Consider the following 144,179-nt stretch of genomic DNA (forward strand, 5'->3'; position numbering starts at 1 on the left):
GGCAGTGGTCGCTGCGAAAGGTCGGTGTCAACAGTACAGCTTGAATAGATTTCTTTTGCATTAAGCCCCATGGGAAACCAACCAAACAGTCTCACACTGTTCATCTTATCCAAGAATATTCGTCTTTACTGAGTTCGTGCTCAGTTGGAAATGCCCAGTTGCAAATCGGTGCTTGTAGCATCTATTCTTTTTTTCTAAAATGCAGCACCAATGAGCTAAATTACTTAAGCACTGAATAAACACTTGCAGAGACAGTAAAGTGCCCACTCAGGGCACACTGCTCTCTGTGGGGCCACCTACCTGCTGCTCAGCCAGTGCACTGGAGGAACCGCTGCCATCTGCTGTATCCCAGGGGTCGTCCTGCACAAGGCCAGTCTCGTCACACTCTCCCATCTAGTCACACACCAGGCATCGACAACTGGCACCGTGCTGCTCTGGCTGTTGCTAGTGCGACGAAAACTGCAGCCTTCAAGACAATGCCACTGAACTAAGACCGCAAACTGGAAACAGCACTGACTTGCAACTATTTTAATTGCAGAGAGACACACATTTGACATGCACGTGACATGGTATGCCCAGAGCTTGTGTCAAGAATATCACTGAATTGTGGAGATACATTTCCTGCAGCATCGCCAGAACATGACTAATGCCAAGCTTTTTTTTTCTTCTTTGCGAACGTGAAATGATTTCATATGTCTCCAAACTATCTGGCCACTTGGTGCGGTTCCCCATGTGTTTGAGGCTAGGTGGTGTGGTTTGTTGTGAAGCAATTTTCAATCAGCTCTCTCTACACACAGACATCCTTCCAAAGTTTACTAATCCTTTGCAGTGAGCACTCAGATTTCATCCAACATTAGAGAAAGGTAGTTCTGGCCATATGCCTTGGAGCGCCCACCAAGCAATGCTGCATTCACTCCAAAGGAGAACAGCCAGCTTTTATTAGTTTGGTGGTGCAAGCTGTTACTAGAGAGCCTTTTATTTATCGTTCACGGAGGCCAAACTTTATTTTTGCAACGAGGGCACCACAATGCAGCTGACAAGTCCATAGCATGTTGTACAATGTGTGATGGTGCACATCTTCATTTTTGCTGATTTTGGGGCCTATACCATAAAACTCTGCTTCATCATGGAGTGCTGACTTTATTTCCGAAACAAAGGAAATTCATTTTGGTCAAACTTCTTGACTTCATCAGACAGACAAGAAATACTGTCACATTTCTCAGTGCCTCCTTACAACTCATAGCAGCGAAAGGCCCAGCAGCTCTAGTTATCTGTAGAGGTGTGCGAATATTCGAAATTTCGAATACGAATCGAATATGTTTATTATTCGATTCGTATTCGTATTCGAATATTGATATTCGTGAATTTCTGAACATTTGAGAATTACCGAATACTCGCCAGCGATCGTATACTGCACATACTTTCATAAATTCGACCGTGGCAAAACCACAATATCTGGGAAAATTAGCCGATAATCGAGTTAAAAATTCCAGGAAAACAATACAGAGGTCCTATCCCCTTCCTTCTCCGCCGTTTATCACGCGGACCAACCGCATCCCGACGCCGCAAGGCTACACCTCGTGAGAATTTTCCCAAGTGGGCTTTCCCACATATCACCCGTGCAGCGAACAAGATAGCCGACGGCCCGCTTCGAGCAATCGCGCTTTTTTCTAATCCTTCGGTAATACGTTACATATTTAATGCCCACATCCGAAGAATGCGTCCTGTCGCCTTCATAACTCTCCGAGCGTGACTTCCGCCATCCCGTTCTGTAAACTACGCTGTGCGAGAAAGCCTACTTGCGGAATGCCGCGGGAGCCTCCTGAAGGGGCACGTCCAGCAGTCACAACAGGGCAAGCGATCCTGTTAAAATCTCGCCTATTGCATGGTGTATTGTAACCTGCACACCTCTTTAGCGGGCGTAACGGCAGGCGTGGCAACAATAGGAAGGCCTCTGTCGCTAGGGCTATTTTAGTTGCAAAGACCATACACAATTTTGAAAAAAAAAATAAGGGCAACAATGTTTGCTTGCTCATCGTTATCTGAAATTTTTTTTGTACCTAGCAGATATTCGATATTCAATTCGATATTCGAAGCCATTTATTCTTCACATTCGTATTCGATTCGTATTCGAAAATTTCAATATTCGCACAACCCTAGTTATCTGTTACGCCTGAAGTCCCCATTCCCCATTACATGATGTCATGCAGAGGAATGTGACCAAGAAATATACTCTGGAGCTGCAGATTCGAAGGTAGGCCTACATAATGTGGTTGCTGTGCATGCCCCTTGGAAGTGTGATGTCTTTCTGTAATGAACTGCTTTCAATTTCTGCACTGCAACGTACAAAGCTGCTCCCTTGTCACTCATTGCTGCTTTAAATTTCACCTGCACTTTTCACTGAAACACACGAGCATGTTGTAGACTGCTTGAACAAGGCAGCATTGAGTGATGACTTACGAAAAGTGCAGAAAAGAAGTAAAAAAAGCCCGTAAAGTCCATGCAGGAGACTCGAGGTTCTAGCTATACTATCTTGTGAGAATACAGTGATTTGTAACTTCTGGGTAAGAATGCTACAAAAGCAAGCATGTTCCACAAATGAATGGCACTAAGACCAACCACCCAATTCCCTGCACACAACAGTCTTCTCAACAGGCCAGCATGCACGCCCACTTACATGTGCTGGAGGCAGAAGTCCGCCTGATGACGTTGATGACCTGCTACTGCTGCATGCTGAGCCAGGTCTTGGTGAACTGCAAGTTAAGCTCTCATGACTACGTGCAGTTCCCAGCACACTGCTAAAACCCAAGGCATAGATCTAAAAAAACTGGTCCCAAGGCACAGCCACTGCACTACAAGAAAATTCACAGGACGCACCACAAAAAGAAATGTCTACTCTACCTTATCCTATCTTGGACCAGCAGCGGCTAACCAATCCAAGCATATCCCTAATCTCCTTTCTCCACCTTACTTTTTGCTAAGCCTAGCTACATTTCCCTTCCCTTGGTACACACTGTGTAACCACAAGAAAATTTAAAGCTTGTTAGGTGAGTTGGTTGATCATAATTGCTAAACGGTGAAAAACAAACTTGACTAGAGAGAACATACAGCACTCATGTTGCCGTGCGTTTTTTCTAGTCAAGTATTTGTTGTTTTGTGCTGTTTAGTAGTTACAACAACAAGTCTCTCCTCATCTGTACTCTACACATTATGTCCCATCCAAGTCGATTTCCCTTCTTTGACTACAGTCCCAAGCACAAAAGTCCATCCAGAGATGAATGAAGCAAAGCGGGAAGGCACCCACCCGTGTGCGGAGGAGCAGGATGCCCCCCGCACCCACTAATGCAGCTGACCGAGACGCTCCACCAGCCGCTTCTGCAGGGGACCCAGGTCGGGTGGCGCAAGCCGCCCATGCAGGGAGAGGCCCCCTTCCAGCACAAGCACCTGCACAGGCAAGGCGTTAACCGCAGCTGGCTGGCTACAAACCTTTAGGTAAACCATGCAACACAGCCACTCCAGCCCCGACTACTGTAGGGTGCATTAGAAAAGAGACAGCACTGCTTTGGCACGTTCGAGAGCCAACCCACCTGGTCGATGAGCAGTGCCCGCAGCCGTGCCTGGCCTTCACCCGACGCATCGCCACCACTCAGGAAGGCCTGTGCAACAAAGAACACAAGAATGAAGCACGGTTTTAAGGCAACCAACGCAATGGAAGGTGTGCAGCACAACAAACCTTTTAGTGGAAAATTACTTCCAAGGCAGGGATGTGCAAATATTCAAAATGGCAAATACTTTGTGAAAAGTACAGTACAGCCTTCTTAATACAGCTTTTTTTTTAAGAAGGGAAAAAAAGCTTATCATCCGGGGAAACATGTATTCCAAAGCAATAAGATTTTGCAAAAAAAAATGCACAGGTGATCATGGGGTCATAGGTGGTCATGTGATGCAACAAATCTGCATTAGCAATACTGGTTGTGCATTTTGTTTTTACACTGATCACCTTCCCACTGCGTCTTTGAAATTAATTTCACCATCGCTTTCCCATTGTGCTGCTGCGTGGGCTTCTGGCGGGTGGAGGCGCGCAGGTGGGCATTGCATTTTTACCGGCGGGTGCCCAAAGGGCGCCTCAGAAGCGGTTCGATCCACAACTGGAGGTGGAAGCACCACATACACAAAAAAAGACAATGGCTATTATGCCAAAATAGGACTATGATGCAAATGCAATAAAATGTGATTATAGAATGAAGTACTAAGGCACTTAGACATTTACAGTCGTTTTCAAATGCCTCACCGTACAACACTTACCGTATTTACACGATTGTAAGTTGACCTATATTTTTAAATTTGAAAATCCAAAGAGGGGGGGTCGACTTACAATCGAAAAGAAAACATCGTACTATAAGTAAAGGCGAGACAAACGAGATAGCAGGCATGCTACAGCATGGTTGCCTTGAGCAGCTGCTATGTCAACGCGCAGAACTGGCATCCCCTCCCCACGTGCTCAAGAGGGGCCGATGGCGATTATCGATAAACAGCAAACTGGCACCACACACGTTGCTGCTGACTGTGGTTGCTGATAAGCGGCGGCGGCCCGATAATGCACTTGCGTTCTAAGGGAAGCTCAAGCGTCCAGTAAGTTTTCTTTATACTTTAAAATGCGCGCTCGGCTCTCAAGGGGGCGTTGAAAGTTGATGGAACGGCCACCATTTGTGAGGTGCACAAAAGATCCTCGGAGGATTTGTGAACACGGTGCGTCGAACAGCGGAGCGCTGTGCGTGCCAGCCTAGTGTTGCGCGTGTCTGCGTGCGAAGGGTGTGTGCGAGGTGACGGCGACAAAGAGCGTGGTGAGCATGAGGAGCGGAGAGCTGACATGTCAGAAACCCAAGGTGTAAAGGAAGGCAGTGCAGCGGAGATCGGGTCATTCAAGCGTGGAGGTGGCAGCCGTCGGACGCTGGGTCTGTGCTGCCGTGACCTCCCTTGGATCAGCGACGCAAGCCTCCTGCGTTCCTTGCAGGCGTGGAGGTGGCAGTCGATTGACCGAGGGTCTGTGCTGCCGAAAGGCACTCTTGGATAGCTTGCTTTAACCCTCTGGCGTTTGGTGACGCCGTTTCGTGACGCCGTTTCATGGCGTTTCGTGACCTGGCTACGTTTTTCCTGCTGCTGCCAAGTTGTTCGGGCTCTTGACGGGAGACCACCGGCGTCTCCCTGTGTTCCTCTCCGCTCCTACTAACACCCGGCTTCCTTCCGTTGCTTCGTTCGGCGCATCGCAAACGACGCGTCGCACTACATTGACCCGCGTTCGCCCTGTCTGCAAGGCATCCCCGCTTCACATGGGACGCTCCACATCTGGTGAACTCTTTCCTTTATTCTGTAGTGTTATAAGCGTGTTGAGTGAGTGTTTTGCTTGTTTTCATTTCCGTTTCGTATTGGCCTTTTTTCTTTAAAGTATAAATACGTCTTCGTTTTGTTTTGTTTGAGCTCTTCGTTCGAACCTGCATGCGATAGCATTCCCCTTCGAAAAGTCGGGGACGTGCAACCTATTCGCGACAACTGGGGTCCACGCAACAGGGCGAAGCTGTTCTTTTTCATTTCGTGGGTCCGTGCAAAGAAACTATGGCAACACTAAAAGATTTGATCGAGTTGGGAAGCGAATGGGGTTGAAAGACGCCGAGCTGCGCACGTGGGTGGCTGCCGAGCAAGAGAAGGAACGTGCAGCACATGCAGCGGAAGGCGAGCGTGCCAAGGCGCAAGCAGAGGCTGAGGAGCGTAAAGCACAAACTGAACGCGAGCATGCTAAATCACTAACAGAGGCTGAAGAGCGTAGATTGCAGCTCCAATTAAGGTTCGCAGAAGCTGGTGGGGGTATTCGTGAACCGGCACCGGGGCCCTCAGCAGCGGTTAGCCCGCACAAATTGATCCCGCCTTTCAACGACCGCAGGCATGACTTAGATGCATACCTCAAACGTTTTGAGCGTATCGCAGAAGGGCACATCTGGCCCAAGGAAAAATGGGCTGCAGCACTCAGTATGTCTTTGACTGGGGAGGCTCTGCATGTGTTCGGCTGACTGTCCCCAGCAGATTCAATAGATTATGATAATGCATAACTAGCCACGCTCCAACACTTTTGGTTTATAGCAGAAGGTTATCGCGAACGGTTTCGCGAAAGTAAGCCGCTTGATAAAGAAACAGGCCAGCAATATGCAGCACGTCTGCTCAGTCTTTTTGATCGATGGGACGAGATGTCGGGAACGGCCACAACGTATAATGATTTACGTGACTTGGTGGTGGCCGAACAGTTCATGAGAAACTGTCATAGTCGTCTGGCGATTTTTCTTCGAGAAAGAGAGCGCAAGATGCTGGACAAAACGACTGACGCAGCAGACAACTTTCTAGAGGCCCAGCGGCAAAGAAATTTGTCTTTTTTCAAAGAATCGTTCGAGGTGGCAATTCCGAAAGAGAATGATGTACCATCAAGTAGACAGTCAGGAAGGCAACCGACTGGGACAATTTGCAACCGACCGGGACATAAGGCTGCCGACTGTCGCTCTAAGCCAAAACAGCTTTATTGCGTATACTGTCTAAAAACAGGGCATGAAGTTCCTGCTCAAGGAAGCACGAAAATCAGAAGCAATCGTCCTGTTGTGTCCAACCAGAGAGTTTTGCGTCTGAAACTGCGTCCACAACAGCAGGTAGGCTTGAACCAGCTGAGGATAAGGTGGTGGTTGGACTTGTCTGGAAAAAGCCTGCAGACGCCCAACACATGCTTGTCCTGGAGGGAAAGCTCCGAGGCCTACCCGTAAGTGTTTGACGGGACACGGGGAGCAATACAGTGGTTGTGCGGAGAGCCCTAGTTCCTGACTCAGCTCTCACGGCGTTTCTTGTTGATGACAGTAGTCTGGAAGTTCCCGAGGCAGAAGCCTATATCGCTTCCCCTTATTTCACTGGCACGGCCCTGGTAAAGTGCACGGAGAGGCCATTGTAGGATGGCATAATTGGAAATATACCAAAGGCCCGTGAGCCGTCAAATCCAGATATTAATTGGAAGAAATCGGAGGGCGCTGCTAAATTATGTCCTGATGTCAATGTTGAGGTCGCCAGTGAAAATGGTGAGGGCGAGGGCCCAAAAGTGATGCTGGCTGGAAAGGAAGTTTTCGGAAGAAGGAGGGAAATTACTGCTTTAAGCGTTGGTCCCACAAGGTTCACCAAGGAAACGCTAGAAGCAGGGCAAAGAGACGATGAGTCATTGAAGGCCTGTTAGGCGAAAGTAGGGTAGCTGTTCCATGGCAAGCACGGCACTTTGCACTCGTATTCTGTTGAAAAGGGTTTGCTGTACCGCCTCTATCATCTCGCCTCTGGCAGAGAGGTTCAACAGGTAGTACTTCCCAAGTCTTGCCGATCACAGGTGCTAAGCTGCGCCCACGATAGCCCATTGGCGGGGCATCAGGGCATGAAGAAGACTACAGATAGAGTTTTGGAAGAATTCTACTTGCCGGGAGTGCAGGAGGAGAATAAGAGGTATGTCAGGTCGTGCGACTCCTGTCAAAGGATGTGTCCGAAAGGCAAAGTAGGGAAAGCTCCGTCAGGATGCATGCCTCTTATCGACACTCCATTTGATGAGGGTCGCTGTCGATATTGTCGGCCCGCTGTCGCCCACATCGATGAAAGAGAATAGATATATTCTCACTCTCAATGATTTTGCCATGCGGTATTCCGACGCCGTGGCTCTGCCAAAGATAGATTCGGCAACCGTGGCAGAAGGTTTGGTGGAGATGTTTTCACGAACAGGTTTTCCGAGAGAGATCCTTTGTGACCAGGACTCCTCTTTCACATTCGCAATGACGAGAGAGCTCAATGATCTGTTGGCACTGAAACATCTGAGCACGACCCCTTACCAATGTTACCATCCAACGTGCAACGGGATGGTTGAGAAATTTCCTCACTATAAGTAAAGGCCAGACAAACGAGATATCGGGCATGGTACAAAGTGGTTGTACTTTTGCTGCACGGCTCTGTCGCATCGCTCTTGGTGCTAGCCTAGAGAAGCTGCTATGTCAACACGGAGAACTGACATCCCCTCCAAGTGCGCGCAGGTGGCGGCCGATGACGGATATCGATAAACAACAAACTGGCACCCCACACGTGGTTACTGACTGCGGTTGCTGATAAGCGACGGCGGCCCGATAACACATTTGTGTTGTAAGGGAAGCTCAAGCGTCCAACAAGTTTTTTTTTTAATTTCAAATGCGCGCTCGGCGCTCAAGGGAGTGTTAAAAGTTGATGGAAGGGCCGCCGTTCCGCACTATAATTAAAGGCGAGACAAACGAGATATCAGGGATGCTACAGCGTGGTTGCACTTTTGCTGCGTGGCTCTGTCGCATCGCTCTTGGTGCTGGCCTTGAGCAGCTGGCTGCTATGTCAACGCGCAAAACTGGCATACCCTCCCTGCGCACGCGGGCGGCGGCCAATGACGGCTATCGATAAACAGCAAACTGGCACCCCACACGTGGCTGCTGACTGCGGTTGCTGATAAGCTGCGGCAGACCGATAACGCATAAGTGTTCTACGGGAAGCTCAAGCGTCCAACAAGTTTTCTTTTTACTTTCAAATGCACGCTCGGCTCTCAAGGGGGCGTTGATAGTTGATGGAAGGGCCACTATTCCAGTCGAGACGGCACTCCCACTCGGAATAGTAGCGGTGCCGGGAAGTGTCGGTAGCCGACGGAAGAGCCGACGCCATTCATGAGTAGTTTCTCTTTGGCTCTGATGCATTTGACTAGTGCCGGCTGCGTTTCACAAGTTTTGAATCTAGTGCTTCGTCAACCATCATTTGTGCTCCGGGTCTGGTAAGCGACCGGCGTTCGTTCACAGCAATGTTCAAGATGGCTGCCATTGCTTACGCCGATGAAACGAACAGCCCCGCGCTGGGCCGCAAGTTCAACGTTCGCAACGGGTGATACAGGTGTGACAGCTGCAGCGAGGAAAATTTTCAGCCATTCCACACGATGTCGTGATATGGCTGTTTGCGAAGTGTGGGATTTCGCTGGACGACGACGTTAGAACGACATGCTGTGGGACTTCAGCAGCGATCACGATGGCAGTGCTAGTGAGGATGATGGCGGAAGTGTGGACGAGTAGTCCAGTGACTAATACATTTTCGGTTTGGAATGTGACCACGGGCACGCCCGCGCGTGGCAGCCGATAGCGGCTGGCGATAAACGGCAGCCGCTGGATAATGCTATCGCATTCAACTATTCAAGGCCAAGCTTAAACAACCTCAGAAGTTTTTTTTTTATTTTTTGGAAATGTGATTTGGGGGGGTCGACTTACATTTGAGTTAACTTACACAATCGTGTAAATACGGTACATATCACGAAGAAGCCACCATAATGACTAGCTGCTGCTGCACTTTTTATTAGGGGTGTGCGAATACCAAATAGTACCTCTCGAATCGAATCAAGGAAAAAACCCGAATATCGAATCGAATATTGAATAGTAACAAATTTATTCAAACATGCGCTGAAGTGCTTATAATTTATAAGTTCTCATGCAAAAAAAGCAGCTGCTGTACGTGATCCGGTAACAGCTTTTTTTTGCCTGGACGTGACAACGTTGCCAGCTGTAGAAAATAGTTTTTCACTAGGAACTTGTGTTGCTGGTATAGCCAGGTATTTCATGGCCATTCTGCATAGACCGGGAAAGTTCTGCTTGCCTGTTTTCCTCCAGTACGCAACAGGGTCTTCATCCCTGCTGCAAACTGGCTCTTGAAGGCACAGCTGAAATTCATCAATGTTACCTGGTTCACAGTTGTGTCTCTTCCCAGATGACACTGCAAGTTTGTCGATATTGTCCCAGATGCTGGCACTACGCTGCTTTTGTGCTGCAGATGTTGAGAGCTGAGCACAGTCACTGGGTGGTGGGGTTGACGAGCTCTGCAGCTCACTCCATGCAAGTTCCAGAAGCCTCGTTTCTAGTAAAGCTTCAGTGCAGAAGATGTTTTTGAATCGTGGGTCACATGCCGTTGCCATGATGTACACTTTTTGCTCATTATGGTTAGGAAATTTTGCCTCAATACTTTTTTGTAAATTTTTTGCGAACAGTGACATGTCGTCATCCGCTGCAGCACAGTCCTTCAGCACCATGCTCATTCCGTAAAAGAGTGGTATCACCGAAGACAAGGTTGCGTACTTCTCCCCACTCAGGTCTTTTGTTGCTGATGCAATTGGCTCAAGGGCCTTGACCAGTCCAGCCACCGTTTTCCATTCCTGTGGTGTCAGGTTGGGTACCACTGTCTCAGAGGTAGCAAGTTCAAGGCAAACTGCTTCTTAGAGCTGAAGGAGACGTGACAGCATGTCATGCTCGCTATTCCGCCTGGTGTCTGGACGAGCTCCAGGAGGGGTAGCTCCATCCACCTTTGGCAGTCCTTTAATCTTGCTGCAGCTTGGGCACTGTGCTTGTAATGGCCCACTATTGCACGGCATTTAAGAATGGTGATCACTCCTGTAGTTTCTTCCTTGGCATCCTTGATGGCCAATTGCAATGTATGGCCCAAACACTGCATGGGGGTACACTGAAAGTCCCGGAGAGCTGCGCGGAAATTTCGTGCATTGTCCGTCACAACAAAAATATGTACCTCTTGCAGTGGCAGATCCTATTCACTCATCATTGCTTCTAGGTGTGCTAAGATGTTGCATGCAGTGTGACTGTTGACTGTCAATCACGTGCTGGTTGCCCAACGTGAATGCCCGGATTTCGAAGTTCGAGGTCAAGTAATGGCACGTGAGACTAATGTAGCTCTGGTTTGACCTCCACGTCCACATGTCACTGGTGAATGACAGAGACTGTACGCCTTCCTGCAGGTCAGCATGAATTCGGTGCTTGACTGCTCTTACAGTGTCCGTGTACAGGTCGGGGTGATTGTTCTTGAAAAAGTTGTCCGAGAGAGGACCTTGTACAGTGGCTCCAAGTCATGCATTAACTCCTTGAACCCTCGGTTTTCAACAAAGTCGTAAAGCTGCAGGTCGAGTGCCAGCATCCGCGCAATCCGCATCATGACTTCTTGCCTTCGGCGCTGTGACCACTTATTGGCCATGTCAAACTTACATTTGATAGAAGGCTGCGATGTGCTGCTGAAACTTGTTCGCTTCCCGCTTTCAACCAAAAATGTGCTGTGCAAAGTGTAATGTTTGTTCCTTAGGTGGCTTGCCAGCGGTGTCGTTGTGCCCGACGGTGTTCGAAGTTTGGCGTTGCAAGTCTTGCATGTCGCTTCCTTCGGACTATCCTTGACTAAATGTTTCCAGATAGCACTTTTTGTGCGATCAGCCATGTTGCTGAGACAGGCACTGCACACAAACCAATACAATCCTTTCGCACCTTTGGTCCGCAGGCCTGAACGAAACAGCGCGGAGATGCAGAAGACAGAACTATAGACAAACACAACTGTGAAGCGCTGACAGCGCGACGGCGTGGGCGCGTGTACAGCCAGGAGTGGGAAACTTCTTGCACTCGACAGATGGCGCTGCGTGCATTTATACACACAATCATCCGTTTTCTTCAGTGCAGTGCTGTTATTTTCTAGTCGTGGCATGCTGCTGTCTCTTCTGAAAATAAGCATTTCAACATAATTGCCTGCCTTATGAATGAATGCATCTTCATTGGAGTAGGATGGTCCGTGACCTAAATGATGAATAGGAGTAGACGCTGCTCTTTTCATGGTCACTAATAGTGACCTCGCAGGCTGCTGTACCGGCGTTCACCACAAACTTTCACAGGAAAATGAGTTCCACGCGTGTCGGCAGCAAGATAGATAAAGTCTTTAAAGGTGCACACCTACCATGACTTGTGTTGTGCTATGGTTGCTGTCGCTCGTGACTTGTGCCGCTAGCGATGTTCCGGCCGCATGAAGTAGTGGATTTTTTTTCGGCTTTTCATGATTCGGTTTCGTCACGTGTGCTACTAGGTTTGTGCTATTGAGAATTTATTTCCGCCTGCTGTGCGGCGACTGTAGATTAAAAATGTGCATCGCACGATCAGAAAACCGACGACTGCACTGGAGGATTGGGAGGAGGAGGAGGAATAGCGGTCACCCGAATACCGAATATTCGGTTACTCGAATAATAGGTATTCGGTAATGAAATATTGAAATAATAAAATTTCCTGTTTATGCAAACGAAAATGGACCTGGTGGTACTTGGCCAGGCCGCCGTTGACGGCTGCCTCGATGGCACCTGCCAGACGCATGCTGAGGGGCGCCAGGGGACGTTGGGGATCGCGTGAGTGCAGTGCCACCAGGCGGCGCAGCTCGTTGCTCATGGCCTCCACGGCTTCGCAGGCGTGTGCCAGAGGGGGCACCCACTCGGTGTGCTGGCCCACCACCTCGGCCCAGGGCAGCAGACCCGGCAGCGTGGAAGCCGTCTCCAGCGTAGTCCGCTCCAACCACAGACCCTGCGTGTGTGTGTGGAAGAAGCCCTCTCGCTCAGTGACAGCTCTTCTGTCCAAATGAGCTTGTTGGCAGAAGTTTTGCACTGATAGGATGTTGATGGAGACATCCACAGAGTGAAGGGGTTAGGATGGGGGTGTAAGGGGTAGAAGAAGAGCAGGGGGACAGTGGGGAAGCTAATAGCAGGTGTGACAGAGCAGGGGGTGCAGCAGTGCAGCATGGTGTATCATGCAGCACCAACTGTGGCGGTCAAATACAGAGGCACAGTAAGGATGGGGAGGCATGCAGCTACAATGTAGCACGGCGAGAGAGGATGAGGTGCCTTGGCACGATGCAAGAGGGCGCTGCACTGGCGGCAAGCTGTGGAAAGGGTAGAAGGGGGGTGTTAAGTTGCACAGTACAATAGCTATCATTGGGTTCTTCCATTACGCAGCAGAGCAGAAATATTTGTGCTTTTTTTTCCGCTTTTCTTCCGGGTATAGCAAGAAGGGTCCTACTGAGCATAATTTTAATCAATTCCTGAGGAAAAACCATTGATGCAGCACAGTTGTGACCTTCCCTGAGGCTTATGTGCTAACTTCAAGAATGAATCAAGGTTATTGTGGGATGTGGACGACAGCAACAAAGAGCATACCGTATTTACTCGCGTATAACCTGCCCCTGCGTATAACCGGCACCCCTAACTTTGAGCACCGCGAAAAAAAAAACTCATGTATAACCCACACGTTTACCTGAAAAAAAAAACGCTAGAAAGATACAACTGCACACACAGTGATCATTTCATTTTCAGAACATTTATTCAAACAACCACCACTATATCACTGGTTATCCGATTCTCAACTGTCGCAGCTCTCACAGCTGCCATCCGAGGCTTCATTACCACTCTCAATAACGTAGCCTTCCTCAGAACCATCCATGCTGTTACTGATGGCACATTTTCTAAAGCTGTTACGCACCAAGCCAGCCGGTATCGCTTTCCACGCATCCATGATCCACTGGCACAGCAATGGAATATTGGGCCTTTGAACGCGTCCCGTTGGTGTGAGTGCATAAAGGCCGTCGGCCATCCACTGGGCATACAGCCGCTTCACGTGTGCCTTGAATGGCTTGTTCAGGCACACGTTGAGTGACTGTAGCATTGGTGTCATGCTGCCAGGCATTATAACGAGGTCAGTGCCAGTCTCGGTGAGGCGAGCCTTCACATCAGTGCAGTGGCCTCGAAAGGAATCCAGTAGGAGCATCAACCGGCGTGCCAACAAGGCACCTGGTCTTCATTCCCAGATTACTCACTCAAAGCCCATTACTGACGAGGCCACTGTTCATCAGGGAATTTTCTTCCACACACACCACGATTTCGGGGGGCAGTGGTGTGCTAGGTAGGGTCTTGTGTTTGAAAATTACATACGGGCGCAGTTTCGTGCCGTCAGCCGAAGCAAATAACATGACTGTGCAGCGCAGCTTGGCATTTCCGCCGGTCAGCATGCTGACTGATTTGGAACCCTTTTTTTCCATGGTCATGTCCATCGGCATTTCAAAGTACACAGGTGTATGACCAGCATTTCCCACCTGAGACAGCAAATAGCAGTGTTCCTTCCGAAGTGCGATGACATATCGTTGAAAGTTCCATCCCTTCTTTAATGCCTTTGGCCCTGAGGGTTCAATAAATGAAATGAAATTTTTCCTCGTTGGCATCAGGAAGCCGCTGGCACATGGTTGTTCGCCGCTGCATAGAAAATCCATGTCTTCTCATGAAGCGCTGAAACCATCTACGGCTTGCACGAAACTCGCGTGGAATGTTCATTTCCCGGGCCAACTTCAGGGCTTCCATTTGTGCCATCTCATTCGAAACAGCGTGGCCCACAACTTCAGTGCTCCTCAATGAATTTGGCAAGCTGCGTCTCGAGGTGGGGCTACGCACCAGTCTTCAAACCATGAAACGCTTGCCTGCCGTTGTTGTTGCCTAAAAAAGGATGGCATATACCCCCGGTGGGGGATTGGCCAGGGTTTGGTGCAGATCCAAACAGGAAAAAATTCATCGCGGTTTATCTCAAGCAGCTCAAGACTCTCTTTTTTCTTCCTCCAGTCGCGAATGCACGACTCGTCAACATCATGCTGTCTCGCAGCAGCTTTGTTGCCGGTTTCCTCGACAGTGGCTATGATCTATAGCTTCTCTTTCGCTGTGAAACACTGCCGCCGAGTTGCACTCATGACACCAAAACAAAGCAGGCAAACAGTGCAAACTGGAGTGTAGTACACGAAACAGCGCCTGACACTAGGCTCAACAACGCTGGCTGAAGAAAACATGGCCAATGGCGTGGGGAAGAATAAACAGACTATGCATGTGAATTCGGCTATGCCTTTCATTGGCCCCTCATTGGCTTGACAAGCGTCGATGACGATGGGGATGGCAGACTACACAAGGGTGGGTGCCGCACATTGCGGTGAAGCCGACAACCCACCCCCGAAAAGAAAAAATTCGCAGATAACCCGCACCCCAACTTTTTAAATGCGTTTTTTCAAATTTTGGTGCGGGTTATACGCGAGTAAATACGCTATTTGCCTCGCAATCCTAGACTTCGTGTGTGCCCCGATGTCATTCTGCGGGAAGTATACCGCAACGGCCAGGCGCTCTTTACTAAGGGCATTTCTTTAAAAAATAAATTTTTACTATAACCGAAAAAAAAATGTACAGTCATCTACAGAAGGCGAAATAAGACCACAGCTTTACCTTACTATATCCGAGTTTTTACTATAACCGAGTTTACTACAGGGGATTCTAATGTACTATTAAATTTACTGCTACTTTTATACTGAATTACATGTTATATAGCACTCATAGGCATTTTTCTGCAAGTTCGGTATATGCAGGTTCGACTGTATGTGGCAGCTAATGACACAAGTACAAAAGTGCACTGGTAGCTCCAAGGTAGCACGTAATATCTACAGGCTGCCGTTGACCCGTGCTTGTGGGCATGGTAAGGACAGAGTTGAGGGCAAGCACCTTGAACTCGTTGTCCTTGTCAGGTGGCCCATCCCGATAGACAGGTCGGTCAAACTGGAACGACCGCACGCGGTTCACCCGGAAGTAGGCCCGTACCCGCTCTGGGCGCCCCTCCAGCTCTGGACGGGGTTCTGGCAGAGGGCGCACACCACACACCTGTACATCTGCAGAGTGGCAACCAACATTACCCAGGCAGCCAAAATGCATGAGAATAAACTTGTAGTATAAACAAAACAATGCATCACGTCTTTTCAAACTTGCTCACAAGCTTGCATACCATTTAGAAGAGCGTGGGTGCACCTACTCTGTAATTCTGTGCAACTATGGATTATGTACAGGGTCTACAAATACGCATTTACATGCACAACTGGGCTCACTTACAATGAAGGATCATTTGGTACAAATGAAAGCAAGCTGACCGTGACAGTACACATTAAGACTATGGCACTGATCCTGAAATAGCCCGAAGATTGAAATCTTGAGAACTGGTTAGAGCAAACATTTGGGTGCCACAAACTTGCTTATGAGCAGCAGCCTACAGATGAGCTCCAGACAAAAAGCACTGAAAGGTCAACGTCGCTCCTCCTTCCCAAATACATTACACCAATGCAAAAAAGGGATAAAAAACGAAAAAAAAATCTTTCCCTCTCTCCTTTTTCTCTTCTGCCAGCTTGCTTTACCTGTCAGACAGATGAGACAGACACCGTTGAGGCCTGAAGCTACCCACATCTGTGAGCAATGTTCACAGTGTATGGTTCGGAAGCCACGAAGAAGCCTTCATTTTTCTTATTTTTCTACTTGGCCCGGGGAAAAAAAAGAAAAGAAAGAGCCTCTGGTCAGTTCCATAATGCCAAGTCAACTCAGCCAAGACGTCAGATCCACATCAGAACCATTCTGTGGCTTGCCAGCAGAGATGCTCTTACACTGCATGGATGGTGTTCAAGCAGTTTGTACAGTGCTCACTGCTATGCTGACTGCTATGCTCACAGTGAGGTTCCTTCTTAATAATGACAGTATTACTATGATGAACGCAGGGCGTGGAAACCACCCAGTTGGGGCTTCAGGAAAAGAAAAGGCGGAGCTACCAAGTGTGGAAGCTGCACAACGCACACTGGTCGCCGGAGGTGAGCAGGCTGGTGTCTGGTGGGGCATTGTGGGTCAACAGCTGTGCCTCGGGGAACTGGCCCTGCAGGCGCTGGCTGAAGGCACCCACCTTCTCGTACGACAGGCCACGGTAGACAAACACCTTGTTCTGCACCACAGTGGAAGTAAAAATTGACCACTGGTTATTGCACCTGTGTAACAGAAGATTCAGTGGCAGCTATTTGTGGTGCTGACTGTGCCCTTGCCATGCCACAAAGTAGTGCCTTCTATGACCAAAAGCGTGAATGGCACAGGTGCTAGTCTGCGCTGCTGCACACATGAACACAGAGGGCGCCACAAATCGGCAGCACAGCGCTAGTTCGCGCCGCTGTCTCCACTTTTCTCCTTCGTGTTACACCGACAATGTTGATTGTCGGTTAAAAAATCAAAGGTTATGAAAAGCAGATGAGCGATAGGTATTCCATCAGTTATCCTCGCACTGCAAAGAATTTTTGAGCTAGCTTCATTAACAACGAACATATTGGCAATAAAAAATGATGCTCCGCCTCTCCCCATTAACGCATAAACTCCAACACACCAGAAAAAAACCCAACAGGATGGGATTGCACCCCACACAAGAATAAGTCCTGCGTTGATGCTCAGTTTAAAGCCTTCCGGCAGGTATCAGGCACTGGCAGTCTGATTCACTCCAGGCAGCTCGCTCATGCATGTCATTACGATTAACATGCCTGAGTTCGAAGCACTGCCTGTCACTGGCTTTGCAGCACAAAGGCATATTCATCTCAGGTAAACGACATGGCGAACGGCTCCGGAAACACTGACAGAAAGAACTGGCAGTGGAAAAAAGGAACCATGTCGGCAGAGGGCAACCTCACGCATGCCTGGAGATTCCGTGCAGCTACACGAGCAGACTGCTTTCACGACTTCCATAAGTGTGTCCGTGACGTTATGGCTGTCGCTAATGGCAGCGTGTGGGGGCTTGTCACTCACCATAACATCAACAGTATACTCAAGACGTATGCACTCTAGAAAATCGTTACAAACACCGTCACTACACAGAGATCTATCGGCTCGTGAATTTTAAAACTTACGGTTTTTAGAAATTAAAATCACCAGCTCCACTCCAAGGCCTCAAACCAGCAATCTTCAAAACTGTTTCATGGTCCCTTTGAGCCTTATTTGATTACGAGGATGTAGAAACGCCCTTGCACTGAGATTTCAGTGTGTGCTAAAGAATGAAATGATTGGCATGTGATATGTGCGGCTTACCGTCCTGAAGTGACACACAGGATATGCGGAGCGGCAGAGAAAGAAACAAACCCAGGATCCTTTACTGGGACATGCTTAACAGTTGACTGCGTTGTGTCACAAAGCAATCAAATGTTTTATTTTCATTTGAATGAATCGAGCAACCTAAGTTTCCAAGTAACACAGAAACATGACAGCACCACCCATGGGCGGAGAAAAAACTTGGGGGCCTTCCTAACCACATTCTAAAAGAAGGAAATGCAACAGAATTTGAGAGTTTGCCTACCCCAGTAAAATTCCGAACGACCCCCAAAATATTGGAAGTAGGCCCACCCCAGAAAATATATAAGGTGGATCAAGCTGTATTAGTGGTGATTCATGGGTGGACTAGGGCGTATTAAGGTGGCATAATGGGTTGGGTTAGTATTGCCCCATATGATGATGTAATGAAATGTACTGAAACTTTCAAGTCCAGATTTTCAAATTTGAAGATGTTGACGATGTCACAACCCTCTCAACCAGTCAGGAAATTTTGTTACGGAGCAACCAGATATTTTTTGTATGCCGACAACCTAAATGCTATTGCATTAAATAGCATGGTTCACATAAGCAGGCATGTGCGAATAGTGTTATTTTAGTTTGAAGCGAAATTGAATCAAATGTTTCGAATACTTATAGCACAGAAAATATATTGAATCGAATGGAACGATAGGCACTTAAAAAAATCATGTATTTTTCTAACACACAAGGCCATTACCTGAAAAAAATAAAAAGAATGCATTGAACATCATTGCACTCATTGAGGCATGCTGATGTCCTGCAGAAGCGCCATAGAAAATTGGGGAGTTGGCCTATATCCGGAGCTGACAGGCCTATATCCGGAGCTGACATAATTTGGAGGGGTTGTGAGACCTATTATGAGACCCCTGAGTGCTGGTCTTAATTGCGATCGTGTCGCTGCACAGCTATTGCTTCTTAGCGACGACCTTTACCTTCCCAACACCCTCCCACCCAGGCTCCTATAGCTAAAATGCAGCGCAAAGATGATGTATGATTATAAAACATTTATTTCAATGTGATGGTATTTCAACATGCACAAAATATTATTGAGCAGTAGCTTTTGGTAGTATTGCCAGAAAACCTGCATGGGGGAAACCTGACACCTCCATTAAATGACTGGGGGAAGGCGTCCGCCCGCTTTTCTTTGCGCATGCCTATGCCTGTTAAACGTATGCATTGTGCGCCCAGTGCCGCCCCGCGCCAGGCGTCGGAAAGGGGCACCCGTCACAATGTTCCTTGCGCTAGATTCCTCTTGTGCTCATGCCGTCGTGGTTGATTCGCAAATTTCATGCGGAGAAGAGCAGCTGCGGCCCCTGCAGCCTGCTCAAACTCGTTTTGCGGAGATCAAGAGAACAGCAGGCCCTCCAATTAGAGCACAATGCGTGTCTGTTGCCGCGAGCAGGTGCAGACCGGTTCCAGCATATGCGCGTGAGCACAGGCAAGTGACGCGGAGTTGGGGTTTCGGTTGCAAGTGTGTCGCGTTGCGATCCCGGAGTACGAAGCAAGAGTTATAGAAACGCTATTCGCTCGGGACGAATACTTCGAGATTTAGAATACCAAACATTTCGTTCGAATCGAATACTATTGAATACTTCGCTATTTGACGAAATATTCAAAATTATCAAATACTTGCACAGGCCTACACATATGCTTCACTGGGCCCCTCAGTCGTTTTCATCAAGGTGTGAACAACACTTTTCAATAACTTACAACAAGTTTTCAATAAGCGACAGACGCAGTGCACTCACCCGCAGGAAGGAAGGAAAGCCAAGGCCAACAAACCCGACCCGGAAGTACTCAGGTTCCGGTCGCAGCTCGGTCAGAATGTGCTCTAGGAACTTGGCATGCATCCGCTGCACAGTGATGAAGCAGACCCATCTCACTGCACACGCACCCACCCACACGCTGTCTCCAAAACAAGGTAATCGACTCCTAAGTGTTTCCATTTCCACAATAAAGAAAATGGTCATTTTAGACAAGTTCTTTTAATTAAAATTTCTTACTTCAATATGAATGCATAATTGCAAATAAGAAAAACATCTCACGCTGAGCTTATCAGTCTTTTCAACATCTTGTTGCCAACCATGGTTGTCGTTCAGTATCCTCAAAATACAGTAATCCCATGTTATAACGAAGCCAGCGGGACGGCGATAAAATTCGTTATAAGCGGTAATTCGATATAAGAGGCCACCTGACAAAAGCTAAAGCAGTCGAGCTTTGATTGCGCCGCAACTGCGAGGAATTCAAAATACAATGTATTCAGTGAAGCAAAACTTCATTCAGGTGCAAAAACGGCAATGACCTTTGGCTGTTTCAAGTTCTTACCGGGCACGCACAACCCCTGCCCTAATCTGACCAAGCATTGCACGAGGCTGTGGTCGCCGTCCATGCAATCAACCTTCGCAGTATTTCGAATTGAGAAAGCAGTGGCCGCTTTTATTGGGGGGGGGGGGGGGGGGTCATGGAAGACTACAAGAGTATAGCGATGGAAAGCACCGCATATGCCATAGCTTGAGCCTGAGGTTGTGTTTGTTGTGTTCAAAAAACAATAAGCTGCTCATTGTGGGTATGGAGAGCGATCGTGAAAACTGAACGATTTTGCAGTAGGGGTTTTGCATGATTACTGGGAATTTTTTCTCGAGGTGTGCAGCCGTGAATTTTGCAAAACGAGAGTTTTTTGGCGCACCATTATCGAAGACACTGTGCTAATTCTATGGTTCGAGTGTTGGCGTTCGCGCAGCGTCGCGTCCGCGCTGTTGACAAATGTCTAGGAAAAAAATTCAATGACCCTATCATGCAATTAGACCGTTTATCTAGTCGGTGGCGCGAATCGAGCATGACCGGCTCGAGAAAATTGCTGGGAAACACCATGGTTGAATAGTTGAGTTGACCCGCCATGTTGACAGCCTGACCTGCTGCTGGCGACGCTCGAATTTTTCGTGCTTTCGGCAAGTTATGGGTCAATTTGCACCGTCAAAAGTGCAATAAAGCTAGGGGCGGTATTTTATTGCAATGCAGGCCGATTATGGCGAGCGGCGAGCAAATTTCTAGACCGGCTTCCCCAAAGTCATCTTCCCAAATTGTTAATGTAGCTCCTCACGTAGAACATGGCAAAGGGCATGCGACCAGCAATCGCTTGCGACCAGACATCAGCTCGACAACACTGTTGGTCACACTTGCATGCGGTCACCTTCTCGTTTGAAGTGAAAACTCTCAAGAATGACGTTTTTCGCGCGCTTTCATGAGTTTCATCTGCTTTGGCCGATGTGAAACGGTTAGACTTAGCGACGACTACGGCAGGCGGGGAGCAGCTCAGTTCGTTGCTCGGCGCGTCCGCGGTTGGCGTTGCTGCTGAAAGCTTGGCTCGCTCGCTGATTGGTTCAGCAATTTGCGACTTGCAGTTGTAATTCTGGAAAATCAAGCAGCGAGTGACTGGCCTGCGACTGTCACATTTCAACCAAAAGAGTCGCACAACCTCTGCAACTCGCAAGTTTCACGTGAATGGGCCCATAATCGGAGCGACACTTCTTTTGTGCTTTTTGGCATGTTTCAGCGCCAGAAGTGCTCTTCAGAGCGGTAAAACTTTGATCATCGAGTGCATCCCACGGAATGCTACGGCACAAGCATTTGTCCTGCCTCCTCTTCATCCTGCGTTCTTCCCGCGCAATGCTTAATGTGTTACAATGAATTGCAAACCTGCCCAAGCCTATTCCATTCTCGCGCAAGTCTGCCCGCAGTCTTTTGGCTACTTTTCGGCACTGAAGAGACTGTGGTTTTCTGGCACCACAAAGCATTAGGAAAACTTCATTTTCATGCAGATTCTGTCATGGCGGACACCAGCGATGCGACTGCGACTGAGATTAACGGTTCAGGTGCGCTGCACCATGAAATCAGACAGCTTCATTTCGCTCCGCTGTAAACAGCTGGGGCACTCGACACTCGCTTTGTACCCGTTACTAGGCAGGCCATCGGTCGTAGGTTTGGTACTTTTAAGGCCTGTTCTGTGCCTCCATAAGACTAATTCGGCGGCGGTATTAATTTGGCATTGCATGCGCAAAAGGGTCGCCGGCATTCGGTGGCGGCGATGTCCCCGCTCACCACTTCACTCTAAGTAGGTCAAGGTCTTCATGCGCGTTGAGTAATGAAGCTTAAAATGCATGTGTTTGAATCGGGACCAGAAGAAATTTCGAGTTAAGCGATATTTCGAGTAAAACGATTTCGTTATGACGAGGTATTACTGAACTCTAGTTATGGGCATCCCCAGGGCAGCAATGGCATCACAAAAACATGTGGCAATAAACGTGAAATTGGGATTAGCCTCGTTGAAAAGCTTTCCCAACAGTCACTAGCACACATGCAACAACCTGCCCAAAATGTCAGTCTACTGAAACATACAGATAATGTTTGTACGCACCCAATTTTGTGGCTTTGCTGCAAGCAAACATGCCCCCCTACAAGAATGCATAACAGAGTGATATTGTACACTAGACCAGCTTCGGCAGCGGTGCTCACCAGGATGGCGCTGAGCTTCTCGTAGTCAAACAGGATGCCTTCGTAGACAGTGGCTAGTTCCTTGCAAAGTGGTAGGCCTTCTTCCCAGCACTGCGGTAAGTGACAGGGAGGATTTGAGTCCTCTCAACAATGCCCTCATAAGGCACAAGAAAAAAAAAACTGAAATGAGCACCCTCAGAAACTTCTGTCAGGTGATATTCGGCACAAACTTCAGCCTGACGTTTGTGTGAAACTGGCCCACTGAAGTGGAAAACTGGTAAGCATAGGAGTTGACTGCACAGTTATACAATTGCAGTGGTACAACTGTTGAAACCAAACTTTTTGCAGAATGCAGGAGCCGCATTCCCGTGTTCCTGTTGCTATTAAAGGAGGTGCAGATACTGACCAAGCCTAAAGCAGACATGCTCTTCATCAGCCTCGTATTGTTTACTGCCGTGCCATTACATGGCGCTCTTTTTACTATAATTAAGTGCCCAGTTTGCCAACGGAGCTCGCTATGCGGATTAATGTTAAAAAGAAGGATTAAATTCTTGCAATGCTTTGTCGATTAGTACACTGGTAGTTTGGTACTTCATCTATTCTAGAACTATATTCATCAAAATATTTCATCATTTTTTTTGGGCCGCTGTGGTGGCTGAGTGGTTATGGCGCTCGGCTGCTGGCCCGAAAGACGCGGGTTCGATCCTGGCCGCGGCAGTCGAATTTCGATGGAGGCGAAATTCTAGAGGCCCGTGTACTGTGCGATGTCAGTGCACGTTAAAGAACCCCAGGTGGTCGAAATTTCCGGAGCCCTTCACTACGGCGTTCCTCATAGCCTGAGTCGCTTTGGGACGTTAAACCCTAATAAACCAAACCATTTCACCATTTTTGCAGCTTCAAGCTACCGAGGGCTAAAGCACTTTTCTGCAACGAATCGGTGCAAACAACCTTGCCACCATGTTAGGCTGCAGAGCAGTGGATGACATAAACTGTTCTCAAACACACCATGTATCATGTAGACAAAATTAAACTGCTACTTTTGCACCTAATGCATTAGTGCAACCATGCTTTAGACTTCTTTTGCGAAAGTCTTAGTCACTGAGTGACATCACAAAGTAGGGGCAGATCGGTAAATACAGTAAAAGTTCGTTAATTCGAACTTGAACGAGAAGGCAAAGTTAGAATTATCAAATGAGTGCTAGAATAAGCGCTTACTGCGCCCCGCCACGCGAGCAGAACCCAAAGCCGTCACACCTAGACTCGTTACCGTGAGCTAGGCGCTACTACATGTTTGTGGCGGGTGGTTGAGAATTAAATTCATGCGGTCCTAATGGCAAATGAACTAAACTGATCGGCCAGTCATGCGCCAGAAACAGGTACTGGAATGTATTCGCGTGAGCGGAGAGCTCTAGTGCCGGAATATGTGATGATATTTATGCTCCAAAACATGTTTAGCTATGGGGAAGGGTTGTCAAAATTAAAAGTAATCACTGACCGTTGCGGATGCCGACTTTTTCGAATTATCAGGAGTTTTTCCCCATTGAAATACACAGGGCAGTGCCGGGACCCGGGCGTCAGTTCGAATTAACAAGCTTTTACTGTTGTGCGAATATTGTAATTTTCGAACACGAACCATATGAAGAAAAAATAGCTTCGAATATCGAATTGAATTTCAAATATATGTTCAGTACAAAAAAAATTATTCAGAAAGTGATAAAAAAGCACATGTTGTTGTCCTTACTTTTTTCAAAAAACAGTCAAAACTCGATTTAACGAAACCCTATTTAACGAAAGTCCCGATTTAGCGAATATATCCCGATTCCCTTTCAGACTCTTATAGGGTCTAATGCTTTGACTGACTCGAGATAACGAAACCAATTTCGTCATCTGTAACAATTTAACAAACGTTTTCTCAAAAAACGAGTGTGAAAATGTGTTAATTTTCGGTCTATTTTGTAAAGAACACTCCAAAATTTATTGATGCAAGCCAACGGCAGCACCGCGGACCGCCTTCATCCTGCTTTTACCAATCTGTGCGGCGCAAAATGACACGGCCGGTCCGGAGGAGAGCGAGCGCTCGTCGTGAGCTTGCGGACATGAAAGCGAGATAATTTTGAGTTGAGTTCATCAGATAGCGCCAGCGGTAAAAAAGTTTTGTGTCGCATGCCATAGATGGTGCTGTAGTGGCTTCGTTTGCGGATATTACCCTGTGCTTTCGCCCTTCTTTCTCTTTCCGTTTCTCTTTGCAAGCGTCGTGTTGGCTGTGTCATGTTTGCCCAAAGCTCAGCTTGTTAGGCCTACAGCACCTACAGTCAGTCTAGCCGGTCTGAAGCACGAGATGAAGATCGACGTTTTTGTGGCAGTTGAGATGGTGGCGGCGGCATGGGGAGCAACAAAGCAATCGGTAGTTGTCAACTGCTTCAGGGCTGCTGGCTTTGATACGCTAGGCTCTGAAACTGCCAAAGCTGCGCTGGACTGCGCTAGTGCCATGCACTAGCACGAACATGCCTGGCAGTATGGAAGCTCAGTGCATGAAGTGCCCATAGAAATAAGTTTCGACTACATCAGCACCGACACAAATGCAGTCATAACGACAGTTTTCGATGACGCCGGTATCTTGCGGCTTGTAGGAAGCGTGGAAGTAGAGGCGGCCAAAGATGCTGACGACGACGATCACGAACACAGTGATCACGCTCCAGTGCCAACACTAGGTCAAGTGATGGATGCCCTTGACCTGCTGCGGCAGTTTGCCAGAACACACGAGGGGACTGAAGATGTACGGGACACACTTCAGGCTTATGAGAAATCCGTGCGGCCATTGCTTACGAAGTGCACGCAAGCAAAGATTACCAACTTTTTTGCTGGTAAATAAATTTGTGGTGACCTGGGGCCCTTCTTGTTGCACTAATAATTTTTGTTTCTTTTCATACGCGCTAGCAATGTCGGTCGTCTCTGCTGGCCGCAATTTCATTTTCGACATATTTATGATTCGCAAATATGATGCCGCGGTAGCTTTCTGGATGCTGCTGCACTATATAATCGATTGTATCGAATTAAGTGACTGACAAATGCATCACTTGATTTAACAAAGTTCCCGATTTAACGAAATAATTTGCGGCTCCCCTCAACTTCGTTTAGATCGAGTTTTAACTGCAGTGTATGGTCTTTGCAACTGAAATAAACAAAACTAGACTGCCTCAGCATCGTATATAAAAACATGATGCGCACAGTGTATACTAATTGATTAGGCCACATAACAGCATCCTAGCTGTAAAAAGGTCATGCAAAATGAAATGCACAAAATGACAAGACTAGCAACAAAAAATAACACGATGGCTAGCAAAACCTCATAAATTCTTATTTCAGTGGACAGAAAGAAATGCGTGGATTATCTTAAGGTGAATTTATAAAATGCCACGTGGCTCCCGAAAAAAAAAAACTCCCGAAGATGCGAAAATGCGGTAAAGCCTTACGAGGTGGCTCCATCGCGCAAATACCTGTAAGCCAGTGAAGAGCGCCCAGTTCAGTGTGCTGGAAGAACAACGCGAATGCAAACGAGAAAAAAGGAAAAGGAAATGACCAGCGACGCCCCAGTTGGCATTCGAAAGTGGCGCGGAGCTGGGATTGGACTACTGGCGAATGCGTGGGCCGACAGCTGCAGTTGCCACCTACCCGCGGTGAAGCTTATAAATCGAATTTACATGGCCAGGCTATATTTTGGCCTAGTGATAGGCGCCCTCCGAACGTTGTCACGCCTGCCATTACACTTAAGAAGTACGTGGGTTACAATGCACCTTGCAATAGGCGGGATTTTTACACGATCGCTTTCCCAGTTGTGACACCTTGACTCACCCCTTTGGGAGCCCTGTGCAAAATTCCTCGAAGAGGCCTTCCCGTATATCGTGGTTGATGAAATGAGATGACAGAGGTCATGCTCAGAAAGTTATGAAGGTGACAGGACGAATGCCATGGGTGTCGGCATTACGCATGTAAGATATTACGGAAGGATAAAAAAAACGCTTTCGTGTTACGATTGTTTGAAGTGGGTCGTCGCGCCATCTTGTTTGCAGCATGTGTGTTATATAGGAAAGTCCATTTGCAGAATTTTGCACGAGGTCAAGCCTAGTGGCCCCGGAATGTGATCGGTTCATGCAAAAAATATGACAGAGAAGGAAGGGAACAGGTCCTTCATATTGTTTTCCCGGAACTTTAAACTTGATCGTCAGATAATCTGCCCAAACACTGTGGTTTTGCCTCGGTCGAATTTGTGAAAGTCAGTGTCGCATAAGACCGCTGGCGAGTGTAAGGAAATTTGCAAATATTTGAAAATTCTGAAACATCAATTTCTCGAATACAAATCGAATATCAAACATATTCAATTTGTATTTGAAATTTTGAGTACTCGCACAACCCTAGTAATAATGAAAACATAGAATGCTGCTTATAAGAGACAAACACTCTCCCCGCTATGTCTCTGTTATAAAATAGGTTCAACTGTATTTGATATCAAAACGAAGTACTGACATCAGTAAAGCCCAAATATAATGCAAAATAAAAAAGATTAAAAGAAACAGCAATAAACAACCCTGCAGCAAGAGTGGTTAAAAACAACACGAACACATTATAAAAACAAGGCAATGTGGCTGGTCAAACAGCAAAAAAAAAGATAGCTTGTCTTGCCAGCTGTCAAACTGCAATTGGTTACAAGTGCACAAGGCCAGTTTACTCCCATCACAGTAGAACCTTACTGTTCACTTTTCATGGGACAGCGGAAAGAAAACATACCAGCCAGGAGACATAGTAACCGGGAAACGCGCACGAAAAAAATGAACATTGTTGTTTGCCACTTTTTTTTCTTTTCTTAGTAAGGTCAGCATGCATCTCTCACAATCATTTGCATGCACAGCATGTGCTGACTGACCGCAGCCGGCTGACCGGGCAGCTGTTGAAGTAAAGAAGGCAGCAGCAAAGTGGGAGGGCACGTGGAGCGTACGAAGTTTGCGCACTTCTGTGCTGCTCGGTGGCCACTTTAATCGTACACAACCGTTGTCTGCTGAAACCTAGAAATGGCATTATATTATGCTGCAGGCAACAGGAAAAACATGAATGACAAAAACATGCCTCAGAGCCAACCCACGTGACTATATCCCGTACTTAGATGAACGGCTAGCTTTTTGAGTTGCTTACGATCCATGGTGCAAACAGCCATAACACATACCTTGTACAATGTCCGCGCCATGTTTACCACAGCATAGTTACGTTTACATGCCTTCGGTTGTTTGCGCTGGCACTGCAGCAGCGTTAGAACTGCACTAATATAGATTATATTGGGACTAGAAAAAGAAACAAGAAAAATGTGTCCCAGCCCTGTAAGTGTGCTCGGCATCAGTGCGGCTGCAGCAAACCGGAAGCCACCGAGCAGGGCGATGGCCAAATGCCAGTGATGTCTATACTTTGTTTCATGCATCAGGTGAAACACTGTCAAAGCTAACACCTTGTTTGCACTGTATACATCCCTGATCAAAAAGTAGTGCGTTCCTTGCGGTGAACAAAAAGCAGCAAGTGCTTTGCCTGCAGCCTTATTACATGATACATTCATTACGAGCTTGAGTAAATGCGCTTTTGCTGCTAACGACAAGCTGTCACTTTATCGTGCCATAGATGACTTGGCCACAGAATACGTGCAGAGTAACACTCCTCCCTCTATTTTTTCACGCGGTGTGGGGACTGCCCCGCAGCCTCCCCTTGTGGTTTGCTTTACCGCGGTGCACCCTCCCACGGCTTCGCCTCAGGAGGGGCGCGCCACGCGACTTTCCTTGGTTAGTTACCTTAACTAACAAGAGAGGGTGCTAGCATTGCAGCGAGATAGACTGCACGCGTGCGAGATGTAGCTTACAGCATCACTCTCTTCGGCTGGGATCGGCGGCGCGACCGGATGTTTTGCAAGTGGCTCCGCTCTTCGCCAGCGCGGCGAGGAGGCAGCGGGAAGACTTGCTCCCATACATCTCTTTCTGTCCGGCCTCAGAGTATCCCTTGCCCTAGTGTGGGCGAACATTCGCTCGTAACCTTCATGGTGAGTCGGACGACCTCGATTCCTTAGCGTGTTTTGTTGCTAGCTGGCGTTACTGTTGCTGTAGCAATAAATGCCTCTTTGTGTCAGCCAATGTGTCATTCCTTTGTTCCGTCAGAGCAAGGCCCACCGTGGTCGACGTGAGATCGGTAGCGGACGCGATCACAGGGTGGGGTCTGGCGGTTTTGAACTATGTCAGCCGCGGTTAAACGGAGAGGACGTATTTTTATTTCCCCAATTAAAAACCCCATATCTGGCAGCCAAACATGGGGCCTGCTCTTGGAACATTGGACGACTGTCTGTTCGGTTTGAGGAACGTCCTTTGTCCGGACTCAACAACTGCTAAGCCTAGTGTGAATTTTGATCGCTAGACCCTGCGGCATACTTTCTTGAGTGCGAGGTGTATTGCGCTGCAGTATGTTCGAACTTTTCGACGTGATCAGCATGTTTTTCGTCAAGTTTTCCCTGGAGTTTCTTCACGACAACCGCTTGGTCCGCATCAAGGGAGCGCGAGGCCTAGCGCGCGCGGAGTTGCTGAGCCCGAAGCGAGTGAGTACGGAAGCCGCGTGGGTGGTCAGAGTTTTCTGAATATATTTTTCTCTGCTGTCTCTTTTTTGACTCTGGTAGTCATGGCTCTGGGAGCCGAGTGGCCTGGGGCCACGTGTGCCTGTAGGAGCTCGCTAGTATTGCAGCTCGGCATCAGTCGCTCCGACACCGTCCGATATGGTGGGCGCCGACCGTTCATAAGCTGCTTCGACCGCTCAGAAGCTGCTTCGTGCAGTGAGCAGGGTAGGACCACCCCACAAAGCTGATGTCTCCTCGCGGCTGCACGCACGTAACCCGTCTCGGGTGTTTGTTTTGTTCACGGTCATTGTCAGTGGTAGCCAGGCCTTTTCGGAGCTGCCTGCACCATGTCAGAAGAAGCACGACCACCGGACCGTGGTGTTGGGAGGGGTACACTTTGCTGCCCACCCGTTTTTTAACCTCAAACGAACTGAGCCGTCTCATTCAACTGAAGAAAAGGCTTTGTTCACTCGAACTTTGCGTTTGCGTAGCCGCCCGACACGTTTTACTAGCAAGTTAGGCAATGTGCCACGAGGCCCTTGTGGATGCCGTTTCCCCTCCGGTGGCCTAGGTTAAAGGCACGCTGAGAGCGTTTCGGCAACATTGCAGATCCGGTGGAGCCACCCAGGCTTGCTGTCTGGTGCACATCATCTCGCTGCCACCTGTTGCGACGGAGCAGCCTGTATCCTGTTCGCCGCATCCATCCGAGGCAGCTGTGGCGAGACCAGTCAGCAGTCACCTCCGGCTTCTGTTGCCCTGGCGACTGCTGCGGAAACCTGGCCTGCAGTTTTCAACCGGCCTTCTCTTCGCGGGCCTGCGGACACGAAGTCCGCAGGCCATACGAGTCGTCCCCGCGGAGACCTTCACGCCACCTTTGGAAAACCGCGGAAGTCTGTGTGGACACTGTCGATGTGACCTCCACTGCAAGACCTGCCTCAAGTGCATGAAGACCAGGAGGCTCCTCCATAGCATGTACTTTCAGGCACGAGGGTCTATTTAAGGTTGGGGGGATGTGGGGACTGCCCCGTAGCCTCCCCTTGTGGTTCGCTTTCCCACGATGCACCCTCCCACGGCTTCGTCTCAGGAGGGGCGTGCCATGTGACTTTCCCTGGTTACTTGTGGTTAGTTACCTTAACAAGAGAGGGCGCTGGCGTTGCAGCGGGAGAGACTGCGCGTGCACGGGACGTAACTTATAGCTTAGAGCATCATGCTCTTCGGCTGGGATCATCGGCGCGAGTGGACGTGTCGCTCGTGGCTCCGCTCTTCACCAGCGGGGCGAGGAACTGGCGGGGAGACATGCTCCCGTATCTGGTCTCATCCGGCCTCGGCCTTGCCCTAGCGTGGGCGAACTTTCGCTCGTAACCTTGCTGGTGAGTCGGACGACCTCGATTCCCTAGCGTGTTTTGTTGCTAGCTGGCGTTACTGTTGCTGTAGCAATAAATGCCTGTTTGTGTCAGCGAGTGTGCCGTTCCTTTGTTCCCCCAGAGCAAGGCCCGCCGTGGTTGATGTGCGTTCGGTAGCGTACGCGATCACGGGTTGGGGTCTGGCGGTTTTGAACTGTGTCAGCTGCGATTAAGTGGGGAGAACGTATTTATTTTCCCCAATTCAACCCTACAGCGGACTACTTCCGTACCTTTTACAGCATTGCACCTGATGTATGAAACAGAGTATAGTGTGTCCTGCTTTGGCCGGTCTGTCATCTCCGTACCATGCACATGCTAAAAGTAGGCTGTCAAAATGCTGGCATGGAGTAAAGCACTAAAACGACGTGACAGTCGCAATGTAGCATGAGGGTACGTTGTAACAGTTGCAAAGTAACAGCCAAGTGTGTTTTGCACGAGTTTCTATGGCAGCTTGGACGTGACCAGCTCATAAAAATGTAGCAGCCGAGAACACTCAGCACACGGGAAAGTAACAATGGGGTTCTACTGTTATAGTAACAGCCTTACTTTCTTGGCGATTAGTGTGTGCTGAATTGTGGTTAGGCCCAGTCGTGAACAGCATTCACTGGAATCCTCATCCAACACCAGTGCATACTACGAAATGCCCATTAACGTGCTGGAGCGAAACAGGACTTGCCTTTCCACGGTCAAAGTAGTGCAGCATGCGCAGGTAAAGCTGTTCCTTGAGACGCCCTCTCCCGCTGTCCTCCCAAGGCAGCAGGTCGGCATGCAGGCGCAGTGCAAAGGCCGCCTCAGCAAAGTGCTCTGCCGGCAGGTGCAGTTCACACAGCTTGTGCACGTAACGCACAAACATCTCCTGCCTGCCCGCCTCCTCCCGGTAGAAGCACTGCAGCAATTGTGCGTGCACACATCCACAGAATTTCACTCAATGTATATAGGCTCCCATTTACGGTGCGTTTGATACCATATACAACCTTTGTCCGTAAAGTTTCGAGACTGATTTATTTTCTTCTCTAGAAATGATTCCCCAAAACAAATGCTGGTGCGTATGTGTAGCGCCATCTTTTCGGGCTAACCTGAGCTATTTACGTTAATTGCTGTGGCAGCCGCTAGATGGCACTACATGTAGAAAAATACGTTGCAGCTAGTCATCTGCACATTCTACTGTGAGTGAATGTGGAGAGATGGACGTCCACCTCGAACAGCTTGTAAAGATTAAATTCTGTGTGAAGTTTGGAAAGACAGCCATACAGACGTATGAGCTCCTTCACAACGCTTACGGCAACGAGACATTATCACGGGCGCGAGTTTTCGAGCGGCAGAAGAGGTTCGTTTTGGGGAGAACGTCGGTGGAAGACGACACAAGGCAGGAGCGCCCTTCAACCTCACGGAATGAAAACAACGTGGCTCGGATAATGGAAACCGTACAAAAAGACCGCAACATTACAGTCCGCATGCTATCAGATGCTCTCTACATTATTAAGACAACATGCCACCAAATTTCGCGCGAGAACTTGGGGAAACGAAAATTGAATGCCAGACTTGTGCCGCACTCCCTTACACAGGACCAGAAGGACGTGCGGGCATCAGTGAGCTCTGATTTGCGCTCCGCGGCAGTGAAGGATGCCGCATTCGTCGACAGCATCATTGCTGAAAACGAAACATGGTGTTTTCAATACGACCCTCAAAGAAAGAGCCAGAGCGCCGAATGGCAGTCCACAAGCTCTCCGGCGTCGAGAAAGGTGCGGCGACAGAAGACCAAAACAAAGATGATGCTGATAGCTTTTTCAATGCCAGAGGTGTCATAAACCACGAGTTCACCCCACAAGGGCAGACGGTGAATCAGGAGTTTTAATTCCGTGTGCTCCAACACATGCGTGACGCACTGTGACGCCGTCGCCCTGACTTATGGGCATCTGGGCAATGGAGCATTGAACGCATTTTTTTTAATGAACTCAGTCTCGGAACTTTACGGACAAAGGTTGTACAACAACTAGCTAGCATATATAAGCCAAGTCACACTTTTGGTTTTGGTTGTGACATGACACAACACAGGACTGAAACACATGCAACTTCCATGACGCCAACCTTCATTCCTTTGCGGCTTCGTCCTTATGTCAGTCCTTCCTCCCATTGCCCTATAGGTAGCGCCGTCTACTGCTTATTCTTGCAAGTGCAAGGTTCACTAGGGCCTTCCTGTGGTAGTGTCTGCAGCTATAGGTTTGTTGCAGCAGATGCCTTCACCACCACTTACTACTAAGAACCCTACCACCATCCGAACAGGATGCCTTCGGGATGTCTATGGATGTACTGCTAAGTGCATAATGACACCCTACCCAAATCATCATCAACAAGCTCAAGTGTCATTGCGCTGTTTTGCTTTTGAGTGCAGGCACATACCTGGGGCGCCAAAATGGCCCCTGAAAATGCAAAATATGTTTGAATAATGATAAGCAGTCATTGGAGATAACAATTCCTTAGACTTACGCATTCTACTCTGTTTTCTGTTTTGTATTTCTCTTCGTGTTGGCTTCAGCCAACGAAAGCCTAGTACATACTGAAAGACTTGCAGCTCAAAGCCTTTCTCGGAAAGAAGCAATGCAAGTTGTTACAAACTGTTTCTTCTTTGCTAACCAGCCAATACGAAGGCTAGCAATCTGCAGCCACTGTTTCGATGCCAATACAGCAGTCCTGCGATTACAAACACGTCATGTTTTCACAACCATACTTCAGATGAAGACAGGAGAAAAATGCCCAGTCAAAGCAGCAATAATGGTCCCAAAAACCACGCCTACATGCTAAATATCCTTCTGAGGTACCATGTTCAGACTGCCAGAAAGCACAATAATTCAGTGTACCACAAAAACAGGACTATAGGTCACCAAAATATAGGTCGAGCCCCCAACTAACCTATCCTAAAAATTAAAAAACTTTTTTCAGTGAAAAAATTACCGAAAGATATCCTTACCTTGAAACAAATGCGACTCAACCGATTGCACAATGGTGACAGTATTTATTGCCATTTAAATGCTGCCCGTATGTACACCCGGCCAAGTTTTAAACAGTATCACGCGGCCATCGACCCATGTGTTTGTCAGCACCTTATCGACACAGCACCACTTTCACGTGGATGCATTCAGCAGTCACAGGCAGCGATCTTGCACGCAGCTCCCGGACGAACCCCGCAACCTTTCCACCCAATTCTGGATGCGCTGCGGTCCGCCCACAAAATGATGTTTTCTTTTGGTTGCTGCAAGTTGTAATACGCAGCTTCTGCCTCTGCCAGTACCGAATGCTTTTTTCGGATACTCCAAACTCGCGCTGTGCCGCCAGGTTGCCGTGAGCTTCCATGTACTCAATCGCGTTTTTCTTGAAGTCGACTGTGAATTGCAGTCGCCTTCCGCTCATTTTGAAACAAAATGTGAAAAAGCAGCCTTTAGTCAAAATAGCTTTGCAACAATGGAAACGCAAAATGGCGGTGCCACGACGTCGCCATGCTGCGGGGGCTGCGCTGCTGATGGCGATGGTGATGGAGGCTGTTGACTTCGGCTGCCCATTGTTGCAAGACTTCCGTAGTTTTTCTGCCAATGACCGGTATATAAGACGGGGGTCGACTTTTCGCCATGGCTTTTTGAAAAAAAGTTCGACCTATATTCCGGTTTTTACGGTAAGTGCAGAATGACAATGTAAAGTAATTTTCTCATATACCTGCAACAAAAAGCTACACATTCTGTTCTATTGCTCACAGAGAAACGAAGAATCCTTCTCTGGTCTGAATCACAGACTTGTTCCCGCTCAAATTTAAGTTTAGGAAGAGAAGCATTCTTCGGTTCTGTCTAAGCGATGCAAGTCTGTACACTGATGCTGTTCAATCAATCTATAAGATTGCAGTGCAAGGTCTAAAATGAGAGACCGTGTCTGTACCATTAAAGGGACACTGAGGAGAAATCGAAGTTGGCTTGTATCGATAGAATACCAGCTCCTGATCACAAAAATGCCGATCTTACTGAAAACAAAGCTCTTGTAAGGTAGAAAATAGCAAGAACCAAAATACAGGTATCGCCACCAAAGGCCAATCTCGCAAGTACAAGCGTAGTGACGCCATAGGACAAGAGACGCCACCTCGTAGGAATTGTCCACCCTACTTGGTGTCGCGAATCTCTGAGGCTGACAAAGGTAGGTCGCGCAGATCAATATTGAAGTAAGTTTTGTTTTAAGCCCAATAGTGCACTTTTATCACACAAGGAAGGCAGGCAAAAGACAGCCTGAATGTTGGAAGCAAAGAAAACGGATGCTTGGCGGCGCCACAGGTGGCCAGGAGAGTTTTGATTTGTTATGACGCTTCGCGTCTATGAGCTTTGCATGCCCCGTGGTTTTGTTTTTGACGCTCTTCGATTTACAAGCGCCGAACAGCAGAGAAACTCCAAGTACCGCTTCAAGTGCTAGTTCAACTTTGAAGGAGCCTGTTAAGGCTTGTCAGATGATCGCCACGGTCGATGAAAAGCTATGATGGCACGATGGTCGGTGATCGTACAAGGCAGCACTTGTGTATTCGCACGCTTGCCCGACGAAACATTCCCGGCTGTGCCAGTCAACTTCAAACTACTTAACGGAAATCGTTTATCAGGGACGGGAGACAAGGTACAAGAAGTTCAGAAAAATTGCTGATGGCCTAGCTCTGTTAGGCTAGGATATACGTAGCGAAATCGCGGAGATTTCTGCATGGAAGAGTGCATTCACTAGATGCGCCTTTATTGACGGCTGTAACTTGAGCCGTCGTGGCGGAGTGGTAGCGTTTCCACCTCAAACACCGAAGGCCCTGGTTCGATTCCGAACCTCGACACCGGACTTCTTTTCTTTTATTTAGTTAGTGGGCGGGGTGTTTCAGTGGCTCCCATGGATGCCGCCGCTGAATACGTTGGTTAGCGGTTAAGCGCAGGCTCTGTTAAGGCGCGTTTATGCTGCGGCGAGGCGCGCGCGCGCCCTGAACGGCGAAGTTACGTCGGTCAAAGCGAGACCCTCTATACTCCAACTGCGCTTGACAGCCGAAGCGTTCGGCGGCTTCGGCGCACTCTGACCGCATTGGCGGGGAGATTGGAGCATGTATCTTATTTCACGCCGAGTGGGCCAGCCGCCGCCGGCCCGGCCAGACTGATTTGGCTCCGCGGCGAGGTGCGCGTTATATTCAATAGCTGCGGCAGTTCGGCGGAGCTGTTCTTTTCGAGCTTGGCTATTTTAATCCATTCACAGTACATATCTGAAGGTACATGCAAGTTGGCGAGAGAGCCAGATCCAGTGGACCCGTTGGATCTAGCGGAAGCCGTTGAAGCGTCGTGCGCCGGCTTTGGTTTCAAGCCGCCGACTTTAAACGCGACCGCCGTCGAGCACCCATTTGTTTTTTGTGGCAAAAAAATAAATAAATAACTAGGCCCTTGCAACCGTGGGAGACCTCGACGCTGCCTGCTGCGCCGTGCAACTGCTCCGTTCAAAGAATAACAATCCGTTGGCCCCATAGCCCCGGCCAGCCTCCGATGGGCGCAACGCACCCCTCGTGACTCCCCGCACTGGGGTTATGATATTTAGTTTGCAACGGCTTCTCTCTGAGGGAGGGGGAAACCACCCGCCGGCGCCTAACCTAACCGTGCTCCCTCAAAAGCATCGCACGCTCTGTGGGGCTGAGGTCGCTGAAATGCAGGCCAGAGTTTTTGCGAGAACTACGTCGTCGGGTTCGGGGACGGGATCCATCGTAACGCTGGCAAGACGCCCGTGCAAACGTAAACGAAGCGATGGTGGCGACCCCGATAGATGCCTTCAACGTGCGGCGGCGGTAGCTTTCATTTCGGCAGCTGCTAGACCGCACCGCTAGCCGCCAGAAATCACGGAGTCTCCGTTTACGTCACGTTTCACGTCACTCCGTTCTGTGTCGTCATAAGAGTTCTCGAGTTTGAATCTGAGCGGCGGGAAAAAATTTTTCAACTTCGAATCCAAATTTCTTTGAAATAAATGCATCTTTCACTCCCGGACAAGCGTCAACAAAGCCATGAAATGCAGAACTATCAGATATTGCTAACAAAAAAATTTCGATAGGGTTCTCCTCAGTGCCCCTTTAAAGTATCAATATGCCATTAATCTATCAACCAGATTAAGCAATAAATTAAAAAATGAATCATTCATTCAACCAACCAAACAATCAATCCACAAATAAATCAATCAATCAATTTGCATAAAAAACCAATCAATCGATCGAGGAATCAATCAGTGCATCAAACAATCAAATAATCAATGAAACAATCAATCAACAGATCATTCATTCAATCAATCAAACCAGTCATGTGATACAACCAGTACAAAAATGCATCCCATGCGTGACACGCCCGACTCCATGGAAACAATCAAGGTAAGCCAAAAACACAATGTGGAGGTGCCACGAGTTTCAGCACTTTGTACCATGCAAGAAAAGTTGCATCGTACTGGGCCTCTTTCTGAAACGGTGCGGCTGCGGCAGACTCACCAGCAAGTTCACTGTACAGCTCATGCGCTTGTCGCGATTCTCGGCTCCCTCCAGGACACTCCTGCATATGAGCGGGCCACGCTGAGTTAGGTGCAGAAAACACTCAACTGCCATGCAAAGTCGCAGGGTCATGTTGCAGCTACATTTGCAGCAAACAGAACCATCAGCACAAGTCTGGCTAGTGGCCAAGCTGAGCACAGCAAACTCCATAACTCAAGCTTCTACATGAATGAATATGCTCAGCTGAACACGTTCGCAATCTGTCTACCAACTCAGGAGGCAATTAAGCTTTACACTGTAAAAATTGCAAGAAAAGTGATTTCCACCCGTTTCTCGAAAGCACGAAGTTCCTCGCTACGGCTAGAACCAAAACATAAAGGGAAATAATTGAGGCCTTCTTAATCGCAAAGAATGCAAACAATTGTGTGAGCCCACCGTCCATTCTGCTTTCGAATAAAGATATCTCGTTTTTAGAAAGTAACACTTGAAACTGTCCTTTTTAACCCTGCACCTTTACACTTGTTACTTGTTGTTTCCATCCTTCATAAATTTTAGCCTGGTTTTAGCCTTTGTCATTTTCGCGTGGTCTTTACCTTTGTTGATTGCTGTTTCCATAATTCACTCTCGGTTTCATGGTTTTAGCTTCGTTGTTAATCTTGTTTTGTATCATTCATATGGTCTGGTTTTTTTATGCTTTTCTGCCTACTTTTTAGTGCTTGCACCTTCAGCTTACACCTTCATCTTTTACTGTTGTTACTGTTGGTTTCATGTCTTATCCCTTCGCTCGTAATACATGGTTAGGCCGTCTTCATTTTCGTTCTCTTTGATTTTTTGGTTTCACCATCAGGTTTTTATCTTCCTCTATCCTTTATATCTAGGTACCAAGGGTGTTAAGGCATGCACACACTTGGGGGTTTTTTAGACTCGTTCTCCAGAATGGCTCTACTAAATTGTTAAACTTATCTGCCGTGTTGGATACTGGATGTGTCACTTGGTGGGTGGTGCGTTTAAAAAGAATGCTCGAAAGCGTTTTTCAAATAAAAGCTGGAAGTCTGCGCTCTGTGTGTGTTCGCGTTTTCTTGTATTTGTCCCCGTTTCTTTCGTGCTGTTTAATCATGAATGCAGGTCAAGCACGAGCTAGTGTGGCTTCCCTGCATCAGAGGCGTGTCGCATGGAAAGTGGTACGTCAGAGCGAAAGCTATCGCTGCTTTCATCGCCTCCGTGACAGTCAACACTAGTGCAGGATGGCTACTGCAAGCCTACAACCGTCTAAGCCGCTGCTTCTATGGCACTGTTGATGGGTGCGAGAGGCGTGAACGTGTGCTGACTGCCGAAATACACCCAACCCTACACGCCGATATATCTTCCGTGCCGCTGTTTGCAAGTGCGAGATAAAAGCGCGAACTATGGCGCGAACTCTTGCCACTTCACCACAAGTTACTGGTGTAGTGTCGCGAAGCCTGTCGCCTGCCAACTGAAAGGGCACCACTTGGCGCTGAGGGGTTCAGCATCACTGTTTCATGGCCAACCGCGTTTGATATGTGAAGTAAAATCTCTATGCGTTTGTTTGTTACAAAATTATTTATGAATAGTTCTATATAGTCAATAATTCGTAATATCCGTGTTTGTTATATCGAGATTTTGCTGCTCTATGGAGAGTGAATGAACACTGCTTGCAGAGACTTGATAGCCTATCAATGTGTCTGTGGCTAGCTGGCTAGCATATGGGGGTCTCCATTCTTTCTCTTTTTGAGGCTAGGACAACCCCCCTTAAACACCGCCCAAGAGCACCTGCAATCCAACTCTGAAACAAAAATTTCACTTCGCGCAGTCAGCAAAGGCACTAGATGCTGCCACTGCAGGAACTGAATATACCAGTGGTCTGAAAACCTAGCAAAGGTTGCTCATTCGAAGTTCTTTAGCCAAGACCATTTTCGCAGGCACCCAACTACTCCACTGAATGAAGTGAGGGTATAGAGTAGACTCCCATTATTCCCACTGTCAAAGTACCACGATAACGGATTCAGTCAACTAAATATTTATGCAAAATTACGAAGTACACATCAGACGTACTGAACTTCCAAGCTGCTGCAGCTGCAACCAGTGATGCTTTCAGTGGTTGCAGCAAGTGATGCGTAGCATGAGAGAGAACGAAAGAATGCCAAGAAAGGCTTCATGGACTATGTAGCACAGTCACTCACACCCTGCATTCAGAATTTTAAGTTGCTGCTGGTCAGCTAGTGTGTGGTATGGCAGTGGAGAGTGAGTTGGTGCCCAGAAACACCTGCCATCCTTGCCTATCATTCAATGAAACACTTTGAGAAACAGACCTGCTGTGACAGCCCTGCCATGATATCAAGGAAAGTAAACTAGACCTCACAAATGTGATGCTGTGCATCGGAAACGCTGCCCTTTCAAAGCAACAAGGTGGATGATACAAACTACAATCACTGCCTTCTGCAAGCTGTTGACTAGTAATCCATTTCATAATAAATCATGAATGATGAGTGGCATGTTGTCTTCGTCCTATTGTCAGTACATTGTGGTTACACCATTAAAATTCTGTGTATAACAAATTTAGCACTCAAATTTCTTATATGTGAGACTGGTTATCTTACAATAGATATGTCAGACACATCGCAGCAAATTACACTCTTATCACAGTCAGGTCTGACTGCAGGAACTCGTCAGCACTTCTCAGTAGCAGGAGAAGCAGAAGTTAAATTCTTAGATTCCCATGGATGAATGAAACAGACTCCTATTCTTGATACCCTCGTTAGTGATCTGCCACTTAAAGCATGTGGTTATGAGAGTGTGCTACCTCGTCTCTGAATACCGTCATGCAGCCAGGTTGCTGCTTTCTTGAGGTTTTAAGAAAACAAACTTTAAAAATGCCCGGCTTGGCGGCACCCAGCCTCACCACCGTGTTTCAAAGGAGACACTCCTAACATCCATCCATACATCCCATGGCATTGTACTACTGAGAGAACGGCATCATGCAGGTCATCATGGCGAGTCTCCCACCTGTAGTCAAGCAGCCGGTCAAGCTGACGGCCTACAGCATGGATGAAGCGAATGCCACTCTCACGCCACACAGGGTTACGGCTCCGCACTTTCTCCAGGAGGCTGAAACAAGAGGCCAGCATTACGGACACCCGAATATCATCAGTATCCGTGCAAATGAACTGTAAGTGGAAGACTGCACAAAAGCCTCAGGTGAATAACCTAGCTATTAATTCCACCTGCAACAGAGGCACTGGTGAATATATGATTTCAAAGCTCCAGTACCACAACGGTCAATTAATGCACAGTAACTAACGCATCATCAGCAGTCCAGTCAAAGCCAGCCAGCTCGTGGTGTGACTTCAATGGGCAACACAGTGGCCAATACTACTGTGCTGTCCAATAAACAGCAGACAAAGGTACAAACCTGCATATAGTTTTAAGCATAAAAGCCAAGTACAGCCCTTTTCTATTATTCTCTGCAATGCCAAATCATGGCTGGATGCAACGAAATATAATATGGCATAAAGGAAAATCAGTGTAAGATGCGCTAATGACCACACTCACTTGTGAGATGAGAGAAAACATAGCTAAAAGACATAACACTAAACATGTCCAAATATTCGAACTTTAAACTCAAACTCTATGAAAATAATTTCAGAAATTCGATTTAGCTTCACACTGTACTCAAAGCTGAACTTCTAGAATATTTTGAACCCTCAATGGTTAGCCACGCAAACAGGGCCTCCAAGGTGAATGTTCCCGAAGTTTCACATCTGCGAGGTTATGCTGTTGCACTGCTGCTAATGTGTCCCAAGATGACACTGCAAAAGCTTGTTATTTCTAACTCCACGGGGACACAACGCAGTTGGAATTAAAAGAAGTTCAAACTAATGAAAGTGAACAGAATATGTCGTACACCACGATCGGAATGCAGTAGTGATATTACCCTGTTTTAACGTTCTAAAATATTCCGTCATCACCTTCTGCTTTTTTTCCCAGAAGGCAACGGCCAACAACTTTTGTTCTAAATACCAAAGTTATTGGAAGGCCTCTTCTTCCCCTAAGATAAGCGCCTCTGAACTTGCACAGTGGAGGACTGCAAGGAAGTCAAGAAGGGTGTGCGATAATAATTGGTTTTTGGGGAAAGGAAATGGCGCACTATCTGTCTCATATATCATTAGACACCTGAACACACCACAGTAAGGGAAGGGATAAAGGAGGGAGTGAAAGAAGAAAGGAAGAAAGAGGTGCCGTAGTGGAGGGCTCTGGAATAATTTCGACCCCCTGGGGATCTTTAATGTGAACTGACATCCCACAGTACACAGGCGGCGCCTTAGCGTTTTTCCTCCATAAAAACGCAGCCGCCGCAGTCAAACTCGGGAACTCAGGATCACGTAATCGTAAGGCTGGAAAATCAAGCAGCGTGCAACTGTACCACAACAGCGAATTTTCAACCAACACCTTAGCGCAACTTCCGCGACTCGTAAGTGTGATTGTGTGCGTTGTGGAGCCTGGGTGACTGTTTAGGCCAAAAGCAAAAGTCGCCAGAACAGCCGCATGTATGTTGCATCATTTTACAGCCTTCTGACCGTGAGACACAAACTGCAAAACCAATCAGCGTGCCTTTCGGCAACATCTTATTTTGACAGCACACCAGCTCCACTTCACGCATGGTTTCAATCCTCTCTTGAAGCATTTTGGCGCGGTAATCACAGTAGATGGACGACATTTGTAAATCACTACACTCTGGCTCACTGCCTATGTTAACAACTATGGCTACAGCTTATCGCACGGAACATATGCAAAGGGCACTGGAAAACCAAGCAAAGATGCACAGAAAACATCAGCCAGATCTCCTATTCGCTTGTTTCCTGCAAGTCACCGTTTCGTGCAGTTTCAGATCCGAAGTGCTGGAAATGCTGTGACGCATCCAATTCCATCAGGTCTCACGTGACCACGCATGCCAATTTTACCCTCTCCACATCTCCTCCAAAGAGGTGGTTCACTGTGCGCGCTGGCCGCCCAAGCGTGGCGGAGCATAGTTCGAATTATTGCTTGTGCAACCCATCCACGTTCGCATTAACGGGCTATGTTTTAAATAAGACTACAAGGGAGTGTGTGGAAGTGCCAAGTCATGCTGTTCGAATTATAAAGAAATTCAAACTAATGAAGTTTGAATTAGCAAGCTTTCACTGTATATTTTTTCCTTTTCCTATGTGACTTCTTGCATGGAACTATCAGCAGTCCAGGTCTGCCTACACGGTCTTCACACTCAGTCTGCCCGACTCATCATGCGTTCTGCATACTGGCATACAGATGGCACAAACAGCACACATCTGTCTCCCATTTACCGCTAGTCCCTACCTGAAAGCTCACTCTCATGCCTCTTGTCACTTAACCGGGAAAGTGACTGCCAGCATAAGCTGAGGAAGTAGCTACAACAGCACGCGGTTTGAAATCTCTGAGGCAGATCAGTCTCACAAATAGGTGAGCTTTTTACACATGCAGTTCTTTGCACCCAAAAGAGCCAGGTGGGACAGTGGCACCAAGTCCAACCTATTAAAAAGTAGCAACTAATTAAGCCTCAATTATTGAGATTGTATAAGAAGCGTAAATGATTGGGCAAGTTGGTCAGACATGCTTAACGGAATAATGGCGCAGATCAAGTGACAGGACAGCAGGAGAGCACAAACACACACAAGCGCTTGTGTGTGTTTGTGCTCTCCTGCTGTCCTGTCACTTGATCTGCGCCATTATTCCGTTAAGGCTGAGATTGCATTGTCCGGCACAATGCCTGCGTGGGGCGTAGTGCAGTTACCTGCAGCTTGGCTGAAACCACCCCAGGCCCCACAAATATTAAGGTCGGGTTTGCATTTACCTAGGTGAACACCACCTGCCAATTCTCTATGGCCATTGTCATTACGAAAAGGTCAATGCGGCAGAGTAAACTTGCATTACTGGATGACACTCTACCGTTGAAGCTTATTAAACCAGTTCGAAGACATGACTCTGCTTCTGATTTACTATGTGCCATGCTGTAAGTAGACTATTTTACAGAACAGTCAGTGTGGCCTGCAAACTGTAGTGCAAGTGAGCATCCAGAGCGAAACAGGTACAGGGACCAATAGTAAATGAGTCTGATAGTAGAGGACTCCCCACACACAAGTATCATGAGTAAGGTACAGGGACCATGAACAAATGAAAGATGTCATGCAAACTTTCTCCAAACTCTTCTTTTAGCTCTAAGAAATGTTTTATTGCTCTCAATGAACTTGGCTGTGCACCTTTGACGGTTTATTTAATAAACATGGCAAATATGACGCTAAAATGGAAAGCAGCGCACATCTTCTGTAATGCGAGCTGCTTTCTTTTGGTCTGTCTATTTCTAAACACTTCATTTGCCAAGAAACAAACTCAAATTGAAGTTGAGTTTTCTGCAACTGTTCGACACCGCTCGATTCAAATTCAGTTAGAGCTAAAATTACGCCGAAATTTCACTGCTGACACACCCCTTAAGAAGATGTTTCCAAGTACACTGAATTCCATTTGAAAACTAGATCTCTCAACTGTCCAGCTATTGTCAAAGTCAGATAATCAAACAGAAGGGGTGCAGCTTCAACGAAGTTTTCTGTTGAGCCTGGCAGTTTCCCATTTGCATGAAATGGCTGCTTTGATAGTAAAGAATTTCCTAATTTTGTGCATTCCACTTCAGGCTAAAAGTTGTGTTGAAGTTGTATTTTCAGCACCCGTAAAACTGTCTGTCTATGCTTTACAAAAAGACCAATCCGTGCGCTATCCAGGAGAAAAAAAGATGTGCAATAGACCATCAGAAACGATTTGTCACTTGTGAGGAGGGCGTTGTCTATCGCGTACCGTTGTCTTGTGGCCATGAGTATATTGGGCAAACAGGGAGATGTGTTAATAGCAGGTTAAAAGAACATGACTACAATGTTAATGAAAACAAATCGGACCACCTAAGCCAACACTGTCGCCACTGCAAGGTCGAGTCTGAGAAACGGGACCGTCCAAATTCGTGCATGCCACTTTTTAAGAAGAGCCAAATCATAACCCGCCACAATGATAAGATTGTTCGAGAGATTATTGAGGCTCGTAGTGTTTCGCGTGCAGGTAACAAGTGTGTGAGCGTGGCATCAGTGGCACTGTCAGCTAAAGAGCTCTCCTATCTAGAACGATGGAAACCAGCGAAAGGCTGACTTATCAATCTTTTTGTTTTTCGCTGTGGTTTTTCGTTGTGGCTCATGTATTTATATGTAGCGACAGCAAGAAATAAACAGTTGACAGCGCTCGTGTCGTCCTGTGTCTCTCCTTTGTGTCCTGTTTTGTTACGCGCCGCTCTATTTTCATGGATCACCAACTCGCCCAACAAGCAACACTTCTAAAAGGTAAGTCGATCCCAAATGAATTGTTTGACAAACTTCCAATGCAAGGAAGAGCTCACATGGAGGTGAACAGCTGCTGATACTGGGCATCCCCACTGCCCACAGTCACCAGCTCATCCAGCTGGTCCATCAATCCGGCCTCCACCTGGACACCACACCAAGAAGACAAAGAGTTCAACCACCCCTTGGTATTTGAATAGTATTTTGGGTTAAGAGAGAAAAAAGAGCTATAGCCAGATAAAACTCCATAACAAAGTGGAAAACTTTGAAACAAGGCCTTCCAGCCAACGGAGGCTTCCAACTGTCTGCAACTGCAGCTGCTAGACCGGCTATCAGGTGCGACAGTGGGTTGGCACTTTTTGCTGGGGTCGGGGGGGGGGGGGGGGGAATTCTTTAAGGAAAATCTGCCATAAATCTCATGAATGTACCTCTACATTGTACAAATAACCAAGATTCTTGCAGCTTCCCATCTTTCAGCAGGTCGAAATCTGAGCTTGCACCGAGCTCAGTCATGTATTTTGTGGCATCCGGGCACTGTAAACAACACTGACAGAAGCATAAATAACATGCTGCTGTTACTGCGATCACACGATTACAATGTGCAATGCAGGAATTGCTAACATGAAAAAATAAAGACTAATGGGACCTATGTCTATTAAAACAAAAATTTTTTCTAGCACTGCTCCTGGAGCACAAGAGGTCATGTGATCCCCCTTACAGCGCAAGATTGACACTAGCGCCATTCCCTCCAGTGATCGAGTTTGCGCCCGAGACAAAATACTATCCATCCTGGCTGCACACTGTCCCGAAGGGAAGGAAGGGATGGGAGGTGTTCCACCTTGGGCAGGTCCTTGTCCATGAGGTCGTAGAAGAGCGGCAGCATGGCCCGTCGCAGCTCTGCCTCCCGAACCAGCGTCATGCGCACCAGCGGCCCAACAAGGGAAGGCACCAGCTCGGTCCCACCCCCTTCCTCCCAAAGGCGCCCCCACAGCGCCAGCACCTGCGGTCACACACACACATCCCATCAACATGCACTGTTTTTTCTGAAGAATTGTGGATCCGCAATTAACATAAAGTCTGTGCCCCTGCCTTCCCCTGGGTCCCCCTACCTGGAAGCCAGCCAGGAGGCGCATGTCGCCATAGCGGTCGGTGAGGCGCCCCCGTTGTGCCGGAGACAGGTCCTCCAGCTGCAGGCATGGCTGGGCCAAGAAGTCGGCGGCCAGCTGCAGGTACTGCAGCCACAGGGGCACGTCCAGGGGCCGCAGGAAGCAGGAAGCCAGCAGCTGCGCCAGCTCCTGCAGGGCCCCTAGGGCCACACTGCAGCCAGCAGCCAAGGCAGGGGTGGTGTATCGGGTTTTACGGCGCATAAGCAGCTGAGGCTATCATGCGCTAAATGCAGCGTTGCAAAGATCTCACTGTTGTGCTGGCGGACAAGTGCCGTATTTACTCACATAATCTTCGCACTTTTTTCTTTAAATTAAGGCTTCATAAAGGGGCTCCACAAATTACGCGGAGGTTTCGCGAATACGTCTTAAAAAAACGCAATAAAGGTCGTAACATGCAATATATATTCTGCGTTGCTGCCTGTATGTCGACCCCACAACTCACACCCGTCGCTGACCAGAAGGAAGTTGACTCAATATATACGACGCATACCCCCTCTAGCCTCGTCCCACGTAATTACTTCACTAGCCACGGGATTGCACGATGGCCCGTGCGCAGCTAAAAGCAATAAATGCATAACGACACAATCGCAAAGCGAGCAGTCACAAGTAAATGGAGACAAAAGGCGATAAGACGTACGGCGCCCTGACGTGCAGTCCGGCTGACCAGTGGAAAACCGAACAGCCAACAATTCGGTAGCTTTGTATTCTGGCACATGGGTTTAGCACAAGTTGGCTCTCGCAACCTTTTTTCCGGGAAAGTGACCACCAGTGCGAGCGAACCGGGTAAGCGGGGCGCAATTCGTCTCCTCGCTCCTTGCACTTTTCGCAGCCGCAACGGGTTGACACGATCACACCAATCTTCCCAAGCCCACCTTGCGCGCACCCGCGTGCATGCTGGTGGTCTGGCGCAGCAGGGAGCATAAAAAGTATGCGAATGTAAGTTTTTTTTTTTTAAGCATAAAATGCTTTTGGCTCCCATTGTCGACGTGCCGCTGCTGACCTTGGCGCCAGAGCGGAGGAGAACACGGAGGCAAACCTAAACAAACTCTGGAGAAGCTTTCAGCTGCCGTCGGAGCAGCGCATGCGTCAATAACGTCATCGTGGTCCCTTGACAGGCGAGGCCATCGTGCGCCACGAAGGAGCTTAATTTTAAAGCGAGAACTTTACTACTCCCTTCGGTAGCTTCTTCACTGTGTGGTGAGTTTGACCTTGAACTGAGAAGAAACCACATGACCGCTATGACATCACTCAGCCACCTTTGACGAAACCGAGCGCTTACCTCTGTTTCTATAAGCCGTCAGCGTTAATTGTGTTTATTGGCGTTGTCGTTGACTACATCCTAGACTCCGATGATTTGGAGGAAAGGAAGAACTGGCTCCCTGGGTTAATGGAAGCCTCAATCCCACTTTGAGGTACGAGGCATTAGCGCTGACAATGTAGTGGCAGACACACGGCACTGCAGCAATAGGCTGCAGTGTTCATTGGGTGACCAACCTATCACGATCAACCATTAATTTAACTGCCACCTGCCAGGGTGGCAGGGTGAGGTGGCAGGGTGGCCACGCTGCCTATCTGGTGTGCGAAACGCACTCAACGTTGCAGACGCCAAGCCGCGTCTACTTGCCCGATACACAGTAGCTTTTGCTCTCTAACCAGGTTCAGCAGAAGTTAAACTGCAGCTAATATTTGCCCTGCAGCCCAAGAGGTGCAATCGCAGTCGTAGGCTGATCCAAATTAAATATTCTTCTTAGTATTACTATCACGATCGGGTCCATTCATTCGATCAACCAATGTACACTGAAGGGTGTGGGAGGAGCAGAGCAAATCAATATTCAAAAAAGAATGTAGACGTAACTGTATCTGTACAAACACAGCGAAGCCTCATTAGATGGGAGTTCTAAGGGACCAGAAAACACGTCCGAATCATCCGAAGGCCAAGGTAACGGCGCGGCAAGCAGGCCCGCATGGATGGATGAATGGATAGGGCTGAACCCTGCAAATCGGGCAGCGGCTCAAGCCACCTAGCCATGAAGCAACTTGCCGGCACGTGGCACCATCTGGCGCCAGCGATCTGCGCGTGCGCAGTGGTGACCCGCGGAAGAGGACCACGCTAGCGAATCGTGCTATGCTGTAGCTCTCTATTGTCCCCGGAACGTTGAGAAGCCCGAAACTAAAACAGCCAGCAACGCACCAGATGGCACCTGAAGCAGTCTGGGCCCATCTGGTTGGCTGATGCGCGGCCGAGTGTTGGCTGATGCGCGGCTGCAGACTGGCGGTGAAGCTGAGAATATGAAACTATGTGGCCGGACTACATTTCTGCCTAGCAACGGGGGCATTCTGATAGTCGTCGGTGCGGGCTGGGCAATATTATTTTTATTTCTTTTTATTTTGAACGCACATCTTTATGTCGTCCCGTCTGCCGTGATGCGCATGACGGGGATGTGCAGATGATATACAGCTGACCTTCGTGAGGAATATTCAGGCAATCGCTTATCGTGCTAGTCATACCCTGACACCGCCCGCAATGAAGAGTCCGTCCAAATGAACTGTAGCGAGCCCAGCAGCATCAGAAGCAGTGACTGATGTCTAACATGACAACATGACGTGGGCTAACATGAACGCTAGTCGGGACCCATTTCAGGTGTCAGAATCTCCAGCTGGGTCATTCCACACCAAACGTGCCAGACGCTGCGCTCGACCATCTCCAATTTGTAAATAAAAATTCATAGAAACTTATCCTAATGCCATTAATAAAAGCCTTTTCATGAGGTGAGAAAAAATTGAAAATTGGTTTTGGGGGAAAGGGAATGACCGAGTATCTGTCTCACATATGGGCCCACACCTGAAGGGCCCCCTGTGTAGGGCCATAGGAGGAGGGGTAAAGGAGGGAGTGAAAGAAGAAAGGAAGAAAGAGGTGTGCTGTAGTGGAGGGCTCCGGAATAATTTCATGACCACCTGGGGATTTTCCTCCATCCAAACGAAGCCGCCGCAGCGGTCGGTTCGAACCCGGGAACTCTGGATCAGTAGCCAAGTGCCCTAACCATTGCGCCACCGCGGCGAGTCCCAGGGCAGTTTAAATATTTAGAAAAGGCTAGAAACCAGGCACTGCTTCATAATTATTAAAAAATTCTTTTTTTTTTTTAAACACTTCACAGTTTTTTTTTCATTGAGATCTACACATTTTCTGGTTTTCGATATAACTCAGAGGTTGCAGCTTTATGTGGCATACATATTTTTTTAAATCGTAAAAATGTATGAAAATGTGCCATTTTTGTCATTTTTTGTTTTAAATACCAAATTGCTGTCGAAAGTTCAGAAATAGCTGTTTTGTTTGTCTAGATGTCTAGTACATATAACAAATGTTACAGGTGATGAAACTGCGTACATCGAATTAAAAAAATACTAAAGTTGCAAAGAGTGCGTTTTGAGCCAGAAACACTCTTTAATTTCACCCTGAGGTGGTCCAAGCAAAAATACAAACAATACCGGGTTATGCAAAACAGTTTATTGCCTTTCATTTCTGAAATTTTTACTGAGATAGTTTTTGTTTAAAGCAAGAAAAGAATTTTTGAATTTGAGCTCTCGCGCCACAAGTTGCGTCATCTTTTAACGCCTCTTCACCGCAGAACACGGCTCCTGGCATGGCACGGCACTTAGGGCCAGATAATTTCAGTTTGCCGTCGTTCACTGTCGTGCGTTTTTAGGGCTGGAGCTAAAGAAGTATTGCGTGACATTCAGTGGATGGTATGCAATAAACAAGAACGTTTTCAATTTCGAAATTCGAACAGACCCGGTATGGAGCGGGGAGCCAAGAGAAGAAAAACAAGAATATTCAGCATGCTGTCGCGCATGGACCACGAGGTGGGATGACCAGCTGGCATATCACGAGTGCTTTATTTATATCCAAATAAGATCGCGGAGAGCGCGCGCCTCGGAGAGCATATGAAGGTGCGAAGTGCGCACCGCTGCGGCGAGTAACGTGAGACGCGCTGGCGATGAATGCGACTCGCTGGCGCGTAGGTGCTTCGCCAGCATAGTGGCTCGTCTACAGTTGTCGCTGGAGTATTAATTCAGAAATTGCACTGATCAAATCAAATACAAGCCAGACATCACATCGGGAAAAACCGGGCATGAGCCTCTGACGGCCACAATGGTCAGGTACCATGTGGTGCTGCTGCATTGCGGACTGTTTCAACCCCGGATCGTTCTGGTCATTTACAGATTGGCGTCTCACAAGCTCTTATGCTGGTGCTTACGTCTGTCATGGCGCTGACAATAATGACCGACTGCGACAAAATCAGACTGAATAACATCTCGGCAGGGTTAAGAAAAAACTTTTCCCATGAATACCTGTTCAACTACTCAACGTTCCCATGCTTGACTGCAGTGCAAACCTTACTTAAGAACAACAACTCTACATTTCGTCTGGGCACACTGTCGGCAGTGTCGTGCTCTGCGGTGAAGAGACGTGAAAAGATGAAGCAACCTGAGGCGTGAGAGCTCAAATTCAAAAATTCTTTTCTCGCTTTAAAGAAAAATTATCTCAGTAAAAATTTCAGAAATGAAAAGCAATAATCTGTTCTGCATAACACAGTGTTGTTTGAATATTTACTTGGACCACCTCAGGGTGAAATTAAAGAGTGTTATTGGCTCAAAACAAACTTCTTGCAACTTTAGTATTTTTTTTTAATTCGATGTATGCAGTTTTATCACCCGTAACATTCGTTATATGTACTAGATATCTAGAGAAACAAAACAGCTATTTCCGAATATCCGAGAGCAAACCAATATTTAAAACAAAGAAATGACAAAAATCACCATAGCTTTTATGATTTTTTTTAAATATTTATGCCGCATAAAGGTACACGCTCCGAATCATATTGAGAGCCAGAAAATGTGTCAAGGAAAAATATTGTTAAGTGTTTTGTAAAAAATCCAATTTTTTATTTCATTATTGAGCAGTGCCTGGTTTCTCGACTTTTCAAAATATTCAAACTGCCCTCACCTCACGAATAAATTTTTTTCGGCAAAAATATTCCAGGCTTTGATTACGCAAATTAGGATAAGTTTCCATGAATTTTTTTTAACAAATTGGAGATGGTCGAGCGCAACATCTGGGACGTTTGGCGTGGAATCATCCAGTTTTAAGAATTAACAAAATTGAATAAGCGAGGTTTTGCTGTACGTTCCTTTTCATGTGATGCTTTCAGCTTTTTGCACTGGCAAACTACTGTAGCTACTTGTGTAATCTGCCTACTTTTTTTTTCCTTTGAATTAAGGCTTCAAAACAAGGGCCACGAAAATTACACAGAGATTTTGCGAACACGTCCTAAAAAACTCTACAAAGGACATGATGCCGCCTATACGTCGACCCCCCCAACTCGCACCTCGTGCTGGCCAAAATATGTTTCTTCCAAACATAAAAAATATCGGTAGGGGTTTAACGTAGTTAACAGAATATACGTGCGAAAGCAGGTGTTCATTCTTCAACTGGAGGGGCACTTAAGCTCACCCGTAAAAGTATGACGCAATATCTTTAGTGGGGCTCATATATGCAGAATTGGACACTCTCTATTTAACATTCATAAATGGCAACGAGTCCGCAGGCCACTACCAGCGCACTGGCGCAGCTCAAACGATGCGTGACTGTACTGAGCGACGGCTGTTTCTATCACCACCACCGGTACAGGATTGTGCGACTCATGTTGCTCTGCCTGAGCAACCTGTTGCGCAGCTGGCGCGGTGCTCCTCCGAACTTACAAGTAACTCAAGTTGCAACAGCACAAGATCGAAAGAACATACGTACATATGGCGACAAGGTTCTTGGTTGGTGTTGGTGAGTGTAAGAGCACTTTCGCACTAATAAGTCAACGCATATTAATACCTCTCTCCCATCCAGCCTTACGTTATGTAGCTCTCCGCGGGGTGGCATAATAGCGCGTGTGCAGCTCAAAGCAATAAACGTGCAACGATACAATCGTGAAGCGTGGGAGGCAAAGCAGATAACGGATGATACGACGGCAACTTCGCATGCGGCCCGGCTGACTACTGGCAAACTGAACAGCAAACGGTTCTGAAGTTTTGAATCCCTGCGAGCTCCATAAAGAATGCGGAGTGGCTGTTGCTTCCGTAACTGCTTTCCAGCATATCGACATTATCTCCTTTATGGCTATTCAGCAGGCACTGACTCACTTCCACTTGTATGCGGACTGGGCAATATTATTTTTATCCCTTTTTATGTGAGCTTTCAGCGAGTGTTGCTTCTCCTGCTCTGTGCGTTGTGGCGGTACAAAACGTGTCAGCTGAGTTTGTTCAACACGAGCTACTGCTCTGCACTTGGGTGCACGAACAACCACGGCCTCGACTGCGTCGTCTTCCACTGCTTTCCACAAGATCAAAATCTCGCAGCACAGAGGGTCGCTGCTGTGAAGAGTGAGAATTTCAAGCCAACTAAAGCAAGCGTACTCTGCTCGAAGCACTTTCGTCAGAGCGGCTGCACACAGAGCTTGCCCCTAACGTGATCTTTTGGGATTTCTGTCGGCATGGCTGAACCATGACATGGTTCCATAGCCAAAAAGCGCCTCTATTAAAAGCAAGAACGTGCTCTTGAAGCCCCCGCAGAAGCTTTATAAAGGCTCAGGCATGTGTCGCTGTTCTCTGCATATGCACGGCCAGGCCTCTGGGGTGCGCTAAGCAAGGTTCGGTTTGATGTGTCCACGCAAGAAAGCATCGAAGCTGCTCATAGGCGGTACCTCGTTTTTCTACAGGTTCGTGCCTCATCACTATAACTACAGCTACTCCATTAAAATGAAAACTTTCGACAGAGGTCTGTCTGATCTGGGATGCATATTTAAGGGAGAAGTGAACGCCAATCAAGTTCTTGTAAAAAAAAACAAAGTCTCAAAAACTTACTCGGTTTCATCGTCAAGGTGTGACTGCAGACAAGTTGCAGCTTGGCTTTCACTATATAGCTAACCACCAGGTCACTGAACTTAAACTGTAGACGTAGGGAGGGAAAATGTTTCAGAGGGAGCAATTAATATTTCCTGGCGTCTGCTAATTGCACCACGACTGAAGCAGCGGCCTTGTGTGCGGATTTGGCTTGGTCTTCAGTGCACAATAATTCCATCAGTCTACCCTGTGGTATCACGCCTCGCAGTGCTCGGCTACTGTGCTTCATTCATTCTCATGTCAGCTTTGTGCTACTTGCTCCTTTCCCTGAAATACTTTCAATGCACAATGCCGGGCACTGCTTTCTGCCTTTTCTTTGGGATGACTCTCTTTCGGGCGAGCCAGGAGGCGTGTGGTGGTGGTAATGGGCTTGCATATCGTTCGCACCCTTTTTTTTTTCAGAGAATACAAGCGGAGGTTGTGCTGGCATCTTTTATTCATTCAGAATGCATAAACCTCTTTTACCCTGGCATATGCTAGGGCTAGGCGTAGAATTGATTTCGTTGTGTCTTTTTTGGTTTCAAGTGATGCTTTAAACGGACCAACTTTGGTATCCTTTCTTTGGAGGTCAGCGAGAAAATAGTTGCCATAACTGCGTTTAAAACACCACGGAAAGCTGCTACTATATGTACTCAACGCAGCGCCAGATCTGTATCAGAAGCTTCCCCAGTCCTCAATGTGTCGTCACGACCTCTTGACCAATCACAGGCGGCGGTGTGCTCCATGGTGTGCCCCATGACTTTGGCCAAATATTTCTGCTAAAAAAGACAATTTGCGCTTGTTTTTGCCTAAATAGGGTTTGATATTCGAGTACGCAACATGAAAAACTTTACGACACAAAGTGCTTCAGCGTCTCTTCAACAAGGGGTCGCTGTACCGTCTGCAGCCCTTGGCTGCCTTGGTTCCTCAGTTGGAACACCAAGGCAGGAGATTTCAGACCTGTGACCTGACAAATCAGGCGTCACAACATGCCTTGCCGTGTTGGATATGTCAGGACTTGGCCCCGGAACATCACTGTCCGTGACTGTGCTTGACGGTTAGTTATGCTCAACTTGGGGCAACGGGTTCGCCTGCTGGAAATGATCATGGCGGCACATCCAATGTTGTCTCCGTCTGCCAGTTGGAGGTACGATGAACACACTCTCTAATCTGAGATTGCAGCCGGCACTCATGCAGGCCATGGCCGGAAGTTTCTGACGAATATCTGATCCCCAGGCTGCCCCTGAATCCGAGGTTTTATTCCCCGGTCACATTTATCTTCTGCTTGAGCTGTTTTTGCTGCATGATGGTCCTCAGATCCGGTCGAAGCAGGTCCACCACAGTCTTCATTTTTCATCCCAGCAGTTCCTCTGAGAGACTGCATCCCGTGACACATGTGGGGTCAACCTGTAAGTCAACAACATGCGCACAATTTGTGCACGAAGGTCCAAAGGAGCAGCCTTCTGCAACTTCCTCCTAACTGTCTGAACAGCACGTTCTGCAGCGCCATTAGACGCTCATCCCATTCTTCAAGAATGTTGCATATATGTCACTACTAAACGCTGGCCTATTGCTGGACACCACAATGTCGGGTGAGCCCTGGTTCACAAACATGACTCGCATGCACAAAATTGTGGCCTCTGCGGATGGCATTGAAACTGAGAACATCTCATTCCACTTCAAGAAAGCATCTACAAAAAACTAAGTGTTCTGGTACGGCCCGCATAGTCCACATGAAGTCTCCACCATGGTCTCTCTGGGAATGCCCAGGGCACAACGGGTATTGGCCGCGACGCTCGCTGCTGCCCTGGACTGCAGCAACTATATCGTCATCCATTGTAGGCCACCATACGCAGCTCTGCGCCACAGCCTTCATCTTGGATATCCCTGGACGGCTCTCGTGAAGCAGCCTCAAGACGTCACCTTGGTGTGATGCAGAGACCAACGCACAGCTGTCCCAGAGCATGCACTTCCCTCACACACTCATCTCAGGGTTTCCCCTCCGGCCCCACGTCCAGCTGGTGGCCAGCCCACAAGGTTCCCCTCACTCGTGAAACCACTGGGTCCTGGGCAGTAGCATCAGCAACAGCAGCTGACAACAGCACTCATGGGTATACTCCCCATGTGCTGTCTGAATTTTGTGACTCCAAACATGAGGGCTAACGCCTCTTTGCCCAACTGGCCATAGTTCCTTTCTGCAGCTGCCAGAATTTGAGATGCAAAAGCAATGGGACGCTCCTCCCCCGACGTCTCACGCTGTGCCAAGACTGCCCCAAGCCCATAAGGAGAGGCATCCGTGATCAGCACAGTCGACATTGCAGGGTCGAAACGTGCTAAAACTCTACCGGAAGTCAGTGACTCTTTGCTTTTCCAGAATTCTTGCTCTTCCTCAGACGCACAGCATCACCGGGCCCCTGCCACTAGCAATCGATTCAGGGGCTGAGCAAACCAGGCAGGTTTGGCATTAACCGATCATAAAGGTTTAATATACCCCAAGTAGCTCTGTAGCTCCTTCACATCCCAAGGCACTGGTGATGCCAGCATGCTTAGGTCTTGGTCGGATTCAGCTGAGGACCACCTGCACTGATGACGTGCCCCAGATACTTCACCTTAGGTACCAGGAACCTGCATTTAGAAAGCTTCAGCCACAGCCCGGCTCTGCTCAGTCACTCCAGGCTTCAGCCCACAATAGCCCAATGGTCACTGTTGTTGGTGCCAGTCAGCAATATATTGTCAAAGTATACTGTGGCATGGTCAAGATTGTGTAGAAGGTTCTTGATCTCTTGTTGAAACAAAGCCGGAGCTCACAACGCCGCAAACGAAGTTGGATGAAGTAGTACAAGCTCGTTGAGGTGTTGATGGCAATAAACTTTTGAGAGCCTTCATGCAGCTTGACCTGCTGGTACGCATTTCTCAGGGCGAGCTTTGTAAACTTCGCGCCCTCCCGTCAGCCTTGCAAACAGCTCCTCGATGCTAGGGTTTGGGTATGACTCCAGCACCGTCAGAGGGTTGACTATCATCTTGAAGTCGCCGCACACACACGAACACGGCCATCCTGCTTTACAATGGGAACGAATGGGTGTGGCCCCAATCGGACGCCTTCACAGGTTGGATGACTACCTCATGCCACATCCTCTACAACTCCTCGGCAACTCTGTCATGTAGAGCGAGCTGGATGACCCACGGTTTCAAAAATCTTGTTTAATACCCTCTTGCATGGTAATCTGGGCAGTCATGTTGTTAAAGTTTTGATCATTCAGGGAAATAAGTAGCGCAATAATTTGTTGTTTTTGTGCAAGGCAGTTTTAGTGAAGAATCTTAAACCTGGGATTACAGCCAAGCCGGGTTCGAACTCGACCGCGGCGGCTGCGTTTTTATGGAGGCAAAACGCTAAGGCGCCCGTGTGCTGTGCGATGTCAGTGCACATTAAAGATCCCCAGGTGGTCGAAATTATTCCGGAGCCCTCCACTACGGCACCTCTCTCTTCCTTTCTTCTTTCACTCCCTCCTTTATCCCATCCCTCACGGCGCGGTTCAGGTGTCCAACGATATATGAGACAGACGCTGCGCCATTTCCTTTCCCCAAAAACCAATTATTATTATTATTATTATTACAGCCAACACTTCACAAAAGGCTTCAAGCACAATGGTACTTAAAAGTTCGCAAGCTGCATTACAGCCCGTACTGCACGAACATAATGGATCACAACGGTTAGGTGCAGTGCATTATACTATAATTATGGACCACCTATCACGGCCAGACAGTCTCTTTGAATTTTGCAATCACCAGTATGGAATGAAAAGTGGTAAAGAGCCCCGCTCAAGTGGCTGACAATGAGTTAAAACGCCAAAGCAAGGGTTTTGAACCCTACGCAATGAATTTACTGTGCGCATGTATTTGCTGTAATTATGCAACGCTAAGCTTGTTTGGTAATTTGAGAGTATACTGTTAGATTGCGTCACATTTATGGAGGAGTGAGGATACAAACATTCTCATATACACTACAAAACATGATGGAAAAATGCACAAACTCTTGTTGCACTAATAATGATAAATGCGGGCAACAGAACCGCAACTACAAGCTTAGACAAGGTGAGGCATGATACGGCATGTTTAAATTGCAAGGGGTGGGGGAGGGGGAAAATAGGCTACGGTGGAGCAGTCCAAAAACTTGAAGCATTCTGAAAATATGTGAAGCTGCATGTTGCCAGCCAATGGATGGTGAGCAGAGATATTGATCATCGTGCGCTTCTGCCGAAGTGCAAGTTACATTTCTCAATTGAACACGTGAAAGCAGAGCACCTTCGGCTTCCTTGAGAACTTCGATATCATGGCAGCAATGTAACACAGTAAGCACAGCGCAGGAAGAACACAGGACGCAGACGAGACTGGACAAGTGCTAACTTTCAACGCAGAGGATTTATTGCAAACCAGGAGCATATACACGCAACTGATACAGCTGACGGAAAGGAAATGAAAAAACAACAAAAGTGCATCATGCCGTCACGCCATAAAATAGAGCTCTTTCCAATGTCACAGACGGCCTTCTGACGCACTGATCTCCTGCCCATGCTATCTCACACGCTTCCTTGATTTCTCTAGTATAGTTATGGCAAAATGACGGTCTTATCGAACAGGGGATGGCAAGGTGGTTCAGCGTCACATATTTTGCAATGGGCTGCCAGATGGCCGTCTGCGCTGATGTTTCCCACTTTATTGCGGTGCTCATAGAGGCGCACATTCAAACACCTGCCCGTTTCCTCTATGTACTGCCTACAACATGACACTGGTATTTTGTATACCACTCTATTCCTGCAATGCACGTAGGCATTTTCTGTGCCTAATTCTGCACTGAGGTATCCGCGTTCGGGTAGGGCAGCTTTTTCCACACACTGAAAAGCTTTTCAGGCGCCGTCAATACCACTTTTACGCCAGAACGTTGCCCTAACTTCTTTAAATCGTGAGAGATCTTATGCAGGCACGGAATCACGGCTACCGTTTTATTTTTCCCTTTTCCTTTTTCTTCCCTTTTTCTTCTTTCCTCCGCTCTTTGTTCGTCGCTCATGTGTGACAAAACTTTTCTTCTCCGATTTTCACCACTTCCCGCACATTTGGCGTGCACTCCCAGACACCCTATGAGCGTTTGGGGGTAGCGGTCTCGGTCACAAAAGAGATGCCCTCGACTAAGCGTAGCAAGCGCTGCCGGAGACCAGCTACCAAGTGACAAGAGGGGTGGTCTTTTGGTGCCCAGCTTTCGCCGGTCGCAAGCAAGAGAATGAGTCGGAGCCAAAGGTTCACAAACACAACATAATTTGTGCACCAAAGAGACGATACAGAGCATTTCACAATCACTCGTAAGAGCCCATGCAAAGTGATATAGAAATACAATGCAACTCGTGCAAAGTAACAATCGCGAGAGATTACATTTCAAAAAAATCTTTGCACATTAAGTGCACCAACACAGAGAAAGAGACAAACAAAACAAAACACAATTTGTTCACCGGGCACTGCGACAGTCCGACGACCTGAGGAACACGACGGGGCCGCTCCGCAGACTGGCGCACATCGCCTCGCTGCACCGTGGCTGGTCGAGTGGTGTTCTCCCGGGAGTCGAGCGGACGCGTCTCTGAAGCTTAAACCGCGGTTCGGGCTCACAGACAGCGGTCACAGTGCCTGATTTATAGGTGCGGTTCGCGTCTGTTAGTTCTTCGCGCCAAGGCAGGCGCGCACATACACTCAGTATCAACTCCACACGCTCCTTCTCCTTCTCGCGCCGGGCGCGCGACCCCATTCGTCACGCTCGGACAGCGGGTTCCAGAAGCATCAAGGGCTTTCTCGCCTTGCGTCGTCGATGACGCGAGGGGAAAAAGAAAGAGGGAAACACTTTGCACGTCGGGGCTACGCCGCCTCCGTCAACAATGAGTAGAAACTACTCGGACATCCTAGAGAATCGACGGCACGCGCGGCTATGTTCCATTCGGTGCCGCGCCTGCGAACTGGGTGCAAAGGGCAGCAACACACGCAAATTTTCGCCCTCTCTGGGGTTTCCTCTTCTCTGTTTTTGTTTTATTTTAGAGCGCGCGGGCGCGATTGCTTCCGCGCTGCGCCATTTCTTTCTACTATGTGGCCGCCGTCCTGGTCGCCGTTGTGTGTCGCCCGCCGTGAACTCTGTTCAGTGATCTATTTGTGCACAAACCCCCTTTCACTTGGTGGAGGTGCGTATTTGTTGGCGTCCTGCAGCTTCGAAGCATTACGCTTCCGGTCATCACCTTGCCCAAAGATTCCAGTTCCACTTCTGCCGCCCTGCCGCCGACCGTCGTCTGCGCTGGAGCTTTGCGCCAGCGCGATCCTGCTGTATTCAGTGGAACCGGAGACCATGACGTCGAGGATTGGATAGCCTCGTACGAGCGAGTCAGCACCCATAACAAATAAGATGATGCCCTCAAACTGGACAACGTCCTCTTCTATCTCACGGACGTTGCGAATCTGTGGTACCGCAACCACGAGGCTGACATCACATCGTGGTCCGCCTTCAAGGAGAATTTCGCCGACTTCTTCGACCGGCCTGTGGTGCGCAAGTTGCGCGCCGAGCAACGCCTACTGGCTCGGGCTTAGCTGCGTGGTGAAAATTTCACCAGCTACATTGAGGATGTGGTGGACCTGTGTAAGCGTGTGGATTCATCGATGCCGGAACGCGCCAAGATCGATCTCATCATGAAGGGCATCGACGACGACGCGTTTCAGATGCTTCTGGCCAAAAATCCAGCAACCGTCGTCGACGTCCTTGCCCAATGCCAGAGCTACGACGAACTACGAAAGCGCCGTCTTCTCACTTGCTCTCCAGTCTCGCACCCGGAGCCTCTGGAGGCTTTGACGTCAGACTCCGACCAGTCGCCGCTGTTACGCCAAATAAAGCAGTTTGTTCGCAGAGAAGTTGCTCGTCAGCTCTTTCTCGTCCACCTGAGTCCTAGCGCTGCCTCTTCTCTTGTGCCTTCGCTTCAGCGCGTCATCCGAGAACAAGTCGCCGAGGCTCTTGCTACCCTGCCTGAAGTTCCTTCAGTCCCTCTTTTGTCGTACACCGAAGCCGTGGCACGTTATAGCCCCCCCCCCCCTCCTGTGGCCGCTGCCTTGACGTACGCCGCCTTAAGTGCGCGGCCTCGGCCTCTTTCGTTTCCACCCAGTCAGCCTGTCCTGCGTCCGGCACCGGTCCCACCAGCGACCCTGCTTCATCCTCCCTCTGCGCCACATTACAATCCTTGGTATGCTTTTCGCGCGGTTTCCCCGGGCACGTGGTCCGCCTCTGTCGTCGCCGCATGGTCGCCCCTACAGCGTTCACGCCTTCTTCCGGCTCGCCTCAGCTGCTTCATGCTGCTCCACCTCCGGAAGCGTATGCCACCGACCAGCATCCGTATACGACCCGTCGATCCCCGTCGCCACGTCGCCGTTCACTGTCACCTCTGCGCCATCGCCCTACGTCCGCTGACGAAGGAAACTAAGTTCCGCTGCTCCAGAGGAAAGAACTGCGTGCTCTTCGAACAGTTCAAGGCCTCATCGTTCTCCCACGAACATTTTAGTGGTTTCGGTCGAAGATATGTCTGTGCCCGCGCTTGTCGACAGGGGTGCTGCTGTGTCAGTGATTGATGAGAGACTGTGCCGTCGCTTAGGAAAGCGACGACGTCATTTTCTGGTTTGTCGCTTCGCACTGCAACCGAAGAGAGGATCGCACTTTGGCCACATGCGCAGCGCGGGTTTTCATTGTTTACATATTGTACAATGTCAAATTCTTGGTCTTGCCGTCTTGTTCCCACGACGTGATTCTCTGGTGAGACTTCCTGTGACGAAATAACGCCGTGATAGATCGCGCCCGCGCTGAGATACAATATTCTGCATTAAGTGACGATCGGGCCGACGACCTCCATTTCGTGTGTCCGCACAAGCTCACCGTCACTGAAAACGTCCATGTCACTCCGGAGGCTTCTGCGCTTGTCTCCCTCTTGTGTCGTGCGACGCCGGCCATCACCGTTTTATTTACGCCGTCTTCTTCCTTTGTCCACCGCAAAAACCTGCCGCTGCCGTCTGCTGTTCTCCATGTTCACGGAGGTCTCACGAAGATGCTTGTCAACAATCCATCTCCATGCCCGCTTACCCTGCTACGTGGCGAATCTTCTGGTTCAATTCAACCTGCCCACCTTCTCTCTGACCCGGATGCCCCGTGACCTCGCGCCGTTCCTCCATCAACGATCTTCATTCCGATTCGCCACCTGATCCATTGCCCGACGCCGCTTTCCAAGCCGCCATCGACGACGCTCTTCCTTCTCCCCACCGGACGCAGCTCTCAGCCCTTCTCCTCACATTTCGCTCCGCTTTCGACGTCGCCCGCACTCCTATAGGCCGGACTTCCACCGTCGCTCATCACATAGGGACCGGTTCTCACCCACCTTTTCGACCGCGGCCATATCGTGTGTCGGCGGCAGAGCGCCGCGTGATTAGTGAACAAGTTGAGGACATGCTACACCGTGGTGTCATCCGTCCGTCTCACAGCCCTTGGTCTTCGCGGGTGGTACTTGTAAAGAACAAAGATGGTTCAATCCGATTTGGCGTCGACTACCGCCGCCTCAACAAAATTACCCACAAGGACAATTACCCTCTTCCCCGAATCGACGACGCTCTTGATTGCCTCCAAGGCGCTGAGTACTTTTCTTTCCTTGACCTACGTTCCGGCTACTGGCAAGTACCGATGGCTGCACCTGACAGAGAAAAGACAGCATTTGTTGCACCCGACAGCCTCTACAAGTTCAATGTGATGCCGTTATAATAATATTTGGTGTTGGGGGAAAGGAAATGGCGCAATATCTGTCTCATATAACTTTGGACACCTGAACCGCACCGTAAGGGAAGTGATAAAGGAGGGAGTGAACGAAGAAAGGAAGAAGAGGTGCCGTAGTGGAGGGCTCCGGAATAATTTCGACCACCTGGGGATCTTTAACGTGCACTGACATCGCACAGCACACGGGCGCCTTAGCGTTTTTCCTCCATAAAAACGCAACCGCCGCGGTTCAGTCTGTGCAACGCGCCCGCCACATTAAAAAGGATGATGGATAACATCATGCGAAAGTTCAAGTGGCAGACATGCCTCTGCTACTTGGACGACATTGTTGTCTCTTTCGCCGATTTTACCACGCACCTCGCACGCTTAGACAGATTTTGACTTGTGTGACTGACGCCAGCCTGCAGCTGAATCTCAAGAAGTGCCACTTCGCAGCTCGGAAGTTGACCATCTTGGGGCACATCGTCTCTAAGGAAGGCGTTCTCCCTGACCCGGCCAAGTTCCATGCTGTGGCACAATTTCCTAAACCTATGCCGCTCAAGCAACTTGGAAGCTTCATAGGTTTGTGTTCCTATTTCCGGCGCTTCGTACGCAATTTCGCGTCGATCACTGCGCCACTGAAGAAGCTACTTGGCGGAAACAATGATATGTCTAACTGGTCGCCCGATTGCGACGAAGCGTTCACTACCCTGCGCCATCTATTGAATTCCCCGCCAATACTCTTGGCTCAGCGAAAAGATGGGTTTGAAGAATACTTAGTTGCGTATGCGAGTCGCGTGCCCACCAAAGCTGAATCCAACTATTCCGTCACGGAGAAGGAATGTTTAGCTATTGTATGAGCACTAACGAAATTTCGGCCCTATCTGTCCGGTCACCGGTTTGACGTCATCACGTAACACTATGCGCTCTTCGCCTTCAAGGATTTGACATCCACGTCATCTACCGTTCCGGCCGTAAGCACATGGACGCCGATGCTTTGTCTTGGTCTCCCATTCCCAGCGACGCTGCCTGCTCCTCGGCGACAGATCCCGTGCTTGCCTCTCTTACCATCGCTGATATGCCTGCGGAGCAGCGGAAAGACCTGTGGCTTCCTTCCCTAATAGACGCCGTGTCTTCGTCACAAAACGTAGCGCATTCAAGAACATTACGGCTTCAAGCTCCGCACTTTGCCCTCCAGAACGGCCTTCTATACCGCCGCAACTACATACCTGATGGTGGGCGGTGGCTTCTTGTGATTCCCCGTCATTTACGATGTCAAATTTGCGCCTCTTACCACAGCGACCCTCAGTGTGCGAACTGTTGGGATTCAGGTAGCGTGACTGGGCCGGAGGTGAGACGAGGACGATCGGGGGAAGAAAACTTTGAAAAATTTATACAAAAACTATTTGCATAATGTACAAGTAAGGCAACTGAGAGTGCTTCTCAGTAAAGAGAGCTTCTTAGCAGTCGAGAGTCTCTCACGTCGGGGGGCTCTCTTTTGGTGCCAAACTAGCAGCTCGTTTAATACTCTTCGCATTCCCCAGATCCCTAGCTGGGGAATACAGTTCGAAAAATGATGTCCAATCAAACGATGGCACTCATGGTACCACCCACGGCAGGACGGTCCTGATGTTCTCTCGCAGCTCGGTCGAGGGAAAGGGAACAGGACCCAGTCCGGTTGTCGTCCACGCGGCCTCCAGTTGGGCACGCACGTGGGTCCGGACTGCGCCTATATGGAACATGAAGGCGCCTGCGAAGCACAGGAATGCGGGCTGTCTCCCAGAAGGGGTTGAAAGATCTTGTACTGCTGACCGGAACGCGGAACCTCTGTCGAAGGGGCAGCTCTCGGGCAATTGTTCAACCGAAACGTGAATGAAGAGGACAACTCTGATCTTGTGCTTCGTCGACCCGATGGCATGTTCGAACACGTGGGGACGCTATTATCGTCGCTGCTTCCGACATTCCTGCAGCCACGTTTCTTCCAGAGGGTTCATTCACCTTCGCGGTGGTTTTCAGAGAATTCTCCCCATGTCCAAATTCGCCGAACTCAACAGCAGGAAGGGAGCTCGAGCACTCCCGACGCCAGATATTGCGCCCGGAAGATGAACTGCTCGCACTTAGCTCGGCTGACTAGGCGTTTCAGGAACCAGATGCTCACCGGGAGTCTTCGGATGACCTTCAGTGCCGAAGCTCGGCATCGCTTCCCCTCGTCAGATGGCCGTTTTGGGAAATTATCTTCAATGATAGTCAAAAGGGATCACAGACGCCAAACCACACCTGACAAAAGCAAGCGCCCTCGGAACCCACTCATCCCGCCAGACCAAAACTCAGGGCCAAAACTGCACTTAGCTAGAAACTTCAAATAAAACTTGAAGAGATCAAATATTTTGCCTGAATGAACACATGGTGTCTCCCGACGAGGAGTTTAGACATGGCACCTGTCCAAGGCGTGTGCTCCTGCTCGAGGTGCAGTCGGAAGGAAAAAAAATTCGCTAAAGGAAATCAGGTTGATGCTTAGACGGCACGCTGTACGGGAATAGGTGACTGGTTTTGGCCGATGTGGCGTTGAATTTTGCCCGCCCCAATACCTCAGACTCAAGGTACGTTACATCACTCACTCTTACTTATCCTTGGCCGAAAGAAGGAACACCTACTCCAGGTATGTTACCTGATTATGAACAACATTACTGCAAAGAAAATGGCAGATATACGCTCCCCATTAGAAAGAGAATATAAAATAAATCTCCAAAACTAAAAATCTGGGGGACATCCCCTTTTGGCAAAATCTTTACCAGCTAAAAGGCTCGGCTTAGCCTGTCGGCATTTTTGTGGAGCTAGCCGTTGACCTCGAAGCTGTGGTGCTGGAGCGGCAGGCTCCACCTCAGTAGACGACCATTTTTGGGCGACATATTCTGCAGCCAAGTCAAAGGGCAATGGTTCGTTTCTACTGTGAAACAGGGCCCGGAGACGTAGCATGCCAGTTTGTCAATAGCCCAAACGAGGCATGCGCATTCTTTTTCAGACGTGCTATACGCCTCTTCCCGCGTGCTCAGCTTGCGGCTCAAGTAACGGACAGGCCGTGTGTGCCTGCCATCGCTTTCCTGGCAAAGAATAGCGCCAAAGCCGCGGTCGCTGGCATCACATTATATGATAAAGGGCTTCGGGAAATCAGGCGCTGCCAGCATTGGGCGCTCGCTTAGGGCCGTTTTCAGACTCTTAAATTGGTAGGCTCACTTTTTTTCAGCGCGTCCGTCAGGGGGCTGGCTAAATCAGAGTAGTCGTTTACATAATGTTGATAATAGCCTACTAGGCCAAGGAAAACCCTGAGTCCCGATCTTGTGTTTGGGCGACGGTGCTCCACCAAGGCAGCCACATTAAGTTCTGCAGGTCAGCATTGGCCTTGTGCAACGACGTGCCCAAGATGGTTCACTTCGGCGCACCCCAGGTGCCATTTTCTCGCCCTTACCGTTAAACCAGCCTCAAGTAGTCCTCTCAGCACAATACGCAGGTATTCAATGTGCTCCTCCCAGTTTTGTGTGTAAACGGCACCATCGTCAAGGTAGGGGAAAGCAAAATCTGCAAGTTCCCGCAGCACTTGGTCCATTACTTTGAAAAACAGCACAGAGCATTTTTCAAGCCGAAGCTCAACATTACACGGCGAAACGTGCCCGCGGGGGACACGAATGCTGCGTACCTGCTGGCGCGCTCAGAGAGTGTCACCTGCCAGTAACCACGTACTAATTCCAGTGTGGATATATATTCTGATTTAGCGACTGTTTCAACCCTCTCCTCGATGTTCGGAATGGGGCAGGTGTGGTCCACTGTGATTGAATTCAGTCTCCGGTAGTCCACGCAAGGACTCGGATCCTTGCCTGGAACCTCTACAGTAATGACTGGTGATATATAGCCGCTTTCGCAGGGCACTATAACGCCAAGTTCCACATACGGCGGATCTCCGTCTCAATGATTTCCTTCTGTCTTGTAGAGATACGGTACGGTTTGCTCCTGATCCGCTGTTCGCTGCACAGCTGAATGTCGTGTTCGATGAGGGTTGGCTTTCCTGGCTTGTTTGAAAACACCGCCTCAAAGTCGCGGACGACGTTTTTGATGTCTCCTCGTTGACTTTCCGCCAAACCTGGCTCTCTGTCAATTGAATTTAGCAGCTCGTTCGCTGCTTGCTTGTCCGCATGAGGGACATAAGCTATGTGTGAGATTTCTTCCTCTGGCATGTTCAGACCAAGTTAACCATAGCCTGACGCTGCACATGAGGCTTCATCAAATTACTGTGGATTATCCGATTGTGTTTGTTCGTAAATTTTACCTCATAGTTGGTGTCCGAAAGCTTGGACACCACCTTAGCTGGCCCTTCCTATTGCACCTCAAGCTTGTTCCTTTTTGACGGACGCAGCAACATCACCTGGTCGCCAGGTTGAAAGGTGCGCTTGCGTGCAGATTTGTCGTAGTACACTTTAGACAGTGACTGCGCTGCTCTGATGTTTGCTTGCACGATGTCTCTGGTTTTCGCAAGTCTTTCCAGTAGCTTTAGAACGTTTTGCACTACACAGGGATCCTCTCCGTAATCCTGCCATGACTCCCTCAGCATACGCAACGGAGTCCTAAAGTCACGCCCGTAGACTAGTTCAGCGGGGCTAAATACTGTGCTTTCGTGGTGGACGGATCTCATTGCAAAGAGTGCTGCTGGAATGCAGCCTTCCCAATCTGCCTTATGCTCAAAACACAGATACCTAAGTATCCGCTTTTGCACTGAGTGCATGCGCTCGACAAGATTTGACTGAGAGTGGTGAATGGAACTGCGAATTATTTTAATCCCACACCGTTCAAAGAACGTTGTTGTCAAGCAGCTTGTGAACACGCTCCCGTTATCACTTTGTATCTCTGCAGGGAACCCCACGCAAGAGAAAGTTGACAAAAGGGCGTCTACAACACACGCGGAACTTATCTCCTTCAAGAGAATGGCGTCGGGAAATTTGGTTTTCACGCACAGTAAGATCATAATGTAGCGATAACCAGAGTTGGACGCTGGCAGCGGGCCGACAGTATCTATTACAAGACGCCGAAAGGGCTCTGTAATGGAGGGAACTAGTGTCATGGGCACTTTCCATTTATCCGTCGACTTGCCGACCCGCTGGCAGGTGTCGCAAGATCTAAGAAGCTGTTTCACATCTTTCCAGCAGCCAGGCCAGTAATATTGGAGGGCTAATCTAGCTTTTGTTTTCTTTACGCCCAGGTGACCAACCAATGCATTACCGTGTGCGAGTTCTAGAAGCTGCCGCCGGCATTTCTCAGGCAGCAGGAGTTGCTCATATGCGCGTCCCTTTGAGTCGCAGTATTTCCGGTACTGAACCCTTGATTTTTCATGAAAGCTGATGTTCTTTCTGGCGACTCCATCTCTCACATTATTGCTTAGAGCTCTTAGCGATGGGTCACTTTTCTGCTCTGCAATGAGTGATTTCCTGTCAACGTTAGTCAACTCCTCCCAAGTCGAAGCATGTGTTAATGTCGAACCTTTCGCGTTGGTTCCTGTTGCCCCATTTTCTACGGAATCGGCAGTTCCTTGGATTTCATGAGCTACTGCTGGCTCGGGAACACCTTCATGGTCATACTCATGCGGGTTAGACGGATCAGTTTTCCTGCAAGGATCCCCTAGCTTGTCGGGACAATGGTTCGGTGCCTTCTCGTTTATCGGAGCGCAGCCGAGTTTCTTTGTGAGCTCTCGCGCTCGAGAACGTGTTAGCGCCATGCAAGCCAAGCCCGAGGTGAGAGACCTTTCTCTTTCAGCAGCTGCTCAGATTTGTTCGAAAACAGGTAGGGCAAGTGAGTCGGCAAGTTTGCGCTAACTGCCGCTTCTGTGTCTAGCCTGCCAAAATCTCCCCTCTAGAGTCTCCTTCGCTATAGGCAAGCATGCACTCTGTTCTTCGGCGACCTGCTTAATCCAAGCGCATTCGCCGGTGTAGTCCGTGGAGGAAACACAGGACGGGTGAGCAACATCCATGGTAGCCGGTGAATCACGCAGTGCTCTGAATTTCTTCCCATTTATCACCACGTCCCGTATGTATGGCTCCAGCAATTTAAGGTTTTCCTCCGACTGTCGCATGAACGTGAACGCCATCTTTTGCTATTTGCAGTTCACTGAGATGTGACCCTCCCTGTTGCAATTATAGCAGACAATGGGCTTTCGCGCTTAAAACGCCCGAGCTCCAGGTGCCTGCTGTTTCGGCGAATCGGCCGATTTCGGTGACTCCATCTTGTTTTCGCTACCTCCTCCTTTTGATCCCGCTTACTCTGTTCGGTGATCACGGCGTGCTGGTGGCACCCTTCGGTCGGGGATTCTCTTTAAGTAAGTTTCTCTCTTTCCTAACCTGTTATCGTACCCTGCCTTGCTTTGGAGGTTTCGGCGAACGTTATACTCGTCTGCGAGCTGTGCCGCTTTGTCTAGGTCTATATATGTTAGCCTATCTTGCAGCCATATCTTCAGATCTTCTGGAATCGCAATGTAGTACTGTTCTAGTGTGATGCACTCCAGTACCTTGTCATGACTTCCGTGCAACTCACCGGTCTTAAGCCACTCGTTTAAGTTGACCTTAAGCCGGTACGCGAAGTTAGTATGCGGCTCTCCGCCTTTCTTTGCCTGCCTGAAATCGCTGCCTAAAGGCTACAGCAGAAAGCCGGTACTTTCTAAGCAGTGCGCTCTTTACCTTTTCGTAATCATCACACTGTTCCCGTGAGAGGCGAGCCACTAATTCGGCCGCCTCGCACGGAAGGAGAGGAACTAATTTCTCCAACCAAGCGCTCTTGTCGATGTGCACCTTCCCGCATGCGCGTTCGAAATTTATCAAAAAGAGTGCAATATCGCCTCCCACGCGGTATGGTGAGACGAGATCCTGCAATCTCTGCCTCCCTTGCTCCTCTACCGAAGCTACAGGGCTAAGACGCGCCATATTCTCTCCATTTTTCGAGCATGCTCTCTCGCTTCTTCCTCTGCCTCACGGACCTCCCGTCTCTCTTGAGCCAACCGAAGCTCTTCTTTTTCTTTCTGCTCGAACGAAACCCGTCTTTCTTGAGCCAACCGAAGCTCTTCCTTTTTTATTGCGAAGCAATACTACTTTAGGTCGTACTTCAGCCCGTTCCGTGGCGAGGCGGTGGTAGGCACCATTGACCTTTAGCGTGACCTCGCTGCGTGACGTCACACCACGTGACCTATAGTGACGTCACACCAGCTGTGTAAAAACGGGGCCCATCTCACGCCGTCGCGAGGCGAGGCGGTAGCCACCAACGGCGGCCTAACTCCCGCTCCTCTCACCAGGGGCGCTATGGTCAGAGTGACGTCACACCAGCTGTATAAAACAGCTCCGCTCCTCTCGCCAAGGCAGTCATACAGCCAGATGTTACGATGGTGCCTACGAACAAGCCAGCTCGACAGAATGCAGAGAGGAAGCATCAGCGACCTACGAAGACGGAAGAAGAACGAGAAGAACGACTTTCTAAGCGGCGTGCCCAGTATGCAGCTCGGCGACAACGTGCAACCTCCTCTGTGGAAACAACAAAAGCAAAGGAAGAAATTATGAGTTTGCCCGACAATGATTCTCCTTCTACTAGTTCAGAACGCTGGAACGCGACTAAACGGCAGAGGCGTGTCCAAGAAACCACGGAACAGCGGCAGCAGTGGTTCGAGAAGGAACGTGCGTTTCGAGAGAAGGAAAACGAAAAGCGAAGAAAACAGCGTGCAGAAGAAACACCCCAGCAGAGACAAGAGCGTTCGAAGAAAAGACAGGAGAAATCTCTCACCTAGGCTGGCCCGACTCAACCCGACTCAACAAACTGTATCGCATTTTGGACGGGGAAAAATACCCCAACATTTATTACGGCGTAACGCTACCGTACTTTTACGAACGCTACTGCAAGCACCGAGTGGGCATATCTTACGACGCGGAGAAAATGGAGTGTTACCGCACCGTCGGCCAATCGATACTGGAAGATTTTGTAAAGGGCACGCTGGTGAGGGAAATGTTTGTCGGCATACACGGATTCGACGGATGACTTCCTCTTAGATGATTCACTGTAAGCCGTAACACTAGCATAACCCAAGACTACCACCAGCGATACTACCAGCTGATCCGAGAATAACACACTATTGCTTCGCAATCACCAGGCTTAACCAAGCTAAGCCACTGCCGTTTTTTTTTCTGCTCGCACAACTCCCGTCTCTCTTGAGCCAACCGAAGCTCTTTTTTCTTTCTGCTCGCACAATTCCCGCCTTTTCTGCTCTTCTTTGCGTCAACAATCGTTTTCCAAGCCTCGTCGACCTCCTCAATAGTCACCTCCTCCTGCCGTATAACCTTGAGAATTTCTTTTTTCTTTTCGTAGAACGTAGCGAAATCCCCAGCTCCTGGAAAATTTCGAGCAGCTCCTGCACTTTTAACTCTTCCATCGTGAGTTCCACCATGCGTCAGCAAGCCCACTAAATCAAAAACCCTAGCTTGAAGTGGACTAAACAGTTTCCCTAAATCAATTTCCCAGACAACAGGAATCCGCATCTAGCATCTGCCTGTGCTAGTACGGTCTGGCGAAATGAATGGAAAACATTGGGCACTCACCCTGCCAAGGTATAGATGACGCCCGTCAGTCCCGTTGCTACCGAGGTCCGTTGGAGCCGGTAACTTCACGTGGACGTCCCACAGCTGCCATCCAGTTATTGGGATTTAGGCAGCATGACTGGGCCGGAGAAGAGACGAGGACGATCGGAGGAGAAAAATTTGGAAAGCTTTATACAAAGACTATTTACATAATGTACAAGTAAGGGCAATCGAGAGTGCCTCTCAGTAAAGGGAGCTTCTTAGCGGTCGGCAGTCTCTCCCAGCAAAGGGTATCTCTCAAGAGCTGGGCTCTCTTCTGGTACCACACCAGCAGCTCGTTAAATACTCTTCGTATTCCCCAGATCCCTAGCTGGGGAATACAGTTCGAAGAATGATGTCCAATCAAACGATGGCGCTGATGGTACCACCCACAGCAGGGTGGTCCTGTTGTTCTCTCGCAGCACGGTCGATGGAAAGGGAACAGGACCCGGTCACGTTGTCGTCCACACGGCCTCCAGGTGGGCGCGCACGTGGATCCGGACTGCGCCCATGTGGAATAGGAAGGCGCCTGCGTGACACAGGAATACGGGCTATCTCCCGGCACGGGTTCAAATATCTTGTACTTAGTCGAATGATGACCAGAGCGCGGAACCTCTGTCGAAGGCGCAGCTCTCGGTCAATTGTTCAACCCCAGCGTGACTGATGAGGACAACATTCCGCTCGTCGACCCGATGGCATGTTCGAACACGTGGGGACGCTATTATCGTCGCTGTTTCCGGCATTCCTGCAGCCACGTTTCTTCCAGAGGGCTCGTTCACCTTCGCAGTGGTTTTCAGTGAATCCTCCTCATGTCCAAAGTCGCCGAACGTAACAGCAAGAAGGGAGCGCGAGCACAACAGCACGCTGGTGTGCTGAAAACATTCAAAAGAAGGAAGGAAGCAAAATAATGTTTAATGGAATAGGAGATGTCTGCCTGGTTGTCGGCCTGGCATGCTACTCCAGATGAGGGTGAAAGAAGAAAAGGTTAGAGAAGAGGATGGTGAAAATAAATGGAAAAGAGAAGAAGAAAAGGTGAATGGTGAAAACAAGCACACTCGTGCACTCAGAAACACACACGCACACACAAAATTGTCAAAGAATGTCCACAAAACCCGTGTCTCTTAAAAACACTAAAAATGCTTTTGTCCCACGCACACTCGAAACCGCTTTCCTCCAGGGTCCAAGGACATGCTCGATGAGCCCGGGGCTATCCTGTGGGAGTCCTAAAGCACTTAAAAGTGTCTTGCGATGATTGTTGAAACGTTTGCAGCGGGAGATCAAATGTGACAAATCCTCTGGAACACCTCATGTATGGCACAGAGGGCTACTTATTGCACCAATTTTATGTAAATAGAATTTAGTGAAGGCAACCTCCAGGCGAATTCGGTGGAGGCAATTTTGATCACGTCTAGTTATATTGTGTGGCATGCGGAAGTCACAAGTTGGGTCAATACGAAGAAGGGGTCTGTATAACATTCAAAAGACTTTCTCCGCGTTATAATTGGCGTGGCATGTACGCCTATGTTCAGAAATACGTCCCACTTTGCATCGCCTGTCAGCGGCGGAAGAATCCGCTCCTCGTGTGGCTGGCCTATTGCAACCACTTCGTTGCCCGGCACGTCCTTGCGATCGCGTTGGCGTTGACCTTTACGGCCCGCTTCCCTGTACGGTCTCTGGGAACCGTTGGATTATCGTCGGCGTCGACCACCTCACCCGGTATGCCGAGACAGCCGCCCTTCCTGCTGATACTGCCCGCGAAGTTGCGATGTTCCTGCTGCATCACTTTGCTCTTCGCCACAGCGCGCCGCGCGAGCTCCTAAGTGACAGAGGCCGCGTTTTCCTTTCCCACATCATGGAAGCTCTGGTTACCGAATGTCGCATCGTACATCGGACCACCACTGCCTACCACCCCCAAATAACGGGCTGACCGAGCGATTCAATCGTACTCTCGGAGACATGCTCACGATGTACGTCGCCGCGGATCAGACCAACTGGGACGCTGTCTTTCTATTCGTGACTTACGCGTACAACACCGCAACGCAGTCAACCACCGGTTTTACCCCATTCTTCCTGCTGTATGGGCGTGAGCCGTCGTCCGCGATGGATACCATCCTACCGTATATTCCTGACGCCTCCGAGTGGACGCCCCTCTCGGAAGTCGCAAAGCATGCGGAGTAATGCCGCCAGTTGGCGCGCTCTTTTTCCTCGGCATCCCAAGGTCGCAAAAGCATCGTCACGATAACAATATCAGGCAACACGTTTTGTCGATAGGATCCCTAGTTTGGCTCTGGGTTCCAGGTGCACCACCATGATTGTCGTCAAAATTCTGCAGAGAATACCATGGCCCTTGTCGCGTCGTCCAGTAAACGTCGCCTGTGAATTACCTCGTGGAGCCGCTCAACCCCTCTTCGTACTTGCGCCATCGCAACTGAGAAACCGTCCACGTCAGCCGCCTGAAGATCTACAATGACCCGCTCCTCATGTCCTCGCCATAGATCACCAGGGTAGCTCCTCTTCGTTCCCGGGGCAGTTGTAGCGAACCATGACGGCCGCGCCTGATGCCGCATAGGCAGATCATTGACCAAGCGCAGATGAAGACGAGGCGCCGGTGAAAGACGAAGTTTCGCTGCGCTGCACGAGATCGCTTGCTTTTTGGACTGGCCGTCGTCGCTGCCCGCTGCCCTGCTCGCCGTTTTGTGTCGCCCGCCGTGAACTCTTTCTCCTTACCTATTTGTGCACAAACCCCTTTCACATGGAACATTTTCTGGCGAACAAAATGCTCTTGGCAATTCTTAATAGACTTCTTAGGTCGTCTCGTCTCTGCTTAAGCTCTACTGCTGACTTAACAGCCGGCGCTTTATTTTCTTTTTTTGTTTCTGTTGCTAACAACGCTTAGAGTATGTAAAAAAGCAGAACAATCGGCGTAGCCCGACCACACTTCGAAGCAACCGTGAAAAAGACGATACTGCAGCTTGAACACGAAATGAGATCTGCGTTATTGTTACTTCTATCGATCCTAGGCTCCCTACGTAATGCGTATGAGCGTGTTAAGAAGACAACTATCGAAACCGTTTTTTCTACATAATTTTTTGGTGTATCAAATATATCAACCAACTAAGCGAAAACAAAAATGTACTATCGGGATCAAAAATTTACGGCACTCAAGTATGTGTAAAAACTTTTTTTGGGAGCAGCAATGTTATCCAGTCGCCTGAAATGTGGCATGATATGAGGGTACAAGTATGGTCTATCATCTGGCAACAACACCACTCAACTGTGTCGCGAAATAGAGTTTCAATAAACTTTTTGTTTCCAGAATACGCGTCTCGTAACATTTTGATCGGAATAGTGCATTAGCGGCCCAAATATATCAATCTTTTACGCAAGTTTATGACGAGTGTCCACGTGGGTATGAAACTGTGTGATTTGCATTTTATTTTGACCGGAATGGAAAAGCTCCGCCGTGCTAAGCGATGTCTGTGCGGGATAAATATTGCCGCGAATCATTGCAGTGTTTGCTCCTTTTTCAAATCTGCCGCCACGCCACTTTATCGCCTTGTTGGCGACGCAAGACGTGACTAGATTTATCTCGCATGATCGCAGCCAGGCAGAGCTGACTCTTAGTTGTTCCGTAATGTTCTAGTAACATTGCACGCTTTATCTCGAAAGTTCGCTATCAGCTTTAAATTGAGCACTGCCGACAGCCGCGGGCATTCTGTTCGACGACCGGCAAGCACGCTTATTGCTACGCCGCCGCCGAGTTATTCTGTCCATTGTGGGCGCAAGTCAACCCAAATAAAGAGTTTTGTTACTTTCGCAGCCTTTCTGCTCTCCGGAGTGCAGTCACCACTTCTTGACATCTTGTGTAGGTGCTGCGTAGCCTTCCATGTTCCGGGCGCCCCCTTGAAGTCGCGACGCCAGCCATCTGCGCTTTGCACCTGAGGGCGAGCCAGCTGTTCAGCGAGCCAGCCGACAACTCCAGTGAGAGAAGCCTGAGTTCGGGACCCTGCAGGACCGCACCAGACAGCGAACGGACGCCACTACGAGCACCACTACTTCGCCAGAGATATCGACCCCGATCATACTGCAACAGCCGCGGGCGCCGCCAATTTTCAATGGATCCCTAGGCGAAGACCCCGAAGAATGGTTGGACCAATATGAGCGCATGGCTTCATTCAAAAATTGGGATGATGCGGCAAAACTCCGGCACGTCTTTTTCACACTGGAGGGCTCAGCACGCACATAGCGTGAAAACCACGAGTCTTCCCCAAAGACATGGAAGCTATTCAAGAAAGAACTCTTGAAAGTATTCACCAGTGTCGTGCGGAAAGAAAGAGCTGAACGACTCCTCGAGTCCAGGATCCAGTTTCCGAATGAGCCCGTCCGCGGTTACGTGGAAGATATGAAACGCCTCTTTCGCCGCGCCGACGCCGGGATGACCGAGGAAAATAAAATTTCAGTATTTATAGCGCCGCGTAAAGGAATAACTCTTTGGCAGCCTAGTCCACCAGCCGCCAAAAACAGTCGACGAATTCATGCAAGAAGCCTGCATGATCAAAAAGACCCTCGACGTCCGCGCGCGGCAGTACAGCCGCCTTTCCTTTGTTTGTGCACTCTGTCTGGACACGACGACCACCACCAGCGATACCTTGCGGGAAGTGATCCGCAAAATCGTCTGCGAGGAGCTACGCCGATTACTGCCATCCCTCCTACAGCCGCAAGCAGTGAATCTCATGGACGTTGTACGGGTAGAAGTTAAACAGGCACTTGGCACCCCGACAGCCACAGAACCCCAGTCCGTGACCTACGCCGCTTCAGTACGCACTCCTCAGCCCCAACGACAACCCCTACGTCCTCTCCGACATGAGCCACTTGTTCCCGAACGCCGCCTCCCTGCCCCCGCCCGACCAGCCTAGGAGCCACGCTCAAGCCCCAGGAAATGCGACGCCTGGAGGACTTCCGACAACCGGCCGTTGTGCTTCCATTGCGGTGTGGCCGGCCATATTCTGCATCACTGCCCGTACCTACGTATCGGTCTTCGAGGATTTGCCGTTGACGCCCCATGACCACGCTTCGGCCAAGGTCCGCAGGAAATCGACGAGTACCTGCGTCGAGAGGAATACTCGGCGAACTGCGTCTCTCGCTCACAATCACCGTCAGCTCACGCTTTGCGTCGCCACGCCGCAGCTACGGAGCCGCGCTACGAGGAAGATCTCCCAGCCCCCGTAGGGGAAACTAAAGGCAGCAACCTCTGGAGGTGTGGCTGCTCCCGAGCGAAACGCCGAAGGTCCTCCACCGACCACGCCACATAAAGACGCTACACCCGCTACGCCGCATGAAGACGCTAAACTCGCTGCACCGACCCCGCACAAAATGACAACCCCGACCACGACGCGACCTGCATTTAAAACGACGCCGCCACCCAGAAAAGCTTCGACCACACGCCCCACCTGCGATTCGCATACACGACAAAGCCGTGACCCGAAGCCGAGGCCGAATTGCAATGCAAGAGCCAGGACATCCGACTTAGATGTGGCTATCGAGGGCCGGAAAGTTACCGCTCTTGTCGACTCAGGAGCCGATTACTCAGTGATGAATGGAACGTTCGTTGCGCAGCTGAATAAACTCATGACCGCTTTGGACGGCCCTCAAATTCGCACCGCAGGGGGCCACTTCAATACGCCATCAGGGTGATGCACAGCGCGAGTGACTGTCAAACGACATACCTATCCTGCGTCCTTTGTTGTGCTACCGCAGTACTCTCGCGAAGTGATCTTGGGCATCGATTTCTTTAATGAGCATTAAGCGATCATCGACCTGCGATCCAAGCTGATCACGCTTTCCATGGAAGAGGCCATCCCTTCGATGAAACCTCTGGAATATCACGTTGCCCTGAGTGCCCTCGTGGAAGAAATGGGCGTCCCACCCCGTTCAAGCGTTATCATGACCGTAGGCGCCACGAAAGCCATTAAAGCTGAAGCCCTCATCGAGGGGAACATGCAGTTGCTTCTAGACCGAGGAATCAGCATCGCAAGAAGCATCGCACGTTTCCGCAATGGCCAGGCCAAAGTACTGCTTACTAACTTCAGCGAAGAATATTGGCACATTATTAGAGGAACGACGATTGCTTTCATCGACGAAATATCCGACGTACAACACTCCTTCGCCTTCTCCGACCCCTCCACAGAAGATTACCCTAAGAGAACTCACCCACTTTCGACATCAACCCAGCTCTGCCCCGGAACAGGCATGACCAGATCCGCAATATGCTTCGAAGCTACGGCGAGTTTTTTCCTCATCGCCGAAGGTCCGACAAACGCCGATTGCCAAGCATCGCTATATAACCGACCAGCATGTCCGACTACTCCGTCAAAGCCCCTACCGTGTGTCGTCGCGAGAACAAGCCATCCGGGATCAAGTAGAAGAAATGCTTCGCGACAACGTCATCCAGCCATCAAACAGCCCATGGGCGGCACCGGTTGTTCTAGTGAGAAAGACGGCGCTCTTCGATCCTGCGTTGATTGCCGTCGCCTGAACAACATAACAAAGAAGGACGTCTACCCCTCCCCCGCATCGACGACTCACTGGACCGGCTCTGCAACGCCAAGTATTTCTCATCCATGGACCTCAAGAGCGGCTACTGGCAAATTGAGGTCGATGAAAAAGATCGCGAGAAGACGGCATTCATCACTCCGGATCTTCTCTTCTAGATCAATGGGATGCCATTTGGTCTCTGTACCGCACTAGCGAATTTTCAGTGAGTAATGGAGACAGTACTGGCAGGCCTGAAGTGGAAAATTTGCCTGGTAGATTTAGATGACATCGTTGTCTTCGCCTCGAAATTGAAGTGCACCTCAAAAGACTTCGAACAGTACTAAACGCCATCAAGTCGTCTGGCCTAACCTTGAAAGCAGAGAAGTGGCACTTTGCCTACGAAGAGCTGCTGTTTCTAGGCCACATCATTAGCAAGGAAGGAGTGCCCCCAGATCCGCAGAAAACAGCTCCTATTGGACAGTTTCCACCATCGGACGATAAGAAAGCAGTGCGCAGATTCCTCGGACTGTGCGCATATTACCGACGATTTATGAAGAACTTTTCACGCATCGCCGAGCCTCTGAAGAAACTACGAAGGTAGACGTACCATTTAAATGAGAAGCCCCGCAAGCAGAAGCCTTCAAAGAACTTCAGCGTTGTATACAGTCCCCACCAATCCTCGCGCATTTTGATGAAAACGCCGATACTGAAGTTCATACCGACGCAAGCAGCGTGGGCCTAGGCGTCGTCCTCGTTCAGAAAAGCGACAGGCTGGAGAAAGTCGTCCCACACTCTACCCGTTCCCTGTCCAAGGCCGAGGCTAACTATTCGACGACTCAGAAGGAGTGCCTTGCCATCATCTCGGCTACGTCGAAATTCCGCCCCTACCTGTACAGACGATTGTTCAAGGTAGTCAGCGATCACCACGCGCTGTGTTGGATGCCCAATTTAAAGGACCCCTCTGGCCTCCTCGCTCGACGGAGTCTGCGTCTCCAGGAGTTTGACGTCACCGTAGTTTACAAGTCCGGACGCAAATACTCTGACGTCGATTGCCTCTCAAGAGCCCCTGTAGGTGCGCCGCCGCCGAGCGACGATGAGGACGCCTTCCTGGGACCCTTCAGCTCCGGCTCTTTTGCACAGCAGCAACGCTTGGACCCCAACCTAAAACGCCTCATCGAGTACCTGGAAGGCAAGGTTTCTTCACCCCCCGCTTCATTCAAGCGAGGACTTTCTTCCTTCTGTGCGCAGAATGAGGTCCTTGTGAAGAAGAACTTTACAGCGAACAAAACAGCCTACCTCCTTGTTGTACCTCCTTGTCTCCGCGAAGAAGTTCTACAGGCTTCACACGACGAGCCAACAGGTGGACATCTCTGGTTTAATCGCACCCTCCGCCGCATTCTAGACAAGTATTAGTGGCCCCGACTGTCTGCCTATGTCGCACACTATGTGAAAACATGCCGAGATTGTCAGCGACGAAAGGCCCCTCCCACCCGACCAGCAGGATTTCTGCACCCCACTGAAACTCCTCAAAGCCCTTTCAGGAGATCGGTATGGACTTGCTTGGCCCTTTCAAACAGTCATCATTTGGAAATTAGTGGATCATCATAGCGGCCGACTATCTGACCCGATACGCCTATGCAAATGCCATACCGAACGGAACAGTAGCAGAAGTCGCCAAATTTTTTGTGGAGTGCATTCTTGTGCGACACGGCGCCCCCGATGTGCTCATCACGGACAGAGGAACAGCATTCACGGAAGAACTAACGCAAGCCATCCTGTGTTACAGCCAAACCACCACCGGAGGACAACTTCATACCATCTTCAGACCAACGGGCTAACCGAGCGCCTGAACAAAACCATCGCCGATATGGTCGTCATGTATGTCGCTGCCGAACACAAAACCTGGGACGCCATCCTGCCTTACGTCGTCTTCGCCTACAACACCGCAGTGCAGGAGACCACCCAGATGACGCTTTTTAGGCTCGTCCATGGCAGGCAGGCAACGACCACGCTAGACGCCATGCTGCCCAACGTAGAAGAGAACACCGACGTCGCCGTTTACCGTCAACGCGCAGAAGGAGCTCGAAGGCTTGCCCGACTACGGATGAAAAACCAGCAGCGGACCGACGCCAGACGCTACAACCCACGAAGGCGCAACGCGGAATACAAGCCAGGAGACCAAGTCTGGGTTTGGACGCCTATTCGCCGCCATGGGTTGAGTGAAAAGCTTTTGCGCCGCTATTTCGGCCCTTACAAGGTTCTACGTCGGCTAGGTGAACTGGATTATGTAGTCATTCCTGACGCAATGACTGCATCTCAGCGACGCCGCGTACGACCAGAAGTTGTCCATGTCGTCCATCTGCAGCCCTATTATGCGCGCTAAAGAACGCTGCATTTCCACACTCTGTGTTTATTTTCGCATGACCCATTTTATTTGTTGCTAGTCGCATTATTTGTTTTAATGCATTTGGTCGATGCTTCTTTGAGAGTGGAGTAATGCCGCGAATCTTTGCATTGTTTGTTCCTGTTTCAAATCTGCCGCCACGCCACTTAATTACTTAGTTCGCGGAGCAAGACGCCATAAGATTTATCTCGATTGATCGCAGCCAGGCAGAGCTGATTCTACGGTGTTCCGGAATGTTGTAGTAAACTTGCACGCTTTATCTTGTAATTTCTGTATGAGCTTTAAATTGAGCACTGCCGACAGTGGCGGGCATTCTGTTCGACAACCACCGAGCCCGCTTGTTGCTCCACTACCGCCGAGTTATTCAGTCCGTTGTGGACGCAAGTCAGCCCAAATAAAGTGTTTTGTTCAGTCACCAATTTCGCAGTCTTCCTGCTTTCCGGAATGCGGTCACCACTTCGTGACAATATTGCGGACTGGTCTCAATTCGCAGCCCTCCACTACGGCGCCTCATACAGCATTGGCAGCTCTTGGATGTAAAACCTCTACCGCCGTATGATACCTTGAATTATCTTTTTTATTGCGAAGCAATACTACTTTAGGTCGCACTTCAGCCCGTTCCGTAGCGAGGCGGTGGTAGGCACCATTGACCTTTAGCGTGACCTCGCTGCGTGACGTCACACCACGTGCCCTAGAGTGACGTCACACCAGCTGTGTAAAAACGGAGCCCCATCTCATGCTGTCGCGAGGCGAGGCGGTAGCCACCAACGGCGGCCTAACTCCCGCTCCTCTCACCAGGGGCGCTACGGTCGGTGTGACGTCACACCAGCTGTGTAAAAACGGGGCCCCATCTCACGCCGTCGCGAGGCGAGGCAGTAGCCACCAACGGCGGCCTAACTTCCGCTCCTCTCACCAGGGGCGCTACGGTCAGAGTGACGTCACACCAGCTGTATAAAACAGCTCCGCTCCTCTCGCCAAGGCAGTCATACAGCCAGATGTTACGATGGTGCCTACGAACAAGGCAGCTCGGCAGAATGCAACGAGGAAGCATCAGCGAGCTACGGAGACGGAAGAAGAACGAGAAGAACGACGTTCTAAGCGGCGTGCCCAGTATGCAGCTCGGCGACAACGTGCAACCTCCTCTGTGGAAACAGCAGAAGCAAAGGAAGAAATTATGAGTTTGCCCGACAGTGAATCTAGCATAACAGTAGCATAAACCAAGACTACCACCAGCCATACTACCAGCTGATCCGAGAATAACACACTATTGCTTCGCAATCACCAGGCTTAACCAAGCTAAGCCACGGCCGTTTTTTTTTTGATCATGTTTTCATTTTACTGAGAGCTTCGAATTGCGACGTCCTAAGTGATCTTTTTGCGAAGAAAGCCTTGCATCATTTCTCACTAGTGCGTGAGTGATTGCAGACTCAAGAACAGAAATATTGGCTGAACATGTTTTTTCTTCTCAGTTGCTCCCCAATACAACGAAACTGATACTTAATAACGTAACCGTTTCAAAACTTACTGAAAAACTTGTGTAACTGCTTGCAAGCAACTCTGGCAGAAGGAAAACAGTTTCCATCATGTCGTGCTAGCAGGCCCGTCCTCGCTGTCGTCAGCCTAATCAAGATCTCAGAGTCAGAGAGCCGACGTATTTAGTGCGTTATGAGCCTTTGCAGGGTTAGGTTAACAACAAGAATAAAAATAACTGACGCGCTCTTCAGGTTGTGCGAGAAAAATTATGTATTTGTTTTCAAACATTTTAAAGCAATCACGGTTTAATAAAATGGGAGAAAACATTCTTGCTTTCTGAAGGTTGAGCTCGGTATCGGTTTCAAGTAAAACTGCATGCACGAATGTCATTAGCAGGAATTTTTTGAAGCCTCCTACACTGACGGCGGAAGCAGCATTAAATAATTTGGAGAAAAAATTGTTTGGTTGGATTATGGGAATTTAACGTGCTAGATCAAGTCAGGCTACGAGGGACGGCGTATTGGAGGCCTGCAAATAATTTCGTACACCTGAGGTTTATTCACGTGCACTTCTATCGCACAGCATGCGGGCCTCTATCATTTCGCCTCTATCGAAATGCGACAGCCGCAGCTCGGAGAGAGCGCGCATATTTCGGGTGAACAGTTGAGCACCAAGAAACATTGATCGACCGTGGCGGCTGAAAAAAAAACTATTTTAGTGCGCGTTAAATGGACACTGCCCAATGGATGCGATATTAGTAACGCAGAGCTTCAACTGAATTCCAAATTCTTGAAGTCAGATGCTTTCTTGTCTCTTTTAGATAAAATATTTAGATTTTGGATGGCTTCGCTAACGCATCGCAAATAAGACTAAGCCATAGCTGTAAAGATGAGGCTGTAAGAAAGATGGACGAGGTTGGCGCTGGCGAACACTCACAATGTTCGGTTACACTACACATAAATTTCCCCGAAAGCAGAACTTTGGACAGCCGCTGCTGTAGCGCAGTTGGTAGAGCACCAGACGCGAAATCCGGAGTTCGTGCGTTTGGATCCCCCGACGACATGTTGTTGCTTTTTCATCTGGTTTGTAATCAATTATATTTAGAATTATTACCCTATTTATCTTCCATTGATGGACATGGATTAAAAAAATGCCCTATTCTCCTTGCCTTCGGTGACTGTTACGTTCCTTCATGTGGGCAGTGTTCGGTTACTTTATGCTTTATGCTTACTCATAAAACTTCGCACTGAAACCTTTTTTCAAATGTTAAGCTGGTGTTGTGCTGCTGAACTTTGATTTCTTTTTGAGCTGCCAATTGCTGATGTGGTGAGACCAATTTTATCGTCGCGGTACACTGATATCCAGTGTCTGCGTTTTTCTTCTAACAGTTGAAGGACTCAAGAGCGGTCGCGCATTTTTTTTTTTATAAGGCGGAAATATCTATTTTTACGACTCGTTTTCTCTGCTGTCAAGGAGCTTCTTTCCAGCAACCCATCCTGAAATGCTCCAAAAAAGCTCGTTTGCCAACCACAGTGGTGCATGCTTTGTATCTGGAAAGTGTACGCAAACTGTCGCTTTTTGACCCTAATTACGTCTCTTAGACGGGGCAAAAATCTTGTTTTTTTTTCCTTCGTATGTGCTGCTCCAGTCTGAGTTCACATCTTGAATAATTTATACAAAAAGCTAAAGTTCCGTGGTCTAGTGATATTACTCGCATCGGCAGTGGCCACACTCGCGGTTGGTCATAGCAACCGGCGGATTTTAGGATGCAGCCTATAAAGCAACGTCTCGTGTTGCGACTGATTGCCGCCGCTTGCTATATCGTCCCGGAATGTGTCGTTCTAAAGGCGCCATAAAATAGAGGAGGTGTTTACTTTCAATTCACACTTCTGCGATCATAGAGCAACTTCCATCTTTAACACTGAATTGGGTAAGAATCGTAAGAACAATAGTTTGCACGTCCAGGAAAACGTTCACGCACATTTAAGATTAAGTAAAACAAATTTATAACCCGCATACTGCCTTAAACATAAAACTGGAATGCACCCTAATGTTGCACGAACACATAGCCTGATGTACACCACATGTGCGCTGCAACGCGTATTTTGATGATAAAACACACACTCTCACGTCTATGTCTTCCTGCGAAAACAAAAATTAGCTCTTGTGGCTTCTGAAATCTTGCTCATCTTTTCTCGGGATAAGATTTAGAAAGAACTGTTAACATTTTTCTGGGATTGAAACGCCGCTAGAAATAAATCATACAGATAATAATATAAAGAATATTTGAATCTGGCTTAAAGGCGATATAATTGCAGACGTTTTTCCACCTAAAATGGCTTGCCAGGAAGCTATTCTTTAAGCGCATTGGTCGGCATTCGTGCTTTGAACTTTCAGTCCTTGGACTGTTAGAAAAAGAACATATGCAGGATATCTCTGAAACATGAAGAATAATACTGGCTTAAGCACGACGGAAATTTAACAAAATTTCAGTGTTTTACCTATACATCGGTAATTCAACAATATTTTCAGTGATATTGACGTGTACGTTTGTATGAATACAGAAATTTAGATTCTTCGCCACATGACTGCCGCACGCCAACAGTGGTCTCCTCCGCGATCGCCCCTAAAACAGGCATAGTCGACCATGGAAAAAATCAAGCCGTGTCTGCTTTTGAGACCTGAAGTAAAATGAGTGAATAATTATTTCGCACAAAGTTTAGTGTAGAAAAACTTCGATTTAATGCACAAAAATCTCTCATCACAGAGCAAGAATTATTGCAAGGATTCTCTTGAGCCCTGCCAGGATTGCCCTGCCAGTCGGTATTGTTACTAATAGTCACCTACACTACTATCCGTAGGATCTGTATTATGTGCCCCTGCCTAAGCAGACCGTGGCCGCAAAAAGCTGCAATCATCCTTTGCCATCCACTCTCCCACAGTTGAATCGTATTTTGCAAGGACATGTCCCCAGAGAACGCATATGCCAAAGCGGAAGCCATATACTGCACACTGAGATCAATATTTCGCTGTGTTTAAGAAAGAACCATCATTGTTTCGTGCACAATACAGGTGAAACATACGTCACATTGCATGGCATAGATAAACTCAGAAATCTAACTTTGCCCTCACATCAAAGCTTAATTTCTTCACAGAAACTATGTGCGCCATTCGCAAGATAGAACGTCAAGGTATCCCTGATGACATGGTAGATCACTTTACAAGTGCCTTCACAAGTATAGATCTGATCGGAGTGTGAATAAGCTTGAAGACAGTTTAGGCAGGGCTTGGAGTTAATAATTAAATTGCCATATAGGTGGACGAGGAATTCAGACGCGGCAATTGTGAGATTCTCTGGCCAACCTAGATATACCAGTTAATAAAAAGCGCCTCTATAAAAAATAAAGACGAATAATCGGATTCGTTCTTCAGAATATGCGAAATCATCAGTCTTCCCTCTTGGCGGAGCAGCCGCTTCCGCTACAAGGTCAGACCAGGCTAATGATTGCAGTCATCTATTCCTCCAATAGCTGCTCGCCGCGCTGTAGCCCTGCGTTGATCTCCGGATCTAATCCAGCAATTATATTGGGACCCGCCGTTACCCCTTGCCACTCTCCCACACCCACCAATTCCACTGACTTCTCGTCTTCCCTGTCGCTTTTTTTCCCTGCAGGATTTCACTCTCTACGTTGTGCTACACACCGCCGCCGCCTGCCACTCTCTCTGCGCCTTCCCTCTCACAATTTTTCCTCCTCCACTCTCCTCGGAAAGTGTACAGACGGTTTTCTCTCTCTGCGCTTTGCAACTGCCCATGGAGGCTTCAGCTGGACGATCGAACAGAGGGACGAATTTTTCCAACATGAGGTGTCTCTTGCTGGCGCACTAAAATACAAAAAAAAATCTGTTACATCGATGGAGAGAATGCACCCTCATCTCTTTCATCTCTTAACCATAACGCAGTCTAACCTAAACCAGTACACTGCCGCAAAAACCCTCAGAGTTTGACCACCCCTCCATTTTCCAGTCTACCCCCCCCCCCCCACACGCACCAAAGTCCGCTAACAGCTTTTAAAAGAATGGTGGAAAGGTAAATTCCGCACCTCCATACGTAACCAGAGCCTATTAATCAAGCTACCACTCCACGCTTGCTAACTTCCAACTGTGTCTGTAGCCAGCCGGTAATCCTGCACATTACTCTTCTCGTGCTAAACCCATCCCACAACCTGCAGCGCTTTCCACGCCTACTCCCAACTGGCTAACCAGATACGATTCCATCATCAGGCACATAAGCTGCTTATGACCTGTCTACTGTGTGTTTCGTTTTAATTCTATCTGTCACCTCACATGAAGCCGTGGACAGCTGCATTACATTCATATTTAAATAACAAGGAAACATTTCGAGGATCCTCTATTGGTTCAGTAGTACACCGACGACCATTCTTCACATTTTGGGACATACTGCCATCCACACAAGCCTTACAACACCTACAGATCAATAAAAAGTAATTGATTGCGATACAGCTTTTTATGCGTAATACTTTATTTTCGACTGTTAAATCGTCCTTTATACACGTATGTTAGCCTGAGAATTGCTCGAGTGCAATTTATTTTAGGCATTCTTATGACGCCATATTTAAGAGTTATCTAGTATATCGGAAGTTATTTCCGTCTTTCTGAGTTAATTTACTCGTCGCGCAGTGAGACGTTTGTAGTAAAATGGAACAACTTGGCTCGGTGAGCCCCACTTGCTCCAACTGAGAGGTCGGATATGTGGTCTATATATATTCACTTAAACCACACGAATAATGTATGTACACAATACATTCATGGCGTCTACACTGACGCCTGTCAAACCTTTTGGCGGCATGCACGCACTATTTCGGGTGCAAAATCAAATACCTTGGCTCGATAAGCCACACTTGCTCGAACTGCGAGGCCGGATATCTGGTCCTTATATATTCGCCGAATCCACGAGAATATTGTACGTACACAATGCATTCATGTCCTCTAACCTGACGCCTGCCAAACCCTTTGGCGGCATGCACGCACTGTTCCAGGTGAAAAATGAAATACCTTGGCTTGATGAGCCCCACTTGCTCTAACTGCAGGGTCGGATATGTAGTCCTTATATATTCGCTGGATCCACAGGAATAATGTACGTACAAAATGCATTCACGTCCTCTACACTGACGATTGTCAATCCCTTCGGCGGCATGCACGCACTGTTCCGGGTGCAAAATGAAATACCTTGGCTCGATGAGCCCCACCTGATCTAACTGCGAGGTCGGATATGTGGTCCTTATATATTCGCCGAATCCACAAGAATAATGTGAGTAAACAATGCATTCGTGTCCTCTACACTGCCGCCTGCCAAACCCTTTGGCGGCATGCACGCACTGTTCCGGGTGCAAAATTAAATACCTTGGCTCGGGAGCCCCACTTGCTCTAAGTGCGAGGCTGGATATGTGGCCCTTATATATTCGCCGAATCCACAAGAATAATGTACGTACACAATGCATCCATGTCCTCTGCACTGTCGCCTGCCAAACCGTTTGGCGGCATGCACGCACTGTTCCAGGTGAAAAATGAAATACCTTGGCTCGATAAGCGCCACTTGCTCTAACTGCGAGGTCGGATATGTGGTCCTTATATATTCGCCGAATCCACACGAATAATGTACGTACACAATGCATTCATGTCCTCTACACTGACGATTGTCAAACCCTTTGGCGGCATGCACGCACTGTTCCGGGTGCAAAATCAAATACCTTGGCTCGATAAGCCACACTTGCTCGAACTGCGAGGCCGGATATCTGGTCCTTATATATTCGCCGAATCCACGAGAATATTGTACGTACACATTGCATTCATGTCCTCTAGACTGACGCCTGCAAGACCCTTTGGCGGCATGCACGCAATGTTCCGGGTGCGATGCCCCAAGAACAATTTTGTGCTTTGCTTTTTCCTTTGTTTCGGCTTAATGTGCCTCACGCTGCTATATGTTGAGTGTGAACCACCTTGTCGAATGTGAAAGGGAACCTGGTTTGTGTATTCATAGTGCCGGCGTATATGACACTTAATTGGCTTGTTCATACCAGTAAGCCTCAAGAGAAAAGTGTACAACAGATGTATCTTACCTGTACTCAGCTACGGATCAGAAACGTGGAGGCTAACGAAAAGGTTCAGCTTAAGTTAACGACAAAACAGCGAGCTATGGAAAGAAAAGTGATAGTTGTAACTTTAAGAGACAGGAAGCTGGCGGAGTGAATGAGGGAACAAAAGCGGGTTAATGACATCCTGGTCGAAATCAAGAGGAAGAAGTGGGCTCGTACAGGGCATGTAATCTGAAGGGAAGATAAGCGCTGGTTCTTAAAGGGGTAGAGACACCAAATTCCAAGGTTGTACAAAGACTGTCTAATGTTTTCTTGGTATGTGAGCACCATAGGAGCCAAGTATTAAACTCAAGGAATGTCTACCATATATTTTAATCTCATTTTAAAGTTTTTGAAAATGCTCGCTCCAGGAAGTCCGACCCATCGCTAGTGCATCAACGTGACGTAGGGACAATAAAGAAAACACATCAGGCATTTGTTACGTCACTGCACAGTTTTCTGACGTACGGGACAAAGTTTTGTGGTTTCGCGGCTTAGAAAACTCTCGCGAATTTTTTTTTTCCTACACGCTCACGACTGTGGCTCACGACCAACGAGCCAACGCATGCAGTTGTAGCGAGCTCGCCAGTCACACAGACCTGCTTGCGTTTTAGTTTACGCGCACAGTGAGCTTCTAGGCACACCAATCGCATGCCTCCGGTTTCGTGCGTTGTTGAATTTTCCCTCAGCGAGTCCGGCACCGAAGCTGCGTTGCATCAATTTCCTCAAGATGCCGCGCAGAAGCAAGCCTGGATAGACTTTGTGCGCGCCACTAGGCGCCACTATTGGACTCCGAGCAAGTATACAGTGTTATACGCTCGCTACACTTTGACAACAGCAGCTACGGGTGCCACCCGGCATACCTGGCTGGCTTCGTCATTCGAGCAATACGTTTTCTGAGCCTTAGCGCCAAGCCAACGTTGTACCCGCCAGCAGCGCGGCGTCTTCCCGCTTCGGAGAGCTGAGAGGACCATGAGCGCCAAAGCGTCAGGTGTGTATCGCATGCTTTCTCAAAGATGTCTGTTAGCGTGAATGTTTCTGCGGCAGCGTCAGAGTGTGGGTATTTTTTGCGCAGTGCGTCGTCGATGGTGTCAGCGGGCTTCCTGACTCCTAGGAATACGCGGGCATAGGTGAGACTCGCGACTTCTCGTCTTCGAGCACAGGTTGGCATTTTTCTATGATCTGGTTTAAATAGGGTTTTCTCATGGTGCCGGAGATTGATGTTTTGCTTGGCTGCTCGTTTAAAGATCACAGTGGCCCAAAAAAGTACAAAAAGGACGCGAAATAAATAGTACTGAAACCTTGTGTGAACGCCGCGACATTACTAGAGCTTCGTATGAAGATGGCCTCGCTGTTTCTACCTCGGCACAACCACCGGCTTCCGCTATTGTGCTATGCGCGGAACGCCTGCACAAGCGCTTCGGTTCAAAAACATGGACCGTCCTCGAGCCCAAAAATTAAAATTTTTCCTCTCTCCCTCTTTCTCGCAAGCGTATTTTGGTAATACAGGTAGCAGGCGATAATAAGGAGCTTAGCACTGCAATGCATACATGCAGCATAATTTTCTCCTGACACCGTAATCATTTATACTGGGCTACTCAATGGGTATTCTGCGGCATCTCTAAGTGGGTGCAAGAGCTATGAACGACTGAGAGATATTTTGATGGAAAGAGTGGTGCGAGAGATAAGTTTCTGAAAGTTCAGTGCCTAAGGGCAAAAAAAAATGAGCCAGAAACCCGGCAGCCTCTGCCTTCTCAGTCTGGTACAGCACAACACAGGGACGCCTTAGAGCACTGTTGAGAGTGGCTTGGCATAATAGGAAGCCTGTTAGTCGAGTAGCACTAGTTTCATTTTGTGCACTACATAGACTAATTTTTCACTACCAAAGTGCAAAGTTGAGCATTATGTCTGTGCGATGCACACAAGTATAGAGCTAGGAGATTTGTGCTCATTGTATTTGAAGTACACCAATTGCCGTGCCGGCAGTTTCTTTCCTCGTTGACTTCTAACTTAACAAGACGGGTATTTAAGCAGCTTTGCACAAGTTTCCAGAAATAAACCACAGTGTTTTTGGAATACCAGAATTAGGTGCCCACTGTGAAACTTAAAATGCTGCACAAGGCGAGAAACGCAGAGTAAAATTTTGTGTGAGGAATGGTGTTAGATCAGGTGAAAACGTATTGTCCCTTAAGGTGTTCAGGTATCAATAAAAACAACCTTGACTCAAGTTGGAAGGAAGGAAATCCAAAACTAGTTTGGTTCCACTGAAATAGAAGTAAAGAACTTTATACAGTGGTAGAAAAGGGCTGTGGGCTTGTGTAGGAAATAGAAAAGAAAAATTGGGAAAAATCATTCCATGATAATTCAGGATGCTGAGCCCTGCTGATTCAAACGGCAGTCGCGGCTACAGAAAGATAACTAATTAAGTAAATTGAGGATAATTTAGTAAAACAAATGGTCTATCTTTCAAGGATCTGGCAGTATTCATCCAGAATTGATGCATGTACAGGCTTCAGAATTAATGAAAGTAATGTGAAACGTCCATCATCGGCATTGCGCAGAGACAGGTGCTAGATTGTCGGTTTAAAATAGGTGCAGTGACCTAGTGATACTTGATCAGGATTAAGGTTTTGGACCACTTGAACAATAGCGAGATTTTAACTTGAAATAAATCTTCCAAAGATTGATTGGCTTAGAATTAAAAAAACATACAAAGCACAGTGGCATCCACTCCCACCCTGTTTCAGTGAAGTTCCTCGGAAACCATTGATCTGTCCACTGTTTCCTTTTACATAACAAATCTTGTGATACACGGGTTTTGGGACAAGCACTTGACGAACAGCCTGTGTGACTGTACAGCATATGTTTGACATGACCTATCTGTATAAATGCCTGTTTGTATACTCTGAAGACTTGCCATTAATTTCCATACACAATTTTGTTCATTTTCTTTTTATTTTAGCACTTGTCCACGGCCAAGCAGCACCGCTTCTCACAGCGCCAGAAAACCCTGCACCTATGTCACATATATTAAGAAGCCTAAATTAAATTTTAAAGGAAAAAGGTGTCAAGACGATGACGCGAATTAACCGAAGAATAAAGAAGATGAAGAAGAAGCATTCGGTGAGGTGGAGGGAGATGATTGGTGGAGAAGCATTCGGTGAGGCGGAGAGAGATGATTGGTGGAGGAGACAAGACAACAAGGCATACGTGGACTAACACCGAGGTTATAAAAGAGCGAGCGAGAACGAGGCCCGGGGGGGAACAGCAGAGAAGCGGAGGCTCCGGCGGGTAAGGGACCCATCGGCTGGAAGAGAGCGACGCCTGCTACTGCTCCGGTGAGCTCGCGTTCTACGACTCCGCATCGTGGATTTCCTGCCGTGCTTGAGCCCGTTCCGGGGAGACAACAGAGGACGTTACCACTTGCTACGGCCAGGGGTGTCTCCAGCGCTGTTGCCACCCATCCGGGTGGTGCCCCCAACGCCAACAACACCGGCATTACCTCCACGGGCCCTTGGACCTGGAGCTTGTACGACGCAGCCAGCGACACCTGCCCAAGCGCGTCGAACGCCGCCAGCGACGCCAGCCCAAGCACGGCGAACGCCGCCTCGACGCCGCCTACTGGATCCATACAACGCCGCAGCCATACCGAACCAACCTTGAGCACGAACGCCGACCGTTAATAGTAGAACACTAGTAGTAGACGCTAGTAGCAGTGTACCCGAGTCGTGTGTATTTATAGTCTTTGTGTTTTGTGTTAGTTTTGTTAGTTCTGTGTTCTAGTGTGTGTGCCACGTACGGTGTATTAAATGTGCGTTTGTGTGGGTACACCTGTCGCCTAGTGCATTCTTTCAGTCCGAGTGTTCTCCGGAGAGATCCGTGAGAACCTACTAAGTCTGATGCACAGATTCACTTCAAAGCCACAGTGACATAGAAATCTATGCTGGTGGCATTCATGCCTAAAACAAGAAGTGTTGGTGTGCAAACAGGGCAAGCAACACAGGAAGCTATTATGTACGCAAAGGAGTACTCTTCTCCTTTTTCAGAAATAAGAAAGAAACATATTGTAATGCATGCATTGCTATTTTATGAGTAGTTGTTGATGTTATTCTCTCTAACAGCAGCACTAATTCTACACTATTGTGCCATTACATGTGATTTTCTAACCTAACATTCTTTGTGTTCTTGGAGAGGCTACTAAATATATAGCATTTAGTACCGTATTGATATAGTCATTAGCTCGGCAGCTGATCCGAAATGCATAGGTTCGATACTGGCTTCAGCGGTCGCACTACGATATAGGCGAAATGCTAGAGGCCCATGTACTGTGCGATGTCGGTGCACATTAAACAACCCCAGGTGGTCGAAATTTTCTGGAGCCCTCCACTACGGCGTTCCTTATAGCCTGAGTCGCTTTGGGATGTTAAACCTCATAAATCAACCAGCAAGCACACTAGGGTGAGGATTTCTTTGTAATACTTTAAAAATTATGTCAGTTGTTTGTATAGCAGCACTCTTCTCTGAAAGAAGCATCAAGGTGGTTTACTGTGCAAGCCAAACATAACTTTCTTTTAAAGTAGCTTGAAGTGAGCTAGTTATTTAGGTGATCACTAAAAGGGAGCAGCCTTAGCGTTAAAAGTTCAGTGTTTTTCCTAGCAGTTGGAAACCATTGTACTATACCTCAAGAAAGAGAAATCTATGCTTCTGTGGTGTAAACATATAAGTATGTACGCACAACAGGCTGGTTCCTTGCATTGAACAGTTGAGGTACACCAATTTAATGCACTTCTGGTACTCGGCACAGGCACTGCTCATCTGCCGTACAACTCTGCCTTTCTGGCAAATTACTTTCACAATGTTTTCAACTGCACATTGTTCTTAATTCTGTTCCCGATTGGAGAATCTCGGACCGACTTCACGGTTGCCGATATTATGCTGCAAGAGGACACAGCTGTGAGATGTTTGTGGCCAAAACTGGGATGCTTTGTCTACAGCATTCGAAGACAATCTTCATGACAGCACTTACCAACCAAGTTTGTACACCTCTGCAGCGTAACTATATTAATGAGCAAAGCCTAGTCGCACACATCAAAGCTCAGCAGCATGTAGGTATATTTGTTAATGGCCAAAGTTTCTTCAGTAGAACCGGTGCGTAGCAATAACGTGCAAATATTTTTGTAGAACCACATGATGGTTTCCGTTCTTTAGGGTTTATGGTAGTTGTGCATGGAGCATATTATTTCATTGTATACATGAAAATAATAAACTGCCTGCAGGTCTTCCTCTGAACCGTTACCACCTCGTAAGATGATTGTTTATGAGTACCGCTTGCTGTAATTCACAAATCTCTACAGGAAGTTCCATCACCCAGCACAATCTTCACTGGACGTGTGTAACTGAGTCTAACTTGTCCATTGCAGCGGTTGCAGTAATATTTTCTCAGTTGATCACAGTAATAAGCTATATATGCTGCTTTATATCTTCATCCATCATTAATTGTTTAATCTTCCCCTGTGTGTTTTTTCAGGTCATCGACTCTCTTTTTGTGACAAAATATCCAAATATGCATAGCACAAAGTGGTATAGCCAGCCAACACAGAGGCGGATTGGACATGGCAACGTGCTTCTTGTCACTGCCAGTTTCTTCACAGGATGCAGCACAACGCAGTACCTGCAACTCGTGGAGAATGCCGGCATCTGCTGCTTTTCAAAGCGCACGTACGACAAAATCCAGAAGGAGATCTTGTTCCCACCTATGTATAAGGGTTGCATTTGTAATTTATAAATGCCTGGATTTCTGGTGTTTTAAATGTGGACATTATGTATTCCTTCTTTAAATATGTTTTCAAGCACTGTGTGCTGAAAATTTAGTATGTCTGTTTGACATATTTTAGATTTTGTTAATTTCCTTGCTGTCATGTGTCTATTATATACACCGCTGTACCATTCTTTTTGTTCTAGGGTTAGTGTTCTAGCTTGAGTAGTGTTATGTGTACAGTCACGAGCACAGCATGCTTCGATTATCTATCTCCTTTTACTACGTGCGAATTGTATGGCACATAATAGATAAGCATTATGATGCCTTTTTAGCCTACGAAATGCAGTGCACGCCTTCCAGTGTTTTGTTGACGTCATTATTCGAGGTTTGTCATTCGTATTCATGCACGATGATGTCCTCGTCATTAGTTCCTCCCCCGCGGAGCACCTCCGTCATCTTCGCCTCGTCTTCGAATATTTTTCCGGCTGCGGACTCGTTAACACCGAAAAATGTGTGTGGCGTTTCATCCTTGGCATTCCTCGAACATCTCGACGCTCACAGCATCCAACATATTCCAGACAACGTCAAGGCACTCGCGGACTTACTTCACCCGGACTAACTATGTCAGCTCCAGAGTTTTCTTGGTCTCGTCAGCTACTATACAGATGTTTTATTTCTGGATGTGCTCCCGCTCTGCAACCACTCAAACGTTTACTTCAGCTGGCTAACCGAAAGGCACCCGCTTTCACCTGGATCGAGGCTGCCAATACTACTTTCATTGCTGCCAAGGAGCGTCTCGCCTTTACCACCCCTCTAGTTCACCTGCCGCACAACACACTCAAGAGCATCACGGTCAGTGTTCCAGGTTCCGCTGTTGACTGCGTCCCGCGGCAATTTTTTCACAGCGAATGGTGTCCTCTCGTTTTTTCGAGAGAAGCTTTCATCTTCAGAGCAGCAGTACAGTGCTCTCTACTGTCAGCTGCTCGTGGCATACATCGCCGTGAAACACTTCCGTTTCTTCTTGGAAGGCCGAAATTTTGTGACCTTCACGCACCACAGACAACTCATGAGCGCTTTCTCTTCACCTGAGACCACTTACTCACCCAGGAAAACTCGACATTTGGCCTTCCTGTTGGAATTTTCACCGACATCCGGAACAAGGCAAGAATAACATTTCCGCCAATACCGTCAGCCATGTATCTTTCTTGCAAACACCCTCTTTTACCCTGCAAATCCTGGCCCATTATCAACATCAGGATGAAGACCTTCAAGCAGTTTGTTCATCATCCTTACAGCTGCACCCTGTACGTTGTACTGATCCTGCGTCTACATTATTTGCGGCGCGAACCCCGTCACTGGACACACATGCCCTTATATAGGTACGTGGGCCTCTACGCCACACCCTTTTCAACCATGTTCACTGCCTTTTTCATCTCGGTATCTGTGCCTCTCAGCGTTTTGTTGCGGAGCATTTCGTCTGGCCTGGCCTCAACGCCGACGTTCGCATCTTGGCTATTACGTGCCTTGTTTCCCGTCAGCAGTGCAAGATTTGTCGTCACACAATGACCCCTCTAGGAAGTTTCCAGCCTCCAGACTCCCATTTTGTGGTTATTCACGTCGACCTGGTCAGACCGTCATCGCACGGTTACCGTTATATACGCACCATAATTCACTTTTTTACGCACTGGCTGGAAGCCAGCCTTATGTCAGACATCACTGCGGAAATGGTAGCCTCCGCGCTCATTCCCAAGTGGATTACCCGCTTCGGCGTGCCAGCGAACGTCATCACCGACCGAGGCCACCATTTTGAAAACGCACTTATTTCCAGTTGGACCCAGCTTCTCGGCATCACCCTCCTCAAAACTATAGCTTACCATCCGCAATCCAACAAACAGTTCGGTCAAGAGGTTACACCGTCAGCCGAAGGCATCGACACTTCTTTCCAGGTGTCCTTTTAGATCTTAGTACGGCCATCAAGGGAGATCTCGGATGTGGCCTTTCTCATCTCGTCTTTGGCGCATCGTTGCTGCTACCGGCTGATTTTGTGTGCCCGCCTGCCCAAAGCGTTGTCTCTCCTGTACTGGCATACTTTATGTTGAACGTCTAACCACTCTCCTGTCCCGTATCTCGGCCCGTCCGACACGTGCTCACCAGTGAAAGCTTATCTTTCTCCAGCGCGAATGCGTGGATTGTGCTCACAGTCTGCTTCAGGCAGCCCATACTAGACCCCATCTCGTCGTCGCGAGGGGCGACAAAACTTATACGCCGTTCTTGTAAACCAGCGCAACGGCCCGAAGCCAAGCAAGGAAGGGACAAAACACAGCGCTGAGCCGTTGGCTTCGAGCCGTTGCGCTGGTTTACAAGAACCATATCTGACCAACGCGCCCACCAGTTCATGTTATACGCCGTTTGTCATCAGTTATGACACAGTCATCTCCCTCAACCACATAAATCTTGACCACGTCGACAACACTGTGCTTCTTTAATCAGCTGCCCTCTCACTTCTATTTCCACTTTTTCTCAACAAGACATCTCTCAGCCCTCTCTCACCTAGCCGGAAGACTTCGCTTGGATGACTCACCGCCGTATTCAAGAACGACATTTAAGCTTAACGCACGACTTAAGCGACTCTCCGGTGCTTAAGGCATTTCATAAACAGCCCTTTCACTTAAGTCACGATCAAAGGCGCACTTATCGACCCGACAGCTTTAACTAGGGTCTCTGCTAGCTTAAGTGACACTTTCCGCATTTCGACATGGCCGAGTCCTACTGCAGTTTCTCGGACTTCGTCAACTTCTGTGCTCGCGCCGCCGAAATCGCCGAGGACAGAGCGTACAGGTATGCGCGCGCTCCGCGGCCAGTGCTCAGAGATCGGCAAAACCCCATGGAGATATACAACGATGCCGAATTCTTGAGCAGGTACCGCTTCTCGAAGCAAGCGGTGCTGGAGCTGCTTGGGAGGCCTCCGTTGCGCGCCAACACCGACGAACGCGGTCTCCCGGTGCCGCCGCTGCTTCATATTCTCGTGGCCTTGCGGTTCTACGGCGCGGGGACCTTCCAGATTGTCACCGGCGATCTTGTGAACGTGTCTCAACCGACAGTGTCGCGGATCATCGCTCGCATATCGCACATGATAGCCGAGACATTGTTCGCGGAGCTCGTGAAGTTCCCGAGCGCCGCCGAAGCCCCGGGAGTTATGGAGGAATTTTACACAGTGGCGAAGTTCCCTGGCGTGACCGGCTGCGTCGACTGCACCCATATCCCGATAAAGAGTCCGGAAGGAATTGATGCAGAAGTCTTCCGCAACAGGAAAGGTTACTTCTCCATCAATGTTCAGGTAAGTTCTGCGAAAAAAAAAATTATGTTCGGCGAACTGAGAAAAAATAATGTTCATTATTAGGCGGGAGGCACCATTTAATGCTTCGGAATGCCCTTCGCGCTATTATCGGTTCCAAGGTATTGAAGTATTGAGCTAATGACGGTATGTCAGCCACCCTTCGACACCAAACTTGGAGAAGCCAGCATTTCAGTTGCCCTGGCGCAAACAGGGATCGAGGCTGCCTTACTACCGTAATTGTATTTTTAATTTTCTGTTCTCCTCGCGTTATATTAGTATTGATAACATAAATTCGTGATTTCACCATCGTTACGTTGTTGCAGCTGATAATCACAACAATAACAGCATAACAAAGGAATATGTTGCTACTAACAAACAGTTCTGTGAAAAATGTTTAAATCGGCGATTTTTCCTGGATTTGCAGCTGAGTACAAACCGTAGGAATATTGTGTTGTATGCAAACTTAATTCTTATTTTTGAGTAGAGTAAGCTTTGACAATAATTACCTGGTCCTATTTCATCACAAATAAGCCTTCGTTTTAACTGTTTTCAATGCAGAGGTAACCTATTACAGTAGTGAGTTGCTTTGAATATGTAGCACATGCCTTCAATAATGACAGACATGAAAATAACATAACAGTACGAGACAAGTGTGCATCGTTGCTGCAACTTTCTTATGCAGTGTCCACGAATATAAATTTCTCAAAACAAGCAGTGATGATGTTAAATGCAAGTGGTTTACACAAGCACACATTTTTATTCAGCTGCCCTCCACTATTTTCTGCCATATTCCAAAATAACATTCTGGCCGCAGTACAGGTCAAGTCGATCTTACTCGTGCTAATTTATTTATTTTGCAGCCAATCACAGGTCCCAAACTTCAGTTTCTGGACCTCGTTGCCAGCTGGACCGGTTCGGCTCATGACAGCCGCATTTTTGATAACAGTTGGGCCAGGGTGCAGTACGAACAGGGGGACATTCCCGGCATCCTCCTTGGTGACATGGGCTATGCATGCAGGCCATACCTGATGACTCCTTTGAGAGATGATGTTCTACCAGGATGTCCGCAGTACAAGTAAGTTCAAGCTGTAGTTTTAACAAAGGTAAAGGCAGCTCTCAATAAAGAAAACGTTTATTTTCTACAGGTACAACAAGTCACAAATAAGAACGCGATGCAGCATCGAGCGAACCTTCGGGGTGTGGAAGAGAAGGTTTCCATGCCTCGACATGACACTACAAATCAAGACGGCCACGGTGCCTATCGTGATTACGGCATGTGCGGCGCTGCACAGCTTGGGCCGGCTGCTCAAGGACCCCGTCCCACCAGCTCTACTGTACGATGCCACTCGTGATTGTACTGCGCCTGTTCCTGTCTCTAGAGCAGCCCAGCCGCCAGCCACAGTGCCACTAGTGGATTCGGCAAGTGGTTTTAGAACTAGAGACAGGGTCATTGCCCAGTACTTTCACTGAGGGGCATCATCATGATGGACATACAATTTGCAGAAGTAATGTGTGAAGGACAACTATCTTTTTCCTTGCCTTGTTTCTACATAAAAATCTACATCCTAGCCTTCCCTTCAAGAGTTCACTATTACCCATGAAATATTGTTTTTTGTTGCATTGCGCATGTTTCAAATATTTCTTAAAATTGGTATAAAAATTTTAAATTGTGGTGTTTAATGCCCTGATATGACATGAGTTATAAAAGAGGCTCTGATGAAAGGCTTGGGAATAATTTAGAACAACTGGAGTCATTTAGCATGCGCCGACATAGAATAGCACGACATACGCATTGTGCACTTCTCTGGTTCTTGCATTTTCGCCCTTATTACCTGCGAAAATCTGTTTCTCTTGCCCCTGTGTATTTCTGCTTTCACAATATTAATAGTGTTGTACTGAAACTGTACTGTATCATTTTCTGTATCATATATCTGTATCATAATGTATCATATTGTACTGTATCATATTTCACTGATTTTTTCATGCACTGTTGCACTACACCAGTTTTTATTTCCTTATTTGTTGTTGTGTCCGCCAGGTAGTTACGCGCAGTGACCGAATTCTCAGCGAGTGCTACCTTGGACGACCAACAGCTGGGTGCCCCCTGCAGCTGTAGTGAACATTGTGCTGTGCGCGTTTTTATTGCTTCACCATGAACTAATCACGTGCGCAACCTGTACATATTTATTATTGTGTAAATAGTGTTTGTGTACATTACCTCTCCCCGCTATCCTCTCTTCCTGTCCCCTCACCTCTTTCATTTCATTTCTCCATTCTGCCTGCTATCGTTTATTTCTGCTGGCCCAACTCAGGTGCTTCAGTATCGATGGTAGGCTAGCAAAAATATTTTCCTTTCTTTTCTTTATTACTATTATTTTAATAAACCACTTAATTACTTACTTGCTTGTTGTACATTTGTAAATGATCCACCGAGCGTCCGGTTCAAGCCTTCAGACTTTTATAGCCTCGGCGGCATAAGATTACGTATGCACCATAATTCTTCCTGCTTCTAATAAATGCTAATTTCATCCAAATTGCTTAGCAAAACCCTCTAAGGACATATAGATTTCAAGCAAGATTTCAAGCGCCCTGTCCTGTCCACTTCTGTTCGTCCTTGTTTTTTTCGCGCTGCATTCCTTTACCATGTTCACTGACCAACAAGCTCGAACAGCCGCTTTAGGAATCGCTGATTAGCATGCACCTACACCCAGCCACACAGCTACAAAAAATTATGGCCAGTGACTACATTCCTTCACTTCGATTGCAATACCTGACCACAGAAAGCTTTGTTGAACTCTTGAGTATGTAAATTGTTGAACAAAGCACGAATAAGTTATGACGAAGATATGGCGAATCATGCAACTCACTGTGCACACAGCTGCCTCCAAGGAACCTTCAAGTTTCAATGTCACTTGGAAGAACGGGCAGTTGGAGCCTAGATTTTGATGTTTAAGAACACCTGTGTCAGCACTTAGAAAAACCTACTCACTGTGCACATCCATGAGTGGTGCCGGAAAATTAGGAGGTTAGACACAAGCGGTTTTTGCAAGCCACTAGCTCAAGCCCCTAATTTCAAGTGACCTCCCGGACGTACAGCTTCTATGTTATGGATATGAGAAAATGCCAGTGCAAAGCTTTGTATGACACAAAATTGCGTTCGTTGCGGCCAAAGGTACCAAAGTGTGAAAAGGACATTGTTCTATCTTTCTAACGGCCAACTGAAACATAAATTCATCCCGGTACAAGGACCAAGCCTATGACTACTGCCCGTTGGGGCAGTTGCTCTAGAAACCAAGCTAATCAGGATGGCTAGCAGATGCCAGTGCAATTCTGAACTGGTCAACTTGGAAATAAGAATGGAAAAATGACGCGGTTGTCCTCGGTGAAGGCTGGCAATATGGGTCCAGTAATGTTGGCAATGGTAATCAATGAACCTCTCATGTGGCATATCAGTGAAGAAACAGCCCAGCAATGGTCTGTTTTCACTGATTCAGAAGCAGCCCTCCAAGCGCTACAATCTGCTAGTCATGGGTTCCATGAACAACTTGTCGCCTAAATCCGAGAGCTCCACCACACAGCCACCAGCAAAGGGCACGATATTGTTTACCATTGGCTGCAAGGACACAGCGGCATCACAGGCAACCACCATGCGGAGGAGACCGCGCGAACTGCTCACCACGAGGGTGATTGTGTGTCCATCCCCATCACGAGACCCGACGCAGCACTGTTGCGGGACATCACGCTTGCCGCGTGGAATTCAGGCCAATTTTCGCATTTGCCTTTAAAAACCTTAGACCCAGATCTAAAGCTTTGGCTTCCATCTGGCCTACCGCGAAGTGAAGCAACTTTGTTGCGTCACCGGTGGCTTGGTGTAGCTTTCACCAAGTACTACTCCTTCTTAATAGGTATGTGTGACAGCCCTGCTGTGCCATCTGCGGGTGTGATGAGACGATAGCCCACATTCTTTGTGAATGCCCTGCATAATGCGCCAAAAGACAGTCTCTCTGCCGTGCACTGGAGAATCTAGACCTGCACCCACTGACGGAAACGAAGATTCTCGGTCACTGGCCGCGGCGGTGAAGGCCTGCAAGGCACTGCTCCGCTTTTTGAAGACTTCTGGCCTGCACGATAGGCTGATTTTGCTGAACTCTGTGACTTTACATAGTGACTTGAATTTCCTGCAACAGTCTTTTCTCCTTCATCTTTTTCTCTCCTCACTACTTTCTCCCCGTGCAGGGTAGCAAACCGATTATTCACTAGTTAACCTCCCTGCCTTTCCTCCTCCTCCTTCTGAGAAAACCATCCCACCCATTTCTCTCATGTGTAGTTTGAGAGTTTATAGGTTCTCTTAAAATTTGTTCAGCATATGCCATGGTTTGGTGAACAGTGTTTTCCACAACTCAAGGAAGTTTTGCAAATTGCACTGTTACAAAATGAAGAAAAACCCTGAGTGCACTTGGTGCTGCATTTTATTTGCTTATTTATGCAATACCCACAGTGGCCAACACTGGGGCAGGAACATCACACACAAGCAAAAAACTTGACAGTGCTCCCCAGCAAAAGTGTCCATAAAGTGAGTTGGCAGTAATAATGAATTGTGAAGAAAAGAAAGCAAATATTCTTTAAATAAAGCTTTATGGCAGCAGCCTGCTATAGTGGCACATGGAAATTGGGAAACACGGGAGCGTTAGTGTAATCGCGAGGAGCTTTAAAACCATCAATATCAATATACAAGGGGTACAACATCTGGTAGAGGCACTTGGGATTTGGTTGTCATTGCTGTCCATAATAACAAGACAAAAATACATATGTCCCAATAGGCTATATGCATTTTCACCCTGTCTATTGTCTCGACATAGACATTGCATTTGAATTAGGCATAAATACAATCCAAAAGTTTGGTCCCAGAAAAACTGCCCCTTTCAATAGGGGTGAAATTAAAATGGCATGACTGTACATTAGATTCAGCAGATGATCATACATGGTACAAAGCTGTAAAGAAACCTATGCGCTATGCAAAAGAAATAATGATAAAAAAACATTGTGGAAAACGACTTAACCAAACAAAGTAAGAAAAGTAGATTTCAAAACAGCATTCACTTACATATGCAGGAAACCTGGGAATTAGCAATATATAGCACTACGTACACTTCAAAACATCAAACAGGAAATGTAGCAGAGGCGCTTTTTAAACCAGCTTTTAGTCTACTGCCGTGGTTCCGGGAAAGAAGTGGCTGGACCACAAGAATGTCTAAAAAGTGCAGTCAACCAACCCCGTAGAAAGTGCCAAGTCGGCCTCAAAATGGCAGTTACGTCCTCATGAAATACCTCACGGCAAGAGTGCCGCGCTCTTTTCCTCTACTGATTAATAAGAACGACAAAACATTTGGTTGAAACAGAACACATTACTAAAACCATACTGCACAACCATGTGGGAGCTAAAAACAGAATCTGCATGCTTTTACCCTGCATAAATCCATACTACAAACTGGATATAGCAACTGGCTATCTTTAAGGGGGTTTAATGTCCCAAACTGAGTCGGGTTATGAGGGACGCAGTAGTGAATGCCTCCGTAAATATAAACTCCTTGGGGTTCGTTAACGTGCACTGACATCACACGGTACACAAACCTCTAGAATTTCGCCTCCACAAAAATTCAACCGCAGCAGCTGGGATCGAACCTACGGCTTTTGCGTCAGAAGCCGAGCGCCATAACCACTGAGGCAATGCGGCAGCTTGACTATCCTAAACACCACAGACATTCTGTAGTAAAAAGCAACTAAGACAAGCTGGATGAGTGAAATTCAAGCAAGACTTAAAGGCGCTGTGAAACACCTTCCGAGGAGAGCACATCAACTCTCTCAATCACCTCATTTGCTTGTCATGAACATCCGAGCCAAGTAATACACCTCTACACCTGCAGAGAACCCACAATCACGCGCCAAAGTTGGCCAGCACTTCCCGGAGACTTACATGCTCGCGCCCTTCTCCATCGCTCACAAATGCGTATACAAGTTGAGAGATGGCTACTGGTTGCATTCTTTCAGACGTCGGGCAGCTACTATGCCACGGCCAGTAAGCCGCGTAGCTCTGGTGGGTCAGGAAGCTTCGCACCCCGGAGGTGGGGCCGGCGGAGGAGCGCCGACCTTCCAGCGTGCAAAGTGTGATGAGAGGAGAGAATTCAAATTTTGACTGCAGAGAGCTCAGCCGCTACAAAGCGCATTAAAAAAATTATTGCTACACAATATTCGTGAACTGGCGTGCTTTAACGTCCCAGGCATATTGTAACTTTACTAGAGCCCCTTTCAGAGCTCCTATAAGAGGTTACAAATTTTTCACCTGCTGCGATGGCTCAGGGGCTATGGTACTAGCCTCTTGGCTGTGGCAGCTGCATTCGTTATTGGGCAAATTGCAGACTCCTGTGTTCTATGCGATGTCAGTGCACATTAAAGAACACCGCAGAGTCTGGCATTATATCGACTTCATCTGGCTCCTTATTTGTATACCCCCCACTTCATCCCTTCTCTCAGGCGACTTGGACATAGTTGCAGTGCTTTCATTTTTCAGATTATGTCCCCCTGCCCCACCTCCAACATCACCCTCCTCAAAGTTCCCCCTTTACTGTTTTTATTTGCAGCTCCAAAAGGATCTTTTTCCACCGTTTCAAGTCATTCTTAAGCATAAGATTTTCCATCTCAAGCTGATGGATTGCCGCTCGCTTTGCGAGCTTGTCGCGGTGGTCTGCTCGTAAGAGTCGCATCCGCAGCCGGTGCTCTTTACACTTTTGTGCCCTCTCAGTAGAAATATCATTAAGGCGAGCTGCTAGCTCTTGCTCGACTAGCGACTGCCTATGCGTGCCCGCAGTGCGGCTGGTACCTGCTGCGCTTTCTGCAGAGGCAGCAGGAAGCACTGAGGGTGAGGGTGCTGCGGCTGCCGGTGTTGCCGGAACAAAAAAAGCGCTTGGCGCAGGTGGCACAGCAGGCGACTGCCTCTGTGAGCTCATGCGGCTGGTACCTGCTGCCCTCGCTGTAGAGGCAGCAGGAAGCACCGAGGGTGCTGCGGTTGCCGTTGTGGCTGATGTTAAGGAGGCTGCCATCGCCACTGGCTCCTCTTCCATTTGCTCATCTTGCTACGGGCTACCCTCTTCATAGTGCCAGGACCACAGCGGGTCCTCTGCATCACCTAATGCGGAGGAAGTGCTTGCTATTAGACCTTGAAATGAGGGCAAATCCAATGCAATGTCGCTTTAGATCAAGAAACACTTCAATCTTTGCTAGTACTGTAGGCTACCTTAGCCTTTGAATGGTTTACAATGAAGTGGGTACTTTAAGTGCATTCTGCGCTATTTTGTACGCTTGTATTCGTTGCTTTCAATGTCCTTTAGGTGACATTTTACCATTTTTGGTCGTGCAGTAACTCAATCAATGCTTCCGTTAGAGTTCGTTTATGTGACAAAACAGGAGGCATAAAACATGCACTTAGCCTGCTTCGAAGGGAAACATTTCCGGAATACATTTGTCACATACACTGCCAATCATGCTCCTTGGATGACCACCTTGGAAAATATGTTCGGCCAGTGCATTCGCACCTCTTAGCTGTAGCTTTGATAACGCTGGTTACACAGGCCAATATTTTGATGACAGGTCAAGACAACACAGATGCCACAGAAAATTGGACATGGCTACAGCTATTATGCACACTTTAATAATGAAAGAAGAGCTCATATGCTCAGAAAAAAACAAAATAATAAGCACAGAAGCAGCCTACAACCGCAAAAATGGTCAGTCACAAGCGCCAGGCAGGGATGTTGCAATTCATTTTGCTGGAGTGTTTCATCTAATCCTCTAGGCATAAAACAGAAAAGCAGTACATACACAGAATATATATATATATATATATATATATATATATATATATATATATATATATATATATATATATATATATATATATATATATATATATATATATATATATATATATATATTGTAATGGGACCGACAGGCGCAGCGAAGAAGCGGACGAGTTCAAGCGGGACAACGAAGAAGCAGACGAAGTGCAGCTGGGTTTTTCGAACGACGCCTGTGAGTGTGCCCGTCGTGTCGCCGGTCAACCAAGACCAACCGACCTGTGCTTCAAATAAACGCCTTGACACTTGGTGGAGGTGCCTCGGTTCCCATCCCGGTCCTCATCCTGGAACTTCGAAGTGGAACGCTCCTCGTTTCCAGTAAAGCAGCTGAATGGGCTAGTTGGTTTTGCATCTTGGTGAAAAAACAGCGCACAAGCAGACACAGACAGAAAGAAGGGGACAAGCGCTGAACTAGCAACTGGGGTTTTATTGAGAAGCATGGCGAAATATATACAGCACAGCATACAGCATTCAAAAAACATATAAACAGCACATAAAAGGCGGATAAGAAGCCAGCATCCAAAATCATCGCTTAACGTTGCATATCCAAGAATTCCATCTCTTTTGTTGAAAGAAGGATAGACGGGGTGCTGACACATGAGTCCTCCGCTTTTGCTATCGCCCTGGCCTCGATAATTTCCCTTGTTATTGTGCACTTGTTTCGTGCCAGGATTTTGCAGCCGTGAAGGTCGGGTATGCAGGCAGGTTTATGATTGCAACGGTGACAGTGCTTAGCCAGAAAACCTGATGAAGCAATGGATCTTACATTGTTGTTATGCTCCAGTAATCTTTTGTTAAGACACCGACCGGTCTGGCCGATGTATCTGCTTCCACACGGTAACTTAATTTCATAAACAACACCCTGATCTCATGCAACAAAAGGATTCTGGTGGTTGATTTTGCATCCAGGACGAGGCTTTTTCATTGGATTTGTCGCTTTACACAGTTTTATTAGTTTTTCTGGGGCAGAAAACACAACCTTAACATCGGCCTTCTTGGCTATTTTCTTAAGGTTGTGCGAGATTTTATGCATATAAGGGATGATCACAACTTTTTGTTTATCATCTCTTTGTCCCTTTTGTTGATTGCATCCCGTCTGCCCTTCCGCTTTTTTCTCTTTTAGAACACCTTCCGCCACTGACACTAGCAATTCACTGGGGTAGCCAGTCGCACCTAGACGGGCAGTTTGTTTCAGTAGGCTTTCCTCAACTGTGTGAAAACACGACTTGTTTAATGCATTACGAAAGCAAAGCTTAGCTATACCCCTTTTCACCAATTTCGAGTGTGCCGAATCGTACGGAAGTATCGGAAGTATGCCTGTTGGATTTATGATCCTAGGGGAAAAAAGCCGATACTTCCGTACGATTCGGCACACTCGAAATTGGTGAAAAGGGGTATAGCTAAGCTTTGCTTTCGTAATGCATTAAACAAGTCGTGTTTTCACACAGTTGAGGAAAGCCTACTGAAACAAACTGCCCGTCTAGGTGCGGCTGGCTACCCCAGTGAATTGCTAGTGTCAGTGGCGGAAGGTGTTCTAAAAGAGAAAAACGCGGAAGGGCAGACGGGATGCAATCAACAAAAGGGACAAAGAGATGATAAACAAAAAGTTGTGGTCATCCCTTATATGCATAAGATCTCGCAGAACCTTAAGAAAATAGCCAAGAAGGCCGATGTTAAGGTTGTGTTTTCTGCCCCAGAAAAACTAATAAAACTGTGTAAAGCGACAAATCCAATGAAAAAGCCTCGTCCTGGATGCAAAATCAACCACCAGAATCCTTTTGTTGCATGTGATCAGGGTGTTGTTTATGAAATTAAGTTACCGTGTGGAAGCAGATACATCGGCCAGACCGGTCGGTGTCTTAACGAAAGATTACTGGAGCATAACAACAATGTAAGATCCATTGCTTCATCAGGTTTTCTGGCTAAGCACTGTCACCGTTGCAATCATAAACCTGCCTGCATACCCGACCTTCACGGCTGCAAAATCCTGGCACGAAACAAGTGCACAATAACAAGGGAAATTATCGAGGCCAGGGCGATAGCAAAAGCGGAGGACTCATGTGTCAGCACCCCGTCTATCCTTCTTTCAACAAAAGAGATGGAATTCTTGGATATGCAACGTTAAGCGATGATTTTGGATGCTGGCTTCTTATCCGCCTTTTATGTGCTGTTTATATGTTTTTTGAATGCTGTATGCTGTGCTGTATATATTTCGCCATGCTTCTCAATAAAACCTCAGTTGCTAGTTCAGCGCTTGTCCCCTTCTTTCTGTCTGTGTCTGCTTGTGCGCTGTTTTTTCACCAAGATCCTCGTTTCCGCCACCATGCCGGAAGGTCCGAGTGCATCATCGCAGCCCATCTCTGCCACCGTACTCTGTCACGGGGTGCAGAGCCAGCGTGACCCTTCTCCATTTAGTGGCACCGATGACCAAGACGTCGACGATTGGCTGGCCTCCTATGAGCGCATCAGCACTTACAATCCGTGGGACGATTCCGTGAAACTTAGCAACGTTCTCTTCTACCTAACGGACGTTGCCAACCTATGGTTTCGCAACCATGAGGCCGATCTCCCCACCTGGTCGTCCTTTAAAACGAGCTTCGCTGACGTTTTCGGCCGCCCCGCCGTCCGGAAGCTTCGCGCCGAGCAACGTCTTCGTGCTCGATCTCAGCTCCCTTCCGAGACGTTCACAAGCTACATCGAGGACATCGTCGACCTGTGCAAGCGTGTCAACCCCTCCATGTCCGAAGGGGATAAAGTCAACCACATACTTAAAGGCATAGCCGATGACGCTTTCCAGATGCTGCTGGCGAAGAACCCCACCTCCGTCGCTACCGTCATCCAGCTGTGCCAAAGCTTCGACGAACTCCGCAAGCAACGCGCATCTACGCGGCAGTCCGGCGCGCCTGCAGGGGGTCTTGCTGGCTTGGCACTTGGTGGCTCGTCTGCTGAGCAGTCCCTGTTCATGCAGCAGGTTAAAGACTTCATCCGCGAAGAGATCGCTCGCCAGCTTTCTCTGCTGCATCACATTCCCGACCCCGTCTGCCCTCCGCACGACCTGGCGCCATCTCTCACGCCCACTATCCGTCGTGCTATTCAGGAGCAGGTCGCTGCAGTTCTGCCATCCAATCCCCCACCTCCTCCTGTGGCAGCGCCGCTCACCTATGCTGAAGCAGTCACCGGTACACGGCGCTCGCCCACCTCTCCCGCCTACCCTAGCAGCCCGGCCTTTTATGCCCCACCGCCGTCTATACCCCCGCCGCAGGTCCCGGTTCGTCGACCCCGCCGAAACCCTACGAACCCCTGGCGTACCAAGGACAATCGACCGATGTGCTATTCCTGCGGTCTTCCGGGCCATGTCGCACGCTTTTGCCGTCAGCGATCTCCTCGTTCTGGCGATTTCATGCGCAATTTCTGCTACGATTCTGGGCCGCCCTTGCCTAATGTCTCTTCTGCCTCCTCTACACATCGCTCCCAGTACCCTACTCGCCGCTCGCCTTCCCCTCGTCGACGTTCCATTTCTCCGATGCTCCGCCGTCCGGACCCTCTCCCAGAGGAAAACTGACTGCCGCAGTTCAGGAGGCAAGAACTGCGTGTTTTGCCAACTTTTTAAGTCCTCCGTGTTCTCCTGCTAACGTGATTGAGGTGTCTGTTGAAGGCGTCCCCGTTCTCGCGCTCGTCGACACGGGTGCTGCAGTGTCAGTAATTAGTGATGCTCTTCGCCGCAAACTTCGTAAGGTGACAACGCCGCTGTCTGACTTTTCACTACGTACGGCCACCTCTCAGCGCATCCACCCCATCGCAGCCTGCACGGTCCGCGTTTCTATCAACGACGTCGCCTATACCATCGAGTTTGTTGTGCTGACCGCCTGCTCTCACGATGTCATCCTCGAATGCGATTTCCTCTCGACCCACCGTGCAGTGATTGATTGTGCCCGTGCGGAACTTGAGCTTTCTCCCCTGTGTGATGTTTCGTTGTGTGACCTACCTGTGCGCTCCGCTAAGCTTCTTGTAGCTGCCGACACCGACATACCTCCCTCCTCTTCAGCCCTCGTTCCGCTCCGCCCCGACTCTTTCCTCAGCGGCCCTGTTCTTTTCACACCTACCGCAGCAGCCACTCGCCATCAGCGCCTCTCTCATTCCATTCGCCGTTGTCTCGATTTCCGATGGCCACTGCGCCATCTATGTCACCAACCCATTTTCTTGCCCGTCGTTTGTTCTTCGCGGCGAATGCCTCGGCTCTATTGAAGAATTAGACCCTGCTCTTGCTTCCGAGTTCTCCGATGCCCGTGCCTGCTCCCCAGTTACTGCCTTAGCCTGTTGTGCGACAGCGCCCGATCCGATTTCCATCGACGTCTTTCGTCGTAACATCGCTCCCGACCTTCCGTCCGCTTACCGTGACCAAATCTTGGAACTTCTCTGCCGCTTCCGCAACTCTTTCGACCTTTCCCAGCCCTCCTTGGGGCGCGCATTGGCCGTCTCTCACACAATTGACACTGGTACCCACGCTGCCCTGCGTCAGCGACCGTACCGAGTCTCGCCGAGTGAGCGCCGCGTCATCCGTGACAATGTTGACGACATGCTTCGGCGCGGCATAATACAGCCTTCTCACAGCCCTTGGGCCTCTCCTGTTGTCTTGGTGACGAAAAAAGATGGCTCCATCACGTTCTGTATGGACTACCGCCGTCTCAACAAGATCACACGCAAGGATGTTTATCCTCTACCCCGAATCGACGACGCACTGGATTGCTTGCAGGGAGGGGAGTATTTTTCATCCCTCGACTTACGCTCCGGCTACTAGCAGGTCCCGATGGCAGCGAACGACAGGCCGAAAACCACTTTCGTCACCCCAGACGGCTTGTATGAGTTCAATGTGATGCCATTCGGCCTCTGCAATGCTCCAGCCACATTCGAAAGGTTGATGGACACTATTCTCAGTGGCCTCAAATGGGAAACTTGTCTGTGTTACCTAGATGACATTGTCGTTTTTTCCAAACATTTTCCTTCCCATCTGCACCGCCTTCAGCGCGTACTCACTAGCCTGACTGACGCCGGCCTCCAACTAAACTTGAAAAAATGTTACTTCGGTGCAACGCAGCTCACAATATTAGGCCATGTCATCTCCAAAGACGGCGTTCTTCCTGACCCTGCCAAACTTCGCTCCGTCGCTGACTTCCCCAAACCAACCACCTTAAAAGAACTTCGCAGTTTTATAGGCTTATGCTCATATTTTCGCCGCTTCATCCGAAATTTCGCCAGTATCATCGCCCCTTTAACGCAGCTTCTTGCCGGCAGCCCGAACCTTTCGTCTTGGTCCCCCGCCTGCGATACCACGTTCAGCACTTTACGCCGCCTGCTGGTCTCTCCCCCCATCCTTCGCCATTTTGATCCCGCCTGTCCGACAGAAGTTCACACTGACGCGAGCGGTGTGGGCTTGGGCGCAGTTCTTGCCCAGCGAAAGCCTGGGTATCCGGAATACGTCGTCGCTTACGCCAGCCGCGCCCTCACCAAGGCGGAATCAAACTATTCTGTCACAGAAAAAGAATGTCTCGCCATCATTTGGGCAATTGCAAAGTTCCGCCCTTACATTTACGGCCGGCCCTTCTATGTCGTCACAGACCACCACGCCCTATGCTGGCTATCCTCCCTCAAGGATCCTTCTGGGCGACTCGCCCGCTGGGCTTTACGTCTCCAGGAGTTTGATATACACGTCATTTATCGCTCCGGCCGCAAGCACTCGGACGCCGACGCCCTTTCTCGTTCACCACTCCCATGCGAGTCCACCTCTGCCCTCGTCTGTGCCTACGAATTCTCTTCGTTCAACATCCCTGATATGCTCTCCGAACAACTGAAGGATCCTTTGATCACCTCGCTGCTAAACTTCCTGAACACTCCCTCGCCGCATCATTCGACCCGGACCCTTCGCCGCCAAGCCCACCACTTCGCCGTTCGTGATGGCCTCTTATACCGCCGTAATTACCTCCCCGACGGCCGGAAGTGGCTGTTGGTCATCCCGCGACACCTCCGTGCTACAATCTGTGCCTCTTTTCACGCCGCTCCACAATGTGGCCACGCCGGTGTACTGAAAACATATGCTCGCCTTCGTCAGCGATTCTACTGGCGAGGTATGTACCGCTACATACGTCAGGACATTCGGTCATGCACCGCCTGCCAACGTCGCAAGAAACCTCCCCACTCCGCCGCCGCTCCTTTGCAGCCGTTACCTTGCCCTGGCCGTCCCTTTGACCGCGTCGGCATTGATCTTTATGGCCCGCTTCCAACTACTTCGGCTAATAATCGGTGGATCATCGTTGCCGTTGACCATCTCACCCGTTATGTCGAAACGTCGGCTCTCAAATCTGCTACCGCAAACGATGTCGCTCACTTCATTCTACATAGTCTTGTTCTTCGTCACGGCGCCCCGAAAGAACTTCTAAGTGACCGCGGCCGTGTTTTTCTCTCGGACGCTGTCGAGGCCCTGCTCAAGCAAAGCCAAATCGTTCATCGCTACACCAGCGCCTATCACCTCCAGACCAACGGCATGACTGAGCGGTTCAACCGCACTCTGAGTGACATGCTCGCCGTGTACGTTGACACCGCCCACTCCAACTGGGATCAAGTGCTCCCATTCGTCACGTACGCGTATAACACAGCTACTCAGACAACAACGGGGTTTTCTCCTTTCTTCCTCTTATATGGCCGGGAGCCTACATCCACCATGGACACCATCCTTCCTTATCACCCTGACCCTTCCGAGATCACCTTACTCTCCGAAGCTCACCTGTATGCCGAAGAATGCCGGCAACTTGCCCGCTCTTTCACCACACAGCAACATTGGGATCAGAAGCACCGTCGGGATTCCCCGGACCCTCCAGCGTCATACCCATCTGGCGCCCTCGTTTGGCTCTGGGTGCCTTCCTCCACTCCCGGCCTCGCCACGAAACTACTGTCTCGCTTTCACGGACCTTACCGGGATGTCCACCAAACTTCTGCTGTGACTTATATCGTTGAGCCGCTCGTTTCCTCTTAGGACCACCGTCGCCGGGGGCGCGAAACTGTGCACGTTGAGCGCCTCAAGCCTTACTATGACCCACCCATCCTCTCCTCTCCGTAAGTCGCCAGGATGGCTCCTTTTTCGGAGGGAGAGTAATTGTAATGGGACCGACAGGCGCAGCGCAGCGAAGAAGCGGACGAGTTCAAGCGGGACAACGAAGAAGCAGACGAAGTGCAGCTGGGTTTTTCGAACGACGCCTGTGAGTGTGCCCGTCGTGTCGCCGGTCAACCAAGACCAACCGACCTGTGCTTCAAATAAACGCCTTGACAATATATATATATATATATATATATATATATATATATATATATATATATATATAAAATAAAATTCATACCACTGGCTCCTGAAATAGAAGCCTCTTGAGTGCGCGAAAGCAGGGCGGCCACCGATGGTGTGGGTTGGGACTCGCCGCCTGGGTCTGCTCGGTGGCGATCACTGTCGAAGGGGTTCTCCAAGCGAACCCCCATGTGGGATGCGACAGTGCCAACTCTTTGCAGGTCTTCAGTGAGCTGGCTGGGGGCCGCTGAGCCGCCGCCTAGGTATTCACAGAAAGCGCTGTTACAACCACTGGAAAAATCTCTCGATGAATATTCACAAACACTAAGCACATTCGATATGAACGCCAAAGTATCTTTCGGAATTTAAGCGCTACGAAGCAACGAAAACATGCATATTTATTCGCGCAAGCAGGAGCCTTTTTCTCTGACAGAAGCACGATATTTGCATTTATTTAGTAATACTCTCCGGCTGAAACAACCTTAAACATGCTGACTCCAAACTGCGGGTGCGTGAAAGATAGATACTAACTGTGGCGGTGAAAACGCACAGCAAGAAAATTGGCAGCACAAGTTCCAGCACCTCACAGTTCACAATTGGTAGCGAGGGGCTGGAAGTGGCAGAGGAATAGGTCACTTAGGGCCACTAGTGACAGCTGGTCCGAATCATCAACGGAAATAATAGAAAGATAAGAATGGAATGGAGTGCATATGGCAGGTTTTCTCAGATCATGAATGTCAGTGTACCACTGTCCCTCAAGAGAAAAGTGGAGGCTAACGAAAAGGGTTCAGCTTAAGTTAAGGACAACACAGCGAGCGACGGAAAGCAAAATGGTAGGTGTAACGTCAAAAGACCAGAAGCAGGCAGAGTGGGCAACTTCTTTTCAATTTTAGGGCGTTAATAATGTAGAGCGCCGTGGAGCTGGGCTCCCTGGCTTCATAGACAGTCTTTAAAATGCTTAATTTAAGTAACCTAAATCCATCATGTCCCAACAGAAATTGTTAACTGAGCTTTGTTCATGGCCATGATTACTAGCATTGAAATAGTATGGATAAACTTTTTTTAATGCAGTCGATCACTCCTCATGTGGACATTTTATATATATATATATATATATATATATATATATATATATATATATATATATATATATATATATATATATATATATATATATATATCTATAAGAATCAGCTTCATGTCCATCCGAAATACATGTTTGAACAGGGAAGTATTTAAATATAAACAAAAAGTAATTAAAATTCAATAAACATTTAATGAAAGAATGGAATAAAGAAATTAAACTCGAAAAGTTCCGGAGTCTCTGCCTTGAGCTGAGGTCAAATTATGGAAAAGGAAATTCGATCAATACCAACGAACGGGAATCGAACCCGCGGCTGCGCAAACAGATCTTTATCGGCTGTTGGGCGAGACCACTACGCTACCATCGGAGCGAACACACCTCTTGTTAAACTGCTCCACATTCTCGCGCCGTGAATTAGAGAGCGTCGTCTTCGACTTTTATTTGCTCCGTCCCGCGGCACTGCCTGCTAACCGTCGTCTTCTACGTAGCACAAATTCATGCTTTCGCTCAGATTCGAATGTCGTAAACATTCTCTGTATTTTTTGAGGGGCGGAGGGGGAATCTAGTCATAAAATGCAGGCAGCAAGCAATCGGAACAGTTCTGTAATCTGGGAGAGAACCTCTGAATTCGTCAGCAAAAAAGAATCAAAGATGAAAGAAAACAGGACTTACCGGTCTTAAATATTTCCTGGTTGTCGCCCGCTTTCGCCTTTCGCCACTTATTTTTCAGGTTCTCCCAGCATTTCTTCAGCTGGAGCCATGTCCGTGGGCTCACGTTGTGACTGGAGTTGAACTGGGTTTCTATAAGCTCCCACTCTTTCCTTTTCCGTGCAACTGACACGGCATCCGTTTTCTTGTTTTCTAGTATGGCCTTGTGCTTGTCGACGAGGTCGAGGAGAAGAGCTCGCTCTACTCTGGAGAAGTTAATTTTGCCCTTCTCCAGTTTCTCCATCACGCGCGCGTCGCAACACAGCACCAAAGAATGACGCAGTACAGAAAACAAAACACACTACAAATGACTGCACACTATCAATAAATATAATACAAAAATATATACGATACAAGCAGTGAATTTACAATTAAAACGCGCGATAACAATATAAAGCAAAGAGCTGGCGATGATGTAACCGATGGACGCGCGCGAGCGGAAAGACTACGACGTCGACAGGAGCAGTACTACGCGCGCTACTACAGTGACGTCTTTGTCTGTGGCGAGACAAATTATATTAGTTCTCCAAAGCTAGCCGAAAAAAACTTTTTGTTGTTGTTAAAACGTTAGTTGAGACTTGTACTATGTATTAGCAGTGCTGTTTTGGCGCTTCTGTTCTTTATTTGTTCATGAATTTATTAGATATACAGAAATGTTTGCTTAGCCTCGTTCCCATGGTGCCTACTTACATCTAAAAGCGCTACTTTCATAAGTGCTGCTTAAGTGCCGCTTTTGAAACTTCCTTCGCCACTCATACTTTACTCAGTACTTAAGTCACGAACTTAAGTCACACCTTAAGTTTCATTCTTGAATACCGCGGTTAGTCTCCTGAGGGGGAGGCCTTGTGGTGGCACGTTAGCGCTGTGCGCTGTGAGGTGAAGAATGAAGGAATAGACGCACAGCGGCTGGAACAAACCAGTTTGGCTACAGCTGTTGTGGAAGCTATATCTTCTTGTATAGCATAGCAGCTAGCCACGCTGGATCAGTGCTGTGAAGAAGACAACTGCGAAGTGCAAGGGATGCTTGCAGATCTAACAATTGGCTTGAACTGCTGCAGGACGTTGCAGACTATCTAGATTGAGCTTCGGCATAACTCCCTCTTACTCATTGAGTTAAAGACAACAATATCTTGTCCTATGCTTTTGTACATTCTATAGAGGGAGTAAAACTGCTCAATGAGGCATGTAACTTGATTCTTTAGCTGCTCAACCTCAGCACTCGAAGGATGAGTTGTGAATATTTGCACAGGATGGTGGATGCAGGGCGCAAGTATACGCAAGTACAAGTACACCACAAATACTTTTTCCACCTTAAGCTTCGGAAACATTTTCCAAAAATCAAACAGCTGTAGCAGACATAAGATACAAGAAAACTCGTAGCAGTAAAAAGTAGGAGGGCCACAGAAAATAGCTTGCATCCATCATGATGTAGGTCATAGTAGTACCGACAGAAGTCCGAACGTGTTGGGATCAGGATGAAGCAGAATTTATAAACCGTAATTTGTCTAAGCTGCACGATAGCTGCCCTCTACTTAAAGCTGTCTTTTGTTTTCTTTCTCGTATTAAAGTGGATTGCACAGTCGCAGGCTTGGCGACATTTTAACCTGTTTTCTTTGTGCAAATGGTTCTCTACAATCAAAATTCATTAACTCGGACATCCTTTTGGTGTGTGCTTATGTCTTTGCTTAGTATAGCCTCTGAAAGTCCCACAGGTGTATGCCTTCTGAAATAATGTCCTGCAAGTGTGTTCATTGTACTACTGCATCGGCAGGTTCTTCTTGATCTTAGGGTGCTGGGTAAAAAGTTTGTTTTTTAACCGTTTCTAATGCAGCTCAGCCCTCCGAGTACAGGCCTGCTTCCTGTGTTATATTTTTTGTATTGTGACATGTTGAATAAGTGGTACGCATCTGCTAGCCGAGTCACTTTTTACGCAGAGACTCACAGGGGACTGGTGCTATGGAGCACGTATCTGTGTGAAAGTTGTTTATATCTGTGCAGTGCAGAAAGTTGATGACAAAAGACAAAAGAGAGGTAACACAGGTTGTCTCAGGTGGAGATGTTTTGGAAAAAGCAGTAAATTGTGAAAAAATAATAAATGAAATAAACTGCCAAAATAACAATAAAATGAGAAAAAAAAGACAACTAAAACCAGGTGTGTAAGTCTAAGCTGCAGTGTTTGCCAATGGTTAGGGAAGCTTATCTTGTTTCATCTGTTCATACAAGGTCGGCGAACGCTAGACCTTTTATTTATTTGGTCAGTTTGCCCCTAAAGGCTCTCTTTTGGGGGTATCACGTAGGGGAGGTAGGGTTAGTGCACAGGGCGTTTAAGGATCCAGAACAGCAACAAAAATATAATGTTTTCTTCTGAAAAGCTTCTGCTCTGCAAGTGCAATGATCAGTTTTCATTACGAAAGTCAAATTGATAGCGCCAGAAGAGCAACAATGGAGAAATTAGTGAGAGCTTGGCACACCTTTAAAAAATTGAGACGTTCTTCCAAATATCACTGACACAGTGCCCTTCATGTCTGGCAGTTATATATCCTTGCACAGGTGGCAGGAACTCTGCAAACAACACCCATGCAGCACTGAGTAAAATGGGCTATGCGTTCGACCTGACATATACGGCACCTCTTCTTCCTTTCTTCTTTCACTCCCTCCTTTATCCCTTTCCTTACGGCGCGGTTCAGGTGTCCAACGATATATGAGACAGATACTGCGCCATTTCCTTTCCCCAAAAACCAATTAATATTATTATTATTATTAAGGGCCGCAACAGCTCGCAGCTCATTTTTGTTTTATCTAGCCTAGACAATTTAGGCTGGGCTATCTTAAACAGGTATAGACAGCGCAGTGCTTGGTTTTCTAGTAGCTTGAAGATTGGCTTTTTTTTCTCATAGAGCACTGGCCATTGATTGAATATCTCTGATGACGCCCCACTGTATAATCCTGCACCTGTTTGTAGTGAGCCTGCAGTAGGATACAGCCCTGCAAAAGTTTAACACTTACCTGCTGCTTACTTTTTTTGCTGGAAGGCTTGGTACTGGCTCAAGAGGCAGCACCAGAATGGACGCTTAACGTTATTTGAAAGTAGCAACACTTTTTGTTACTCAGTCTTGTTTTCATAACTCACCTCTTACTATAAAACACAATGAATGGGTTGCCACCACACCTACTGTTCTCAATGTGCTAGCTTGCTTGAGCATATATCTGGCCATGTGCAGGTTTTTATTTACCAGGGTTTAGCTTTCACTATTGTTCACATTAAATTGACAGCACCTGCGGTGCTTACTGATGTGTGCAACACCTGCATAAAGGAAATCTATCTGCCTGCTCAGAATGCCCCATATAAAGCTCAAATTTCAAATCTTTCACAGAAATGCGAGAAGCTGGGGCTCCCAGTGATACTACAACCTGGCTTTCTCGAAATTGTAAGTTCCTTCTACAGTGAAAGCTCCTTGATACATACAGTTTCTGCTCAATCGTTCATAATCGCTGACAACTATTATTACCAGTCTTTTTTCATTTTGTTCCTTTTTCTGCTTAATTTATATTAGCTGTAATTTGTTGGTTCTTCCAAATTACCTTAACTCGATTAGCACACGTGTCACATTTCTGCTGTACTTGTCCTTCAAAAATGAGCCCACTGCGACTCGTCCAACCCTCAAGTTTTCATTACTTGCACGTATTTGCTTTGTGTGAAGTGCACTTAGGTTGTTGTTGTGTATTTCTTGTACAAAACTTCATTAGAGTAACGCTGATTAGGGTAACATTTGTTTGCTTTTCCTTTCAAACAGGTGAGCAAATGGGAGGAAGAAAAGATAATGAGAGAGGATTTGATTCTATGAAACTGCTTCGTCTAGAAAACATGGATATTGAGAAAATGCTGACTTGATATTAATCAGCGCTTAGCAGAAGGCAAGCCATGCTCCCTCACCCAGTATGTGGGCTTTATGCATACCCCTGGAATTTGCAAAAAGTGCATACCACTGAGGAAGGCCATTGTATAGCGATGTCTCTCATGGTACCCGCATATACTTTGCACAAACTGGCTCGGCCGGGGTCACTCTATGCATGAGAACTAATGAAGGTATGGCTGTTCTGCCATTTTACTGTTGCGTATGAAAATGCGTGTGTTCATTCATAGTGATTACAGAGCAATGTGATATTTTATCGCAGGTACAAACCCTGTTATGTGGTGTGAATTTCGGCAGGTGTATTGTTGAAGGCACCATTTCAGGCATATGTTTTATGCGTAGCTAGGCCAGCCCAAATACGTATGTGTGTATCTATACAAGGTACACATTTGTTCGAAACATCACTTGTAATAATTCAGGTTAATGTACGTTCTCTTTTTTGTTTTACCTGGAGTTCATTGTTCATTGACTGTACACCTTGTTACCTTGAGTGGGCACAGTTCCTTTCTGACACTGATTTATTCCGGTAGCAAACCCCCAGTGTCGCTGTGCGGGGAAAGAATTTCTGATTTCTCCCACAACACAGCTTGGCAGAACTCTGTTATGCCTCCTCCCAAGGCGACGCCAAATCCAGCACACAAACTGTCGGTACGCCGTGTACCTGTAACGACTGCAGAAAATAGTCGCTGCGTTATGATGGTGATGTGCAAAACACAAAAAAACTGTTAGTGACAGAACGCGGAATCAGTTTTTCTATTAGTTGTTCAATATCAGTGGCAAGTGCCAGCAATTGAGGCGCCAGGCTCGGTGTATAGACAGAATAAGAGAGTATGCAGCGATATTATGTAGGGAGCTGTATTTTCACTGCTTTCAGCTTTGCTATCAAGATTGCTAAAATTTCAACCACTGAGCTGAAACTTTAAAACATAGTTCATACGAAGCTCGTTGCATTCAAACGGTATAGCCTCAAGCGAAATCGTTGCGAAGCAAGGTTTGAAGATCAAGCCAAATGTGGAGTTAAATGCAAGAGACACAACTGTCATCATTGAAACTTATAAAGGAGTGGAGCATGACAACATCGCAAATGACTCTGGCATATATGATCGAACATGCAACATTCAACATTCTGTGGATCTCTGGTACGTTGACGAGGGCCGGTCTGTCTTGCAGTAGTGAGAAATATGCAAGTTGCAGTACGTAGATGTTAAGGAACCCTTGTACAAACATGCTGCTGCTGGTGATGCGCTGCGCACACTCGGCGATGTGGGCATCTACTTCAGGGATTTCACAGCAGCACACAAGACTCGAGCACGGTGTTTAGGGCGCGACAATGGCCACATTCACACCTACGATAAATATCGTGATTGTTATTATTATTACTACTACTATTGCAACAAACAAAACTGGACTTGCAAGCCGTCGCGCCCGCAGCCGATGGCAATTTCGGAAAGACCGCTTTGTGCATGCCCGGAAGTGTGTTTGCGAGTTCTCCAATTACCGCAAGCTAGCCACGAAGCATGCGACAAGCGCAAGATTGTGTACTTCACGGAGCACGAACAAAAAAATAAAAGATGCGAATAGAGGGGTGCGAATGGCATGCTAAGCAGCAGAATTACACCCCGCAATCACGCAAAGTCTACGGCACTATACATGTGGGAGAACACGTACGTGTAAACAGCTCAAGGAGAATTAAACGGCATCCAAACGGCGTAATGGCTGCTCGCGACCAAATAGAGAGTTTAAGTTTCACGTACGTAAAGAGTTCACGTACGTAAACGTGAGAAGTCTACGTAGCATACGTGCATGTCGCTTCAAACCTTTTTAGTTGCACGTACGCGACAGTCGCCGCGCGTTCATCCTAGCGCCGTCTACTGACCGATGAAGACACTGTTGTAGGCACTCTAAGAAAAGACGAGTCAAAGCCAAGCCAGTCGAACTGCGTCGGAGCGCTGCTTCGTTAGGCTTAACTGCTGGGAAATCGCCCTTATATCTGAAAAACAAAAGCTATTTGTCGCTTGAAACTTTATGCGAGGGTAAGAATGGGCAAACCGATGGCGAATACAACAGTTTAGAACACGATATCGCGTCGAGGGATTAGTGACGAAGCTGTTATCGCTGTGAAGTGGCGGGCAGGGCGCCGCCATCTTTGTCTACGCTAAGTACGCAAGCAACGCAAAGACCGCAACGTAAAAATCCGAATCTCACGTACGTACGTGAGACTTGCGCATACCGTTTGCGTTCTGCGCATGCGCACTGGTCACCCGCAAGGGCTCTACGTGCGTGAAACTAAAACTGTCTAATATATACGCATTGTTTACGCAAACAGCAAAGACCAAGCTACAACATGCGGGGTTGCACGTTTTAGTGGCCTCGATTTTTTGTCCTCCGCGATGTTTGACTGGCAGTGACTGATATAATAGCAGGCAAGCAGATCGGACACTGCAGCTGGGACGAACGCAAACAAAAATCCTTTAGACTGGCAGCAAAATAACACGACAACAACACTGCTTACCAGTTGACGTTGCCTATACCCTCGGCGTCCGCTGGCACAACCTGAACTGCGTCGCGCCTGACGCCTGCCTCCTCTTCAGAATCGCTGGCCAGCGGGTCCAAAATGAAGTGGTTGTCGGGGTTCGCAAACGCGGCGTCTTCTTCATCGTCTATATCGTCCTCCGATGCCCCATAAACAGTGTATTCGCCAAAATGAAATTCTCACCTTCCGACTCGAAGCTATTCATCATTGCGACTTGCCCTGCTCCCGTCTCTCCGTGTTTACGCGCACCAAGTGCGTGTCGAGCAGATGACGTACCCACTCGACGTCACGGTTTTCCGGACCCACGTGACAACGCACTCTATGGTTTTTGACGTCATGTAAAAATCTGGCACCTACGAACCGAAACCGAAACTGGTGGGTACAAATAGTACGATTATTAATCATATAGTACGAGTTCGTGCTTCTAGCATCGCGTGCCATGCTCACAGAAGTGTCACGCATTATTTAGAACCGAGATGTGCAATACAAAAATGTGGTGTCTCTACCCCTTTAAGGGTTGCGGAGTGGATTTCAAGAGAAGGCAAACGTAGAAAGGGCGGCAGAAAGTTAGGTGGGCGGATGAGATTAAGAAGTTAGCGGATACGGTGGCGCAGCTATCAAAGAACAGGATTAATTGGAGCTACATGGGAAAGGAATTTGCATTGCAGTGGGCGTATTCAGGCTGATGATCATGATGATGATGTTATGACACTTGGGAAGGGAAGCCGGTATGTAAAATCGTGGAATAATGTTTCAGCTCCCTAAAGGTGGTCATCTCATCGAACACATTTTAAGAATGGGTGCACTCACGTATTAGTCACCGGTTCTTTCTTAACCTTCATGGCGAGAGATATCCTTTCTTTCAAGAGCTCTGTATTATATATAGACACCAACCACTGAAACCACTTAAAGGTGTAGAGCGGTTTGCACTGTAGAAAACGAGATATATCATGTATAAATGCCAAATTCTATAGTAAATAATGCTGCTGGACGAATGGTTGGTTGCTCGCATTAGAGGAAACCTCACAGCATGAAATTCTCCAAGGAGGAAATATTTTTTTCTACACCTCATTCTGCTCGCCCTTCTTGATGAGGGCTGCGTTGAAATGATCCCAAGGAAAGAAAAACCCACTCCCATTGCTGCGGTCCTTCACAGCTATTACATTCCAAGGCCATAAACTCTAAATATATGGTACTAGAAACAAAGTACGCAACCAGCGGTCGTAGAGCTTTTCGATAGACATGATCATCGTGTAATATATGCCTCGCTAAAATCGAAGTTGAGTACCCTTAAACAGAGAATTTTGATATCTAATTTTGTACAATAAGAAGTTTTTCACAGAAGTACCAAAACTATAAGGACCTTGTGCTGAATATATTCCAGATTTTTCTGCTTTTGGAGAATAATGCCATATGCATCAGGTTAATTAACTACGTAGGCCTTCCCAGAAACTGTTTTGCTGCTTTTTCGGTATTTTGGAAACAGTATCTTGTTTTTGAAATGCTTATCTTGTGTATCGCTTCGCTAGTAACGTTCGTACAATGTCGAAATTTGTTAGCGTGGAGGCAGCTATTTTCTAAGCAATATATTTCACTAAACGTAACGAAGGAAAATATTTGTGACGACTGCGTGAATGCGCACTAAATGCGCAATTAAAACTTTCTTTGATATTGTTACTTTACTGGGAACTGTCTATACGACTCATCATTTCGCCAAAACCAAATGCACTCTTGCTCGCATCAACACCAGAAACACCATAAAAAACTATTGTATTTTTATCCAATCAGTGCAGCAGCGAACGAGAACCAAGGTGTGAAATTAGTTTTTTTGCGCTCATTATTACTACGCAGAGGGCGTCTGCCAGCTCGAACCCGGTTGGACTGCTGAGCAGGTTACTGCGGCTACTGACGCTGCTCCTATGGTGGAAGCCGTCACTCAAGTCTGTGGGAATCTCATGAAAAAGGCATCAGTAAGATGAGTAAGGCCAGAACGCCGAACGAAAATTTAGCTGCTAAAAATAAAAATGCCACGATTCGGTTTGGGCCAACTAATGAAGTTGCTCAAAATGCAAAAAAAAAATACTATGTTTTAGCGGCTAGCAAACTGGTTCTTATCTCCTAATAAATAGATGTAACATTAAAAACCAGTGGTTTGCGTTGCTCTAGAGTTATAATTTTGCCTGCAGGCGTATACACTTTACTTCCGGTCAACTTTCTGTGGCTTTGCAGCCAAGGCTAGGCAGGAAAGGGAAGGTTGTTGAAGCTAGGGGAGAGCAGAGGTAAGCTAGTTAATTTAAAGAGATGCTACGGGGTCACAATGGTTGAGGTTGATATCTTCCCCCCTCAGGCCCACAAAGACCCGTTTCCTTCCCTTTCACAAATAAATAAGCCTTCGCTGCAAGCCGCAGACAGTTGTCTGTGTCTATAGCAGTACGCATTTTGGCGACTAACTTCAAAAGCACAGGCACAGCGCAGTCAGGAGTGCTGCAGATGATGACATTAAAGCCAAAGGGTCGCGGTACTTTTAGACTCTCTATTTACTACTCAAGAGGGTGCGACCAGCGTCGACCGAGGCGCAAGCCGAACTGGCCGCCAGAAGAACGGAGGGAACGATGAAGCGTCCACAAATGGGGATGGCTTCCCAGAACAAGAGGAGGGTTGGGGGGCCCGCCATGGGGGGCATCTTGCAATGACGAGCAAAGACGGCAAGTGGCCGTTTGAAAGGAACGACGCGCTTGTGCCACAGAACAGAAACAATAGAACGGGACACGGCTGATTTCTGCTAGCACTATACAAAGATAAGTTGCTTCTGACGATCAATTAGTAAAGCTAGAACCGCATGGCGCGTTTTCCGCGAGCGAAAAACGTGACGCGGCGCGAAAGCCCGCGTCCCCGATCACGCGGGAGCGCCCACACGAAAAAAGGGAACGGCGCTTTCGCGTCGCGTTCTCAGGGTTTTTCTGCCAAAAAAAAGAAAAAAAATTGCGCCAACGAGGTTCCGTCGAGATGCGCAGAGAGCAGGGCCATCTGATGACAAAACCAAAATGCCACCTGGGGCCAGATTACATTACTGTCAATTAGGAAAATTGTCAAAACTTGTCACAAAGGTGTCAATAAGCCCCGCTCCTATTGGTCGGCGTGGCCGGCAGCCATATTGCTTTTATGCGTCAAGGATGGTTGAAGATGACGTCACGGATGTGGCAGAAGTGATGACGTTGCACACCTAATTATGCAGCCGCTATTTTACAGTTTTTTGTCACAGTTTAGAGGCCGTCAATTTGACCGTTGCCTTTGTGACACAAAATGGCGGCGGTGTACGCAGCCATACGACTGAGGCGGCCGCGCTGACGCGAGCAACGGCGAAGGAAGGCGCACGAAGACGCGTTTGACTTGCCGGACGAGCTATTGCGACGCCTTTTTCGACTGGAGAAGCAGACTGGGGAGTGGCTCTGCGACGAACTCGCAGATGAACGGTGAGGTTTGAGTGCTAGTGTGCTGTTGGTGCGACGGCAGGTGCTGTGTGCACTGCGGTTATTTGCCATGGGTGGCATTTAGGCTGCCATTAGTCTATAGCGAGGTGCACATCTGCATCGCACAACCAATGGTGAGCAAATGCGTACAGCGGGTGTTGGAGGCAATTTGTAAAGTTAGTGCGCAGAAGGGGTGGGTTCCGTCGTCACCTCTGTGACACACAGCTACATATAAATAAGACACGCTTATGCTGGCAAAGCACTTTATTTTTCCCAGCAAATAGCACTTCGTGGTCGTCTTATGTGTCCCAAGGGGAAAGAAACAAACAACCACGCATCATATACTGCAACACTTCACCTTTTGGCATTTTTGTCATCGATCGAAAGAGCCGAACAACACAAACTTCAACAAGTCGTGTTCGTCGATTTCGTACCAAGCGCTTCTTGCAAGTTCGCTTGGTATAGTCACGTAGCCTTCACTGCATTCGTTGAAATTTTTCTGCACACTGAGGTCAACCGCACAGTAGCTTGACTTCAGACGCCGCGTAACAAACAATAAACACGGCGTAGAATCGGCTGCTTTCGTGCAAAGCGGTTTGACGTTTTAAAGCTGTCAGCGCATCCCTGCGGCAGCAAATGTTACCCACCAGCCAATTTAATAGCCCAACTTCAAACACTTTTTGTTGCGCTTAATATTTTCAGACTTCAAACACAATGTTTTGGCAAAATAAAGTATTAGTTATTTTCATCGTTGCTCATTTCTTATTTATTTTTACAAAAAAATTAGCAGACGGCCCATCGAATGCTCTTGGGGCGCCGCCCTGCTGTAATTGGTTGATTCCTCGTTGCGCCACGTGGTGACGTCTCATCGTGTCGTCATTTTGACGTCACTGTCAATAACTTGTGACAGAATTCGTCGCAGTTGCGTAATCTGGCCCCTGAACTCTGATTGGCGGACCCGCCGCGCGAAGCGTTTTTTTCTACTCCGACCAGCACCACGCGGCGGCGCAATTTTGGGACGCATCATGCTGGGCACGCGTCAAAATGACGCGCGCATCCTACCATCCGCGCGTCTATCGCGCCATGCAGTACCGCCTTAAGGTACAAAACAGTTACTGCATTAAAGCAGTACTTTGTCATCATGGGACCCTGCATTCAAGGACGTAACGAGCGCTATTGTAGTGGAAATAACACAACTACCTACTTAAGGTTTCCATATGAATAGATCCATAATTCCAAGCGTTTCCATTAGAAATTTCATGGAGTTAACATGGAGCATATGCACTCGATATATTCTGAAAGCACGTATGAAAATTTGCGGACTCCGTATGACATCATGTATACAGTGCATGGAAAACGTATACAAATTATGTAGAATGCTTATGGACTCCGTACAGACAAGATATAGATTTCCATCGGTTCTGAATATCTTAGAGACTCCATATTCCAATAATTCCATACGAGGGCTCTTATGGAACGTTTCAGTATATTTACTGACCAAAAATTAAAAATTTCTTCACGCAGCATAAAAGCTTCACTGAACATTCGACTCCTGAAATACCCTGCTACAAAAAATGTCGAAGCCGGCGGTGTGGTAAAGTGAGACTATTCAAAAATTAACTATCGATGTGCGCAAAATGAGGACCACACACAAAAAAATAAGTGTGCGAAAATTTTTTCTTCGCAGTGCAATCGAACGTAAACCCACCTGTGCTGTACATTATCGCACGCGTATATTCTATGTCGTTTAAAACAGCCCTATAAGCGGTGGCACCTTCGGCGCCAGATTTCTCACAACTACCGAAAAATAAATTTTCGTGTGACATCTTTCGGAGATACCACAAAAGATACCCCAAAAAATTAAGGGATTGTACGATTCACACTTGCATTCTCCAATTGATTTCTCCATCCACATGCCGCCGGTTAGATTTCAAGCCACCATCTCTGAATATCGTGTGCGGTGCTCTACCAACTTGGTTACGGGACGGCTGTGCAATCTCCTGCTTTAGGGGGTGTATATGTGTAGTGTTACAAGACCTTGAGCGTTCGTCAGCGCCAAGCACGTCCAGAGTGGCGGATGTAGTACATCCTGTATAAACGTGAATTCCACGTACAAAGGAGGTCGAACGGTGAGGGCGGAAGCTGTGCCAGAACCCTCTTATATTACCTTCAGCAGCAAGACAGTGAGAACCTAGAATCTGATTAGCTATTGAACAAAGAATGAAATAAGAGGGGCTCATTATGACATATATTGCGGACGCGTACAATCAACGAAACAAAGGAGCACAGAGATGTTCTTTTTAATTTGTAATATTCAACAATGGGAATAATAAGGCAGTTATTTTAACGTTAATTGATTAGAAACCAGGAGAAAAAAACGAGCACATGCCACCGGTGAGATTTTCTGCCTAAGGTCACGTTAAGGTTATCCGGTGAAACTAAAAAAATGAACATCCCCTACGCTTTTTGGTTTCAGTGGCTGATGGCCTCCGTCATGCATCTTCTTCTTTTTCTTCTTCACCCCAGGTATATGGCCATGCATCTTATAACGAACCCCTCTCTTTCATTCCCTTGTCTGCATTACAACTCAGCTGTCTTTTCTGGGTGCCTCTTCAAATTATGTTTAAATTATTTTGACATGATTTGTTCCACGGAAGGCGTCAGAATGCATGCGCATGTTACGACAAAACTTCGAACAAAATGGCAGAGTAATGCTAAGGTACGGTTTTTGTTTTTGATTTTTATTTCAGCGGTGTCTCACATACCCGGACTGTTAGGTTGGAGATATAACACTAACATTTTAAAGTACAGTTTTTTTCTGTAATCAACTGCTGACTTTTACAGGGCGGCAAGTGAATATCTGTAAAGTAATGGTGCCCTTTATTATATTTCGGTGCATTTCTAACAAGCCCTGCAATATCATCGCATCGAATATCTTCAGGCCGGCGAAATGAAGCTTGGAATTTTTATTTATTAGACTTCTTTCTTCGTCTGCTCTCTGCTTAACCACTTGCTGCTGACATAATGGTGAGCACATTATTATTTTTAATGTGGTCTGTGTCACTGACACGGCTCCGAGCTTATATAAAAGCAGAACAAACAGTGTAGCTCGAGCACACTTCAAAGCTGCGGTGAATAACACTGTACTGCAGTTTGTATAAAAAATGAAACATGCGTTGTTGTTACTGCTATCGCTCCTGGGCTCCCTACATAATGAGTGAGTATGAGCCTGTTAAGAAGACAAGTATCCAAACCCTCTTGTCTACATTTGTTGGTGTATGAAAGCTATAAAGCACTAAGCGAACCGAAGGAATATACATTAGCTGCTCAAATATACCGATCTCTCACCTAGGTTTATGACGAGTGTCTATGCGGGTATGCAGCGGTCTGATTTACATTAACCCTTACCGGAAAGGAAAAACTACGCCGTGCTGTGCAATGTCTATGAGGGATAAATATTTCGGACTTGTATAAACTCGCAGCCATTCACTACGACGCCTCATGGCCCGTTGGAAAGTTTGGGGCGTAAAACCCCGTCTTCAGAGTCGTACCATCAAATACCTTTTTATTTCAGATCAATATTTTCATTGCACTAAGAGGTTCTAAGTGCGACGTCCTAACTAAGGATGATCTTTTGCCCCATACAGACTTGCTTCATTTCTTACCAAAGCGTGACCGACTTCAAAATCAAGAGCAGAAATATTCCCTGAACATGTTTCTTCTTCCGGGATGCTTCTCAATATGACAAAACTGCTACTTAAAATGTAACCTTATCGAGAAGTTACTGAGGGACTTTGATAGCTGCTTGGAAGCAACTGTAGCAAAGAGAAAAACCGCTTTTAATGTCATGCTTGTAGGCCCATCCTCTCCGGCGTCAGCCTAATCAAGTGTCAGTGCTACAGAGCCAACATATATGGTGTGTTATGACCATTTGCAGCTTTACCTTCAACAGTAAAATATAAAAGAACTGACCTGTTGTTCAAAGCGCACCAAAAAATTTTCATTTTCTTGTATTTTAAAACAGACTTTAATTTAGAAAACAATCTGTCTTTTTGAAGGTTCAGCTCTGTATCCATCTCAACAAATACTCTATGCGCAATTGTCAACAGCAGCCAGTGTTTCAAGCCTCCTAGGCTGGTGGCGGGAGTTTAGCATTAAAGAACTGGAGGAAAATTGGTTTTGTTTAGTAACGGGCGTTTAACTTCCCGAAGCGGCTCAGGCTGTCAGGGATGCCGCAATAGAGAGCACTGAATAATTTCGAAAATTTGAGGTTATTAACTCGCACAGATATCGGACAATACACGGGCCTTAAGCATTTCATCGAAATGCGACAGCCGCAGCAAAGATCGAACACGCATCGTTCTGGTCGACAGTCGAGCACCATAACCACTGAGCCACTGCGGCGGCTAGAAAAACATTATTTGGGTGCGTGTTAGACGGACTGTGCCAAGTGACGCCACCTAAAATGCGTTCGATGTCGGTAACGCATAGCTTCAACTGCGTTCTTCATTCTTTAAGACAGATGCCTCTCTGGCTTCGTACAGATAAAATATTAACATTTAGGATCGATTCGCTACCTTATGGCGAACAAGATTAATTCATAACGAAACAAGGAGATGTGCGCTTAAAGAGAAATATAACCGCAAGAGTGGCAGATCGGGCTAGTTGGTATTTTTCCATAATGCGATACAGCGCGAATAAAGACGGGGACGAAGCGAGACAAGACACCACAGCGCTGTGGTCTATTGTCTCGCTTCGTCCCCGTCTTTATTCGCGCTGTATCGCATTACGAAATATAACCGCCCAGACATTCTCAAGAGCATTGGCGCAGGCTTGTTGTCCACTACGTTTAATCAATCTTGTCATAAATGCCAGGTGTCCACAAAAAGCCCCCGTTTTCGAATTACTGATGCTTTTTAGTTATTCGCTTTGTAACGATAGCTACATTACGGTAGCATTTCCAGCCTTCAGGTGGCGGCGCTGTGGCGGCGGCGGCAACGCCACCCCGTGGCTTCGCCGACACGCTTTCACGTGGTTAGTCACGTGGGGCGGAGCAGCTTCCAGGGACGCGGCGCCGTGGCTGATCACGTGGTTCGTGACGTAGCTAGTCACGTGATGCGGAGCAGCTGCTGCTGCCGGCGACGCAGCGCGTCCGCGAAACCAAGCTGCAACAGCTGTGCGTATGCGCCGTGTCAAGTGGGACGAAGATGAGGAAGGAACGCCCAGAAAAACGGAGCGGCGAAATACTTGCTGTGCAATTCAACTGGGCAAGTTCCACTCGGCCAGCTGTAGCTATCGCCTCACTTGAGGTTTAACCAGAGCTAAACCACCACCTTTTTTTCCTCAGTTGAGCGTATTTTAGCATTCACTATTTAAACGGGTATTTTGGATGACTATTTCTTCACAATTCGGCTCTAATAATACTGCTTCATCATCATCATCAAAACGTTTATTTCCACCGAAATGAAACTTCTTTTTGGACCCCCCGGCCCGCAGGCCTAAGGGAGCCCTACTTAGGAGCCTCGCAAACTGAGGTCTGGTGAAGACACATTGTCGCTTCACGGCCTCAGCCGCCAGGCGGATGGCTTGTCGCTGCTTAGCGGGGTCCTCGCTCCGCAGCAAGGTCTCCCAGGCTTCTCTGTCTTCTATCTTTTGCTCGGCGCCCGGGCTTCCAGCACATTCCCATATGACATGGTCGAGAGTGCCCCTCTCCCCGCACGTTTTACAATATTGGTCTTTCTCCTCTTTGGAGATTGTGATGTATACCCAGAAGGGGCTTATATGATTCCCCCCTTGCAATCTTCTCCACGCAATTGCCTCCTCTGTTGCGAGGGAAAGGTCGGGCGGCGGCTAGACCGTCCTGCTCAGCTTATAATGTTCCGTGATCTCGTGGTATGAAATTAGGCCATCTTTCATGTCTATGCGAGAGGGCTGCTCTGCGGCCGCACGGTGATAGAGAGCTCGGGCAAGCTCGTGTGCAGCCTCATTTCCTGCAATAGACTCATGCGCTGGGATCCATATTATCTCTATGTTACGTTCTATCGGCCACGCCTCGAGGACGTGTTTGGCCTCTTCCGAGATTCTTCCTTTCGCGAAGTTTCTTACTGCAGTTTTGCTGTCACTTAAAATCGTCGTGGCCTTGGTACCGACGCAAGCGAGCGCTATCGCCAACTCTTCCGCCGCATTGGCATCTCTTGTGCGGCTCGAAGCCGCTACCGTTGGTACTCCTGCCCCGTCGACCACAGCGGATACAGCCGCCCCGTGCTGTCCGCACGCCGCGTAGACGTACGCCACCTGGTCTGCCGGTCGCTCCTTCAGCTTCCTCTCGTAGGCCTTAGCCCTATGTTCTCGCCTTTCCTTGTTGTACACGGGGTGCATGTTCCGCGGCATAGGTGGGACGCATATCTTGGCCCTGATTCCTGCCGGGATGTTTACCTTCTTGTGCGTGCTACTTTCTGGCCGGATTCCTACCCATTCGAGTATTGTCCTGCCCGTTTCAGACTGGCCGACCCGTTCTAATTGGGATATTTTCACCCCCTCTGCCAGCTCAACCCATCTGTTGTGTACCCCAATTTTTTCAAGCCGCTCCGTCGACGTAGATGTCGGGAGTCCCAGAGCTCGCTTGGCGCATTTCCTCAATATTCTGTCTACCTTCTCTATTTCTGCCTTGTTCATGTTTAGGTACGGCGTCGCGTAGCAGATCCGACTTATTACGCACGCCTGCGACATTCTCAGGAGATTCCTTTCTTTTAGTACTCGCCCTTTTACCGCTACCCTCCTGAATATGCTTACCACTTGGTCTGCATATGTGGCTAATTTCTTTATGGTATTGGTGTTGTTGCCTTTCTTGTTAATAAACATGCCTAGGATCCTCATTTCCTCGACCCTGGGCACCTCCAGGCCTCCCACCATCACTTTAATTTCTACGTCTCTCTTGTTCCTGCTGTCGCTATTGTACACGAAGAGCTCCGACTACTGCGGTGAGCACGCCAGGCCTCTTTCGGCCGCGTACTTCACCACTACGTCTGCTGCCCTTTGCAGACTCCACTCAATTTCCGCGTCGCTTCCGTTATTCATCCACATGTTTATGTCGTCCGCGTACATGCTGAATTTTAGATAAGGGTCTTGTTATTCAACACAGCGGTGAGAGGTCTCCCGGCCATAATAATACTGCTTCTTTCATCTGAACATGACGTACGAAACTAGCGCAATAATAATAATAATAATAATAATAATAATAATAATAATAATAATAATAATAATAATAATAATAATAATAATAATAATAATAATAATAATAATAGGTTTTGGGGGAAAGGAAATGGCGCAGTATCTGCCTCATATATCGTTGGAAACCTGAACCGCGCCGTAAGGGAAGGGAAAAAGGAGGGAGTGAAAGAAGAAAGAAATGCCGTAGTGGAGTGCTCCTTTTTTAATCTTTAACGTGCACTGACATCGCACAGCACACGGGCTCCTTAGCGTGCTGTGCGATGTCAGTGCACGTTTAAAGATCCCCAGAGCGCAATGAACATAAACCTCAAAGTTAGCTCAGCACACTTTACTCTTGCACCCAAGAAGCACAGGTAATCGGCCCAATATTGCAACAGAGTGGTTCCATCTTGGTCCTTTGTAGGGCCAGCTTTTGCCAATACGCTTACAATGTTGGGCCAATTACCTGTGCTGATTGAGTTATACCACACTAAAGTCACGCTGGCTGTATAACTGCAGATTAGTTTAAGTGTTTAACAGCAAGCTCCGTGCTAATATGAACCGATCATTTCTAGAGTTTTGCTCTAAGCTTTTGCGCCATGTAGCCATAAAAAACTTCCCCACATTCACAAGAAGGACTTGTTTTGGATATGCTTGTGTGGAGTGCACGTAGTTAGAGCTCCAAGCGTATGCAAGGGTAGCACACGTTACTTTAAACTCGCGGCAGAAAACAGCCTAAAAGAGAGGAAATCATTGGTAATATTTCGCGGATCGTTGGCCATACTATTCCCTACCTTCTTAGATACGGGTTTCCTAATATCCCAAATAAGCAAATGTTTTAATGCGCGCTCTGGGAAATAGGCGAGCCAGGCTCTTCCTGCAAGGGCAACTAGCACGCAGAATGGTGGCGGGTAATGACTGACGGAGTAGAAAAATTGGCGGTGGTTTAGCTATGGCTAAACCTGGAGTGACGCGATAGCTACAGCTGGCCGAGTGGAACTTGCTCAGTTGAATTGCAAGGTCAGCCTTTCGCCCCTCCATTTCGCTGGGCTTTCCTTCTTCATCTTCGTCCCACTTGACCCGGCGCATGCGCATAGCTGTGGCAGCTCGGTTTCACCGGCGCGCTGCTGCTCCACACCACGTGGCTGGTCACGTGACCAACCACGTGACGACCCACGTGATCAGCCACGGCGCCGCGCCGCCAGCAGCTGCTCCGCACCATGTGACAGCGTGGCAGCGCAGCCACGGGGTGGCCGCGCCGCCTACCCCACGGCGCCGCCCCACAGAAGGCTCGAAATGCTACCCTAATGAAGCTGTCGCTATAAAACTAGTAAGGATATTGTCGGGAAATAGCGGGATTGCTTTGAAGCGCCAAAAGTATAGGACGGACTGAAATGCCCGTGCAAAGCTTGCTCTCCGGGCACGCGCTGCTACACTTCATTTTCATCTTTTGCCGAATAGCGTAACTGCGTAGATGGCGCCAAGGCACCAGCTGGGAGAGCCGAACTAAGCGTCGCCGCGCTGTGGCGTCGGTGGACGCTACAGGTCCTCTCGCCTAGACAGAATGGCAAAATGCATGTGCCGATGAGTGAGACATGGGGCTCTATTGGCGACAGGAAGATCAGCGGATACACCACCTTCTCAGGGGACTCCATGGCAGGTGCCTCGATGAAGGCCGGTTTGAGACGGTTGAGCGAGACTACCTCCTCGCGACCGTTCACGAGGATGATCGCTTACTTGGCCGTCTTGTGGAGGACGCGATACGGACCGTCATAGGTGCTAGAGATCTCTTTACAACGTCTCGGCGGAGAGAAATGTGCGTAGAAGACGCGAAGTCTTGGTGTACGAAGATGCAAAGATCGGGAGATCGAGGCGGGGCCGTCCTCAGGTGCCGAATGCTGTCGTGTAAGCGCTGGGGATACTGCAGAGGTGGGGTGCGAGGGATCCGAAAGAACGAAAAGTCTCCTGGCTCAAACAAGTTCAGCTGCTGAAGAGCGAAGAACACGACGAAGGACGGCGTGTAGGCCAGGAAGCACCGTACGTACGTGGTCGATCCAGTGCTCTCGGTCCAGGCGCGCAGTGAGGGCAGCCTTGAGCTGGCGATGTAGTCGTTCGACCATGGCATTGCAACAGGGGTGGTGTGCTCTTGTACGGCAGTGCTTAGTGCCAAGCGGATGTTTGAGAGAAGAGAGTTTAGTCAAATTGCCTGCCTCGATACGTTCTAACAATGTCAGGGCAGCCGAAGCGAGAAACCCATGCTGAAACAAAGGCTTTGGCAACCTCCTCCGCACTGTTTTCCGGAATGGGGAATGCGCACGGCATCGCCACAACGACGGACGTCAGAGGGAGGAAGCGGCCGACCAAGTCAAGACGCTCTTGGTCAAAGCGACAGCCAGGTGGAAGGAAAGAGTGAATAGGAGCCTTCGTGTGGCGGGTCACACTTGCGGTCTGGCAAGCAAGACACGGGTGGACCCACTGGCGAACATTAGTGTTAATACTTGGCCAGACCCACCCCTGCGTAACGAGGCGCTGCGTGCGTCGGTTTCTAGGGTGGCAGATGTCATGAAGTGAGTGGACAACCACTCGACCAAATGGCAGTCGGAATGAAAGGGCAAGATAGGACCGCTCACGTGTCGCACCCGAACGATCTGGGCACAAATGGAAGAGGCACCAGCAGCATACAGAGGGTATGGGGGTGGTCACCTAGGGCTTGCAGCTCAGGATCTTCTATCTGCACCTGGACCAGTCGCTCTCACAGCAGATAGAGATAAGCCAACGGAGGTGATGAGTTTGAGATCGCTAGCTTCCACGTTGTTGGTGCCTTTCATGTGAGCAGGGGCTGAAGGGGCGCGCTCTGGGACGCTGTGGTGCGGTCCAGAATGCTTTTCTTGAGGCGCTGGTGTAAGGCATCACGCAGTGGTCCAGAGATGACGTCCGCAACCCCTTAACCACCTCAGGAGAGAGGATAGAAAGTAGGTGCTGAAACCGGGAAGACCCCGAGGTGGGGCGGTGGAGATAAAAGAAGACTTCTACTTGGGCGAACCACACCTGCGGGTTCTTGCGCCAGAACGATGGCAGGCGGAGCTGAATTCCTGCAACAAACTGTGTGCGCGAGGTAGCGTCAGGGGGAAGGTCGCCTGTGGGTGATAGGTTACTGGGGTCGGTTATTTCTTAGTCCGTAGTCACCATTGTCGGAAAATAGCGGCATTGCAGTCGAGAGCCAAAATTATAGCTGCAACATAGCAGGCTTCTAGGACCGAACTGCCCTTGCCTGGCTCGCGCGCTCAGCACGGGCCGCTCCCCATTTAAAGCGAAATCTTTACTAACGTAGTCGAGCCGAGTTTTGCCGTGGGCTGCACTTTGACCTTCGTTTGACCGCAGCTGGGCCACACCTTTAGCAACGCTCCCGCCGGTTGCGCTAGCCGCCGCCGCCGGCTTTGCGCATGCCCTCTCCGCAGCTTGGTTGCCGCCTGACCGGGGGACTCACCGCGTGCCTGGTTAAGAGGCGTGCCGCGCTGGCCTAGTCAATGCGAGCTTGGCCGTCCATGAGAGCGAGGCCAAGCCGTCTTCTCTATCCGCCTGGGACAGTGGGCACCTCCGTCGCGCTTTAAACTACGTAGCAGTAGTGACAGATGTGCGCTGCATGCGTTGGCATTGACAACGCTGTGGAAGAACGCGGCAGTGAAGCTATAGTACGTCGTATTGCGTTCATTGGCGTTAGCGTTGACAACATTCTGGACTCCGACGATTTTGAGGAAAGGAAGGCGCTTACCTTTCTCCTTGGGTCAGTGGACTCTCAACTGCGCTTACAGGTACGCGGCGGTGGTGAGGGAGAGATGTGGGCTGCATGCATTAGTGTTGACAACGTTGTGGCAGACACGCGGCGCTGCAACAAGAGGCCGCAGCGTTCACTGGGTGGCCAACCTCTCGCCATCAACCATTAACTTCCACCTGCCAGAGTGGCAGGGTGGGCGCATTGCCTACCCAGTGAGCGGAACGCACTGAACGTTCTAGACGTCAAACCGCGTCTACTTGCCCGATACACCAAAGCTTTCGCTCTTTAACCAGATTCAGCAAGAATTAAACCGCGCCTAATTTTTTTTTATATTCTGCCACAAAGCATAGGTGGCACCAAGGCACCAGCCAGGAGCGCTTAAATGAGCGCGAACGCGTTGCGGCGTCAGCGGCTGCTACAACATGAACCATACTGTTGCAGCTACGAATAAGTGCCCAGATCAGAATGCTATGCGAGGGTCTTCTTCCACGATATTGTGTTGGACAAAGTTTATATATGCTTACAAGAACGGTACTCCTTGTAACCAAAACATATTACTCACTCTCTGCCCTGTCCATTTCAGAGCAAGCTGTTCACAGAATGTGGATGTCTGCTCCCAAACGGTGAACATTTTTATTTGTTCTTTGCTACTTGACAAAGTAAAGGCATCAAAGGTCTAAAACTTAAACCCTGTGTCAGAAGATTTTAGGTGTCTAAGCAAACGTTTTAAAAGAATCTTTGACATCCAATGCCAAGCAGAAAACACCTATATCACATTAACGATTAACTAAAAGCCTTAATTCATCCCATGCAATCTCTGTCCGAGAATCCCCTCACCAAAATTTTGGAAGCAAAGGCTTCATTCTTCGATTGCATTGAAATTACGTTCTGGTAACTATGTGGCAGCACTAAGCCAACATTCTTCTTTTTGTTAAACTGGCGCATGTTCTATCATTGAAAGTCGGGTTGTTTTGTACTGGTGTCACCTTTTCGTGCACTTTAGCCTACACTCCCAGACACCCTTAGAGCGTGTGGGGGTAGCGGTCTCGGTCACAAAGGAGATGCCCTATACTCAGCATGGCAAGCTCAGCCGGAGACCAGCTACCAAGTGACCAGGGGGGTGGTCGCTCGGTGCCCAGCTTTCACCGGTCGCAAGCCAGAGAATGGGTCGCAGCCAAAGGTTCACAAACAAAACAAAGTTTATACAGCGAAGAGGCGATACAGAGAATTTCACAATCACTCGTACGAGCACATACAAAGTGATTTACAAATTCAATGCAACTCGTGTAAAGTCACAATAGAGAGAGATTACAGTACAACAATATTTTTGCACTAAAGTGTACGAACACAAGATAGACAAGCAAACGAAACATAATTAGTTCACAGGGCACTGCGACAGTCCGACGCCCTGAGGAGCACGGCGGAGCCGTCCCGCATGTTGGCGCACGGTGCCTCGCAGGTGTGTGGCTGGGCGAGTGATATTCTCCTGGGAGTCGTGCGGGCGCGCTTCGCTGAAGCTTAAACGGCGGCTCGGGCTGACAGACAGCGGTCCACGCCTCTCATTTATAGGCGCGGTCTGCGTCTCTTCGATCTTTGCCCCAAGGCAGGCGCGCATATACACGCAGTATCGACAGTATCAACCGCACAATTTCCTCCTGCTTCTCGCGCTGGGGCGCGCGACCCCATTGGTCGAGCGCGGAAACCGGTTTCGAGAAGCATCCAGATCTTTCTAGCGTGCTGTCGCCACCGGGGCGAGAGCGAAGCGGAGAGGGCATCACTTAGCATGGTCGAGGCTACGCCCTCTCCGTCGACATTCAGGAGAAATTACTCGGACATTCCAGAGAAATCGACGGCTCACGTGGCTGTTTCTTTTGCCGTTGCGCCAAAACCCGAGTGGAAAGGGCAGCAGCATATACAAGGTTACATATTTTCCGGTTTTCCTTCTCTGCTGTTTTTGTTTTATTTGCGGCTCGCGCGGGCGCGATTGCTTCCGCGCTGCGCCTTTTTTTTAAATGTGCGCCGAATTTTGTGACACTGCACCTTCCTTGAAGAATATGTGCAACAATATTCACAAAACACAAAATTCTTGCGCACATGCTTCCGCTCGCAAACTCAATGGCGACTGCCAAAATACACACATCACTACAATTATGCTTCCATAGAAGCTACTTGACAATTTCTCAAAACGCGCTTAAATACATGCCGCAACTCGGCAGCACATTAACACAACCTTTCAGAGAGACAGCATACAAATACAAAGCATTCTTGCGCCTATATTTCCACATTCGGCTTACATGGGCTAGGAACCGGACTTTTTCCCTGAAGGATTTAGGGCCGTTGTACGATCGTTTCGGAGCGCCTTCCGCCACGTCCGCTTCGCGAGCGGTCCGCCAGTTTTCGGCCGCCAGGCGGACGTGAGGCGGAAAGGTGTTGTACGATCACTTTGGCGCTTGCGAGCGAGGCGGATGGTCCCAGCTTTCTGATTGGCGCGCCCGGCAGTGCCTGCCGTCTAATCGCGTGCGGCGGTACAGGCATGCATGCCTGTAGCAAAACACGCAGATATCTTGCAGTAGGAATAGCCCGTATTAATTGCGGCGTACTCGAGACATCCGTTCCGTCAACGCTTTTTTTTTTTTTTTGCCGCAGGATTTTCGTCGAAGGTACAATCGTGGTCGTCTGTTATATGTGTGGGAAACGACATGTGGACCATTTATATCCAAGAGACCGAAAAATATCTCGATCGCGAACTCCTCCTCGTTCGTCGCGATGTTTTCACAATGGTAGACGATTTGCCAAAATAACAGAAGGCTGCCCCCTCTGAAAGTTAGGCTATCCTCAGGATTTCAGAACAACGACGCTCTAGTGCTGTTTGTTTAAGTTCATAACAAGCTCTGGGATAGATGAATGTCCAAAAAAGTACCCTTACTGAGAATCGTTGGCCAATGCCAAGGTGCTGGTTGAAGTGATAACTACGATACAAGCAAATTTCAGCCGCCTGCTGCTGCTGCTGCTTCGTGCGGCTCGCCTGACGTCTGCTAGATCCGCGTCCGAAGGCGTCGCGGAAATCGAGCATAACTTTATTTTATTATGGGACAGGTTGGCAGTAAAGGGGTGACTAGAGAAGAATCTTTATTATGGCGCTGGCTAGTTCCAAAGCGCCCTGAGCTGCGGCATCGATGCGAAACCAGCTAGGCTTAGCGACGAGCACGGCAGCCGGGAAGCAGCGCAGTTCGTCGCACTGGCGCTCCCGCAGGCGGCGTCGTTGACGAAAGCGCGGCTGTTGCGCAGGCATGCTGTCGTTGCTCGAATATAGCAGGCGGCCTTTCTGATAGCATGGCTGTTTTGTCTTTTTTGGTGCGAACGTGAAGTAAACCGAGCCTGCTCGCCGGCAGGCAAGCCTAGATCCCGTCCGCCGCCGTAATAAAAATCAGCTTAAGAATGTTTTTGACGTAAGCAGTAAACGCTGAGACAGAGAAATGTGCCAAATGTATCATTCCTGAGGATCGTTGATCAACACCGAGTTGCTGGCAAAAGCAACAACTCATACGAGCAAAATTTCTCACCAGAATCGCCTCGCAAGCTGCCGCTGGCCCGCCGTTTCGGTCCGGCTCGCCTGTCGCCCGCAGCGGTCCGCTGGGTCCGCAGCCGAAGGTGTCGCGGAAATTGACCGTAATTTTAGTTTACGGTGAGATTATACTGTTAACAGCAAAGGGATATTAAGAGATATTATAGCGCAGGCTACTCGCGAAGCGGCGTGTGCTGCGCCAGGCAGCAGCGCAGTTCGTCGAGGTGCGACCGCAGGCGGTGCCGTTGCCGAAATCCCGCTACTAGCGCAAGCATGCTTTGTCGCTGCTCGTGTATAGCAGGCGGTCTTTCTGATAATATGGCTATTTTTATGGCTATTTTGTCTTTTATGGTGCGAACTTCAACACCAAACCAAGCAGTAATCAGACTGCTGCGAGTGGCAAAACGTACGCTTTGAGCTCGAGTGCTTGAGTCGAGCGACGCAGCGATGCTTGCTGCTCTGTGTGTCCCTGCTTGCAGTGGGGCTGCAATTCGCAAGCAGCGACCGGTGCAGCGCGCCGGCCGAGTTTTCGCACATGGGTCGCCTGCTTTTTACTTCTGTCGCCAGTGTCACACTGCTGAGTGCTTCTTATCAGCACCTCTGAATACAACGAAATGCTCTGTTCTCCATTGCATTGTGGGTATAGCAGTAGCTTCGCATTTCAGAGGCTCCTAGTTCGAATCCGCGTGGTCGGGGATTTCTTTTCTTCTTTTTATTATTTTAGTTTTAAATAATCTCCCCCGTCTTGTTTACCCGCGAGCGACTGGATTTATTTTTCGAGCCATGCCTTTCTGACCCAGCAATAAGTGCTGCTAAGTACTAGGCTGCACTCAATCTAGGTTCATAATCACGAGTGTTAAGAGTTTGTTTTACTAAGGTGGGATTTATTTAAAAGAGTTAAAAGTAAAGCGTCCCAGCCCATGAATTTCGCATAGCAGGATATGACAAAAGAAGAGTGAGAACGAGAAAGGGCCAAGTTGGCGGGAGGTCTCGCACGTTGTCTCGCTAGTGTGACATGGGAGTTGGCGAACCATCGGCCAACTGCCGTCTTGTGGGAGACGTGGCGCCGACGTCGACCGACTGTTTTCATCGGCGCAGTGTGACATAGAGCCAGGCATCACGATGACATGGTTTTGGCAGACCAAATTGGGCGACTCATGGCCTGTCTTTTGCATGGTTGTCATTTTCATATGTAAACAACCCCCCCCCCCCCCAACTACCTACAGCCAGCTGACTGCTAATGCAAAAGACGTGCTTATCTATTCAATATATAAGTTGTGTGCGTGTGTGTGTGTGCCTGAATTGTGTATGCATTAAAAATTAACATTTTAGCACACTGCTGTCAAACGCAAAATGCAAATGCACATGAGAAATTATGACTTTTCAAGTTGTTTGGAATAGCTAGGTAAAATCAGTTCTAATTAAAGCAGTTCTACATTTTACAGAACACTGACAATGTAACAATAGTGACCTATTTTGTTGTTTTTCAGTCCATTATTAAAGCCAAAATAGAAATAGCACTGTGTGGCTGCAAAGTGGCTTAGACATGCATCACTTGGCTGTAGTGCAAGGTGCTTTGTTCTCCACAGAGACTGCTCGCCATCAGGTAGTCCTTTAGCATATCTTCATGAGCTGATATTGTCGTTGCACAAGTCAGACTACAGCACTGAAAACAAGTATGGGAAGTTCTGCTGAAGGACATGTCATTGTTGCCATGTACAAAATTAACTGGTATATACTCTGTGCCACTCCAAAGCATTCTCAAATGTCACTGTGAGTGGAAAACAATGTGGGTGCCTTTGTATTGCATAAAAGTCTACACATGTATTTCTATTACTATAAACATAATGAGATGTGGGAGCCAGGAAAGTGGATTACAGGTAGAGGAAATACAAGAACCAATTTGGAGGGTTTACACTGCAATGGCTCCTGGCTTAGGCTGGGAAAGAATACTTTGTACAGTCAGGGAAACAGGATACAATGACCCTATAATCTGCTTATCTCGAGCAAACACCAACAACTCAAGCAGAATTTGTAAACTTGGATTTCCAGTATGAGATCTATGATGTTGCACAATAAAATCAAATAGAAATTGAGCCATTTAAGTATGTGACAGGCATATAAGTGTACGTTCTATGATACAACTTTAAAGCAATGTTTAAGAGTTATTTTCACTCATTAGTAAAATGTAGACTGATTGAATGTAAAGGTGACCAGTTCACAATCCAGCTAGCAAAAGTGACCGTCGCTTACTGTTAACTCATGTTTATACCACTCAACATGTGTTGAATTTTAGAGTGTGCTATTAGTTTCCGACTATCAACATTTTCAGCAAAATATACCTATTTCACTGTCAGTCTTGTTTTCAAATAATTGAGGCATGGATAGGCTTTAGAAACTTGGAAAAGACCAATTTGAAGTTAGGCCAAAGAAAGCCGAAAAAAAACAGAAAAGCAGTGATGACTTTTGTCTTTACTGGTGTCTCTTTGCTGCAAATTGAAGTTGACAGCTTTTGTGTTCAAGATGAACCAACAGCCCTGTTAACACTATCACTATACTGAATATATAAAACTCACATGCATAAACATGCATTCGTAGCATTCTCACTGAGCCATGTTATGAAGGCGGTGCGTTGCTTAGCCGAAGAGACGATAAGAGAGAGAAACCAAAAAAAATCTGACACAGATAGGCACAATAATGCATGCTTAGCTTTTGAGTGCACAGGTTGTTGGCTAGACCTAGCTTGTGCACAGTGTGAAAGTTAGCGTAAATGCAACTGTATGCCGTCCGACAAAACTATTGTGTAATTGTTCCCCAATATTACTTGAAATAGATTGTGAGGAAAGTTCTTACGCGTAAGAGAACATTCCATTGTCTTGCCGAGCTGAGCAAGCGACTAAGCACTTCATTAGAACAATTTATTTTGACATTTATTATACCTAAACAGTACTAAATTACAATATTTGAGTGGTCAGCTTTGTGTAGAAGTAATCAACCATTAGCATCCAAGCACAGCCATACGGCTACAAAGGAAAGCTTTGTAGCTCTTCTTTGTAGCCTTATGGCTGCACTTGGGTGGACATTGGAAGAAGAAGAAGAGCGCTGCGAACGGCAGCATCTCTTGATCGAGCTCCTGTGCCATTGTGTGAGGTCAACAACAACAACAACAAATTTTGAAATACTTTGTGCTTCTGTAGCCTTCAAGGCAACCTCGCCGTCCCAGGCGATGGCGGATGACCCGCCGCCTCTGCTGCCTTCTGTGGCTAGCCGTGTGAACTGCACAGATCAGCCTGGATGCAGTATGGATCTCCCCTCAGAGCTCCCGGGACCGTCCAGTTTCTCTGACTCGGATGACATGGAGTTCGACGGAGGCTACACCGAGATTGTGAGTCGGCGCCTGAAGAGGAAGCTTTCCAAAACCCCGACTGAGTGTGGGCCCAGTGTGTGTACGAAGCGGGCTAACAAGTCCATTGTGCCAGCGAAGATGCCTCACCAATCCAGTGTGAGCAAGAAAACAACCAACGAGGCCAATGTAAGTGAGCAATCTCTCACTTACACAATTTCATACATGCCTGTTGAGGAAGAGAATCTCAACTCCATCAACAGGCAGACTTTGACTCTTCTTCTTGAACGACTGGTTCCGGGCCAAGTCAAAGAAGTGCGTATTAACGCAAGAAGGAATATCCTCTCTGTTGATGTCTCTAGCCGGGCAACCCTGGATAAGTTGAAGACCGTGTCTGTCCTTGGCAACATACGAGTCCGCTCGTTCTTCGCTCATGGACTTAACACTACTGCTGGTGTGATTTCTGACGTGGACATAGCGATTAAGGATATGGACTTGGTGCAACTGCTATCAAGTTCTGTTCGCATAACTGACATCCATCGTTTCGGCAAATCACGGTGTGTCAAACTAGTGTTTGAGGGTACTACTTTACCATCGCATGTGAAAGTGGATTTTGTGAGGCACCCAGTGCGTCCTTATGTGCCCCGACCGGTGCAGTGCCGAAAATGCCAGAAGATTGGACATGTAAGTGCTGCGTGTACGAGCACGAAAACATGTCCGCGTTGTGGTGGCGTGCACGATGGACCTACATGTACGATTGAGTCTCCAGTTTGTGCCAACTGCAAAGGTCCTCATGAGGCAACATCTAGGGAATGTCCGAAGGTGAAAACAGAGATGAAGATCTTGAAGAAAATGGTGAGAGACCATTCTACTCACCGCGAAGCAGCAATCGCAGTACGTCGCTCTAGGAGGAGGACACGAAGTCGGCAGAAGAAATTGAGCTCAGTAAATGACGTGTCAACACATCAGGAGGACCGAGACCGCTCTGCCGCGCAAAAGCCACTGCCTCCAGCTCCGCAAGAGCCAAGACTGACAACCCCCCCGGAGGACCCCGCAGAGTGGCCACTTCTACCATCGCGTACTGTAAGCTCTGTGACACGTCCGCCTGTGCGTCCGCCGGCTGTGTCGACAACAGATGATCAAATCAGGGCGATGCTGAAACAGCTGATAGGCACCTTACGGCTGATAATTGCTGGAGTGGACACGCCAATTGCTAAGGCTGCTGTCCAAATTTTAGACGCTATTGAACCGGTGCTTGCCACCCTTTAATAGCAGTCAAAATTATGGCTCTACCGTCGTCAGCACCCTCACTGCAGGAGAGAATCTCTCGATCGGCAGTATTACAATGGAATGCTCGAGGTCTGCGAGGCCGCCTAGCAGATCTCAGGCAGAGGATCTTCAAATACCGATTTCCGGTGCTTGTAATATGTGAGCCTAATATCACATCTCCTTTTCGACTGTCCGGTTATGAAAGTTTCCTCTCTGAAGCGGCTGGGCATTTGAGCAAGGTACTACTATGCGTCCGTCGTGACCTCACTTACGTTCGGCATCAAATTCCTGGGGGCAGTAGCAACGAGTATGTAGCAATCACTGTGACTTTGAATGGGCGCACAATCTCTATTATAGGTGGCTACATACCACCAAGGGGTCGATTTGATGCCCTACGACTACAATCGCTACTTGACAGCGTTTCGGAACCCCATATAATAGTAGGAGATTTCAATGCGCATCACCACGGCTGGGGAAGCGCCGTTACGAACGTTCGAGGACAGGATATCGCCACGTTCATGAACAATGCAGGTCTCGTTTTGCTCAATGATGGCACGCCGACATTTCTACGCAGGACTACCTACAGCAGCTGCCTGGACCTTGCATTTGTATCCAGGCGGCTGTCATCGTTCGCAACGTGGTGTGCTCATATTGAAAGTTATGGAAGTGACCACATACCGACGTATGTGCAGCTACGGTGGTTTCACCGTCTTCCAAATGCCAAAATACGTTGCACCGACTGGAGTGCTTTCCGCATTGTTCTAGAAAAAACCTGTGGGAACCTCGCTGATCTAACAGATGTGGAACAGCGTATTATTTCGGCCATGCACGATGCAACACGCAATATCTCAGCGCCAAATTCCACAGCACCAGTGGATGTGATCTACGCGCAGCTTCGGGCGATTCGTCGGCGCGCAGAAAGAAAATACCGGAGGACAAAGGATGTCTCGGATCTCCGGGCCTCTCGACGTGCCCAGAAGCAAATACAGCGCTATTTGGAGAACCTAGGCAAACAACGGTGGCGGTCATTTTGCAGCAGATTGGATCCCCGCAAACCACTCTCCACAATCTGGCACGTTGTTCGAGCACTTCCGACATTTCCCCAGCAGAAACACCCTTTCCGTGCATTGGCACTTCATGATAGACGGCAAGAACTAGAGGTGGCGGAGGATTTCTGCTCGAGAATTGCCGGAAGCGCTTCTTTACCTCGGCAGCATCGATGTGCTCCCCCCACGATGGACGATCGACTGGACATCCCCTTCACAATTCAAGAACTGAAAGCAGCTCTTTCTGCTTGCACGCATCCTTCATCCCCAGGACCTGATGGAATAACATACAATGCGCTTCGTCATCTAGGCCCACAGGTAATGGAAGCCCTCTTAACATTGTTCAACCACTCTTGGGCCTTTGCCACTGTACCACAGCAGTGGAAAAGAAGCCGCATTGTGGCCTTGCTCAAACCAGGGAAATCGCCACTCACATTAACATCCTACAGACCAGTAGCTCTGGCAAGTTGTATTGGCAAGACGATGGAGCGTATGGTGCTAACCCGTCTAGAATGGTTCCTTGAAAAAAATGGGCTATACCCTTCCACAATGACGGGTTTCCGCAAAGGCCGGTCTGCCATCGACAGTGTAATTGATCTCGTGTCAACGGTAGAACATGAAAAACGCCGTCACAGGTTGACTGCTGCTCTTTTCCTCGACATAAAGGGCGCATTCGATAATGTTCAGCATGATGCAGTACTAAATGCACTCGAAGAATGTGGTATAGGCGGACGTCTACACAATTGGATTGCAAGCTATTTGACAAACCGGACAGTCTACATGGAGACTCTTGAAGGTGACACAGCAGATCATCATGTTGCTTGTGGTTTTCCTCAGGGAGGAGTGCTCAGTCCAACGTTGTTCAATCTCGTGCTCATTGGCCTTTTCAAACAACTACCGAAGACTGTTTCAATATCCGCCTACGCAGACGATATTTGCATCTGGACATCAAGTGTCACGCGTCCCCAAGTGCAAGCAAGATTGCAGCGTTCGGTGTCCATTACGTCTGCGTACTTGCGCCGTCAGGGGCTTGAACTTTCGCCAACTAAAAGCGTAACATTGGCTTTCACACGCAAGATAATGGCGTTGTATCCGGTCACAATCGACGGGCAAATTATTCCATACGTAACACATCACAAATTCTTAGGTGTTACGATAGACCGTGACCTGTCCTGGACGAAGCACATTTCTGTGCTCAAGAAAAAGCTCGACAGCTTTGCAAGCATTGTGCGGTGCATGGCAGGAAAATGTTGGGGTCCCTCTGAGCGATCTTTACTACACGTGTACCAGGCGCTGGTAGTCGGCCTTCTGAGATACAGTGCACCAGTTCTCTCGGGGGTCAGACTATCAGGCCTGCGTGTGCTTGAAAGCGCGCAGGCTTGTGCTTTAAGAGTATGCTTGGGTTTGCCATGTAAAACTTCTACATGGGGCACATTTTATGAGGCCCGCGCCTGCCCAGCACGAATTTATTTTCAACAGGAGCCACTTCGTGTGCATTTGCGGCATCTGACCAGGCATCGTCATCACCCCCTGACTA

The 144,179-nt window shown here is 48.2% G+C and overlaps 1 protein-coding gene across 1 annotated transcript; it reads right to left on the reverse strand.

Annotated features, from left to right (window-relative positions):
• Nucleotides 1–289: 289 nt before the first annotated feature.
• On the reverse strand, nt 290–62,462 carry LOC144097966 (dedicator of cytokinesis protein 3-like). The gene is made up of 16 exons (XM_077630556.1): nt 62,425–62,462; nt 45,403–45,610; nt 45,132–45,293; nt 44,353–44,438; nt 39,912–40,013; nt 36,888–36,948; nt 31,053–31,262; nt 22,361–22,450; nt 19,597–19,701; nt 16,547–16,688; nt 15,380–15,600; nt 12,177–12,440; nt 3,588–3,656; nt 3,305–3,444; nt 2,678–2,753; nt 290–360 (listed from the first exon to the last, which is right to left on the reverse strand). Exons 1-14 carry the CDS (start codon nt 62,460–62,462, stop codon nt 3,340–3,342), a joined length of 1,863 nt encoding a protein of 620 aa, XP_077486682.1. The 3' UTR covers nt 290–360; nt 2,678–2,753; nt 3,305–3,339.
• Between the last annotated feature and the right edge of the window lie 81,717 nt (nt 62,463–144,179).

The sequence above is a fragment of the Amblyomma americanum genome, chromosome 7 (assembly GCF_052857255.1).
Source record: "Amblyomma americanum isolate KBUSLIRL-KWMA chromosome 7, ASM5285725v1, whole genome shotgun sequence".
Classification (NCBI taxonomy): domain Eukaryota; kingdom Metazoa; phylum Arthropoda; class Arachnida; order Ixodida; family Ixodidae; genus Amblyomma; species Amblyomma americanum.

Excerpts from the sequence above, each read along its gene's own strand:
- LOC144097966 (XM_077630556.1), bottom strand. The coding sequence starts at position 62,462 with ATGACGGGGAATCACAAGAAGCCACCGCCCACCATCAG. Across the intron at positions 45,294-45,402 it reads GCCTCCTGGCTGGCTTCCAG|GTGCTGGCGCTGTGGGGGCG; the intron begins GTAGGGGGACCC and ends GTGTGACCGCAG. Across the intron at positions 36,949-39,911 it reads GACCGGCTGCTTGACTACAG|GAGTGTCCTGGAGGGAGCCG; the intron begins GTGGGAGACTCG and ends GCTCATATGCAG.